The 144,179-nt window shown below is 37.0% G+C and overlaps 1 protein-coding gene across 1 annotated transcript; it reads right to left on the bottom strand.

Moving 5' to 3' along the window:
• Positions 1-115,746: 115,746 nt before the first annotated feature.
• Positions 115,747-116,175, bottom strand: LOC114023180 (centrin-1-like). The gene has a single exon (XM_027835712.1). It carries the CDS (start codon positions 116,173-116,175, stop codon positions 115,753-115,755), a length of 423 nt encoding a protein of 140 aa, XP_027691513.1. The 3' UTR covers positions 115,747-115,752.
• Between the last annotated feature and the right edge of the window lie 28,004 nt (positions 116,176-144,179).

The raw sequence follows: 144,179 nt of genomic DNA, 5'->3' as shown, positions 1-144,179 counted from the left end.
CCTCTCACCCACTCTCATTTTTAAAAAAAGAAAAACTAAATCCTTGTAGAAATACACATTGTTGAAGCTGAACAATTCCTGCATTGGTCATGTCTGAAAATGCATGACCCATTCTGTATCTTAAATCCATCCCCTCTCTCTCAGAAAGTGGGTAGCACAGTTCATCATCAGCCTCTGGAATTAGAGTTGGTCACTGCATCTGAGATCTTAAATCTTTCAAAGTTCTGTCTTTACAGTGTTGTTGTTGTAAAATGTTGTTCTCTTGGTTTTTCTCACTTCACTTAGCATTATGTCATACAAGTTTTGCTAGGCTTTTTTGAATATATCCCTTTTATCATTTCTTATAGTATACTAGGTTTCATTACATTCCAATACATTTAGTATAATTTATTGAGTGACAATAAATTTTCCTAAGAAAGTTTCTGCACTCTTAGCAGTATAGCAAGTAGCAAAATAAAAGTTACCACTCTGGTTACATCTAATTTAAAATTTGGACAATTTTCATGTATCTGTGGGAGGCACTTTTTTAAAAAGAGTTTTTAGGACTATTCAAGACTGTAAAATGTTATGACCCACAAAGTATAAAGATTTATTGGCATAAGAGGTTTACCATGGGCATTCCCAGTTCTCCTAATGTGGAAGCACTGAATCTTGTGTTTTTCTACTTCATGGATGGCTGCAGCCTCCTTTGATTGACTGTGTAGCCAGAACAGGATTCATCTTTAGCCTTTAGAATTGTCCAGATGAGAAAATTTCACTTTTTCCTGCTACTCACAGGGTGAAGATCATAGTTCACTACAACCCAGGCTCCATGAACTGAGCAAGGAGAGGGGCTACTTCTACTCTTTACCTGAGCTTCAAGAAAATTGGCCTGGGGGGGGGGGAAATATTTGAAATTGTTAATAACTTTCTTCTACTACTCTTTCTTCTCCAGGTTTCTGTAATGCTTCTCTATCTTGTTTCTCCCACTACCTGTCTGGCAACTTTGGATTCTCCTTTGTTAGTTCACCATCCATATCACTTCCCGTAATGGTTAGGGTGCCTTAAGGCACTATGCTGTGCTCTCTCTTCTTCTTTCTCTCCAATGAAATAAGCATTTATTAAATCATTGCTGTGTGCCCAGATCATGTTTGAAAATGTTGGTGTGTGAAACTGACATTAGCTTTTTAGTGGGTGAAACTTACATTAGCTTTCAGGAAATTTTGGTTTATTGGGAAACCACTGAATGAAATGATTTGGATCCAAAACTTGTATCCTTTTTAGGCTATGCTAGCCAGAGTTAAAACAGTAAGTTGTTGGAGTGGCTCCACTTGATCTGACATATTTTTCAAATTGTTCTTTCTCAAAGTTAACTAAATGCCTTCCGTCTTAAAATACCCTTTATTATTCAGAAAATGTTAAGTAAAGGTTTCAGTCACTTGATTTTACCTTCCACCTCCACATTCCCAATAATAATACAATTTGCAGTGTCTGTTGTTTCCTCCTTACTATGATTATTTAAAATTTTTCCTTGGGAATTTCTATCCATTTTTGGAGACAAGCAAATATACAATTACTGAAAATATTAAAAATATATTACTTTAAGGAAAGGGGAAAAGGATTTATAAGAGGTAACATGGGATTCTGCTTTATGTTGCAGTTAATTAATCAGAGTGCTCAGGTACCAGTTTCATAAATATAACTGCAAGACAGCTTTGTATTCTGGAGTTAATCTCTGTGAATGCTGCTCTTTTTACTCTCTGATTATTAAAACAATCATGACCATTTCACTTGTGTGGAAAGAGAGACACCTGGCACACTCTTTTGGTATGTGTGACACACTGGAGAGATGATGAGTGAATGTTTAAACTTCAGTCTGAAAAATAAAACAGAACTTCAAGAATGTACCAGTTATATCTCCCATACGACAGCAGTTGAATTATACAGGATAAGGCTTTAAATATTCATATAGAAATGTTTACTTTTTTTTAAAATAACTTATCAGTTGACAAATAGAATAAATTCTATTCTCCAGCATGTTACAAGAAGGGGTGTCATTGTTATCAGATGTTCTGGTGAATAGTTTTCTCCACATATCATAAGTAGACTACTAATTTTGAATACTTTAGCTAAAAAAAATGAAGGATTTGGATTTAAGAGATCTGGATTTGATTCCTGGCTCTGGCATTTATTAACAGTGTGGCAAGTTATTTTAACTCCATGCCTTAATTACCTTATTTGTATAATGGGGATTATAAAGCTAATACTACCTACCTCATAGAGTTATTATAGAACAAGTCTTTTAGAAACCTTAAAGCATTACACAAAGATGAGTTATTATGATCGTTCAAAGGATTACTTCTATCCCATGGATCTGTGATCTCAATGATCTATATACTTCCTCTAAGGGTGGAGCTCAAATCCCTATTCATGCCTATGGAGTGTGAATCTTGTGCGTATCCTCCCAGAAAATCTCCCCTGGGGTTTCTCTAGATATTCTGAGAGCCTTCTTCTAAGACTAGGTCTTTAGCACTATGGAGATACCACTTTCTTCCTCCTCTCAATAAAATTGACCCATATTTTCCTCCAGTCACCATTTCTCCTATGCAATTCCTCATTGCTAATAGGCCACAGCTTGTTCACATCCATGATGAGATTTTCCATTGCCTTTTGAATGACTTTCAACTTCAATACTTCTAAAATTATATGACACAGCCATACAACACCATAGGAATAATATTGCTGTTAAAAGGTAAGCCTTTGTTTCAGGAAGAAATAAAGTGTTTTAATAAATGTTGATAGTGTTTTATGGATGTGAGTTGTTATTGTTGTGATGAAAAGAATTGAGGAATTTTCCACAGGTAATCAAAGTATTGAGATAAAAAGAATGCACAGCATAAAAGATAAAGTATATTAGAAATGATTCAAGCTTTATTTGATGATTTGTAAGAAACTTTAGGACCTGGGGATTATGATTATGATTTTGATTATTATTATTAACATCAATGACCATTATTCTGTGTATGTATCAAGGTCTGGCTAATAGAGACTTCTACTTACCTGGATGTCAGGTAATTAATAATTTGCTATAATTGATTTCTTAAGTTTACATTACTACTAGAGATGATTTGAATCTGGTCCTCTTAGATGTCACTTCTTCCTTGCACCAATCTAAGAGTGAACAGAATACCACATTTACCTTAATTTGCCAATTTCTCTAGACTACTGTATCAACCTCAATAGCACACAGCTGTTATTCATGAAGAAGAGCAAAGTGGCATGAGCAGCACACTACCTTGGCATAGAAATGACAACATAGGTTTTCACTCCTTGCATCTTCTGGAACCCTGTTCCTGTTTTGCATAGCCCTCACACCCTTTAGGGTAATTGTCCCACTGCCTTGCAACACAGCTGTTTCCCATTAGGGAAAAAATAAAAGTAAACAAAACAAAGAAAGGAAAAATGCTAGCAGCAGTAAGGAATGATTCACAGCTGAAGCTCATAAAAATAATCAAGGTGACCACACTGTGTGTGTTGTCATAGCATCATCAATTTAGAGCTGAAAGGATTGTTAAAAAATGCATCTAATCCAATCTCTTCATTTTAAAAAATGAGGAAACTGAAACCCAGAAAGGTGAAATCATACAGTGTCAAATATGTAGTAAGTAGCCAACATACAATTTACACATGGGACTTCTCACTCCAAACCCAGCATTCTTTCCAATGTAATAATGCCAGAGTAAGGGCACTGGATCTAAATCTATGACCCTTCTGTATGCTATCATTAACCAAAACTTCTATAGCTCAAAAAGATGTAGACATAGTGATATTGCTGAATACATCAAATTGGGAAAGGTACCACTTCTATAAGCTCAAATCTGTTTGGCTTCTCAGTTGTTTGTTCCCTAACTTAGGCCATAATCACTTGTTTTCCCATCTGAATTGGGACATTCCTCTGTTCCCTATACTTCAAGATCTTTTATACAATTCCTTCCTCTGGTTTCTACCTGTTGAGTATCTTCAAATAACTGGCCCATTTGTCTCATCTGAGTATCTACTTCTTTCTGGTCTCTTACCGCTATAATTTTTACTGTTAAAAATTACCCCACCCCAAAAAATGTCTGTCCTGCTGTCATCACAGCCTGCCACAAAGAGAGTTCTTGGCTGGAACCTCTGGTGAGAACTGCCCTTGGCTGTATTCACAGTAAAACCTGGTTCCTTCCCCAACCCTGCTTAAATCAGGGGCAACAATACAACCGTGATTTGACTCTGGGCCTTTTGTATCTGCTTTTAATCAGATTTAATTTGTTTCTGTTGATTAGCCTGTGATCACCTTGTCATGTCTATCTAATTGCTGACTCTGGCCTCATTCATCCATAATGGGATTGAAACAGAAACCAACTGTGTTCTCTATAAAATAGCAAATTAGAAATTCATCACTGATACCCCTTCCCCACCAAGATTTCCCTTTATAAGCCATTTCCCTAACTGTTGGTATTTCCTGCTTTCCATTCCCTTCAGATGTCACTGAATATCACTACTCACTTTAGTGAAAGAATCTATTAACTATCTACATTTTAGTGTAAATTGAAGTCATTCATTGGCACTGTGTGTGTGTGTGTGTGTATACTGCCTTATATCTAATTTTGAAAAGAAAGGTTTTGGTCCCTATAAAGGAATTTCAAGGTTTCAATAAAGGAAGAAGAATTATTTTTGTGGGGCATGAATACCTTCTTAGTGAAATCATATGATCATATATATTTAGACCAAGAAGGAACTTTAAAGGGTTTTCCAGTGCTTAAATCCTACATTCCTCCTAACCAACTTCAAATTCCTGAAGCACAATTGTATTTTTGGCAAGGTGAGAGGGGTAGGACACAGAAAGAGCAAAAAAAAACAAAGGCTTAATGAGTGCAACACAAGTCAGTTATGCAACAGATAATTTTATTCTCACACACAAAATGGAATGTTAACCCATGAAAAATCACATGATTACAATCATCCAAAAGGCTTATATGAAAGTCTAGCTGGACATTTGCAAACACTTTCTTTACAAGAGCTACAAATTGATGATTTTACTGTTACACCTACATTGAGTACAGCATAATCAATTTCAAATGGTCTCCTTTCTGGGGGTCTTCTTTCCAGTGGTCTCCCCTCTTTTTTCTTCTCCCTTTCTGCTTGCCTTCCTCTTTCCCTTTCTCTCTCCCTCTCCCCACACACACTTCCCTACTCTCAGCTATTTTCTTTTTCATTTTGTATGGTTGCCTTCTTCTGCTGTTGTAATCATAACTGTTCTGGCAGATGCTACTCTGCTCCTTGGGTGCCCAAGAAGGGGAAGATGCCAGTGATCTTTCAAGAACTCATAAAGTGCTACAACAAAAGATAGAAAATACAAACAGATTCCTCTAAGACAGATGCTTGCCTAGACCATGAGTTCTTGACTTGTGACCAGGTGGAGGATGTGCATCCCCTCACCTAACCCTGTGAAGCTCATAAATTCATCCGTATAATTCAAGGACAGCAGGAAGATTAGGCCTGAAATTTAGGGATCACCTTTTTAGTATGGCTGTAGAGTCCCATTTCAGTAGCCAAAACTTTTTATCACTACAGAGTATGAACCCATCATTCATTATGGCTAAGAGGAAGTAGTCAGAGGATAGCTACACCTACTCTGAACTGTTTTTGTTTCTGGAAGGGGTTGTGAAGAGTCCTTCCATTACATATGTCTGGAAGTAGGCCCTCTTGAAGCTTCCACATCCTTGACAGGAATGATGACTAAGCATGTTCCAAGGGTTGGGGGGGAGGGGTTGCTACATATAGATGATGAACTTAAGGCCCACTCACATATATGACAGCCTAAGATTGAGACCTTTGACCACTAATTCTAGTATTATTTTCCATTGTATCACCTCTCTCTCTCTCTCTCTCTCTCTGTGTCTGCCTGTCTCTCTGTATATATACACACCCACACAAACACAATATAAGGAAACTGAGACACACACATGTATGTGTATGTATGCGTTTGTATATATATGTATTATATATATATATACACCCACACATATACACACAGACACACCCACACCCAAACATATATAACTCAGTTTCCTTATCTGTGAAATGGGGATAATAATAGTACCTACCTCCAAGGGTTGTTGTGAGGATCAAATCTGATAGCAATTACAAAGCACTTAGAGCAGTGCCTAGCACATAGTAAATAATATAAATGTTAGGCATTATTATTCTAAAAGAACCTCTCCCAATTACCCTTTTCTGCATTAATGAGCAATCCTGATATGTAGAAGACTGAACACAGGCATTCTCATGTGATCTATGTGGAATGATGAGAACTTGTCATATCCTGGATACACCAAATTCAGAGGTCAGCCTTTCCCAGGATCATAGACCCTCTTCTTTCTTCTGTGCTCTGGAGTTCAGTACAAAGTGAGGCTCAATAAAACCATCTCAGTGACTGAGACCTGGTTTATTCAGTGACTGAGACCTAAATTTTTCCATAGTCTTGCCTGAATCTCTCTCACCTTGCCCACCCCTTCCTATCTTTGAGTGCCTCAAGTTCATCCTCAAGCCTTCATTTTATGAGGGAAAATCAATCTTTAATAAATTTCTAGAGCCATTAGTCTTGTCAGATGGCCTGCTTCTTCTGTGAAAGCCCAATTAGAGGTATCAGCCTATATCTAAATTAGATAGATATCTAAATTAGAGGTATCAGCCTATATGTCACATGCCACACATTTGTGCAAATAAAGCAAATCAAAATATAACTGGGGAAATTTTAACAAAATAAATAGAACATAAATAGTTAATTGTTAACTCAATACACCACCCTGCAAGGATTCTTAGGTATGGTTTTATGGTCTCTGTTTCTATTTGAGTTTGACACAACTATTTTAAAGTCACTTGCATTTGTTTGAGATATATGGTTTCTCTCCATGGTCTAAATCAGGTATTTCAAGTCCTCTCTCCTAAACTTCAGGGGTTCTTTAGGCTGCTTTCCCCACCCTCTAAGTAAATTATATATAATCATATTGTATTATGTTTATATAAGTTTGCAGATGAATATCTAATTGGATGAAAACATCATTGTGGAGAGAAATATTTAGACAGTAGTGATAGAAATGAATGAGTCCTACAGATGTAAGACATTTAATTTGAGTTTGAAATCACTGACTCAGTCCCACCTCCTCATTATAGAGATGAAGAAACTGAGGTACAGGTAAGCAAAGTGTTGTATGGTTTTAGACACATAACAAAGTAGTGGGAAGAAGGAATATTTAAAATTTGTATACTGTGCTGAAAATTCTTTTCCCCTTGGGTCTAGAAGACATTAATTTGCTTTCATACTTTCCTTTTTTTGGAGAGTTTTTTGTTTGTTCTTTTTTTAAAAAAATCAATAAATAAGATTAGCATTATTTGCTGAATCTGACATTCACTTGGTACATCAAGTACATTTCCTTTCATTATAAACTTTATATATTTTATGATTTTTCATAATATTTAAGTTTTTTTGATGTTCAGATGCTTGTCTTTGGACAAGGAATTAGGACTGAAAATTAATTCTTCTGGCTGCCATTTCAGTGCTCTTTCCTCAACCTTACGATTTGTATATCATTTATAATGATAATACTTTGATATATCTATTCATGATTTCAGGCATGTGGAATGCAGACTGTAAAACTTCAATTTCTTAAGAGATGGTTTGATGAGTTGCTGTGGTCAAGAAGAATTGGGAACTTGTAGCCAACTGTCTGGTGATGAGCCTCTCAGAATTTAGGCTGGGCCTTGAGTGAAAAATGTACAGTCTCTCCCTGAGTCTGGACTCAAAGCCTCTCTATCTCAGTTCAGCTGCCTGAGCTTGTGCTCCACTGGTAAGAACCCAGGGGCACTTTTATATCAGGAGGAGGCATATGAACAGCACTGTAGTGGGAGGAGATAATAAGGATAGGTCTAATTTTTGTAGGATTTTACAATTGACAAAACACTTTCTTCACATCAAGCCTGGAGCCATTCACTGCCATCACTATCACTGCCATTTCACTGATGGAGAAACTGAAACTCAGGGAAGTTAAATAATTTGCCCTCAGTCACTAGTTAGTGAGGGGCAGAGCCAAGACCTCTGGGCTTTTGATTCCAAATTGAGTGCTTTTCCTTCTCCAGAAGTCATTATAACCTTGAATTCTACAAATTTTCACTTAACCTATTTAGCCTATTTAGCTTAGGTAAATACTTTTTTTTTTTTTAACAAATCCGATGCTTTGTGCAAAAGGAATACATGTGACATGGCAGAGATTTTTTTCTCCTTAATTTGTAAGTTATAATAGCTAATTGTAAAGAAATGAGAGATACTGTTCTCTCTGGTTTCTGAATATTAAATAAAAAGTAGGAAGATATACTTTTCCCTAAGAGCTACTCTTAGAAAGACATTATTTTCCCTGCAAAAGATTTGATAACCTAACTCAGATAAGAAATATAAAACAGGTTATTTGCCAAAATGAAAGCTAACAAAACAATAAAATTTAAAAGTGGTCTTGGCAACATAATTTGGAGGAAGTATGTAGAGTTTACTGTGTGATCAAGAATTAATTACTCTTCAGCATGCTTTAAAAAAATGAATTCATCATAGCTTCTAACTAAATCTTCCCTTGTTGCAGAGCAGAAGATATGTCCTGGGTCAAAAATCTGGCAGCTTAACAAACATGGATGATGTCATGTTATCTTATATAGGAAACTGCATCCCATGATGGTAGAGTCTAAACGTAATAATAATAACAATAAACACACACACATATATGTGTGTGTGTGCATATATGTGTGTGTGTATATGTATATAGCTGTGCTTATATGTACACACATGCATATATACATATTTACACATACACATATATACATGCACAGATAGATATATACATGCACAGATAGATATATACATATATACCCATGTAAACATATAAATACATATGTAAATATCCATATACACATAAATACACATATATACACATATACACACATATTTAAATACATAATTACACCTACAACTAGGAGATGCATTAGATAGAATCCTGGGCCTGAAGTCAGGAAGACTTATCTTCCTAAGTTCAAATCTGGCCTCAGACACTTACTAGCTGTGTGACCCTGGGCAGTTTGCCTCAGTTTTCTCCTCTGTAAAATTAACTAGAGGAAGAAATTGCAAACCACTCCAGTGTCTTTGTTAAGAAAATCCTAATTGGGGTCATTAAGAGTGAGACGTGACTGAAAACAACTGAAAAACAACAACAACTCGGGGTACATCAATCTAACTTTTTAAAATTTGCAAATAACTTTACATAAATTATTCTCATATGATGTTTAGGACAAGCCTGTGAGGTTCTAGATACAGACATTGAAAGTCATTAGGGGAAAGTGTAATGACCTCTGGATTTACCTTCAGAAGATATTGGTTTGAATCCTGGCTCTTCTACTTATTACCAGTTTGATCATAGGTAAGTCATTTAATCTCTCTTGGACTTAGTTTTTTCATCTTTAAAATGAGGGACTTGAACTACATGACCTCTGAGGTCCCTTAAACTTCTCAGTGTATAATCTGATTATAATTATCCTCATTTTATTGTTAAGGAAATTAAAGTTCTGAAAAGTGAAATGACTAGTTTGAGGTCCCACTTCTAAGAATCAGAGGCAGAATTTGAATTAAAATTTTTGGATGTCAAAATGGATGTCAAATTAGATGTCAGAATTGAGGTTACTGTTGTGGTTAGATATGATTCATCTTACATTAGAATAGTATCTGTTTTATTAGAAAGTATATATTGATATAGGGTTATAGGGCTAGAGCTGGAAGAGACATCATAAACTATTTAATTCAATTCTATAATTTTCAAAATGATGAAACTAAGACTAAGAAAGATCAGTGACTTACTGAAGCTTGTTAATGTCCTAAGATTCATAGGTGGGATTTGAATCCATATCCTCTGAAGTCAGAGCCAGTGCTCTGTACACTGTACCACACTGCCTCCAGTTATCTAACATGTTAATTTTCCCTTTGTGTTATCTACAAATTTAACAAATATCCTTACTATGTGTTTTCATCCAAATCATTTTCATATTATCTATCTCATTTTATGGTCATAACATACCTGTGAAATGACAAAGATATCAGTATTTTAGAATTCCATTTATTTTTTTTTTGAGTTAGGCAATGGGGTTAAGTGACTTGCCCAGGGTTACACAGCTAATAAGTGTTATGTGTCTGAGGCTGGATTTGAACTCAGGTCCTCTTGAATCCAGGTCCAGTGCTCTATCAACTGCACCACCTAGCTGCCCCAAATCACATTTCTTAAGGAAGGAAACTGACTTCCTGAATGAAGCAATACTATAGACTGAATCAGACCTAGGAAATTCCTTGGACTTAACAGTTGAATTTATCATATTCCCCTTTATAGCTTTTTTATTTGTGTCTAAATTATCTTCCTATATACAATCATATAGGGAGCTATTCTGTTTTTGTCTGTAGCCCTAGTACCTACCAGGGTGTCTTATATATGGCAAATGCTTAATAAATTTGTTTAATTATATTGAATTCAAATAGAAGCAAGGTGTTGTAATTGTCAGATCTTGCTTACTTCTATTAGACTAGATTGCCTCTCTATAGTAATTAATTTTCCTATGAATCATTTGTGGAATGAAAGCAAAAAACCCTGCCCACATTGACTTAGCAGAGAAGTCTCCAAAGCATCAAACAAAGAATGGATAAATGGCCATAGATGTAACTAAAAGGTCTATTTGTGAAATTCACTCCACTGGGTGAGCAGTGATTTCTTCTCCACTGTTACCAACTTATGCAATGGTCATTCATATTCCTGAAATTCTTCAACTTGGGTCCTGTTATCAGCCATGGCTTTTGATAGTTAGGGAACTGCAATTCAATTTCCTTAGGCAAAAGCAGATATGCCTACAAAATTACACTGCCACTTCCATAGAATGTGGGGACTAAAGACTTGTTGGCTCTCACAGTGTCAGGATAGTTATTTCATCCCCAAACTGTAGTGGCTGACAGAGAAAAATGAAAGAAATTTTAAATCCCTGAAATAATCTCATTGATCTCAATACAAGATGATTACCACAATAGGGGAGAAAGCAAAAAGAATTGTGTTAACACATATTTGTAAAGTGGATCTGAAGGACAGTTGTAGGTAACTTTATAGTTGCAAGACATGATGAGGTTGAATGCATTTGTTGTTGCTATTGTTTGTTGTGAAATAAAGACTACAGACAGATCCCTAATCTTTAGATTATTAAAATTGTCTGTCTTTATTTTAGGTGCCATCAAAAAAAACTTTTAAAAAATTGATAATGGAACACTGTTAGAAAACCGTTGGTTTTAATACTCTGTGTATAGAAAATAAGGAAACAATTGAACTAAAAAATGAAACTAGATGCTGGTTTTATGAAAACAACAACAACACAATAGACAAACCATTAGTTAATTTGATTTAAAAAAGGAAAAAAGAAAACTAGTATCAAAAATAAGAGGAGTAAATTTACCACCAATGAAGATGAAATTAAAATGACTATTAAGAGCTATTTTGTCCAATCACATGCCAACAAATCTGACAATCTAAATGAAATGGATGAATATTTACAAAAATATAAATTGTCCAGATTAGCAAAAGAGGAAATAGAATACATAAACAACACTTTTTGAGAAAAAGAAAGCAAAGAATGCATTAATGAACTCCCTAAATAAAAATACCCAGGTCCAAATGGATTCACAAGTGAATTCTACCAAACATTTAAAGAACAGTTAATTCCAACAGCATATAAACTATAAAAATAGGCAGAGTCCTACCAAATTTCTTTTATGATACAAATATGGTGCTGATACCAAAATCAGGAAGAGTGAATACAAAGAAAGAAAACTATAGACCAATTTCCTTAATGAATATAGATGTAAAAATTTTAAATAAAATAAAAGCAAGGAGATTACAGTAACATTTCACAAGAATCATACACTATAACTAGGAGGGATTTACACCAGGAATGCAGAGATGGTTCTTTCTTAGGAAAACTATCAACATAATTGACTATATCAATAACAAAACCAAGAGAAACTATATGCTTATCCCAATAGAATCAGAAAAAAAGCTTTTGACGAAACACAGCACCCACTTCTATTAAAAAAAAAAACAATAGAGAGCATAGGAATAAATGGGGCTTTTGTTAAAATGGTAAATAATATCTAACTAAAACCATCAGCAAGCATTATCTATAATGGGGATAAGTTAGAAGCCTTCTCAATAAGATCAGTGGCAAAGCATGGATGCCCACTATCACCTCTATTATTGATTATTGTACTAGAAATATTGACTATAGCAACAAGATAAGAAAAATAAATTGAAGGAATTAGAATAGGCAACGAGAAAACCAAACTATCACTCTTTGCAGATGGTTTGATAGTTTACTTAGAAAATCCTACAAAATCAACTAAAAAAAAACTAGTAGAAATAATTAACAACTTAAGCAAGTTTTCAGGATATAAAATACATACACATAAATCATCATTTGCATATTATCAACAAAGTCCAGCAGTAAGAGATAGAAAGAGACATTCCATTTAAAATAATAGTAGATAATATAAAATACCTGGGAGTCTACTTGGCAAGACAAACTCCAGAACCATATGAACACAATTGCAAGACAATTTTCACACAAATAAAGTCAGATCTAAACAATTGGAAAAATAAAAATTGCTCATTGGGAGGGTGAGCCAATATAATCAAAATGAAAATTTACCTAAATTAATCTACTTATTCAGTGCTGTACCATGCTACCAAAAATATTTTATAGAGCTAGAAAAATAATAACATTCACCTGAAAGAACTAAAGATCAAGAATATCAAGGGAATCAATGAAAAAAATGTGAAGGAAAATGACCTAACTTTACCAGATCTCAGAGTGCATTAAAAAAGAGTAATCATCAAAATCTGGTACTGGCTAAGAAATAGAATGGTAGATCAATGGAATAGATTAGGTACACAATGCGTAGTAGTAAATGACCATAGTAATTTAGTGTTTGATAAACCTAAAGATTCAAGCTTTTGGGAAAAAAACTCACTATTTGACAAAAAATGCTATGAAAACTGGAAAACAGTATGACAGAAACTACCTACAGACCAAAGTCTTATACCATATGCCAAGATACAGGAAAGTGGGTATATGATTTAGACATAAAGAGTATTATCATCACCAAATTAGGGGAGCATGGAATAGTTTATCTGTCAGATCTATGGATAAGGGAAGAATTTAGGAACAAAGAAGAGATAGAGAGCATTACAAAATATAAAATGGGTAATTTTAATTATATTAAATAAAAAAAGATTTTTACAAAAACAAAACCAATGCAACCAATATCCGAAAGAAAGCAGAAAGCTGGGGTAGGGGAGGGATTTACAGCAAGTGTCTCTGATAAAAGTCCCATATCTCAAATATATAGAGAACTGAGTCAAATTTATAAGAATACACATCTTTCCCCAACTGACAAATGGTCAAAAAAAGTAAGAACAGGCAGTTTTTAAATGAAGAAATCAAAGCTATTTATAGTTAGATGAAAAAATGCTCTAAATTACTATTAATTTGAGAAATGCAAATTAAAACAACTCTTAAGTACCACTTCACAGCTATAAGATTGACTAATATGACAGAAAAGGAAAATGAAATGTTGGAGGAGCTGTGGGAAAATTGGGACACTAATACACTGTTGGTGGAGATGTGAGCTAATTTAACCATTCTGGAGAACAATTCGGAACTATGCCCAAAGGGCTACAAAACTGTGGGTACCAGGACTAGGTCTGTATCCCAAAGAGATTTTTTAAAAAGGAAAATAAACTGTTTGTACCAAATTGTTTACAGAAGCTCTTTTTTTATGTCAAAGAATTGGAAACTGAGGAGATGCCCATCAATTTGGGAAATGGTTGAACAAGTTGGGATATATTATTATAATGCAATGCTACTGTGCTGTAAGAAATGATGAGCAATGATTTCAGAAAAACCTTTAGTTACACAAACTTATGCAGAGTGAAGTGAGTAGAACTAAGAGGACATTGTACACAGTAATAGCAATATGTATAATGAACAAATGTGAATAACTTAATTATTCTCAGCAATGTAATTATCCAAAACAGTTCCAAAGGACTCATGATGAAAAATGCTATCCACCTTCAGAGAAAGAGCTGATGGAATCTGAATGCCAACTGACCATACTATTTTTCATTTTATTTATATTTTAGTTTGAGTTTTATTCCACAAAATTACTAATATTGATTCATGTTTTACATGATTCCCACAGGTATAACCTATATCAGTTTGGTTACCCTCTCACAAAAGGGTGAGGAGAGGGAGGGAAGGAGGAGAGGAGAGAATTTAGAACTCAAAATTGAAAAAAAAATCAAATATTAAAAATTGTTGTTACATGTAATTAGAGAGAAATAAAATGTTATTAAAACATTGTGTGTATATGCTGGAGTGATTTAGAGGAATTAAACATTATTTTGACATGCTCATGTCAGGTTAAACATGAAAAATTCACTAATTCATTCATTGATTCGGGGATTAACTGATGGATTTGCTCCTTTGATAACAGTGAAAATCTACTTCAATGAAAACAGTAGAACCAGTAACCTCACATTTCTCATTTCATCTCTATCCAAACAATCAAACCATTTGCTCTTCTCTCTGGGCTTTCAGCCTCTTCATCACTATAAAAATAATTACTAATTTTCTCATGTTCTGTTAGAAAAAACTCCATAGATAGATATTTTTGTTTTCCTAAAAAGACATAACTGTTAAAACAGCTGAGTCTATTGCTGAGGCTAGGATGAATCAAATGAATCAACAAGCATTTATTAGGCATCTAAGTGCTGGAGATAAAAAGAAAAAAAACAGAATAGTCCTACTCAATGAGCTTGCTCATTATATTGTCAGAGACAACAGGCACACAGATAAACATATGTAAAATAAATACTAGCTACTTTTGGGAGAGTGCTGTCACTAGCAGCTGGAGGGAGGAGTGAATCAAGAAAGGTCCCAAGTAGGAGATGATCCCTCCTTTAACAAAAATTGAATAAATATCTGTAGTGTACAGAGAATGATACAGGATACTAGGAGAGATATAACATTTAGAAAAAGACACAACTCTTGCCTTCATGGAGATTACAGTGTATTACATGAAAAGGGCAGTAGAGAGGTACACAACAAAGAGATCATTGAAATCTCTTGGGAAAAGTTTTTAAAGATGAGGTAAAGGTGAAGCAGAAAAGGCTTAATGGAGGAAAGTTCCATTTGAGTTGAGGATAGATAGGAATTCAATGAATGAACACTGAGGGGGAGGATAGTCCAGCTATCCTCCAGTGAGCAGTGAGCAAAGGCACTAGGATGGAAAAGTATGTGATACATCCAGGGAATCACAATAAGTCAATTTTGCTGAAGTGTGAGTGTAAGAAGAATAGTAATGTGAGAATAGGATAGGAAGAGATGATATTATCTTATTGTGTAGGACTTTGAATGTCTGACAAAAGTCTTTGGATATGAAAGGTCTGAGAGATGGAAGAATCAAAGATAAAACTCTAAGGATACAAACATGGGAGACTGGTTGCCAAATACAGAAATACTGAAATGAGAATTAAGAGTATGTTTTATAGGGAAACAGAGATAACTAGCACATAGGATGAGAAAGTAAGAACTTTAAAAGCTTTGAAAGGCTAGACCAGGGGACAAATCTAATAATAAAATTCAATCAGGATGAATGTGATACATAACACTTCAAAATGGATATATTTCATGAGAACCAGATTTTTTTTTTTAGGGAGTGAGAACATGGCTATATAGTAGTTTAGCAAAGATACGTAGTTTTAGTGGACTGAAACTCAATAAGAATCAACCATTTGATCTAAACAGGCAAGTAAGTTAATTCTTTCACTATATTAAGAAAGGAAATATGTCAATGAGTAAAGAGGTGACAGTCATATAATTCTTTATGCTGGTCAGACCATATTCAGAGTATTGTGCTCAGTTCTGTGAACCATAACTAAGAGAGGAGATTTAGAGGTTGGAGAACCTCCAGAGAATACCAGATGAGGTGGTGAGGGTCCTTAATAACATGTTATATGAAGATGAGTTAAAAAAACTGGAGATGTTTAGGGTGAAGCACAGATGAATTGGGGCATAAAAAGCTATCTTCAATACTTCAAGAGCTGCCATATAGAAGAAGGAGAGTAGTTATCTATTCAGTTGCCAGGGTTGAAGCACTAGGAATGAAGAGTGGAATTGCAAAAAGGCAAGTTTGGGCTTGGCATATAAGGATAAACTTCTTAATGATTAGAACTATCCAAAATGGAACGACTTGCTTTCAGAAGTAGTGGGCTCCCTCTCATTAGAGGCCTTCACATAGAGGCTAGATTTATATTTTAGAGGTAATTTGAATTCATATTTAGTTGGACTGCCTGACTTCTAAGGTCCTTTCCAGCTCTGAGATTCTGTTAGAATTGGCTTAGGTTTGGAAATAAATATTGACTTTGAGTACTAGTATATATCTATGGAAGGACCTGGAAGTAATGGGAAATGATAGCCCTGAGCTCAGAGACTAAAGATATAGATTTTTGGAGTTATCAGTACAAAGGTGGTGACTGAAGTGATAAAAAATGAATGAAATAGCCAGTTTGTAGAAAGAAAAAAACCTAGCACCACAGACAGATGTTTGGGGACAATGCACTAAAAGGTCAGGCAAAAGATGAAGACAGTGGGGACAGAGGGGTGATTAGACAGGGTGAAGAAGAGTCAAGAGAGCATGGTGTCACTGAAACAAAGGGAGGAGAGAATATTTATTAGGAGTATTTAAAAGCGCCTGAGAGGTAAAAAAAAAAAAAAGAATGATGAAAAAGATTTTTTAAAATAAATTTGATTGATATATTTTGCTTTTATATCACTGCCATTTCCCAAGATATTCCTTCCTTTTCCCCCTCTAAGAGTCAATTCCACAATAAAGAAACAATAACAACTAATATATAGTGCTTACTGTGTGCCAGTCACTGTGTTTTACAATTATTGTATCATTTACCCTCACAACAATCCCGGAAGGTAAATATTATTACCTTCGTTTTTCAGATAGGGAAATTGAGGCAAAAAAAGTTAAATTACTTGGCCAGGGTCACATACTAGTAAATGTCTGAGGCTAGATTTGCAGGCATGTCTTCCTACCTCCAGGAACAGTGCTATATCCACAGTGTCACCTAAATACCTCAACACTCAACTAATTTCAACATTGTAGACAGTATTCTATATACATAATCACTCACTTCCACTTCTGAAGAACTTTTTTTTTTCCATTTGTATAATTAAGCAGTAGGAGGTGGCATTTTTTTCTTTTATATGAAATACTTAGCTCCCTGAACCCCAATCAACATAAGGCATCCATGTACTCTATCTTGGAAAGTGTGCAGTTTAATGTAAGGTACCATTTTCATCCCCGAATAAAACAGCCAAACTTAGACCCAGCTAATTGAATCAACTGGTTGGACATACACATTTTGTGTGTGTGTGTGTGTGACAGAGAGAAATAGAGACAAAGGGAGAGAGACAGAGAGACACAGAGAGACAGAGACAGAGAGGAGAGAGAGACAGAGACCGAGAGAGAGAAAGAGGCAGAGAAAGAGAGAGACAGAGGCAGAGACAGAGAGACAGAGAGAGAGACAGAGAGAGACAGAGAGAGAGACACACTCGAAGAGAGAGAGAGAGAGAGAGAGAGAGAGAGAGAGAGAGAGAGAGACTTTTGGCCAGAGAAGGCTGGCAGATAGAAATAATTCTATGGACAAAATGCAGGTGTGTTATCAGCTCAGAAGATAAACCTTGAAATGTCTGCTCACAAAAGCATGCATTTCTATAAGAATACCAGATGGCTGATATTCCTTAAAATATTTTTAAAATAAACATAAATGTGAGAATGATTACAAGCAGCTCTTCACTTATATCAATTGTTCTCTATCAAGCTTATTCCAAAGATGGCCTTTGGGGAGAAGACATTTTTCTTACCATTAGATTCTCAAATTACTAAATTGTCTGTAACCCATAGGCACAGGACTGGATTCAAAAAGACATCAAAAATTCCTAACAAAATGATCATCAAGCAGATTCCTTTATCTGCCAAGAGTGTTTCTGGGCAGACTTCTCATGGCCAAACACCAAAACAAACCCAGAGCCTCTGGAGACAATTTGGAAACCCTTCCCAAAGTAGGGAACTGAATTTCGGAATATTTTGAGGACTTGAAGATGAGGAGTTAGTTTCATCAAAGGTACCAATTGCAGAGGTGGCGTTTTCAGTGGAGGAGAACACGGCATAGGTTGACAGGGTTGATTACTTTAAAAATGTACTGGCCCAAGGTGACTCTTACTTCCCTCTTAAATTCCTGGCCCTCTCTCCTTGGCTTGGAATGTGCTGTTGCAGGTGCTATAGTTTTGCATCATCTTTAGTGCCAGCCTGGGAAAGGGTCTTGTAGGATTCTGCATTTTCTACAGTTAGCACTTGTTACTGTGCAATAAATATTTAATAATCCAGTATGGTACTCCCACTAATGTGTTGTATATCTTAATTTCTTATATTCCTCAGTGACTCCATCTGAATTGCCTATTAAAATTTCTGTGGCCTACACTGGGGCTGTCTATTCAACAGCTGTTGAAAAGTGCAATAATTATCATAAATCATTCCTGGTTATTTAGACCATATTAAACAAATAATTGATTTTTAAAAAACTTTACAACTCCTCTCCCATATGTTGGCCTCCAGTGAATTGACCAGTCATTTGAGTCAACTTTTAAGGTCACTCAAACTATTTTTTAAAAAACAATTATTCTTCATGGAAACACAGTGTCCACATTTTCTAAGGTCTATTTTCTAAGAAATGACAGCCAAGGGAGGACATCCCTGATCTATGTTTTCACTCAGACTACAAAATCACTATTCTTAGAATTTTTGGTGCAGTTTTTCTCTTAGAATTAGGTCCCAGTTAGAATCTGCTAAATAGTCTCTGAACTGATTTAAAACCCTGATGGAATGAGCAGAGACTCACTATTGTTTGTTTTGTTTTGTTTTAAGCAATGGGGAAAGCTCTGCTGTGCCAAATATGTACACTATGACTTGTGCCTGAAATTCCCCAATTACACATATCTTTGGTTTTAAGTACAGAAGCCAACATAATTCAATTTTAGTCACTTCATCAGCTACTCAATTGTGTACTATATGCCAATCACTGTGCACACTGTGACACAATTGAAATAGCCCTGTCCTCCATGAGTTCACATTTCATTAGGGCAAAACAACAAATGCACAGATCAATAGAGACAAAATAGATACAAAACAGGATGGGGAAATCAGAAAATGATTCTTCTAGGAGGTGGAGCTTTGAATGGAGATAGAAGTTCTAAGAGATGGAGGTAAGAACACTCCAGATTTAGGAAACATCCTATGTAAAGGCATGAAGGTAAGGGATGGAATGCTATATGTATAGGAAATATGTACAATGGTTCAACTAAAATGTGCAGTCCATGAAGGAGATTGATGTGAAATTAGCCTGGAAAGCTAGGTTGGAGGCAGACTGTAAAGTGCTTTGAAAACCAAGGAGAAGAGTTTATATTCTATCCTAGAAGCAATAGGAAATCAGTAAAGTATCTTCACCAAAAATTTGACATGGCCAGACCTATGATTTAGGAATACCTCTTTGGCAGCTGTGTGGAGGAGAATGAATTAGAAAGGTGAGAAGCTGGATGCAAGGAGAAAAATCAGAAAATTATTCTAAAAATCCAGATAAAATACAAATATTTCTAGGAATATCTTTTTTCAACTGTCAGCCAATTAAATTAGCTTATCAAATTCTTCCAAGCCAGGGAAAGGATAATAAGGTACAGAATAAATATGTTTCCTGGAGGGGAAGATGGTGAAGAAAAGTCTGACATACTGTGTGAAAGGATGTCTCTGTGTGCTGTCACAGTGAAAATCATGGGGAACTTAAATGACACTAATGGAGGAGAAGGAGGTGAGACAGAGAGAGGCATAGTGGGAAGAATGAAGGAAACAGTGCAGAATAAAAGGGAAGGAAGAACACTGAAAATACTTACCTACTCACAATTTTGCCTATGGCCAGCCCTGGAGACAGTATAAACAATTCACCAACTAAAGGGAAAAAAGGACATATATGTACATATTTGTATGCATAAATGTGCATGAGATTATACACACACATACGCACACTCATGTGCACTCACATATATATTTAATAGTTACTTAGTTTTACATTCTTTCACAATATAAACACAAATCCTGATATGTTGCTGCATGTTTCTAGTCTTATTTTCTCCAGACATGAAACAAAAATATAAAATACTATCTTTAGTGAAGCGGTAATAATATTAAGTTGCATGTACAAAGAGAACAATTATCAGATGCTCTTCTCAATAGTTTTTGATCAACTAAGGCTATGGATGTATTTTCTTTATCTAAAATTATATGGCAGCATGACAGTGGTTAAAATGCTAGACTTGAAGTTTGTAGGTCCTGGGCCCAAGACCTGCTTCTAACACATAGCTGTGTGATCTCAGGTAAGTTATTTGACCTGCATTGCTTCCCTAAGGAGAGGGAATTATAGTGATGAGTGTATAGATATATCAACTACTACTTTTCTTCCATGTTCAGGCTAGTTTTTTAGATACATTTTTTGCAAAAGAGCTACTTAAAATGCACCATTGTCTCTGATTCACAGGAAATATCTCTAATGAGGAAAGAAAGAAGGGCAATGAGACCGGCAATTATTTTCAAATAAAGCCAGGCAGCAATCTAGCCTGTTATTATGGGACTGAAATGACACAGAGGTCTCTTTTGGTCCAAGAAGCGAGGAGCAAAAGAAAAGGTGGAATATTTAATTCAGTGTAGAAAGGTCTCATCATCTGGAACCTCTGTTGGTTTGGGCTGCTATATTGTTGACAGGTTTTCCACTGGCAATTTGGTAGGGCTTTTAATAACCTTTCTGTGGGTATATTCTGGGAAAGAGAAGAAAAATGCTCATACTGGGACTTTGCAGAAGTATTGAGGATGTGATTTTGCTGTTTCCTGTATCAGATGGTTTAATTGTCTAGCAAAACTTAAGGTCCATAAATATACGTGGCATTCCCTCATTCCATATAATTGACACGCTTTACAGTCATTACTGACTTTAGAATTATTAAATCTGTTTTCCCTTTTTCTTATTTGAAATTATTTTAGAAAAAGGAAATACAGACTAGAAATTAGTTCTTAGCTTATTGGCAATTCTATAAAAAGTAGATAGCAAACCTAGGGGGGGAAAATCCAAATTTCAATTCTCTTTTAGCCATCAATGTGTGTTACATTCTCTTAGGCTTATGTAAGAAAGATGTGATAGATAGAGTTTACCTAGTAAATTATAACCTCTGCAAGATCAGGAGCTTTATCTTATTTTTCTTTTTGTTTTTATCTTATTTTTCTTAACAGTCTCAGATGACCTTGTCTTAGGTATTTAATAATATGCCTCCATGACCTACTGCATGAATGTCATGTTAGTAAAGGCTACTAAAATTTACCAAGAGTGACATTCAGATGTTAGCAGAGACACAGAATCCCGAAAGAGTCCAACTCTCTCTTGCAAATGGGCATCAGACTCACTTGGAGACTGGGCAACAAGGCCTAAGCATCTAAAGCAAGCTGGGAATTTAGAATTTATCCCAACTTCTAAATTTTATGGTTGAAGAAACTAAGATTCAGAGAGGTGAAGTGCCCTGCCTAAGGTCAGACATGTACTAAGTGGAAAAACTGACATTTGAAGCCAGGTCCCTGGACTTCAAATCCAGCATAAGTATTGTACCCATTCCTGGTGGTTTAGTTCTAAGATATGATTACATTTTAGTAGCCACAACATCTGTAAAAAAAAACAAAAAAACAAAAAAACTGTGTGATTAAGCTGAGCCTTGCTGAAAGTTTTTGTGACAGTTTGTAGATCCACTGGTTGCTCTATTTTTTGGATATATTTGATAGTGAAGGCAAACCTACTGGAAAATAATAACTTGGCATTAACCACAGCTTTGGTGGGGTTGCTGGACAATTGGAAGGAGCTGCAGGCCTTCTATGAAATTACTTCTGTATAACTCTGTACCTTGCATTGATTCATATAGAGTCCCTTTCATCCTTTTACATGCTCTATGATCTCCATTGGAATTTTTGAATGGGCATTTTCCCCCAAAATTTTCAAATAGCTAGTGCTAAAATAGGTATTATAAACAGAGAATGGCTTAGACTAGTTTGGTATGCTAATCTGGATTTTGGGAATAAGAAATCAAGAAAATCCACCTCCATATATTTTGACCCCAAGATTCCACAGATGAGCATCTAGTCCAAGGGGGTGATTAATTTAAAAAAATTTAAATATATATATATATATGCATATATATGTATATATACACACACACGTATATGTATCTATATGTATGTATATATATATGGATATGTACATATATCAGTATATTTATAGTAATATTGTTTGCATGGTTTCAAATAACTGGCAACAAAGTAGATGTCCACCAAATGTGGAATGGCTGAAGAAATTGTGAAATGCGAATATAGCAGAATATTACTGTTCCTTAGGAAATGATAAACATCCATAAATATGGAGAAACATAGACGTAAATGAACTAATGTAAAATAAAATATGCAGTGCCAAGCAATCGTGCACAATGACTACAACGATGTACATGGAAAGAACAACAGCTACAAAATAATAGGAAAAGAATGTTTCGAAATTTCAAATAGGAAGCTGTTCCCCAAAGGTGAGATATGAGAAGATTCTTCCTCTTTTTTTTTTTTTTTGAAGAGGTGGTCAAATGTACAGATGTAGACCATTTTGTATAATGTATATTTTTTCAATGTTTTGATTAGTTTTGCTGAAATGTTTCTCTTCTTTTAAAAAAAATGTTGTTATAAAGGATGGCTCTCTGGGAGGGGGAGTGATCGAGAGAGGAATTTAAGCAAAGTAAAACTAAAAGATATGAATAAAATGTATCTTTAAGAAGATAATCCACACAAACCTTGATCCAATTTGAAGCACCTCACTCAATAACTTTTTTGATTGATGATGGGGCTTTGCAGAAACCAAATGGCATAAAATTGTCTAACTGGATAGGAAGATTCTCTTTCATTCATTATGTCTCCATATTTGGAATAGGTCATTTGCCAACCCTGGAGGGCAAATTTAGTCAATAATGCTGCAATTTTTAACTTGTCCATGAGGTCATGCATTACTTGTTTCTGGATGATAGTGGTATTTATGACTTAATAGCTATGCCAGAATTATAATTTCCCATTTTTAAAACAAGTAGCACTAAGGTGGGGTAGATGGAAAGCTGAATAAGATTATATCATTATAAACTTAATAAGCTTAAAAAGCATTCTTCTTTTGTAGTTTTCTAAGGATACCTGAGTAGTTGTCATTTCTGGCTTCACCAAGTAGGTCCATCTACTTGATGAGGATCCTTGAAATACATAGATTATCCAGTTGTAGGGTTTATGTGGAGCTAATTTTTCTATCTTGACCATGTTAAACATATCCCAATCAATAGTCCTTTTGGAAATATGAGACCTTTGACATATAGCCTAGTGACTATGGCTAGATATGGCATACATATATTCAAGACAATTAATTTTCACAAAGTTGCATATGAAATATGACCCTCCCTGAACTCAGTGCAATGGTAGGCAGTTACTGCCAATCAATCCTTAGCAATACTGAGGATAGAATGAAATTATATTTAGACTGAATACTTGGAGTGTTTCCATACTCAAACCTCTAGTGTCTTAGCAATGGTCTGGACCAAAGGAGACACCCAACGATCATTCTTGTTACTACCAGGGTGGAGTAGGATTCATGGGATTCTTGTTCTCTGTGCTCCAGGGGCAATACCTTAAATATTACTGAAACCCCCAAGGCCAAAATAGCTGGCAGCTGAGGTTGAATAATAAAGGAGATGAGACTAATCAGTTTGGGGATGGGTAGAAAGGGACTGTATCATACTCCCTTATCTTTAGTGTTTGGCAGGCTGGTCCATGGATGAATCCATTGCAGTGTGAAAATTTATGCCTGGATATTGGGATGTAATAATCTTAGTAACCACTGAGTTTAATTGGCTCCATCCCATTGTGAAGGAGTGTACTATTTTGTGGGCTGGGAGAAAATGAGGAGGTTGTCCTCACCATGAGTCACAACTGAAAGTGGGTTGTGATACACACATATTCTTATATAGGTGGTGACAGGTTGATACGTGTGTCCTTCCAGGCTAATTGATTACACATGGGAAAATCCAAGCCTTCTAAACATAGGTCCACCAAAAAGAAGGGATTTTAATGTAAGTGCTGAACTTGAATCTGGAAGTAGCTAACGTTCCACTATTTTACTATGCTTCTACTATAGCCCGCAAATCTACTTAGCAATCTCAACTATAACGGAGGGAAAGGAGGGTAGAGGCTATGAGAAGTATCCTTGTTCTTCTGAAGGAATCCCTCCATGTTTACCAATGGGGAGATTACCATTTTCAAGGTTAGAACTTGCGCAGTGGATAGCCTATCCCTTTAGCTGGCACATGACTGACCAGCTAAGCCCAGTACATGGGAAATCTCTAGTGGTGGAGACCCTTGCCCAACTTTTACCAAATGAAGAACTTTGTGAGGTTACTCACCTACCTGTTGAAAAAGTTTTGGGGATTATATATTCAGTGTGGATTTGGGAGGGATTTACATTCTGCTGACTCCAGACGTTATCTAAGCGACAAGTTTGTTTCTCTCAACATGGTCCAAATGCTTAATGGCATAGCTAAATCCTGATATCAGCCCCAGTTGTCACTAAAGTTGTGATGTCTTGAGCCTTTTTTTTTTCTGATGGAGGTTTCAATATGACAAGCAGCTCTGAGAGAAGTTTGTTCAGGAGTCCATGGATAATGAATATTCCCTGCAGTGGACCTCCTGAATGCTGGTGACTAGGTTAATCACACTGGGGACAGGATTTCTCTAGAGCACTGAAATCTAAGGGGCACTGATAGAGGTGAGAAGCTGAAGGCTGCAACAGAAATTTTAATTTGAGGTCATTAGGATCAAGAAGCAAGTCTAAAAGGGTATCAGTGAATTGACTATCCAATGCTACCTTCCTTTTGTGAAAACTTTGGACTTTTATGGAAGACATATGCGTCCTCTGATCCTGACCTTTGCTGACATACCAATTTAGCCACCAATCAGATCTGCTAAAATCATTCTTGACATGAATACACTGTTAAGGTTGTCTGCTTGAATATCTGGCCCAATGTTCACCTGATCTGTAGTCGACCTGGTCCCACTCTCTGTCCCAGTAGTTTGGTAGTAAGTGATTAGTCATTGGCTCTCTGGAAAAAAAAAATGATACACAGGACACACATTAAAGTTTAACCTACATTATTAACATATTCTCCAAAACTTTTTAAATTCTAGTAATAAACAAAACAACAAATTAAGCCCTGATTTGTAGTGTTTGCTAACTTTGAAGGTATGTGTGGTTATGCTAAAAGTTTAACAATCATCTTCTTGTGAGGAGATAAAACAGGACCTGCACACCCCTGCTTTGACCCTAGGTTACCATTACCTGTGTGGAACCTTGTTTTTCACCATTGGTTAACCCTACAGCAGATGAGGTTCTTCAAAGGTCTTTACTAATAACCAATGATTTCATCAGTAAGTTACAGAATATAATAGTGGTGATTTGCAAAGCACAAAAACTCTCTTTCTCTTGTCTAACCATTTATTACCACTCTAGCAAAGGCTAAGTAGTCTTTTTTTTTTTTTGGTGAGGGCAACTGGGGATAAATACTTTCCCAGGGTCACACAGCTAGGGAGTGTCATGTGTGTGAGGCCAGATTTGAACTCAGGTCCTTCTGACTCCAGGGCCAGTGCTCCATCCACTGCACCACCTAGCTGCCCCCAATTAGTCTTTTTTTTTTAATCTAACTAGCTAAACCTAGCATATTCTGGTTGCCTGCTGCCAGGGTGCATACTGAACGATTTTTTCTTGAGTTGATTGTGTCCCAAAGGTCATTGCCTGGGTTAGTATGATTCTTTCTATGCAGAAAAATTCTATGTTCATATAGATGATTACTACACTTGTATGATGATGAAGAAAACACTCTATAAACCTTAAAGCACTCTATAATTTTAATAGCTTTAAAGTGCACTGAGACTTTTGGGAGACCCTGTATAAGTGTGTTGTAGCACAGCCTCTGAAGAATTAAAGGGCAATGAAGAAACCCATCTATGGTGGGTGTGAGCAGGTCCACATTACCAATGAATTGTCAATGAAGAATTGAGCAGAAGGAAGTGAAAATGATACCATAAGAGAGAATAGCCAGGGAAGAAGGTAGATGAGTCATGATGTGAGACCAAGGAATAATAAATGGGCAGTTCATGTGCTCTATTTGTCAAGACAACATCCAGAGCTCTAAAGGAAAATCCCCAAATACATTGAGTAAACCCACTGTGGGGCAACTTGGACAAGAGTACAGGGGATGAAAGGGCATAGATGGACTGTGGTATTCCTCCCAGGAGAGAGTACCACATCTATGAGACAAGATACCCATATAAGTAGCTAAGTTGTTATTGTTTTTACTGGACCTGTAATTTCATTGTTATAGGGAACTCCAATGAGGAATATCTCTCTACTGATGCAGATTGGTATCTATGCAATTCATAATCTCTAAAAGTTGCCTTGGACACTGAACAGTGAAATGGCTTGCCTAAGGTCACACCAGTGGTTATATGTCAGAGACACAATTTGGAACCAGATGTACCTAACTCTGGCTGGTCCTCCATCTCATGCTGTCTCTCTTAAAGTAGTAATATAATCATTATTACATAAGAACAAAAACAACAATTGACCTCTTTCTTAGTTTTCCATCAAGAGAAGCTCTCTTTATCTCCACTAGAAATTTCCTTAATGTAACCAATGCACATAATAACTTTATTTTTGTTACATGCAAAATCTAAGTGGACTCTGGAATATAGCGTTTTAGTGAATGCGATAGATAATTTCCCCAGGTTACAGTTCACTGGCTTAAATAGACTTTTATGCAACCAGAAAATTACAATGAACTTCATTCTTCTTATGTCAGAGCATTGTATTTCAATATCAATAGAGTCAGCTTAGTGTTGTACAAATATTTAATTGCTAACAAAATGCAAACGGGGTAGAATTCTGAATTTGGAGTCTGAATATAGGTTGATTATACAGATCCAGCTATCACACAGGAACACTGAGCATTACAACAAAAATCCTCTGAATTGTTCTGAGACCTTTGATATGGATTGTAGGATATTTTCAAAACCCTTCAAGAAGAAAATAATTTTGCTCAAGGGGTGAACAGGTTACCCAGTTGTTATAATTCAATATATTATTCCAGAAAATAATAGAACTACTTGTCAGACAAATTAATGTGGTTTTTCTTCCCTTTCTTATAGAATTGGCTCTTACATAATTTTCACCTTGGCTTCTTCCCACAGATTAAAATGGTATATGACTGTCCAAACAGACATTTCTCTTTATAAATAATTGGACATATAATCATTGCTACTATAATTATCTTCACCCCAAACCCCCAAATTTCCCTTCCCAAGTAACATTATCTTGAATTTTTTCCACTTATTATTTCTCCACTATTTTTCTGATTCTTTAGGCTTGGAACCTTTCACTAATTTCCTGTTCTTTTCTCCACATATCATTTTCTTTTTCTCTTGTTTTTATTTGTTTAACTACTTTGGTGACTGTTTGTGAGTGTGTATGTATGTTTGCACATGTGCATGCCAGTGTGATTTGTGTGCACCTTTGTATGCATGCCTGTTCCCTTCTTGCCTGTGAGAGAGACTGAGACAATGACAAAGGGAGGAGGAGGGGAGACAGAGAGAGAGGAAGGGAGAGAGAAAGAGAAGGAGTCTGCATCTTACATCGAATTCATTTCACAGTATCATAGAATACCACATTTAGAAGGAACCTCAGCTGCCACCTAGTCCAATCAATAATTTAAAAGGATCAGCTGAACAATATTCCCAATAAGTCATGATACATTTCTTGCTTGAAGACTTCCAATAAAAGAGAATTCCCTGATTCCTGAAACATCTATCCTATCAACCCACTTTTGATTAGCTCTAGTTTTCAGGTATTTTCTTTTCCTACCTCAAGCCTAAATCTGTCTCTTTGCAACTTCTATCCCTTTGCTCCTTTATCATTTTAATACTATACTTTAATAATAGAGGGAGATGAAATGGAAACAGTGTCAAATTTTGTATTCTTGGGCTCAAAGATCACTGTAGATGATAACTGCAGTCATAAAATTAAAAGATGCTTGCTCCTTGGAAGGAACACTCTGGCCAATCTGGACAACATACTAAAAAACAGAGACATCACCTTGATGACAAAGGTCCTATAGTCAAAGCTACAGTTTTTGCAGTATTAATTTATGGTTGTGAGAGTTGGACTATAAGTAAAGCTGAATGCTGCAGAATTGCTGCTATCAAATTGTGGTGCTGGAGAAAACTTTTGAGGGTCCCTGGGACAGCAAAGAGATCAAATCACTCAATGCTTAAAGAAATTAATTTGAACTACTCATTGGAAGGAAGAAATGCTAAAGCTGATGCATAAATACTTTGCCTGAATAATGAGAAGATAGGAGTTATTGAGAAAGACCTTGATGTTGGGAAAAATTGAAAGCTAAAGGAGAATGGGACAAGAGGATGGCATGGATACATAGGGTCATGGAAACAATGAACCTGAGCTTGGGCAGACTTCAGGAGATAGTGGAGGATAGAAGGGCCTGGCTTGCTATAGTCCATGGTATCATGGAGAGTTGTACACAATTGAACATATCAACAACAACAACAACAACAACAACAAATCCTTTGCTCCCAGTTCTACCTTCTGGTACCAAACTGGACAAAACCTTTCCACACAATAGCCCTACAAATACTTGAAGACTGCTAACAGATCTCCCCTAGGCCTTCTTTTCTTTAGGATAATATCATCACTTCTTTCAAGATCCTCAAATAGCAGGGCAATTACTTATGATATAACTTCTGATACAACAAGAGACACTCCATAAGTATTCTTGGTTGATGATTAAAATGTTATCCTACTGTAGTTAGAGTTTTTATTCTTTTTAATAGGTGATTCCCTAAATCTACTTCCACCCTTGTAAGCATGAAATCTCAGACTGATCTTCCTTGAAAGAGCAGCTACAAGCCTAGCCTTATCATAGGCTAATAATTTGCCTGTTTCTGCCATAACATAAGTCTAATTTTGAGTACCACTAACCTCCCACATTCCATTGATTAGCATAGCTCAATGAGGAAATGGAAAAGATGCTACTGTCCTGAGCTAACAGCCAAATATACTGAGTGTAGGCAGGCACATGAAATTCATACATAACCCACAGCTTCAGGGTCAGGGTCCTTTGGACTGTACAGTCTTCTTGAATAATTACAACAAAAACACAATACAGCCTTGGATAATCTCAGAACTGACCATGGCTGGAATTGGCAATCCCAGATGTTTGGTGTTCATTGCCATAAGATGTTACCTCTTGGGTAGTCCATAACAGGAATGTGAATAGAAGGACTAAAGGAGTGAGTATGAACTCACTGGGTCTTACTGAATTCAGGAGATGTTGCCTATGCATTTCCACTACCATTTCTGGAGGCACTGGCATTCCTGTTACATTGAGATAAGAAGTGTTTGTGCATATTCAAAATGTACTTTGTTAGTTTTCTTAGGTTGTTCCCTGTTGAGGCCCTAAAGACCTAAAGCAGAAAGAGCACTGCCTCTGAAGTCAAAGAATTTACCTTCAATCCCCACCTTTGACATGTATTACCTGTGTGACATTAGGCAGGTCATTTAACTTCACTGGGTCTCAAATTTTACATGTATAAAATAAGGAGGTTGGAATCCATGTCCTCTGAGCTTCCTTCTGACTCTAGAGCCATGATGCTATGACTCTACAAACATTTACCAATGCAAATAAGAGAAAGTAGCAGAGAAGAGGGGCAGCAGTAAGTAGGTGAAGGGTATAGACAGAAGGCTCAGCTGCAATGCAGAGAAGGATTCTTTTCCAAGAGATTAGACTGGATACATTTCAGTGAATTTTCTTCTTGTATTATAAGCTTTTTTTTTTACAACAAAAGGGGTAAATTATTGCAATTTCCTATAGTGAGATAAGTAACTAGATAATGACATTTTATCCAGCTATAGCTGTTACCTGAAGATAGGACTTCCCTAGACATGACTAGGAGTTGCCTGTGAAGAACTGAAGAAAGCATGCTGTATGTTATTCTGGTAGCTAACTCTCCTGTCAGTTTAAATAGACCTCCCCCCAATCCTGACAGTTGACATCTATGTCTTTAAGTCAACAGCAGCTAGTAACTGATTGCTAGCCAGTTTCTCATCCTAATTAGCAATGTGTGTACTGACGAGCCTGGTGTGGCATGGGAAGGAAGGGAACAATCAATTCAGGAGACACCAATCCAAGGGGAGCACACACATCATGTTATTATTTTAATTAGATCTCATGAGCTAAACTTCCTGTATAACATTTCACCCAAATGCTCTATTCTCACCCAGCAGTTATTAAGAGATGAGCTGAATGGCTTTCAGATTAGACTTGATGGAGCAGAAGAATGTTTTAAACCTATTTTCAAGGTACTGCTTGCCAATACCCAGTGGAAGTTCACTGACTGCAAAAAAAAAAATGCCCCTAAGTTAAGCAGCTAAGGAAAAGGGGGAAGAGATATGAACAAACATGAGGAATATAGATATAAATGCACGAGAGAATTAAAGCAGGGTGTATAAGTATGGCACAAGGAATCTAGGAAAAACAGTTTTATAGAGGAGAATTAATTACTTTGAGTTATTTTAGGAATTTGAGCCAAAGGAAGAAAGAAATAAAATCTTAACATACTAGGAAATGATGAAATTATGGAAATGTGAGACAGTTAATCTATATAGATTAGAGCTATCTAAAAAGATTTCAAGAGCAGTAGGCAAAAAGTATAAATGAGCTAATATTTTTTATTGTAGTCTATGTATGGAGTATTCTTTGTCCACTAGCTGCCAATATTTTTGCACTAACTTTCTGCTACAGATTTAGATTTTAACACCAAAGCCAATTCTTTGAATCATGGCTTTCTTATAACATAGTCACAATTGGTGTAACTTTAAAGTCATTTAGGCAGTTTCTACCTTTGTTTTACTCCAGCAGAAGCAGTGTGGGCTCTTTCAAAGAGCACTAGCCTGAGGGTTAAGTCCTAGGTTCCAGTGCTAGGTCAGTCTCTAACATTGTGTAGTTACTGGGCAACTGAACAATTTGCTTAACTTTTCTGAACTTCATTCCTCCTTTTTTAAGATGAGGGAGCACAAAAAGACCCCATCTCAGGTTCCTTCTGGCTCTACATTTTGGATTCTGCAACATCACTCCCCTAAGCCTAACCTTTCAATGTGATATTTTTAAGGCTAGAATTAAATAGGCCCTTACATACACTCCTTACAGAGAGCTTACATTCAAAGGTAATGCTTAAAAGGGAGCTGAAAGGCAGGGGAGGAAGAAGATATTTGGCATGATGGAGAAGTCTGGACAGTTAGGGTCAGACCCAGAGGAGAAGTAAAGGAGTGAACATGTCTGATCTGGGCAGTGTCTCAAAAGGGAGGTTCCTGAAAGGAACTCACTAGCGGGAGGAGGGAGGGACATAATCAGAGAGAAATTCCATCATGAGAAGGTAGGTGATGTATGGTGAAGAAATCTGAAGAGTCCAGAGAGGAGTGATTTGTAATTTCATTTCATGATCATAATTACCCTAAGAAATAGGTAATGTAGTTAGTTGTTGCTATAAATGTAAACTCCTTGAAAGCAGGGACTATTTGTCTTTTTATTTCTTTCTTTGTACATATACATTTAACACTTGGTACAACTCCTTGCATGCTGTAGGCACTTATTAAATGAATGCATGAGTGATAGAGCATTTATTAAGCCCCAATTAGCTAATGCCAAGCACTGGCCTAAGTGCTGGAAATACAAATACAAGAAAGTCAAACTGTCCCTGAACTTAAAGAGCTTGCATTCTAATGAGGGAAGAAAACACATAATTTAAAGTCCGTTTTGGAAATAGCCCGGAAGTGATTTGGATCTTTATTTCAGGCAAGATGAGTCAAGAATCCACCTGTCAGAGGCTAAGATAGTTCCAGAGTTGAAATCCAAAGTTCCAGTGGGAAAAGGTGAAGGATGATGATCCAAGAGCAGGAGGAAATGTTGAATATAATTGATTTGAACATGCATTTTTATTAAAAAAAATTGAAAACAAACCTAAAGTTTTGAGAGGTTAAGTAACTTGCTAAACGTCACACAAATGAAAGCAAGTATAAAAAGCCCAGGATTCAGTAGAGCTAATTCTGTGTATTCTTCTAAATACCAAGCTTGGTAATGGGAGTAGTGGAAGTGAGTCCTTCAAATAGGAAGGCTGATCATGGGAAAACTGAGAACAAAAATAAATAGGATAAAATTAATTAATAGGAAGAAAATAAATGGAAATGGGAACATGAGGCAAAGGATATTATACACAGAGTCAGACATACTCATATACATATGTATATAATAGACAAACCTATCTAATCCAATAAGCATTTTTTAAAAAGTTTATATATCTATATATCTATATCTATATCTATATCTATATCTATATCTATATCTATATCTATATCTATATCTATATCTATATCTATCTATCTATCTATCCATCTATCTATCTATATTTTTTACCCCACTGAACCATTTATTAAATCAAAGATTAAGAAAGAAGTGGAAAAATAACTTATTCAGCAAAGCTAACCAATATCATTTTAACTATAAAATGTTTATTTTTCACTTTGTTGTTCTCCTGTCCATTTCAGTAAATCAACAAGCATTTATTAAGTCCCTACTATGTGTGAGCTGCTATGCTAAGTACTAGGGATAAAAAGAAAAGCAAAAAATAAAATTAAACCCTGTCCTGAAGAATATTATAATGGAAGAGGCAACGTGTAAATGGGTAGGTATATGCCACACGCATACATGCACGTGCACACATACACATATACATACATACACTCCTGAAAGAGGAAGACAGTAGTAGTTGAGGGGAGGAACTGAGAGAGACTGCAAAAGACTTCCTGTAGAAGATGGGATTTGAGTTGAGTCTGAAAAAAAGCCAGGGAAACTAAAAAGCGGAGGTGAAAGAACACAGCATTCATGGGGGCAGGGGACAGCTAGTACAAAGGCAAAGATATGAAAGGTGAAGTGTCTCTATTAAAAGAACTTCAAGTAGGGCAGTACAGTTTAATCATGGAGGGAAGTAAGGTTTAAGAAAACTAGGAAGGCAAGAATGGGCCAGCTAATGAAGAGCTTTAAATGCCAAAGAGAGGACTTCTATATTTGATCTTGAAGGTAATAAGGAGATATTGGAGTTAATTCAGTGGGATGTACATGGCCAGAGCTATCCTTTAGAAAAGTTACTTTCATGGCCAAATGATGGAAGGATCAGAGAAGGGAGACAAGATAGGAGATCAGTTACAAGGCTTCTTTAATAATCCATGTGAAAATTGATTAGTGCTTTAACTATAGGGTTCTGCCTATAATGCATGAATGGACATAAAAGGATATATACAAGAGATGATGTAAAGCTAGAAACAACAAGGTTTGGCAATACATTGTATATGTGGGGAGACAACTCCAGGATGATAGTAAAACTGAAAGCCTGAGTGGTAAGACAGTGGTGCTCTGGATTGTCATAGAGAAGTTTGGAAGTGGGGAAGGTTTGGGGGGAAGGGAGAAGATGAATTCTGTTTTGGCTGTTTTGAGTTTGAGAGTTATCTAAAGGACATACAATTCACAATGACCAAGAGGCAGAGTGAGACATGTAACTAGCTCAGAAGAGAGACTAGGGTAGATGTATAGATCTGGGAATCATTTACATAGAGAAAATAATTGAATCAATGGAAGCCCATTGGATAAGATAGTATAGAGCAAAGAGAAAAGAAGCCTCAGGACAGAGTCTGGTTAGTGGGATACACACGAATAGTGGGCATGACAAAGGTTAAAAACCAGCAAACTATGAAGGAATGCTCAGGTAGATTGAATTCCAAGAGAGAGCAGTATCATGGAAACAGAAGCACATATGTTGTATATGACTTTCTATTTGTATATATATGTATATTTATATATGTATATATGATGTGTTATAATGTGTATTATATGTATGTATATGTATATGTATATATGTATGTGTGTGTGTATGTGTGTGTGTGTATATACACATACATAGAGGAGAAAGAGCCCCAGTCAGAGACAGAAGAGAGGTAGAGGGAGGGAAGGAAAGAGAGAGAGAGAGACAGGGGGAGAGAGAGAGAGAGTGAGAGAGAAAGAGAGAGAGAGAGAGGGAGAGAGAAGATTCTGATGAATTGATCCTGAAAATATATGTATATATGAATATATACATATATATTCAGGATCCATGGTATTAGTAGTATAGGTTGTCCATCTACCAAGCTCATTTAGAATCCATCTATCCTTCAGTAGATGGCATTTTTGGTTTGTGGTGACTGAAAATATTTGTCACCAAGTCCCCAGTCTTATAGTGACAATCCTCTATGCATTTAACTTGGCTAGATCTTAGATTAAAAACATGTAGATGCATTGTTGGCCTATACCTTAAGCCTTTCCATTCTCTGGCAGAGCCTTCAAGAATTCAACTTTAATTCCTAGCTTTAAATCTATGATCCTATGACATACATGTCAAAGTAAGGTTTAGGAGAGGTTATACATTGTTTGTCCTTCATTTTTGAAGAGAACCAATGACATCACATGGTGATGTCTTGACATGCACATGAATTGGATTTAAGTGAGACAGCATTTCATGAAGTTGTCAGCCTCACTCTCTCTTCCAGAGTCATTAAAGTCTAGAGACAAGACAAAAGTCAAGATGACTAGTGATGGCCCGGGATGATCTTGGCATCTTTGATGTTTGATCAAGCTCTAAGCTGAAGCCCCTGCTTCAGCTGCCTTCATGGTCATTGGAACAAATAGTTCTCATCTGCCCATGCCCCTGGGGAAGGTTTCACATGCTTGGGGTGGACAACCTCCAAATTCACCATTGAGTTTGAAGTTTATCTTTTACGCTCAATCTGGTTTAGCCTCTCGGTATGGTTTTACTGGGGTGTGGCCACTGCACATGCTGTAGCTTCTTGGAGCCACAGGTGAGAGTTGGGTGAATCAGGTGGACACTGAAGGTTGCTGAGCAGTCCTGAAAAGTGCTCAGTAAGCCTACAGCACAGGTGCTAGACCTCCCTGAACACTCCACAGAAAGCAAAAAGAAAGACCAGGGTTTAGCATTCTCTTCATCATCTTTGCAATTGGCCCTTATTAGATTTATTTATTGCAATCTCAGTTTAAAAATGAATAGGCTGTTGACTTTAAATATATTAGGCCTGAGTCTAATGATGTAGTCCTCTGATGCTTCAGCACCTATTTCAAGATTGAGCAGGACAATCCAATCCAGGCTATACTAAATTGCATCATCATCCTGTTGTGTCATCATCTCATTCATCTCCTTTAGAAAGGCATATAAAAGAGGAAATGGGGTTGTTCCACTTTGTTCCCCTTTATCCTATCTCTTAAGGAAAAAGAATAAGAATTAAAATATTTATATATCACTTTAAGTTTTACAAAGTACTGTGAGGTAGGTGTTATTTCTATCTCTATTTTACAGGTGAGAAAACTGAGGAGAATAGATTAAGTGACTTGTCCAAGGTCACACAATCAGTAAATATCTGAGGTGGAATTTACTACAGGTCTTCCTTAGTATGAGTCCAGCACTCTATCCACTGAACCACCTAGCTGCCTCAAAGAAGATACTAAGACCGAGACAAATCTTAAAAAAAGTTTGCTCTTTGAACACTTAAATAAGCACAGCTTAAAGGAAGAAAGACAGGTATCATGAAAACATTCCAAAAGGAAACTGGAAATGAGACCACAGAGAGTCTTTACTAGCATAGCTAGAGTACAAATGAATATTTCATAAATGTATTTACAAGAAGAGCCTGAATCAGTATCCTTGCAGAATGACACAGGTCGGGAAGGCATTATTCTATACCTCTCCATTGAAAGAAGTTGTTTAATAAGACAGACTCAAGGCAAAAGGATAATCAATAAATGCCTTGCACAAAAAGAGCCTTCTCTTAGAATGTGGGGGAAAAGTGAGCATATCATTTGTATTCAAATGGCAACCTTCCTCTGGAACTTTTGGGGGTGTTGAGAAAGGGTGACTTGAGAAATCCTGGAATTGAGCTGGTGTACTGAGCTCCAAATGGAGTAAAGTGATGGGGAAATTACTAAGCTATCAGCTTGACACTTATCAAATGCAAATAAGGAGGGCAAATGAGACAAAGGCTTGCTGATGGTGAGGGAAGCCATTAGAGCCCAAGATCCTGCATGAATTTTAAAAACTGAGTGCAGTTCCTGACTAACCTTCCTCCAGATATTAGTGATTACTATTCTTTGTTTGGGTTTGATAGCCCTCTTTATGCAAATATCCGAAGACCTAGGGGAAAAGATTAGGGAAAGGAGGGGAAGGAAAAGAAAGAGGAGAGGAAGAGGCAGTGAGCTTCCAGCTCTCATTTAGATACAAGACTGTCATTCAGATTACCAGACTAGAGGAGCACAGCAGAGTATTTTAATAATGTTACCATATTAAACTTTTTTTGAGAATTTGCCCTGATGAACCAAAAAATAGAGTCCTACACATAGAAGTAAATGAGCCAGAGTAACAATTAGCTGAGCTACATATGTATGTGTGTATGTATATGTATATCTCTATGTGTGTGTGTGTATATGTGTGTGTGTATTTTGTGTGTATGTATATAACATTTTAAATTTATAAAAAAAAAAATTGAAGCAACTTGGAAGCCATTAAGAGTTGAAGGATATTCCATGTGTCACTCCATTGATCACCTACTCTGTGTTCTGCACTGTCCTGGGCACTATGATGGAGGTGATGGGGATGGGCTCTGAATCTCTCTCCTTTTCCTCTGAACTTTCCTCTGAATTCCAGGAACTCAGCACCAGAACTCAGATACCTGGCATTTGCCTGAAATGTCTGCAAATAATCCTTTCAACTGTCCTTTCATTGTGGCTCTAACCTTCAATTCTCTTACTTCTAACCCAGGGCAGCCCTCATTGTCTGCACCTGGCTCCACCCTAGGCCACCACTCATTGATTCCATCTAGACCCACTCCTTGACCTCTGTATATGTGTCCATCTTACCCCCATTCAATTGCTCAGATTCTTAAAATCTGACCAATAGGGTGGATTCTTAAAATCTCACCCACCTCAAATAGTGTTTTAATAAATATTGTCTTTGACTGAAACAAGGTTGAGTTGAATTCTTTCAAGGCAGACACTCAACCTTTACCCTTGAATTTCAGAGTTCCCAGCACCCCTAGACCTCAACAGAGATATGTTATAATGGCTACTCAATTGTAGAAATCTTAGACCTCCTTGGAATACAGTGGAAAGAGGAATGGGTTTCCCATCAGAGGACCTAGCTTCAATTCTCAATCCTTCCACTTACTCTGTGTGCATTCCTTGGGAAAACTATTTCATCTCTCTGTGATTCAGTTTCCTCCCCTGGGTTGGACTAGAAAACTAGAATCAGGTCAGGGTAGCTGCCCTGTGTGGGACTCCCCAGAGTTAAATCCTCTTCTTTAGTCAAAATTTTCTGTATCAATATGCAAAAACATCCTATCATCACACACCTTTCTGTGGGTGTATACTGAGAAAAAACATGATAGCTCCTACTTCTCTCCCACCAACCACCAACTATCCCCATTCCCCTCCCTCCCTGGGAATGGGAACAAATAATGTATAGTAGAATACATTACAACATCATAAAACCATTGAATGTTCCTCTCAAGATCCACAAGCCACATGCTGTCCATAATATCCTTGAGTGCAACTTGAATCTGATTAAAATATAGTTGGAAAATATTTAATAAAAAAAATGAATTACAATAGACCATTAAATGCTAATATGTGTTTTTCTAAGTTAATATGTCAACCCACAGGGATCCTCATGTATGGTTAATGGCCCCCTTTCTATTTGAGTATGACATTATTGATCTAAAAACTATCCCTTATGGGACTGGTGAAGATACCCTGTAGAATGAATGCTGCTAGTACAGTGGGTTAGGGACAAGATTAGGGGGACTGCCCTTCAGCCTCTAAGACAGGCCTTTGCAACTTCAAGGGCCACAGCCCACCAAAGGATTTTGGGTGAATTGGTGAAAATGCAAATCCTTCAGCAAAACTATGTGAAGTTCCCTAAGGGCAGACCTGCACAACATACTGCCCACGGGCCAAAGGATTTCAGTGACCCCATGAAAAGTGTAGAGAACATAAAACAGGCCTTCACAACATCCAGCCCACAGGTCACTTTGGTGGCCCACAAACAGCCCACAGGTCATATGTTGTGCAGGCCTGCCCTAAGGGAATGCATCGACTTTAATGAGGGAAACATAGCAGCAGCTATTTTGTTTTTCTTTCCTTTACACTGGGAAAATATTTAAAAGAGTGGTTGGGGAGCAGAAGCACCTTAGGGAAAGATTATTTCTATGTACTTGACCTGAAAGAGATTCCTGAAGACTTAAGAGATAATTAGAAAAGATCTGAGGATTTAGTTAATCTCAAGGTACCAAGCAATGCTCAAATTGGTTGGGAAATATTCCAACTGAGTGAGACAGAAAGCTTTCGAGTAACAGTGTCTGGATCTAGAATCACCATGCCTGGATCTAGAATCAGTGATGGAGATCTCTTTGGAAATGAGATTCCCTGTTATATTCCAGATTCCTGGGAAAAGTATTGTAAGGAAAAAGGTGAGTAGGAACCATAATGCAAGAGAGAAATTTAAGAGTAGAAGTGCCTTGTCTGGCACTTGTAGAGTTGTGATGCAACTAGCTGGGTCTCCTGCCAAGACAGGGACACTCAGGATTACTTCCCTCTACAGTGGCTTAATGAGGCCCACAACACATGCACACACATGTACACACATGCATGCACACACTTTCCTTTGGCAAGATATTAGCCTATGTCCCCTGCTGGTGGTTGCACCAAAATAAAGGAGAAGAATCCACTTGCAGACAAATTGCAGGAATCAACATGTAGAAAGGAAGCTGTAATCTTGGCATTGGGAAGAAATGATTTCAATCCTGTCTCTGCCACATATAGGCTGTGTGATCCTAGCAATTCAATTAAACTCTCAGTGCCTCAGGAAACTTGATAAGATTATAAATTATAAAGAAAGTGCCTCTCTGCATTGTTACACAACATTCTTCAGTTTAAAAAATTCCTTAAACCAAAAAAATCCATGTTTTGATGCAAAGTAAAGAACAAATAATGGATTCATTGTCTGCAATGAATTTTGTTCAGTTCATGCTACAAGTGACCAAGTGTTTGTATGGGATACTCAGGAAGAGGGTAGTTCACTTGTTATTGTTTGTTGTTCAGTTGTTCAGTCATGTCCAACTCTTCATGACCCCTTATGTCCTTCACTATCTCCTGAAGTCTGTCTGAGCTCATGTTTGTTGCTTCCATGACACTATCTATCCATCTCATCCACTGGGTGGTTCACGAGAATATTTTTATTTTTCATGAGCTTTCTTGTTAGTTCACTCATATTTTCAAACTGTGAATAGATTCTTTCTTTGACTTTTAGTACTACAGTACTATGTGCTTGCAAAGGACATAGGTAAGAAGACTCTAGTTGGTTTCCTAGATCTTCTGGGTAAAGAGGAGGAGGAGGAGGAGGATTTAGAGCTGGGAGAAATCTTAAAATGTATACCCCAACTTCTTATGTCATGTGAAAGTCCTTAAGCACAAGGCTCGCATAAGTCTCATATGGCTCAAAGTAATACAGTGGTAAAGGTGTCACTCTTCTCTTCATGGGGCAAGACCCTGGAAATTTCTCCAATGAGGTATTTCTACTTCAGCCAGTCTCCTGGAATAAGTCAAGGCCTCAAGGATGAAATATGTCCAAGATCTTCTTGGGTCTGAGTCATAGTTAAGCCTGTCCACTTAGCCAAGCCTTTTCCATCCACTTAAAACCCCAAACCATGTGCAACCAATGAAACATATTAAACATTATCTCTACCCTTAAGAAGCTGGTAATCTGTGTAAACAAGACAAATACTTATGAAGCAGGTAATTCACAATAAAAAGTGGTATGTGACAAGTGTGTGAGTAGTGCAGATAAATACTGCAGTTCAGAAGAAGATTAGGTTGACTCTGGACTAGGGTAGTCAAGGAAGGCTTCATAGAGGAGGTATAATTTGAAGAATATATAGGACGAAGAGAGGCAGAAAGGGGGTAGGCAAGATGTTCTAAGCAAAGGTTATGTTGTAAGCAAAAGCCCAGGGAAAGATACCCCAATGGAAAGCAATGAGCAGAATAAAGTCTCTGAGTCCCTGGATAAGAGACACCCAGTGTGAGAAGGGGTGGAGAGACACTATTGAGGGACAATTTTGCTAAAGGCTAGCCCTGACCATAGAAATGGCTCCCAAATGTCTAACTTGACTCTTCCTACAATAGGGGTTTCCACCAAATTTAGCCCTGCTAGTGCTCATTAAATATTAAACCATGTGTGACAAAAACAGTTTCAATCTCAGTTCAACAGCCTGGCTTGAATATTGAAAATATTCAGTTCAGCAAAAGTGAGGCAGGACCTTTAAGAAAAATTGGAAAGAAGTCTTTCTGGATGCTTCAAACCACTATGTTAAGTGAAGGGCTATTACAGGCTATTAGACAAGTGAAAATGCATTCAAAACAAATTATATCTAGCTCCACCCAAAAACCAACAATAATCATAATAACTTACATTTCATAATGCTTTTATGGTCACATATGATATAATTTGGTCTTCTCTATAACCCCATGAGATATGATCACAATGTTAAGGATGAGGAACACAACAGGCAGAGGGGTTAAGAAACTTTGCTCTGGTGAGACAACTTCAGTATTTGAGTGTCAAACACAAGCCATCTGACAATTGACCATTTCTCTTTCCATGAAAGAAGAATCTAGAATCCAAGTCTCAAGAGTTCTTCCCTCTTCACCATGCAGCCTCCCTTAGAAAAGCAGAAACTAAAAACAATGAACTAGAAAATTACCTCCCACAAATCTCTACCACTATCATTAATTATCCCAGGTTTTCTCCATTGAAATTGCAGATTATTCCCTGTCACTGTAAGTAAATTTATTCTAGTGGAGAGGATATGAACATCTTCTTTGTTTCCACAAAATCTTCTCCCAGGACTATTGTAGTGAGGATGGGGCCTTGCTATGGAGGTAGAACCCACAGACCCTACTACAGGGATAACTGAATAAGGTTCAGAAAACATTTCAGTTTGCAAAACTGAAAAAAAAATGTTAGTTAATAGAGTTAGGGACGAAAGCCAGTTGCTACTGAACAATAATACTAATATTCAGAATTTCTCTATTACTTCAAGTTTGGCAAAGTATTTTTATAAATATTATCACATTTTATCTTTACAACAATTTCAGAGGTAGGTACTATTATTGTTCCATTTTGCTGATAAGAAAATTGAAGCAGAGAGAAGTTAAGTGATTTGCTCAGGATCACACAGCCAGTAAATGTCTGGAGCTAGATTTGAACTCAGGTCTTCCTGGTTGAATGAGATAATATAATAATAATAAATATTTGGTCATATATTGCATATAAATATAATCTATTTCTATGTTATTAAATATAAATATATACTATAAAACAACAATAATAATAATAAAAGCACTTCAGTGCTTTAGCACATTGTAAGTGCCTGGAACATTGTAAGTGGTTCATAAATGCTTATTTTCCCCCTCCCACAATTCCAGGTCTAGTCTTCTACCAATGGGCAACCTAACTGCATCAAAGGACCTCACCTTAATCCAAGCTGTTGACAGCCCCTCAGGAATTTACAAATACTTCCAAATGAATGGTTTCAAAGATGGAGTATTACTATATTTACAGTTATTCTAATAGGTCTCCATCTTGAAAAAGGCTTCTAAATTATTGGACCATAGAATTTAGAACTGGATAGGACATTAGAGACAATTTAGTTCAATCTCCTTATTGTATGAATGAGGAAAGCAATTCAGAAAGATTTAGTCAATTTCCAGAATTTAAGATGGGTTATGACTCCAAATCCAATCCTTTTTTGCCCTATATGGTCAGGGTAGAGAAACAATCTTCTGCACAGTTCACTCTATCAATTAATTGGCCACACTATTTCTGGTGAAAAAGAGCCCCTTGCTGGTTGACTTGACATATTTAGTGGCAGAAATGCAATGCATTTTCAAAGCCTTTCTATGGTAGATTTACAGGCTGGTCACCTAATCTTATTCGAACTAGTATTTCCTAAGCAAGTCCTTCAAGTCCAAGCCTTATTGTGCCCTGCTCAATTCCTCCAAGCTCTGGCCCATGTTTATAATGGCAGACATAATAAATTGGAAGCCCTTAGGGTAAGACCCAGTTATTCATTAGATACTTCTGATACAAATGGGACCATCAAACCATGGTTCTAGCTCACTCCTTTTTCTTTTCATAGGGATTAGAATTTACTAGTTGGGACTGCATGAATCACAAGCAGCCTGGGAAACTAGGAGATTAATAATTGAGTCAATATATTCTAGCCAGCAGTACCAGTGTCTCATCTCAGGGCTTTTAATCCTGCCCTCTATCCAAGTCAGAATTATCTGTCATGTACTAGAGTTTTGCTAATTTGTTTTGCTTGAGACTCATGGAAAATATAGTAATTCCCAGGTCAAGTCTTTATTACATAAGTGTTAGGGAGTAAATGCATTTATATGCCATTGGCAAAAGACTTTCACAAGTGATTGGGATAGAGGATGATAAGCTACTGAAAAAATAACTTCTCAGGATTGTATTATGGTGGCAAAAGTGTTAAATTGATCAATGGACTGAGTCGACCAAGGTGAACATAATAAAGAACCACCTCAAGTCCAATAATTAAAAGGCTGGTAACACAATGGGAAGTTGAAGAGAAGCTATAATAGTTGCTCTTCCATTCCCTTCCCAATATGTTGCTAATGATTGTATATGACCAATGGAAGAAACACACCTTTTCCATGAGGTGCCAAGACTCAGATATTGATCTGACTGAAATTCTTAGGATTTCAATTATGATCAGAATTGACACAGGATGACATCAGGAAAAGAAAGGGGAGCCACATGGAGAAAATGACCATGGTAACATCTGGTGGACAAATTGAAGAGCTAAAACAAAATGAGAGGAAATAAATTCTACTATAAGAGAAATAGTGGAGAAGGTGGGGGAGGTTCTTTGAATAGTGATCTTGATGTTATATGAATGGATCTTCTTGATCTTTGATTCAGCTATACTGGAACTTTAAAAAATTGCCAAATAAATGTTGCTATGATTCTTGATTAGTGTGTTGGCATGATGCAAAATGCATTTATACAAACTTACAAATTTCCAATTGAGCTGGGATAAGGACTCAAATTAAATGGTGTGCATATCATCTAAAATAACCCACCTTAAACACAATAAATCATGTGAGATCTGGAGTTGAGTAGCAATTGAGTTATAATTCCTTGTTAAACAATTGGTCAATTTTCTATGGATTGCTGGTTGTCCTAGTATGGATTGGATTGGTCTAAAGAAGGGAGTGAAAGAAATTCTAGAAAGGAATGAGAACATGAAAGATTAACTTTACTACTGAAATATAGTTAAGTTGGCAAGTTTGGGGTAGGGTAGACTGCAAAATGTTACTGGTTATCACTTCATGGTTTCCTACATTTTTGCAGTAATGAGAGTGTCCACATTGTAGTAGATTGCACAGAGGAATTTCTTTGTCATGGAATGGAGAAATGGTATAAGAATGGGCTAGGTAAGAAAAAGAGGTGAATTAAAGGGTTATTAGATTTGTTTTGTGAAACATATCAAAAGAATATACAGATAATAAATGCTATAAGAGTATGGAGGGTGTATGAGTATGAATGATTGCTATGATGGTACCATGTATGATGGTGTGGCCAGCCTGATGGGTGGATCTTCACCTATACCTTGAAAGATAAGTATTGTTATCAAAGGCATGGAGGAAGAAATAAGCCCATGTTGTTCAGGTGCCTGGTATATCTGTTAATGGATTTCCTGATGTGAGTGTCTTAACCCAAAGCAATGTTTCCAATGGTGGGAATTCCAAAAAATGGTGGCAAGGAAGTATATTGGCTTCCACTATATCAGACCACATGCCTATCTACAGATAAAGCCAGCTCTTGAAGCAATAATGATATTTGTGAGGGAGATAGCAGTACCAACCAGGCCATGTCACCTGCATTAACAACCTTCAGAAATGGAACTCCATGCCAGAAACTACACCAAAGCTACTAATCCCAGTAAACCAATATTAGTCTATTTACTTTTTTCATGAGTGAACTTTCAGGAAAAATACATTTTAGTTTATATCTGCATTGAAGGGCTATTCTGCTGCCCCTGTTCCCTGTGACATGAATGCTTAAAAGCATTGCCTTTTAATCCAACCATATGCTTACTATGATCACTAAGAATAACTGCTATTTGTTTAACCTAGATTTCAAGCCTGGAGCATTAGAATAAGATTCTCCCATTTGGTGGAAATAATGATGACTCCTTAATACATCCCCAATTTCTAGTTTGCCTTCCTACAGATTTGGAGAATTCCCCCTTAGTTAAGCTTGGAGCCTCTCTCTTGGGTGAGCTGAGATATATCACTCTGTCATAGAGCACATTCAACCTGTGTATTTTCTAACCTGTAGAATTCCAATTTCTTTTTACTATCTGCTTGGATAAATTGATTTACTCTCTATTCACTATTTGAGGTGGTATTTTATATAACTAGCATGTGATGGGAAAGGATCAAGCCCACACATGTAAGCTTATGGTAACCTCTTTATTCAGGAAAGAACAAGAAAGTGGCTTGAATCTTAAAAATGCATACATACATATTTCTTTAGACTAGCAATATTAGGAGGATAGCTAGATATAATTCTACTATGGAACCACACACACACACACACACACACACACACACACACACACTCTCAGAGAAGTACAACTTGTCCAGCCTTGTGATCCCATCTCCTACTCTACTCTGGGCAGAAATTGATGTCTCTCTCAGAGAGAGGTGGGAAAGATTCCAGAGGGTTCTATCAATTCCTACTACAAGCTATATATATGGGCAGCACATATCCTACATTTATATGTTACTCTATATACATTCTTTTATGGAAGTCTCACAAGAATTAATGAGGAAGATGATAGAGCTATCCATATCCATTTTATACACAAGTAAATTGAGGCTCAGAGACATATTCATAATCACATAGCTCATATGTATCAGAAGCAGAATTCAGACTTAGGTTTTCCTAATTATGATTCTAACACATTATATTCTTCACAAATCTTTACTATTTCCAAATTTTCATCTTCTGATTTTTCCTACTGGACCTAGGTAGTTAATGTTCAGTGGCCATCAATGGAAAACAAAATAAGTGACAAAAAAATTTAAGAAAATTTGGAATGTATACACTGACTAAATAAAGGCTCTATTTAATAAATAGACTTGCAATCCATTACTATTTTTAAGTGTGTGTAACCACAAGGTGGTGCCGTGAGAGTAAACAACTAGCTACCATGATCTGTCTGAAGTCATTAGCAAGACCTACTTGTAGACTTACAGTCAATCACCTACCTACTATGCCCACTACATTACCTCTCCATGGGTTCTTACTCTCTTTCCTTTCTTTTACATCTGTCACTCAAATACCTCTACTGCTATACCATTATCTTAGTAAGCAGCTTAATTAGATTAGGTAAAAAGTAGTTAAAAAAAAGTGTTACTTCCATTGATTACAGACTATATAGTCTATTTAATCCCAAGATCCAAACCTTTTCAAAAACAGAAATCCTTCTGAGCTTGAAGCCCTATATCTCTCTTCTCTCAGCACAGAACTAAACCAGCAGTAGTGTCTGATTTCACTCTCCCTCATCTACTTTTTCAGTGTGAGAAATATGGAAAGGAATATATCTAATGACAAAGGTTCCAGAATTGATGTGTATCATTGGCCCTAGAGTGACACCCAATAGGCATGGCAGCATGAATTATAGAAGACCACTTTCATTTTCAGTTGGGGGTTGGGAGACTTTTTATTGCTTCTTTCCCTGCCAGCAACTAGAAATCATTGGTTTCAACTGCTCATCTCTGTGGGGCTCTAGTACTTCTATGTCTTTAAAGCCCCACTTTCATTGAGAAGGAGCAGTGCTCCTAAGTCCAGAGAAGCTAGGACTCTTCTGTTTTTTTTTTCTTCTCTTCATCTCTCAATGTTCACTTTATGTCCTATGTTTGACATCAACCCCCTTTGTGTCATGTCCATTATCTCAGGAAGATAACAGGTCAGATGAAGCTATGCCAAACAGCAAGGTACTAGTTACTGTGTCTAGAATTTCCTCTTTAAATGTTTATCGTGGATAGGAGAAGTTGTTTCATTATTGTTACATTTTGGAAGGTAGAGAAGGAACTAAAAAGAGAGGAGAAACAGAAAGGGGGCAGATAGATCACAATAACACTTTGTAGGAAGCAAGTCAGAGAGACCTTCAATATATGTTGGGTTCAATTGAATTAGTCCATGAATGAGTCATTGTCTGGCTAATAATTTATGACATTAAAATATGAACTGATACTTTGTTGGCACAGGAAGCAATTATGCAATGCATGAGGTGGAAGTAAAGCAGAAAAGGTTTCCATGGGCATTTGTACACTGTACTGCAAGAGAAAAGTGAAGATGTCAAAAGAATAGAAGATATTGACAGCATTAGAATTGCTTTCACGGGCAAAAAATGTCAATAGATAATATCAATGAAAGCATCAATTAATATCATTTTGTTCAAAGATAAGAAAAGACCCTACAAGATTCATTCCCATACACATTTTGTATGTTTGAGAGAATATTTTCAGGAAGGCATTGAGTTTTCTGTATTCACCTTCCAGGGGCAATGACATGTCAGAGCCTCCACATTTCCCTGATACGCAAGCCCCTGGGCAGGCACAAAGCCGGATGAAAATGGGATCTAAGGTGACAAGTGGCACTGTGACAGCTTCTATGAGTCCATGACTTATTTCTGAGGTGACATAAATTGGCACAGGCTTTGCAAAGTTATTTTCTAAATGGTTAAGTCTCTGTAGGATCTAATGAGCATCTTCACAAGATAATTAGGTGTGTGGTTGCCTGTGACATTTGCCTCGTCCTTCAGATAACTCTGTCAGCCAATGTGTATGCCTGCCAGCAGGACCACCGGCCCTGTTCATTCCTCCCACAATAGGAGCACCTATAAGCTAACACCACAACTTCATAAGAAGAGATGACATTGTAGTATTTGAGGAGAGGTCTATGGGGTACCCCTCAGCTGTTTAAAAATAAGTGAAAAACCAGATGTGTCAAGTGACCCATTGTAATCAAGATGCTGATTGAATGCTAATTTTATGCACTTGGGTACTTTTTTATGATGCTGGCTAGACTCTTGTACACATGTTTAGAAACGTAGTCACACATTATAATGCATTCCTGCATGTAGCTCAATATAATTTGGGAGGCATCAGCATAGAAATGATGATTATTGCTATCCTAGAGGATTGTTGCAGGGAATGTATCCAGTTCTAGAGCCCTAGTCACCACAAGACCACCTGAGGTGAAAACCTGATAAATTAATCCATCCCTTATTGCAGTATGTCATTCTTCGTTTTTAAATATATTCAGTTTATCTGTCATCATCTAGGGGAATGAATAACTGTGAGGCAAGCTATTCCCTGAAACATTTTCAGATAAGATGATGATTTTTTGTAAAAATTGTATTTTTATGTAAACTGCAGCCAAAATGTAGTCGGGTTGCAGTATGAGAGCATATCCATCTCCAAATTATGAACCCAGCAGCATCTGATGACCTTGAAAGTGTATATATATCTGGAAGGGTTTACTACAACATTTAAACAGGTCTATATTTTAAAAATATATAACATTTCTGTATAAAATATAACAAAATATGTGTGGTCATTAAAAACTTAAAATCAACGCTTCAAGTTTAATACCATAAAAAATGAATTTCCATAAAAATACGCATAACAGACAGCTTTAGAAGATAGAACACCAGATTTTTTTTGGATGAAATATAAAATGCTTTTATCAATTTGGATTACCTGTACATAAAGACATTTTCTCTTCAAACTGCTGAAGTAGCAAAATAAAGTATGTTCCCTATATTGTTTCCTAATACTAAAAGGAATTACAATTGGGACCAACTGTACTGCTTTACAAACAACATTAGGCTTTCTGCTTGGCATAAAAATGAGTATGAGTTAGATCCCTTTTCTTTCCTGTCAGAGGGCAGACAAAAAAAAAGCAAACACACATTTTTCTCTTATTGGGAAGGTGGGAATAATAATATGTCAATGTCCACAGAAGAAGTTTGGAAAAATAAAATGAAGCAGGAGAATTCATTCATATAGCTTGTTTTCAGAATAATCATTATCAGACTGAATTCAAATATTATGTTTGGAAAACTGCTGATTGTTTGAATGAATTAAATTAAGTTAAATTGTGTTTTCATTGTGTGTGTAGTTTCATGACTTACAATGAACCATGAAACACCAATCTATTTACTGATAACTTGAGGCTGACAATCATCCAAGGAATAACAGAAAGATGCATCTCCTGTAGAAGCAAGCTGCAACATATCACAAACCAGGGCTTATTCCACAGAAGTGGTGTCAAGGACATTATCTAGGAAATGCAAGAAGAAAATGGAAGATGGGTTAGTCATATGCCAAGAAGGAAGTTTAACTCATGGACTGTCTGTGTGCATTTTTGTTATCCTCTTGCCATCAAGAGAATAGGAGGAAGGTCTTTAGCATGCAGGTTAAATTCCCTGAGGTGAAGAGAGGTCATGGATGAGAGTCACATGTGATTGGAAGGGATGGTTTGCAAGAGGAAGGACTACCCCAATTGATAAGGAACACAGATCCATTAAGATATGGGAGTACTCTAATACTCCAATTATATATGCAATCAGAATCATAGACCTCAGCAGTTATAAATTAGGCAAGGCTGATGGTGTTCAGATTCAGAAATTCAAAGAGTTTTTTTTTCCCTTCTCAAGCTAATTCATAAGGTTTAGTTAGAGAAGAAAAATTAACTTGGTCGTGCTACTCTTAAATTCTTGGACTTGATGGCATCTATAAATCTTTTGAGAATCTGCTGAGCATGGTCCTATAGTCAACCTTTTAAGGAGCCTTCAGTAAAAGCTTTCTTACCAGAGAAATAAGGGAGACATTAATTACAATGATTCCCACAAAAGCAAACAAGAAATCTTCTGTGGCAGCTGACCGGCAACTAATACCATTTATTACAGTTGATTGCCAAATTATTGCTAAAGCTTTTACCCCTTGATTGGAAAACATTTCTGGATATTTGTCTGTAGCATAAAGGACTTATTGAGAGTGGATTTTATTCAGACAGTTTCAGGAAAGTTTTTCTTTTTATCCACCAAGCATTCCAGAGAAGAGGTGGCTTTGTGCTTTGAACTGTTCCCAAATTGAGCAAAGGTATAGGCTAAACCTTCTTTCTGGCAGCATTTTAATGATTAATTTGCAGTTTGATTTTTTTCTTTTGGTTAATTTGCTAGACTTCTTAGCATGGGTTAGTCTTCCTCCAAAACTAGCAGACGTCATGATCTTTTTGCACAGCCTTCCATTTATCTATATCCATCTGTAACAAGGCACATTGGTCGCAAAGATGGGGAAGAAGAGGAAGTGGAAGCTGCCTCATTCTCCTAGGCAGCTGGACATTAAGGTAAGGAGAGGTCCAAAATATTAGAACTTTGAACTGCTGAGGTCCTTTAGAGCTCTATTTCTATGACCTTATGATTCATTTGGCTCCACATGGAGAGAGACCTAGCCCTCTCCTGGAATCACCAGCACCTGTAAAACCTGGCCTTTTTCCAGAGAGCAATTCAGGTCAACTAGTACTCATTTGTTCACACCAGGAAGGCTACTTAAAGTCAGAGCAGAAGGCAAAGAGGAACTTAACTGGGAGCAAGAGTTTGGCAGTAGTTACACTTTTAGGTGGACCTGCCCACCTGTTCCTTGAATCCTATTCCTACTCCTTTTCAACATATTTCTTTACAACTACATAAAACCCTGACCCCCAGAACATGCCAGCAGACATGAACTCCATTGCAGCCTGTGCATTTCTTCCTGACTTGTACCACCAAACACTGACCTCCCCAGCCTATACTTGGGTCATACCTCTGTTTTGTAAGGCTGCTAGGCCTCAATGTTGCCAGTATCCTCCAACAGTGGCCTGAGACTCCAGACTTTGATCTTAACCTTTCCTTTATTACTGGGGCCAATTACTCTGTCCCAATAAGTTAGTCTGACCCCCAGTCCTGGCCAGTTCTGGCCTATACTGTTCTTAAGCCATCCACAAGGCAGGCCTGTCATAGAAGAGCAGCTGGAAAGCTGTGTTAGAAGAAGAATCAAAGAATAGACAACACCCAGTAGAAGATAAAAATACCCCTGCTCCAAGAGATATAACTTAGGAGTTATTTCAGCTTCTGCTACCAGAGATGGTGTTGGAGTCAACTATCATTCTATTCTTCCATGGACAACTTAAAAAGTAAGTTTATTGTCTGAACCTGTGATTTTTTTTTTTTTTGATGTAGGCAACTCCTGGTGAGGAAACTGCTCTCCCAATGGTTGTCTGAAAGGGCTCTACAACTTTTAATCTTAAGAGAGTTGCTTGGAGTACTGAGAAGTTCTGTGATTTGTTCAAGGTCATGCAGCCAATGGATGACAGAGGCAGGATGTTAACAGGCAGAGCCTCCTGATTCTGAAGCCAGCTTTCCATCTATTATTCAATTTGGTATAAAAGAGACAGTTTATCTGAATCACTGTATCAATGCCCATCTAATAATGTGTTATGTTTTATGGTTTAAAAAAAACTTTCCCTAACATATATTTGGTCCTCACAACAAACTTGTGTAACAGATAGAAAATCCAGTACTATTCCTATTTCACAGATGAAAGAACTGAGACTCAAAGAGTTTAAAAAAAATATGCTTCAATCTGAATTCAGAGTTCATCAGTTATCTCTCTGGAGGTGGATAGAATTTTTTTATCATAAATCCTTTGGAACTGTCTTGGACCATTGTCTTGATCACAGTAACTAAGTCTTTCACAGTTAATCATCCTTACGACATTTCTTTTACCATGTACCATATTCACCTGGTTCTGCTCACTTCACTTTGCATGAGTTCATATAAGTTTTAGCAGATTTTTCTAATAATATTTTGCTCATCATTTCTCAGAGCACAATAGTAGTCCATCACAATCATATAGTCATTCAGTCACAATCACAGTTCAATCACAAGTCATTCAGTCATTCTCCAAATGGTGGGCACTCCCACAATTTCCAATTCTTTGCCACCACAAAAAGAGCTGCTATAAATATTTTTATACAAATAGGTCAATTTCCTTTTTGTTTTATCTCTTTGGTCTACAGTCTCAGTATTGGTATTGAAAGCTCAAAAAGTATGCAGTTTTATAGCTCTTTGGGTGTAGTTCCAAATTTTTCTCCAGCATGATGGAGTAGTTCACAACTCCACCAATAATACATTAATGTCCCAATTTTTCCGTATGTCCTCCAGCATTTATCATGTCCCTTTTCTCTCCTATTAGCCAATCTAATAAGTGGGAAGTGGTACCTCAGAGTTGTTAATTTGCGTTTCTCTATTCTATAGTGATTTAAATCCCTATAGTATGTGACTATTGATTGATACCTTTGATTTCTTTTTCTGAAAACTGCCTGTTCATATTCTTTAACAATTTATCAACTGTGGAATGGCTCCTCTTTTTATAAATTTGACTCAGTTCTCTATATATTTGAGAATGAGGCCTTTATCAGAGAAACTGGCTGCAAAAATTCTTTCATAGTTTCCTAGTTCCCTTCTAATTTTGGCTTCATTAGTTTTGTTTGTGCAAAAGCTTCTTAATTTCAAGTAATCAAAATTAATCTATTTTACTTCCCATAATACCCTCTATCTCTTATTGGTCACAAACTCTTTCTTTATCCATAGATTTAACAAGTAAATTTTTCCATGCTCCCCCAATTTATTTATGTTATCACATTTTATCAACAATTAAGTTAAATCCAGTGCCTAGGCCTATCCAATCTGATTTTGTTTATCAGGAGTTTAAAAAAAGTTTCTTTGGAATCTTTCCCCATGCCAGGGTTTGAATCCCTTTTACCCCAGAGCCTCTCTCTTGACTTTTCCTTCAATTTATATTAGCTGGCAGCCTCTTTGTATATAAAACATCGTATTTGGCAGAAGCCTATTATAATGTGGGTCATTATTATCTTGATTCTGATATACCTCAGGTCAAATCATATTGCCTGAAACATCACTACATAAGAGAAAAGCCTAGAGGGACTTGAAAGAAGATAGAAATGAGTTGGAGAAGGGCTAATGTTAGTCCTGTTGCCAAACACTATAATTTTAAAGGAATTCTATTTTATTGAATTTCTGTCCTTTTTGAATGCTGGCTTAGATTGCAAAATCCTAGTGGATATGGCTTTAGTCTATTTTATTTGATGCTATGGGAGTTTGAATGCATGTATGTATGCATTAATGAATGAATGAATCTCACAAGTTATTGAATAGGTATGGTCTCTTGCCTTAAGGAGGTTTGTTGTACCAATGTAACAGAAAGAAAGAGCTGAATGAGATTAGATATAATGCAATCTCAGATTTAGTAACTCTGTGTGTGTGTGTGTGTGTGTTTGAGTTGGAGGGGGGGAAGGGAAGGAGGGAAGGAAAGAAGATACACAAAATCATTATCATTCATAGGGAAGTTTGGAAGGAAAGCTAAGTTTGTGTTCAGCAGTCCTCCCACTTGTCCTGTTATTTCCATATTGATCCCATCTATTTTTATTGTGTTGTCCTAGCCAAGCAGTTAGTATCTGTAATTATGTTAACCCCTGGCTGCCTAGGGATTTTCTACTGTAGAATCACCAAGACCCAGAATGATCTCATCATAAACAATCAGCTAGAGTCCAACTTTTTTGCATTTTTGGATAGGGTTGCAAGATTGTCAAGCCAGTGTAAATATACCTGGATTTCAACAAAGCATGTGATATAAATTCTCATGGGATAAGTAAAAATGTGTATGTTAGAATTTAATGAGGTGAATTTATAGCCAGTTAAATGAATGCCCCCCCCCCAGAGTAGTTACTATCAGACCTATGTCTACCTGGAAGGTTGTTTCTAATGTAGTACCCCAGGAGACTTTGATCCTGAATTATTAAACATTTTTATCAGAAACTTGTTTGAGGTTGTATATAGAAAGCTTTTTAATTTTTCAGATGATGCAAAGGTTGTATGAGTAGCCAACATGGTAGAAAACAGAGTCAAGATAGAAGATAACTAGTAGCCTATAACTATCACCCAAAGAAAACAAAATCTGGAATTTAACATGAGTAAATAAAAATTCATATGCCCAAGTTTCAAAAAAATACAGCACAAGTACAGGATGAGGGACAGATTCCCAAACAAAATTAAGTGAGGAAAAAGACATCTAGTGGCTTAAGTGGACTACAAATTCAATGTGAACCAATAGTGGTGACGTAGCCAAAAAAAATGCAAATGTGATCTTAGGCTACCTTAATAAAATGAGAAAATTATAGTCACCTTGTACTCTGTCCTGGTCAGACTATATCTAAATTATAATGTTCATTTCTGGGCACTACATTTTAGGCAGGATATGTATAAGTGGGATCAGTTCCAAAAAAAGAGTAACAAGGATGTTGAAGGGAATGGAAACTGGGCCATAGGAAGAGTTAAGGGACTAGGTATATTATGCTTAGAGAAGACTTAAGAGGTTTGGGGATCATACTTGTCTATAAGTGTTTGAAAGATTATCATAGAAAAGGGAGATTAAACTTGTTCTGGTTGGCCTCAAATGCTAGAACTTGAAACAATGAAAGGAAGTGGAAAAGAAATTGAGCTGTCTTGAAACTGGAAGTAATGAAATTCCCTCTGTGGCATTCTATTAATGAAATTCAGATAATGATTTGTCAGATATATCATAAGGTTCACTTTTAGAAAGGAGCTGGAGCTGAGCACAATATCAGCAAGATAAGGGGCATTTAATATGTGTTTGTTGACTGGTGTTTTGACTCACCTCTTCAGTCTCTTTGAACTCTGAAAACTATGTAATTCTAATCTTAGTGTGATCTGACCATTAGGGCATTGCTTCCTGCTTCTAAATTTGCTGAGGACTTCCTCCTAAAGCCCAACAAACATGTGTGATTTATTTCTTTTCCTCAAACACAATGCTTTCTTAGGGAAGGTATAATCTTTGATAAGATACAATAGGTCGCTTAGCCAGGCAAACTATTCTATTTTAAATCATTCTTCTAGAGATCTTAACACAGTACCATGTGTTGACTGAAAAAGACATTGGACTAAGATGACAGAAACCTGGGTTCTAATGTTTGTCCTGACACTAAATAACTATATGTCCTTAGGTAAGTAATTTCATTTTATAGACCTTGGTTCTTTTATTTGGCAAATGAAAGTGTTAGACTATATGATTCTGAAACTTCATCGTAGCTTTAAGAGGCAGCTTGGAGTAATGGATTGAAAGCTGGCTTTAGAGACACAAAGACTGGGGTTCCAGTCCAGCATCTGACACAAAGATTTTGAATGACCTGGAAAGCTACTAAACCTTTTAATATTTTAAGTATCTTTGTAAGACCATAGGTTGTAGAGAAGGCAGAACTATATTATTAGGGGAAGTTTCTGTATATCCAGAGTCCCTATATCAAGGAAACCACCAACATAGTTCCTCTCTGACTTACTAACAAAAGTAAGTGACAGGGTAAAAGACAAGAAAAAGGTATCATTAGGGAAAGAGAGTTGGGAATTACTTATAATTGTTTCTATTTCATTGACAACAGTAACAGCATTTCACATTAGCTACTAGGTATTTTTACATCAATTACCTCAACCCTGAGGAGAGGCAGCCTAACTTGGTGGATAGAGATTCAGCCTCAAGGTCAGTCTCAAAGCCCTGGGTTCAAGTTGCATGCCTAGCACATGTTATATGACTCTGGGCAAAGTCATTTAACCACTCAGCATTCTAGACAGCTCTCTAAGATAATAAGTTGGATTGAAAGTACCAACTTGCATGGGAGCAGGGATGTACTAGAGCCTGCTAATAATAGCTAGCAAGAGCTGAATATTAAAATTTCAATATGAGCATTTGTATTTCAGAACCCATTATAAATCAGGGCTTGCTTTATTGTTTTGTAGTCTAGATGAGAGGTATCAAATGCAGGGCATTGCAATTCACTACACTCCCTAGTGCAACCTGAACCACATGAAAATTTAGTTCCTATCTGATTTTAATGTGTTGGTATGTTAATAAAAAAGAAATAAAGAAATGTATAGTTTTCTAAGTCAATATCTAATTGGCTGGGATTCTTATGAGTGTTTTAGAGTCCACTGTTTCTATTTGAGTTTGACAACACTGGTCTAGACTTCAGAAAGTATTAGAGAAAACATTAATAATGCATGGGGACATTCTTCTTCTTTTTCCTCTTCCTCTCCATCTTTGTTTTCAGAGCTAGATGTTAAATATGCATCCTTGGCTAGAAGTTTCCTATACCAATGAAATAATAGGTCAAGTCCTTTATCCTATTACAATTCTAAATGGAATAATGTTGATAATCCCAGACACTGCAGCAAAATCAGAAGAACAACAGGTTGTTTTTTTTAAATTTGTTTTTTGTTTTTTGGGTTTTTTTTAGGTTAAGGATCAAATTGTAGAGTGGACTTTTCAAATGTCTCTTTTTTAAACAAAAAGTGTATTTATTTTAATTTTGATTTATGGAATAAAACAATTCTTTCTATAGCATAGTACAAATAAAGAAATGATTGCATATGATACTACAAATCAATTATGTGCAACTTGCTATTCCTTTTAAATATATAATATTATGATGTAAATTTCTTTTTTTTCCTCCCTCTCTGCCCCTCCCTAGAGATGGCTACCCTTAGACAGACATGTATGTGTGTATACATATATACACAGATATAAAAATACATACATACCTATGTGCATATATATGTCTGTAAAATCATTCTATACATATTTCTATTTATCATTTCTTTATCTAGATACAGAGGATGTCTCTTAAAATTTCAAACATCTCTTAAAGTATTCATTTTGTTTGGTCTGTGTTAAAATTATAACTACATATACTTATTCAAATACATATATGTATGTATATATGCATACATATCATACATATGTGTACATACATGCACATATAAAACACAAACACGCGTACATATAGGTGTGTGTATACACACATTTAAATACATACATACATATATGTATTCTATATGTAAAATAATTCTATTCATACTTCTATTTATCAACTCTTTCTCTGGATGCAGAGAATGTCTCTTAAAATTTCAAATGTGTTTTAAAGTATTCATCTTGGTTGGTATGTGTTAAAATTGTAATTATAACTGCACATACTTATTCAAATACATATATATATAGTGTGTGTGTGTGTGTGTGTGTGTATACTCGCTTAAGAGTCATTCTATTTAGGCAGCTACCTATTCTGCCAAGAAAGTAGAAAATATTTACCATCAAGTTAATATTATCTGGTCCTTCTTTCTTTTCCAGAAAGGCCTTCAGTCTGATAGGCCAAAGAATTTGGCAGGGAAGCAATGGTGTAAACAGAGCTATAAAGGAGGGGGGTTGGAGATGGGAAATAAACTGTATGACAGAAGAGTGCCCATAACAGGGTTTTACATTCAATAGCTTTGGAGGCAAGTAGCCTACCCTTTTGTACCCCTTTCTTTGGCCTCAATCCAGTCAGGTCAGTGATTTCAATACTCAGTTCTTCCAACTGACACCATTAACATTATCTTGGCAGATATGGCATCAATAAATTATTATTTAACTTTGCAAGGGGAATACATGCTTAGTTCCATTTAAATTGCTGTGTTACTCCTGGCAAACTCAGAGCTTGGCCTTTGTTGATCTCTGAAACTATATTATATTAATTGTCTCACTTATTCCTACTTGGTATCATGTTCACAAAGGACAGTGTGGGCTTTCATGCAAATGAAGTCAAAGTTTACTTTCCATTTTTCCACTTGGCATCCTCGCTTCATTTCTCCCTTTCCTTTCCTTTCCTTTCCTTAAATGTGACTCCTTTTCCAACACCCACAAGACCTCCTTTAACATTTGTTGATGCTAACTGGTTCTGATATTCCTCATTTCCCTTTCCTTGCCTCAGAGGAGGAGTTCCAAATTCAAAATAGCAGACAAAAATGTTAGTGAACCTCACTGGGAAGCTAAATAAATGATCAGATGTTCAGGCAGCAAACTAAATTACCCAAATTCTCTCAGGTCCAAACCTGACTTTGTAAATACTGCTTGCTCCTCCCATTCCATCACCCCCTCCCTATTACTGAATGCCTCCTAAACTGGAAATTGGGCTTATCTTGTTTGTAAAATCTTTTCTGATGCCAGTTAAATTGAGTGCTGATTGTCATTGTTAGCATCACTCCTGGATTAATCTAGGATGTGTCTATTAGTATTTATCACTAATAAATTTTTCAAATTGTTTTAGGGAAATGCTAACTTTTTAGACTTGGCAATTGTTCACATATTAGAAATGATGCTTCTGGACTTGTCACATTTGAAATGACTCTTGATGAATGTTTGGGCTATTGGGGGAAATTATAAAGGAGGCAAAAGTTTTAAAGCAATTGTCTTAGAAAACCATGAAATTTTTTTTTTGCATATGATATAACATTATCCTTCTTTGTAGTAAAATAAAAAACAAAAAAAACCCCCAAAAAACAAAAAAATGGTCTGCAAGAGCAGCTGGGGCTCATTAGATTGTAAAGGCTGATTAGAATGCTGATAAGAAAATAGGCTTGGTAAAAATTCAGATTGCATTTGGAACAGTCAGTGAATTCTGAGGAGGAAATAATCTGAACAAGAATAATGTATATAAATCTCAATGGGTTTTCTTTAAGGAAAAGAAAGTGTATTTAAGGTAATAAGGAACAATTTGTTCCATTTCCCCCTATCCCATCCCTATTTGAACCAAATGATCCCTATTTGCAATAAGATCTTGCTTCAACAGGTGGATGAGCCTTAAATTAACTGGCTATCTAAATGACCAGACTTCCACTAAATGGAAAGGCTGCTCATATTTAACATGGTAGTGGAAGAAACAAATTTCTCTATGAAGGAAACTTCTGGGGACTGATGAATGGAGACCCATCTGTTATCTCTTACATCACTCAAGCTGGGACTTCTCCATCTTTTTCATTTAATTGATCATAATAACTTAGACCATTGGTCAGCTATAGCAAACTATTTGGCATTTAAAAATACAAATATGGACATATGTCTTACATAGAGCAAATAAAATTTCTCTGCAGTAGAATATAATAAAAATGGTTGTGGGATGTACAATTCTAAATTAAATTCTTTTTAATTTGTCTTGGTAGTTGAAGGAGGGAAAAGTACAGCAAATGGAGTTTGTGTGCTTTGCAAGCAGTTTCTGAAAATGACAATGCTGAGCCTATTTAGCTCTCATAATTACCTGTCATCATGTTTCCAGGGCTGGGCTGGTGATGAGGGAAGAACTCATGGCCCTAAAGCACTGACTGGGAGATAGGGATTTGGGAGATGCCTACGGCTCTTTCCTTTTGCACTTCACAGGGTAGGGAAGCTTGCCCAGCTGACACTTTTCAGTGTCTAGATGAAGACAGTATGTGGCCCCAAGCAATATCACCTACCCTAGAGGGTCAAAAGAAAATGTCATGAGAAGCTTGCAAACACTGCCAGGACCAAAAACACAAGAGACACTCCTATTTTTAGGTAGACACGTTTCTTTTGCAATGACTGAAGACACCATATAAAACACCAGGATGTCTTGATGTAGTAAATTCCCATTATTACTGTGCTGCATTCCTGTAAGGTTGAGTTTTATTTCAGATTATGGAATTGCAGGGCATTCTACATTCTATTTCTGCTTTCTCAGTTTTGTTGGTGAGCAGGAGCTACATGGATCCCTTGGAATTCAGAATCTTACACTTGAAAAAGACCCTGCAGTTCCATTTGCTTTCTCTCGCCTCATACCCAGTTTTGCTTCAGCTGAATTTCATTTTCACATCAATTATATTAATGGGAAAGAAGGCAGTATCTGGGAAGTACTTAGAACAGGAGACTTTCAAAATACTGTTGAACTCACCAATGTTCTGTCAAGGACATAGGGATAAATATGCAATTCAAGGAAAACAAAGCCGAAGATGAATGGGGGTGATTGAAGCACCTTTGGTTGCGATTTGAGAGTTCCTGTTATTTGGATTTAAGGATTTGTTGTTCATTTCAGAGAAGTTGAAGGAGAGTGATATTCTGTGAGGTAATTAACTAGGCCTCTGACTACTCCACTGATTAATGAAAAAGTAGGATACTGTATCTTGAAGCTCCGATGTCCTTCAGTAAGCTGGAAGGCACATTGTGGTGCCAATGTATAATAAAGCTCAGAGCTAAATTAAATATCTATGAAGCAACAGACTGATTCAACCTGCAAAACAATTGTGAGACTTGCTTTCTCTTTAGCTCTCTTCTGCTTGATAAGATTTTAAAAAGTCATTAGAATACAAACTCTTTGAGGGCAGAGGTTGTTTCAATTTTGTGTTTGTTAGCACTTTGCTTAGTAACATGAGCTTAATAAATACTTAAGACTTTTGAAGGAGAGTGAAATGATTTTTCTAATCAATATAAACATTTCTTTTTTTCTTTTTAACTTACATCTATCTATCTATCTATCTATCTATCTATCTATCTATCTATCTATCTATCTATCTATCTATCTATCTCTGTCCCTCCCATTGTTCTCCTAACTTCCAATTGAAAGGAAAAAATAAACTCATTATATACATGACTAGTATAATTCCCACATTTTCCCTGTCTTAAAATGTATATTACTATTTGCATTTTAAGTTAATCATCTCTGGCATAAGGCAAGTAGGGTATTTCATCTTTTTTTCATTTGAAAACATGGTTTGTCACTGTACTCTGCATAGATCACGGTTCTAAAATCTTTCAAAGTTGCTTTTTTTTTCCCTGTATAATGATAGAATTATATGATTTCCTATGATTATGTAACTTATTCTCCTAGGTTTGCTCACTTGTATCTACCTGAGTTCATGAAAGGTTTTCCTAGAATCCTCTGAAATTTTGTCATTTCTTACAGTATAATAATATCCCGTTACTTTCACATGCCATATTTTGTTTATCTATTTCCCAATAGGACAATACTCCCATAATTTCAAATTTTTGGCTACCAAAAAAAGAAACATTCATAAATATTTTTGTACATATAGGTCCTTTTATACTTTGATTTATTTCTTTGAGACATAGGCCTACTAGTAATAGTAGTACAACTAGGTCAATAGATAAGCGCAGTTTGGTGATTTTTGGAGACATACTTCCAAAAACTTGTTGATGATTCATTAAATGATTTTAATGAGGTCTCATATGGGATCCACTTAAAATTAAATAGAAGGAGAAGATCACTGACAATGAGGGTCTATATTAAACTTACTGACCAGTTTGGGTACGAGATTCATGAAGACATCCATTGGCTTGATAATTCAAAAACCCCCTCCAATTCTGCCTCCGGCTTACTTTTTTAGCTTTATCTTTCACTATTTCCACATAAGAATTCTGCACAGTCATCAAAGTTTCTTCAACTTTGCTTGTGCCTTCCTTTATAGCTGGAAAGTCCTTCCTGAGTATCTACTTATTCCCAATTTGTTCCTTTGAAATCCTCCCTTCTCTTTAAGAAACAGCTCATCTATCATCTCAGTTAATTCTTCTCTGACATCCCTAGCCAGAAGAAATTGTTCCTCTCCATGAACTCACTCACAGACCCTTATTTGTACCCCTTTAGGATCCATCTTTGACTCTTCATTTGCATTAATTCACTGTATCCATTTAGTTGCCAAGGCTTGTTGATTCCACCTCCTCAGCTTCTTTAACCTCCAGCCCCTTCCCTCCTCTCATTTTAATTATTGCAATAATAATAATAATAATAATAATAATAATAGATGATATTTATAGAGGAACTCATATATGTTAGCCACTGTGCTATGAGCTTTATAAACATTAACTCATTTTACCCTTACAACAACCCTGGGAGGTAGGTGATATTATTATCCCTATTTTACACTTGAGGTAACTGAAGCAAAGAGAGGTTAAGTTACTTGCCCAAGGTCATACAGCTAGTAAGTGTCTGTGACTAGATTTAAATTCAGATCTTCCTGATTCTATTCGCAGCACTCTAACCAGTTCACCACCTATAGATTCCTAATTGCTTCTCCCATCTTCCTTGAGTTTATACTAGATTCTGAGCATAGAAAGACAAAATTAACAATAGTTCCTGTCATTATTTTATAGAAATGCTATAACAAATATATAGACTGGTAAATGCAAGCTAATTTGAAGAGGAAGAGAACTAAAAACTGGAAGGGGGAGAATGAAAAAAACAAGAAAATATATGATATATATATACATGTATATATATATACATAGACATGTTTACATAACTATACATACACATATATATATACACACAAAATACTATATTAAAGGGCAACTAGGTTTCACAGTGGATGGACTACTGGGCCTAGAGTTAGGAAGACTTATCTTTGTGAGTTCAAAGCTTCCTTTAGACACTAGCTGTGTGACCCTGGGCAAGTCACCTCATCCTATTTGCCTTAGGTCCTTCTCTGTAAAAGAGTTGGAGAAGGAAATGACAAACCACTCTAGTATCTCTGCCAAGAAAACCCAAATAGAGTCACAAAGAGCTGCATGCAACTAGAGAAGACTCAACAATAACACAATACAATATAATATAATATAATATAATTAATATATAATATAGCATAATGGAATGTAGTGTAATATAGCACAATATAATATATATGGTAATACATTGAGGCAAATTGTACAAAATATTTTATGTACATCATCTTATCTCTCAAAACAACTCAATGCAATAGGTACTGGGGTAGTATTATCTTTATTTTACATAATTGGGAACTCTGATCCAGAAAGGTAAAGTATCTTACCCACAGTCACAGCAATTCTCTGAAGTTACTATTATATGCTGGTCAGAGCTCTCTCTCTCTCTCTCTCTCTCTCTCTCTCTCTCTCTCTCTCTCTCTCTCTCTCTCTCTCTCAATTTATGAGAGAGAGAGAGCTGTGTGCAATTTTGGATGCCAAATTTAGAAGAGACATTGAAAATCTGGAACATGTGCAGAGAAGAGTAACCATGACAATGAGGGGATAGAATCCATGCATTGTTGTTTGAATGAACTGAGTATGTTATCCAAGAGAACAGAAAACTTAGGGAATAAATTCATGATAACGGTCCCAAATATTTAAATGTTTTCACACTTAAGAGGGATTAAGCAGATCTGAACTCAACATAAGGGGAGTGGGTGGGGCATGTGGAGTCCTAGCATTAGAAATGTTCTAAAACATTTTTCCATTTCAGAGGAAATAGTGAATCAGCTTTCACTGGAGGTCTTTAAGTGAAGACCAATGAATATTTGTAAAGGAAGTTGATGTTATTTTTAGAGAGAAAAAAAAAAAACAACTTTGTTAGCAGAATATACTTTATTTTTAATTTTCAACATTCACTTTTATGAGATTTCAAGTTCCAAATCCTCCCCCCCCTTTTCCTCCCTCTTCCCCAAGGAGGCATGCAATCTGATATAGGCTATACATGTACACGTATTTCCACTTTAGTCATGCTGTGAAAGAAGAATCAGAACAAAAAGGAAAAAACACAAGACAGAAAAAAAGAGAAAATAGTATGCTTTGATCTGCATTCAGAGTCCACAGTTTTTATCTCTGGATATGGTTAGCATTTTCCATCATGAGTCTTTTGGAGTTGTCTTATATCATTGTATTGTTGAGAAGAGCTAATCTATCGAAGTTGGTCATTGCATAATGCTGTTGTTACTGTGTACAACTTTCTCCTGATTCTGTTCACTTCACTCAGGATCAGTTCATGTAAGTCTTTCCAGGTTTTTCTGAAATCTACCTGCTCATCATTGCAGAATGTACTTTTGATTGAAGTATTCCCACTCCCTCCCCAGACTCCTAGTCTGCCAACTAACACAAAATCAAACTGAATTGCCTCACCTTCTACTATAGACTAAATAACAAAACTTGGCTCAGCTACTCAAAACTACGTTTCACAGTACACTCTTTAGCTGCACAGGGACCCACAAATGTTAGTTAATCAACAACTGGGAACTTTCTATACCAGCTTCCTTATGGGGACAGACAGTATTCCATTGCTCCACCAAAATGCCAAAGAATTCTGCAGATTGTGTATTCTCAACAGGACTAAAAAAGTTAATTTAACCATGATTTGTGTTCTAGGAAACTGAAGTTGCTATCAGCAAGCAAGCCTCCTTAGCATGTTAAGAAACCTCTTTTCATTTCAGTCTGGTTACTCATTTTATTTGACCACTATTCATGTAGACCTGCTGGGCTCTTGAGTAACTCAAGCTGCTAAATTCCCCTTCAGATTCACAGTTTTGGTAGTCTTGTACTAAATGATCTCTGAGATATCTTTCAACTCTAAGATTTTTATGATTCCACGGACTTTAATATATGTCAAATTATCTTGGTCAGTGGTTTTAAGAAACTTATTTCATTTAAATCTCATTCAACAAATATGTACTAATGTGCAAGACAAATATGCAAAAAAGCCAGAACAATAGAACCGGTGAAGATTGGTTGTCCTGATGTGTGTGAAAGCCTTCCCCAACTGAAATAAAATTGCAGGAGGAAAAAAAAAGGTAACTATAACAAAAAAAGAAAAGAAAAATAATTGGATTCCTCTTTAAGAGGAAAAAACTCTTAAATTCTCCAAATCCAAAATGCTCCAAATTCCTGCTGTACTGATCTCTGCAATGTATGATTCTTCCACCATGAATGGGGAACTTAACGACAGTTGAAAGTCAGTTTTGCCGTTTTATTCGGTCAGTGAGGCAGTCAACCAGGATTTATTAAGCAACCACTATGTGCTAAGTTGAAAAATCAGACTGACCCAGATGAAAATGTATCCAATGTGTCTACCTGAAACATATAATGTCATTCAAAATATGTTCCAAAACCAACAATTTGCTAGATGAAATGTTATAAAAATAAATCACAGAGATTGAAAAAAGCCTCAAAGATGTATGAGGTTCCCCTAAAAAGTACCTTTTGGGGTTTCTAGGACATTAGGTGAATCTAATCTTATGAAATTACTGTCCATAGGAATCTTCAACAGGTGTCTGGACTTTTGCCACCGTAAGTCAAATAATACTCCCAGAACCTAGCAAAGTGTCTGATATTTAGTAGCTTATTGGCTGAATGACTTCTCAAAAATAAAATGAAACACACACACACACACAAACAGACACACACACACACATATATGTAATTATCATGGATAAGCACCCACTGAATGCTCTGGGTGCATTGTTGGGCAACAATATTTTAAAATTGCAAAATCCATTCTGTTAATATAAGTTGTCATATTCATAATTGACATAATGATGCAACAGATAGAACTCCTTAAGTATTCAGTCATGCATGAATTCTTGTAAAACAACTACTTCTAAAGGAAATAAACTAGAAAGCCAGATATCTAATGTTGATCTAAAATATATAAAAAAAGAAAAATACTAAGTTTTTCCTGTTGAGTCCCTGAATAAAGTACTCAAAATGAATAATGGAAAGCCCTTACAGGGCTTTTGGTGAAAAAGTACCTCATTTCACCTGGCTCAACTTCAAGTTTGAATGATTTTTCATTGAATTTAATTTTTATTTCCTGAATTTATTAAATTGCATAGTTGTTTTCTAGTCAAGGTATAGATTGACTGTATGACTATAAGATAAAAGTAGGATAGATATACCAGGTAGTCTTCCATATTTTCTGGAGGAGTCCCAGAATCTAATTTAGAATTAGAACTTTGGCACTTCCTTTTTGCCCATTGGCTACTCATTTAACCTACTTTGTTAGATCTGCATATGAAGTTTAGATAGAAAACTTTCAAACTTTTCAGAATGGCTATCTTAGGAATGGCAACAATATTACCTGTGTCATTATTTTCCAGTTCTCTAGCATGTGACAGAATGTGATACTTAATAAGTGATGATACTTCATCTAGTCATTTATAATGAGTTTGGCACTTGTGTCTTCTCTTGGGAGCTACATATAGTAGAATGGAAAGATTTGGTACTCATACCTTACATTTTTGTAGCAATTTATGGGTTGCAAAGTATTTTAAATAGCTGGTCTCTTTTACTCTTCTGAATAACCTTGTGGGTTTGATTTTATCATAATCCATCCACATTTTATTTGTACTGCCTGGACTCAATGGACATCAGATTAATGAATGGAAGTTACAATGGTACAGCAGGAACTCTAATGCAATGTTCTGACTCCAAAATCAATGTTCTTTTCACTACGCAATATTACCCATCACCACCACCACCTACCTCTCAATCAATGATCACTTATCAGGCACCTAGTACCATATGTTACCAAGTATTGCGCAATTCCCTAGGGGCTGCAAAGGCCAAAATGAAATATTTCTTTCCCTCACGGAGCTTACATTCCACTTGTTGGGAACCTGCTCTGTACAGAGAAATATAGTAGATGCAAGACAAAGTATATGCCCTTAAAATGCTTGGAGTCTAGTTGAGCAGTCATGGCATAGAAATAAGCAGATAAACAGTAAGACATGCATAGAGAGGACAAAGACATGGTATAGTAGCATAAATATGGGGTGGTGCCTCAAGCTTTCATTTCAAGTCAGCTTTCAAGACTTGGATGTTAGTTACCAGGACATAAAGGAATTCATTCCTCCTTTTCAGCTGGTGGCTGATTGAGAATTGGCATGTCCTTTTAGGGAGCTGCAGGCAGGGGAGGAAAGAAAAAAAATTTGAATTTTTTTTTCAGGTATGATGAGGTCAGTATAAGTAAAGAGCTGAGCATATGCTGAAAAGCCTTCAAGGCACAAAAATGAAGGGCAGTTTTCCAAATCCTTTACCCCTTCCCACCTCCACATCACAGAAAGAAGAATCCTCAGTAACATATAAGAACTCCAGCAGATGGCAGTAGCTGCTGGGCAAAAAACAATCGACAATAGCTTTGGAGTCACAGGGCAACAGGAGGGGGTAAAGCTTCAGTAGATGATGGTTATAGAGCATAGTGGAGTGGCAATGTTGTTAAGAAAAATCAACCTTGTTACTGGAATCTGCTATTTAGCTGAATTATTCTCTTTACTTCTACAGGGAAAATACCCCAAATCTGACTGAATGCCCCTTCCCCTTCCCTCATTCTACTGTGTACTGAATTCACAAAAACTTAGGTACCTCCATCCTGTTTAGGCTGAATACATAAAGCTGGACATGTCAATTTTTAGCTGTGCCTGACCCTGAAAATGTTACATCCAATGCAAAAATAAAGATTTTTCTAGATAAATGTTCTTATAGGTTCAAATGGCATCTTGCTAGTTCATGCAAATGACACCAAATGATGCTGAATTTTTTTGTACTCTAAGCAGGCTTGGAAAAAACTATATAAATTAAAATCCAGAGTCAAAGAAGATAAAGCTGCTCCTGGTAAGCAAGCCTCCTTAGCACATTAATGAATCTCTTTTCCTTCAGTTTGGCTGCTTTCCTTATTTGACCTGTAGTCTTGAGTGTGCACTGGTGGGCAAGATTCTGTCTGGGCCTTTTAGGAACCCAGGCTGAGAAATTCCCTAAAAGTATCAGCAGGAGCTCTATCTAGGACAGTGCCAAAGGATACCTAAGCATAAGAATTGAGAGGCAGTAAGGCCCACCCTGCAGGTTGCTGGGAGACAGATTCATTAGAGGCATCCCAGCCATAATGAAATTACTGGAGGGTATGAATTCTCCAAGGAATGTTCCATTCCCTCTACTAGCACAATATCTATGTGAGTTGTACTTCTTCGTGCATGAGGAGAGGCTGAGGATGAGTTTTATTGCTCAACCTTCTCTGTTATTTAGCTGGGTATTTTGTTCCAATTAAATGTTTTGCTATTTTATTTTCTGCCTAGTCTTTTGGTAGTTTCTTTGCTAGAAGAAGGGTTCAAGGGATATTTGCATAACAATGTTTATTCAAAAGATGCCACAGGTTGAACCTGAGGTAATAAGAAGTTAAAGCATAGATTGGATCATATAAATGTTAGAAATGTCTCGTATAAGAGATAGTTGCATACTGATGTATATTTAGATAGACAGACATAGTTCCTATCTATATGGACATGAAATATGGGAAAGGAGTATATATATATAATATATATGTACATATACACATATATGTATATATACACATGTAAATATATTTACACATATACATATAAATATATGTGAAATACAGGAAAGTATTTTATATATATATATATATTTATATATGTGAAATATAGAAAAGGAATATATATGCATGCATATTCCTTTCTAAAATGAATTCAGTGTATAATTAATGTACAGAACCTCTGGGTACTCTTTGAAAGTCTCTTTTGTCATGCTTTGAAGTCTTTGTTTTTCTGTTTCCTCTGTTCCTTGCTGTGCATGATGTCTTTTTGGCTAAACCTGGGACCCATTGCCTCAGTAGGTATCTATTGCTTTATTTATTAAAGCTGTTTTGTAATAGGCGAGAGACTGGGGGTGGGGTGGGGGTGGCAGACAATGAGAAGAAACAAAGCACCTTCCACATGTATTTTTTCTCTTTTGGTTGGCTTTGCAGCATCTGTGTTTCCCTCATGACCTTTCATTGAAGCATGTTTTTGTAGCTCTGTATTGACTGAACCACTGCTACTGCCTGCTACATTTGGTTTACCTTTATGTGATCAAGGAAGATGGTAAATCCAAAATAATGGAACAGAATTAGACTTGGGTAGCATGCAAATTGTCTAAGGCAAGGCCATGACCAAACAATAGCCATTTACTCTGCTGACTGTTGATAACCTGGTGAAGGAAATCGAACTCTTGATTGGATTAAACCTGCCCACTGAGCACACACAAAAGGCCCAAATTAAACAAAGCCTGCATCTGAAACAAAGGAATAGTTTCTGAAAATAGCATGCAGGAGGAACCCTTTTTCTAAGGCCTTCAGCAAAGTGAAGAATAGCTTGTAACAGAGTTTGAAAAGCTATTTGCATGCAATTTGACAGCAGAATTTTGCTTTGCCACCCCCAAGGTTAAATGAACAGTAAGGAAGTTGAGCACAGAATAAATAGTGGGAATAAACATTGTCCTATGAAAAATGAATGAATAAATCAATGAAATGAATGAACAGAAAAACATTTATTAAATGCTCACTATATGCTGGGAATACAAATACTAATTAATAAAATAGCTAAGTGGCACAGTGGATAGACCACTGGGTCTGGAGTCAGGAAGACTCTTCTTCCAGAGTTCAAATTTGACCTCAGATACTTCAAGTCACTTAACCCAGTTTTCCTCAATTTTCTCACCTGTAAAATGAACTGGAGAAGGAAATGACAATCTGCTCCAGTGTCTTTGCTAAGAAAAAGCCAAATGGAGGCTTGAAGTGTCAATCATGACTGAGTAACAACAGCAACAAAACAGTCCTTGACCTCAAACGGCTAACATTCTAATAAGGAAAGACTATAAGTGAACTAGAATTGGAAGTTGGTTGGGGGGACAGAGGAAAGGGAAACTTGGTTTAGATATGCCTGGAGGCAACCAGAACCAATCAGAACCCAGGGTCCCAAGATAAGGAAACACAGATTTCTGAATCCTTCTGAAAGGATCATAAAGACATAGACCTAGAACTGGAAAGCATCTCAGAGTCTATGTAATCCAAGTGTCTTGGGCACAAGGTAGTCATAAGAGGTAGCAGATGAACACTTTCACCCCGAAATGCTTTAAAAAAGAAAAGAAAAGAAAACCTCCCCAATAGTAGATGATGGTAGAGAATAGGGCTTTACTCATAGGGGTCAATAAGAATAGGCACTGTGAGGCTTGGGGACCCAAATCAAGTTGGATGTCACAGATCTGGGTCTGTGGCAATTCCCTAATTTAGAATGTGAGCTCCTTGAAAACAGATATCTTTTTTGCTGCTCTATTTTTTTTTGGCTAGGCAATGAGGTTAAGTGACTTGCCTAGGGTCACACAGCTAGTAAGTGTCAAGTGTTTGAGGCTGGATTTAAACTCAGGTCCTCCTGACTCCAGGGTCGGTGCTCTATCCACTGTGCCACCTAGCTGCCCCTGCTGCTCTATTTCCAACCAAAGCACTTAGAGTAGTGCATTTTAACTGTAAAGGCTTAATAAATGTTTCATTCATTCATTCATTCATTACCTATGTTTTCAAAGGTTCTGGTAATTCAGTAAGGGAGGTTTCTAAATTTCCTGAGCCCATCAAGATCCATAAGCTATTGCTATGGATCTTGCTATGGATATTGCTATGCTATTGCTTTCACATTAAGGTCCCTACTTGCTGAAGATAAGTTCTTTCACTTGGTAAGGGTTCATTCCTCTGGTATGCATGCAGGAGTATAAAAGGAAATGAAACTGAACTTCAAATTAGAGAAAAAAAAACTTTTGGTAACTACTTATTTTGTCTTCATAAAATATATAAGGGTCAGTATAGAAAGACAAGAAGTCCATGAAAGGATTGTTTTGGACAAGATAAGTAAATGCCTTTTTTATCCAGATAGCTATGACTACCTAAGCATTATTTATAATATTCCATGAAGACAAAGAACTAGTTGTGGTGCAATCTCAAGGTAAGATATTTGTTCTGCTATCTCAAATATTTATTGGTGGGCCAACATTTTTAGCCAAGCCACTAAGTCTTAGATATAATGTTGGGTAGACATCACATTTAGTTACTGGTACCGAGCTTCAAACTATTAGGATTCTCCTAGAAAAGAGGTTCTTAAACTTGAATCTATGAACATCTAAAAGAGTATTTTGAAAACTTATTTCTATATAATTTGCTTCCTTTGCAATCTTATGTATTTTGTTTCAAAACATTTTTTATTGAAAAAAATATTCTTAGTCCATAGACATCATCAGAATGCCACAGGTATCCATGACGCATGAAAAGGTTAAGAACCCCTCTCCTAGAAACATGGTTTCTATTGGTGTCAATAGAAAGTAAGTTTCTTATGAGTAGGGACTTCTTCATTTTTATCTTTGTATTCCAACTGTCTGCCATAGTAGCATTGTAATAAATGTTTGTTGATTTGGATTGGAGTTCTAACTCTGGCATCAAGTTTCTATTTTCATTTTCACAGAAAACCACAGAATCATAGCTAAATAGATTTGAAAGGGACCACAGAAGACTATGTGGTTCAATAACTGAATATTTAAGCTATTCATCTTCACCCAAGATGGATGGCTGTCTAGTCTGTTAGTAAAGGCTTCCAGGAATCCAGCATTTAACCATTTCCTCTCTGCAATGGAAATTGTTAGTGCTGCTCAGTTTCCTAAGACTTCAAGACTAAGCTTCAGCCATTGGTTCTGCATAGACTTTCTCTTGTAGAGAATGTAAGTTCTGTTTTCTTTTAGTTTTGAGCAGACAGATAGAAGATAAAGCAGAGTTTCATTATCCAGACTGCAACTTCTGTTTTTATTTTCCTTTACAATACAACTTAGCAGACGGAGTTGGTACTCAATAAATGTTGGTGACTGATGCCCTGCCCTAGCTGAACAACATGTTATAAAGTCATAGCCCCTCAAGGCCATATTGGATCATTTGACTCAGATTCTAGAATCCAATTCTGATTTTCTGCTACTCAGTCCTTCAGAGTTTGCATCTTAGCCAATCTAGAGCTAGTTATTTTCTGTGAGAATGCAGAACAATCAGAATTGGTTGCCTCATGCCTGGTAATGGCTCTCAGATTAGCTCTGTAGGAAATAAGAGGCAATACCATGCGACTTTGCCAGTGAAATACAACTTGGTGTATTCTGTAGAAGTTTAGAGTATGGTACAAGACCCATTGCTTTAAATTGGTCTACCCCAGTGAGACAATATACTGAAGGTTGCCATCCACTTTCCCCCCAATATGTTGACTGTAGTGTTTTTAATGCTGATAAAAAAATATTTTTTAAATATTGATATTCATTGGATCTTTGCATTTACTGTTCTTGCACCTGGAGGCTACTTAGGAAAGGGTACAATTTAAAAGACACACATGCATAACACACACATAATAACAAACCATCAAAATACAAATATATAATCATAACATAGGAAAGGGGAGTGCTGTGACAGAAATGACTTTTACTAAATTATATTGCTTGGAGACAATCTTTCCCACTGCACATGTTCACATTTGCAAATCAGTTTGCCTCCAGCTTTCAAGCACATAGCATCCTTGTGCTGTCTCAAAGGGGAAAAGCAGTCAAAAAACTCAGAGACTGCATATTGTAAACATGCTGATTTCACAAGGTGGCATTTGAGTAGGAAATTGTAATTCTATTCCAGCCATACAACTTACTAAGAAAGTGTAACACCACTAACACCCCCACTGCCACTGCCCCCACCATCTCCACAACAACAACAACAACAACAACAAAGCACATTCTATGTATTTGGGATCTGATACATTTAATTTGTTTTCTTCCATTGCATTTACTTTTCTCACACAATGTGCCATTGGAGTTTGCATTGTTTGAGTTTATTGATTCAGAAGCACATATGTTAACAAATTTATCAGTTCAGTAACTCTCACCAACCAACAATATCTAGAAAAAATCTGGGTGTAATGACTAACTTTAATCCTGTGTCATAAGAGTACCAAGGTTCTCTTTCAATGACCCTGGTCATCAGAAATGTGGAAATAGGCAAAACATTCATGCTTACAACATGGAAAATAGAGTAAATATTAGAAGAATGGAAAGGGGAGCTAGAGCTCATGTACAAATGAGCTTTTAGAACAAAGTATACTCTAAAATGAACTTCTTCTGAGGGGACAGGCAGGGAAAAAAACAATGTTTCTTGTCTACCACATATCAAGTTCTTAGAGAATTGTGGTACCACTAACCAATTTCTCCTAAAATACAGTCTGTATACATTTTTGCCTCCTTTCTCCCCTTCGTTTCATTTCCCTCCCCTGATGCACTTAGATTTATTCATTCACCAAGTAATAGCCATTATTTCTACAGAATATTTCTCAAATTCATGACTTCTTGAATTCTAAAATAATAGAATTGCAGAGTTAGAACATATCCTAGATGTCATCAAATCCAATAACTACTTAAAGATGAATCCCATTTTCAATATTTCTAACAAGTGGTTATTCAGCTTCCAACTAAAGACATCCAGTGCTAGGGAAGCAATGCCCTTTGTTTTGAAATTGCTCTAATTATAAAGGTTTTTTCCCCTTTAGCTCCTTATATTCAGCATTAGCATGTATATCTGTAACTTCAATTCATCAACTAATCTCAGTTCTTCTTAGTAGAGCCAAGCAGAGTCAGTTTAATTCCTTGTCCACATGACAACCTTTCAAATATATACAAGTAGTTATTAACTTTATCTTGGGCTTTTCCTTCTCTACACTAAAAATCTCAAGTTACTTCAATCAATCTCTTATGACACAGTTTTAGATTACCTTGTTGGAAGGGACACAAGGCAACAGGTAAATAAGGGCCTCAAGATTACAGAATAGTGGCAAAAGGTATGCAGTAGCCTCTAATGAACTTCCCAGACCTGTAATGGGTTTTCATGCCTCATCAGCTCTAATGTTTGGAAAGACAGTCAGCAGCAGTTCCCTTTTGCAGTCATTCTCTGTGGCAGAATGTTTTCGAGTAATGGAGTCTAAATTGAAGACCTTTTTCTGATGTTATTAGTCATAAAATTCTATTTCACTTTTGCCTTCAAAGATATGGAAGCATTAATTGACTGGGGTACATGAGTCTGAATTCCTAGACAGTCTTTTCTGAACATATAACTGGTGGTTCAGACAGCTCAGACTCAGTATGTATCCAAGGTACTCAGTAGTCTGAAAAGCATGAAGCTTTTATTATTATTTTAGAGGTGAGTGAGCTATCATGAGCAACTTCTCAAAATTAGTCTAAGGATGAAATACATTCAGTGATCTTTATGGTCATTTATTATCTTATGGTGGGGTTTGTAATTTCTGAAGCCTTGTCTAAAGTAACATAGATTATAAGTAGAACTTAGATTTGAAACCAGGTCTTTGTCTTCAAATCCAGTGTTCCTTCTACTACCATGTTATGTCATCAAATCCACCAGTTATAGCAACTGTGTTCTCTCCTATATGCCTACCCCTTCCTGTGATGTGTTTACTCTCATTCTGAATCTTTAATTCACTAAGTATGTCCTTCATCTCCATTTAGAATGTTCTTTGTTCTCCTCTTTGTTAACCTATATCCTTTAGCACCCTGAAAATCTGGTTTGAAATTGTACTGTTTTCAATAGCCTCTCTCCCTCTCCCCCCCACCTCTCTCTCCTTACCTCCCCTTCCATTCATTCAGATACCTCAGCATCTCAGCATTTATATGCTTGGTCTGCTGCTACAGAAGACTTTTCTCAGTCAATCCATTTGTTATTTCATCTCCCCAACTGTCTTCCAATCTTTTTATAGCTTCCACAACACTAAGCAGTATTCTGCACCAAGTGGGTACAATATCACTGGATATCATCTGACTGATCAAACTCTGAATCCTTGGTGTAATTCCAACTAAATTGAAAGGGTTTTCGTTAATAACTAGCATTTTTTCACAGGCAAGAACGAGTGAAATTTTTTTTCCCTCCCAAATGACTGAGAAATCAAATGCTACAGTGGTGAGAGTGGAGAAACAGAAAAATAAGTTGATTTTCTCTGATCTCACCCTCTACCATCATTGCTAATATGTGAAGTGTATGTCTGCTTATTGATGCTAGCTCTTTGGGGCACTGTATTTATGTAGCAACAGCTTTGGTCTGTGTGATGAAATGACCATTACCTTACTGTCAGTGGAAATTGTGTGTTATTACCACCCTGAGTATTTGCAAGATCGTAAAAATTCTGAGATGGGATTTGGGAAAGTCATTTGCAAGATTTCAGGAACAATCTTACAAGTTACTGGAATCTTGAGAAGAAGGGGAAAGAGGTGGAGCAGGCAGATGGGCTGGTAGAGATGTGAAAAATTAAATGGACCTAGTGGGGGTCATTTTCTCCCATATCTGTAAATAGGCTAAGAGCTGAAGTCTGTGAAAAGAACCTAAAAGGCAAAACTTTGTAGAAAGTACAACAGATGGTTCCAGCTTTGGAGTTGGAAGTGAAAAGTAATTGGTTTCAGGTTCAATGAGACAATGGTTATATCCAAGGAAAACGTTGAGGTTGTTCAAGAAGAATTTGGGTCTATCCTCTCCCCTAACCTTTTGCCAAAGGAGGGCCTTGTGAGCTATGAAGGGTCCAAAGGACTTTAGACTTCTCCATTTTCTCATCAGTTTCTTAGCCACATCCCTGAAAAAACTGATAATAGCCAGCATTGGGAGCCAAGGACAGAATTGTCATAGAGTCATGTCATAGATTCAAAAGAACCCAGAATACTAAGGAGAATTTCTTCTAATAACCATAAGCCAGGAGTTACCCCTCTACCACATATGATCTCTAAGATTGAGTCCATTTTCTTAGACTTTGTATGTGTTTGTGGAACAGTATATCATAGATGTCAGAGGGGATATTTTGTACCATTTACTAGTTATAGAAATAGGGAAAAACTCAGTTACTGTGGTCTTGGACTCAGAAACTGTCTCTCTTTTTAATTCAGAGTCTGTTTTTTAGAATCCATCCACTGGAAATGAAGAATATGTGAACTGGTCATACAGGAATACCTAAAATAAAATAAGTGATACTCTGGAAACATAGAGTCCTAGAGCACAGCTCTACTTTGTGATTTTGAGTTGGGGAATGAGAAATTCTTCCAGCTGTCTCCAGTTGCTCTACTTCAAAATGCTGTACTGCCTCACTTTTATGCCAAAATGTTTGAGACCTGACCAATTAGCATAAGATATATATTAGGACTCTGCTATCTCCATTCTTCCTAAATTTCTAGGATTCTATAAAAAAAAATTCCTTCTCTTGTCTCTCCTATGCCTCCCCCACAACATTTTCCCCCTATTTCCCAATAACAGCACAGATGAGTCAAACTACTGTTTCTACCTTGACCACCCCTCTGCCCAAGACCATTGGCCCTGATTTCAGCCTGTCCTTTTCAAGCATTATCAATTGAAACAACTGCTATGGAAAAGGGATCTACCATCCTTGCCACTACCAATATCAACTGCTGACTAATCACCATGTCTTAGCAGCATCCACAGCTATTCAAGGTACAGAAAAGCAAGTTCTTACCCCTAAAGTCCTTGGCACTGTGAAATAGTTTAACATCAAAATAAGTAGAGTTTTATCATCGGAAATAATGTCAAAGAAGATGTATTACTACTTTCTTTGTTGCTTTACCCTAAGGATCATAGGGCCTTTTCTGTATGACAAATGTGTGTATATGTTTATGTATGCATATATGTGTGTATATGAGCTCTCTTGTTAGAATAGGAGCTCCTTGAAAGCAGAGAATGTCTTTTATATTTGTATTCTCAGCACTTTGCACAGGATTTGCATGCAGTAAAAACTTAAAATGTTTTTTTTTCATTCATTTATATATTCAAAGAGGGATTATTATGAAATACTACAGGGGATCATAAAATAACATGGTGTTAGTGGTAGAAAGGTAATAATAAAAGATGAAAAAGACAGCAGTTTTACAAGTGAGATTAGGTTTCTTCTAGCTAAAAAACTAAAATATCTTTAAATGTAATCCCAGTTCTCAATATCTACCTCACTACTGATCTCTTTCTAACCTTCCTTTCTTCTGCCCAGTCTTACCCTTGACAATGTCACTCAATTTCTATATCCTTTACCTTGGAAGTATACAATCCTGCTGTTCCTCAGTCTTTTAGATCTATTTTCTTGCCTCAACTATGAGGTGCAGGAATCTGGGACTGAAACAAATCTTTTCCTACATCTTCCTAGTTCAGTTCTCAGGATTTCTCATTCTGATCCATGACCACAGCATTTTTTCTCCATCTGAAACTCCACATGAGAGAGGACTCTTCTATAATGAGTGCCAAAGCCATCTCTTAGGATGACTCAGACAGTCAACTATGTTCCTTCTGTTCCAGTCATTGTGCTAAGTGTTAGATATGAAGAAAGGCAAAAACAAACAACCCAATTCCTGCTCTCATGGAGATTACAGTCTAATGGGGGTGGCAAAATAGAAACAACTACTTACAAACAATATATATAATGGGATAAATTGAGGGTAGTCTCAGAGGGAAGGAACTGAGGGTTAAAGAAGACTGGGAAAGGCTTCTTGCCAAAGATAGGACTTTAATTGAGACTTGAAGGAAACCAGAAAAGTCATGAGAAGACATGAGGTTCAGGGTATGGTGAGGAAGTCTAAAATGTGGACAAGTACTTCTGTCCTGTATTCTTTTCTGTATAGCTCTTCTCCAACATTGTGAACTCAGCATGTTTGGTTCTAGGACACAGAGAAGGCCCTCTTAACCTCCCCCCCCCCCCACATAACTGACTCTTCTCTGGTGGGTAGGGTTGTCTGAAAGTTCTGTATGGCCTCTAGAAAGTTGTATCCTCTCTCACCTTGCATGATGTTTCTCTTTCCACTGGCTGACCTCCTGGTGTAAATTGTGCTAATTTTTTTCCCATCAAACCATTGAATGGCAAGTTCCATACCACTTAGGCTAAGTGTGACATAAGTCACATAACTTGGGCAAATGCTGGGCCTCTCCAGGTTTAGGTCTACATATGTCTTGACTGCATGTTCAACCTAGACTAACTTGCTACTGGATTCTTAACTTGAACTCCTACACTGCTTCACCCCTACCATCCTACAATTAGCAGAAGTAACTTGGCTAAACCTCCTAAAGTACAATAAAGACTAGGCACTTTTTCTTGTCTTCAGCTAAGAACTCAAGAACACAAGTTCAGTGGGCCCTTTCACACATGTCAGATTTAAAAGTCACTGTCTCTACTGTTTCCATTTGGGCATCTGCCTCGGAGGTAGATTCCCAAATCATCTAAAGAAAACCAAATGATCATATAGTAATATCAGTATTTTCTCACTATCTACTAACATTGTACAGGATCATAACACAATACAACATCATTTAATGAATGAGAGAGCTCATCTCTTCTATTCCCCTGCCTTAGCTCAGACCAATGATCATACGGAAGCAATATATTTCTAATAATGGGGAAATATTAAGGAGGAGCAATTCTAATTTTGGGGAAAGAATGACGAAATGCTCATTTACCATGGTTTTGCTATTTGGACCTGATGCATCATGAGATAAAAACCCACACTGACAGTAACAACCCCCTCCCCCAAAATGATTAATGTGGCCCTCCTGTAACTCACCTCCTGCAATTTCACATAACTCTGGTAAGCATCTTTGCTGACTCTCAGGAATTATCCCAGTGAGTAATAAATCACAGAAGTAATTAAAAGTGCCCCCTTAGTGTATAGACAAAAACTTATACTCAGCTCAGATCTAGACCCAATTGTCTGGGAAACCTTTTTGACACCGATTTAGGAATAGAAGTAGGGAAGAAAAAAAACAAACAATTCTGCCCACATAAAGTTCTGTGAGATGCATTCCCTTTCCATTCCCCTATCTCCTCCTTCTCTTTCTTATTCTTCATGGCCAAATGTAGCCTTGACCTCAGTGTTGAATCTGGAATGACTAAGAGGGGATTCTATTTTGGTAGGTGTATACTTAAATAAAGCTTAACTTGAATGGCAGAATCAATATTGGTCCATAGACATCTTACTATGAAAGAAGTTATCAAAGATAAAGCATAGAGAAATTATGGGAAGATCTCCATATTGTAAACTAAGTTCTGTTCTATGAGGTCAAGTGACTAGGCAGTTATTAAAGAGGGAAAACTTCTGGGCTGCTAGCAGATCACCTCAATTCTATTTCTTCCTCTTTTCCCTCCTTCTATTGGAAGGGAAAAAAAGGAGGTAATCTCATACATTACAGGACCAAGAGTGATTTGCCTTGCGGTAAAATCTAAGCTGACTGAAAAGCAAATGACAGAGGTGGTCCCCTTTGCTAATAGACTAAACTGGGAAGGCAGTTAGGTCTTATCTAAACCCTGCTTAGCTTGAATATCCCTTAACACCTAGCTCTGGGACCAAAAGATGCTTAATAGATGCTTGATGAATTGAAATGAATCAGGAAGCCTTTTTAAATTCTTTCTTTGAACCTCAGTTTTCCATGTTTACAAATTCTGAAATCAACTCTTTATACCGTGAACTCACATTTCTTGGAAGACAAGGAATAATAATTCTAGCAATTATTATTGGCATTTATATAATGCTTTGGAGTTTATGTAGCCCTCATGCCGCTCAGCTCTGGATTCACAGAGATTACTGGCTTCCTTGTGGAGTATTTGGATGATAAGTGTGCCTTATTTAGCTCAAGCAGAACTGAGTACTCCAAAGGTGATCTAAATTCAGTTTGTACCAGGCTAAGAGATAAAGCAAGGAACAAACACTTTAAAGTAGATAGGTAAATGGATGGACAGATGGATGGACAGATAGATATATAGATTTATTAAGGGCAGCTAGATGGCACAGTAGATAAAACATCAGCCCTGGAGCCAGGAGGACCTGAGTTCAAATCTGACCCCAGACACTTGATACCTACTAGCTGTGTGACCCTGGGCAAGACACTTAACCCCAGTTGCCTCACCAAAACAAATAAACAACAAAAACAAACACAAACAAAAAACAATATCATAATAATAAAAAAAAAGACTGTATTTGAGGGGCAGCTAGGTGGTGCAGTGGATAGAGAACTGGCCCTGGAGTCAGGAGGACCTGAGTTGAAGTTTGACATCAGACACATGATACTCACTAGCTGTGTGACCCTGGGTGAATCAATTAAACCCGATTGCCTCAAAAAAAAACCACATTTATTAAGCACTATTATGTACTAGGCACTGTGCTAAGCACTGGGAATGTAAAAGAAGGTAAAAGATAGTTCTTTTCCCAAGGAGTCAAACAGAACTATGTACAAGCAAGTTATATGCAAAGATACATTGGAGATAACCAGTAGAAGGAAGGCACTAAAATTAAGAAGGATTAAGAAAAGCTTTCTACAGAAGGTGAGATTTTAGCTGAGGTTGGAAGGAAGCCAGGGAAGCCAGAAAATGAATGTGAGGGACTAGGGAGCATGCCAAGCATGTGTGATTGTGGTTTGTCCTTTGTTCTTAAAGAGGACCATGATATCAAGAAGATGGTGTCATGACTTGCAATTGAATTGGATTTGAGTGAGGGAAGGCTGTACAAAGTCACCAACCTCACTTTCTCCTCTAGAACCATCTAGGTCCAGTGGCCAGATATAGATCAAAATGACTGAAGATGGCCCAGGATGCAGTGGGAGACCTTGGCCTTTTTAAGTTAAGGTCTCTCTGAGTTCCCACTTTGAGTGAGGCATTACCCATTCAGTGAATAGGCCTGTTTAAGAAGTGAGTCAAGGGATGACTCCTACAATCAAAAGAAAAACAAAATCAAACTGACAGGGGAAGACCCTCGAGGTTGCTGGCCAAAAGAGAAACAATAACTATTTACACTCATTCTGAGCTAGGAGGGGCCAAAAAATAACCATTAAGTGGTTATTGGTGGCATTGGGCAGGGACCTATTGTTGTCCAATCAATGGGAGCCAGACTGAATTGAGTTTAAGGCATGGTCTTTAAGAATGAAATCTAGGGCAGCTAGGTGGTGCAGTGGATAAGCTCTGGTCTTGGAGTCAGAAGGACCTGAGTTCCAATCTGGCCTCAGACACATAATACTTACTAGTTGTGTGATCCTAGGCAAGTCATTTAACCCCAATTGCCTCACCAAAACAAACAAACAAAAAAAGAGAAATCTAGTCAGTAAACCTCAAGATAACTGGATAGATTTCAGCCAACCAAATTTACCTTCCTTTGGGCAGAACACCCTCAGGTAAGGGCATGATACCCCTGTGGGGAAAGGAGAAGAAAGAAGAGTAGAGAGGACAGGAGTGGAATTGACCAGCTGGGTCCCCAGTGAGGCAGCATGGACAGCCAGTGAAAATGCCCATAGTTGGGAGGAGTATCTTTTTTGAAGAACAGCAAAGAGGCCCATCTTTGGATCCAAGAGTATGCATGAAGGGGGTGGGAAGAAGCCTGGAAAGGCAGTGATGAGCCAGGTTAAGACAGCCTGCTAAATGTCAAGCACTGTGCTAAGTACTAATGATACAAATAAAAGCAAAATAGTCCCTGTCCTCAAAGGACTTAACTTTAATAAAGGAGACTACACATGCAGGGGAACCAGAAAGGAGAAAGGGCTGTGAAAGTGTGGTGTGGAGACAGCTGGAGAGTGGTATTGAGGCTTGGTTCCAGTCAAAATAAAGAAACACTCTTCTATTACACCCCAGGATGCACCCAGAGGCAGAGTCCAAGTTTCTTAAGAGGAGGAAGTGGAGAAATGGTAATGATGTGATATGCAGATAGCTGAGGAAGAAGAAAAAAAATCCAATTAATACTAAAACAATTAGTAAAGGAAAAAAGGAAAACAATCTTAACACACATATTGTGGGGATTGGAGTCTCATCCCAGAGCAAGGAGTGGTGGAAACAAGGGCAATCATAAGGCTGGAGCTAGGACTGGGAAGATTCACTAATGTGGTATGGTGATCACTACTCTTCCACTCTCCACTTTCTCCACTCCCTGAAGTATTATGTCCTTTCTCTCAGCTCTCCTCACATTGCTCTTGGCCACTGGCAAGCAGTCTGTGATCCTGTTGACCCCTTCCATGACCAGATCTTCATATTTATTTCTTCCTCATATAAGTCTCCCTTACCTTCCCAATGCAATCAGCCAGTACACTGACTCTCATAAAAATTAACATCCTGGAAACTTCAATTGGGACCATTGTTAAGGAGCAGAGTCCCATGGGAAATACAGCCATTTCCCTTTAATATACTCTATTACATTTACAAAGCATTTCACCTACATTATTTCATTTTAGTCTTTGCAGCAATCCAGTGAAGTAGATAGCAGAAAAATTATTATACAAGAACAATAGATCTGGAATCAGAAGACTTGAGTTTAAATTCCACCTGCTATTTACTACCTGGGTGACCTTGGGTAAGTGAATTAACGAATGTGTGTCTCGATTTCCTCATCTATAGTATGAAGCAATTGGACTAGACTATCTCTAATGTCCCTTCAGCTCTAAATCCTAAAACTTATGGTTTATGATCTCCACTTTACTGATGAAAAAAATGAAGCTCAAGGGAGAAGGAAAAAAGGAAAAGAAGAAAGGAAAGAATGAAGAAAGAAAGGAAGGAGAGAGGGGGAGGAAAGGGAAGAGGTGAAGGAAGGAAAGAAAGAAGGAAAGGAGTATTATTAAGCATCTGTTTTATTCCAGGCACTGTGCTAAGTGCTTTACAAATATCTTATTTGATCCTCACATTAACCCTGCCAGGTAGATGCTATTATTATCCCAATTTTATAGTGGCAGAAACTGAGACAGCAGTTAAATGACTGGCCTGAAATCACACAGCTTGAAAGTGGCAGAATTAGGATTTGAATCCAGGTTTTCAGACACCCAAATCAAAGCTCTTTCCATTAAGGGGAAGAACCTCTGGGTGTTTCACTTGCTTCCCTCCAGCTTAGTGGTAGACAAAAGCAGGAAACACTAGACAACACACTCTTGAAGTTGAAATGGACCTCAAAAACCATTTGTTCCAACTTCTACCTTAATTCATTTGCTGTTATGTAAAGGATTCCATGCTTAAAGAATTCTGGGAGACATGAGGTACAGGTACTGGAACTCTCCTGAGCCCCAACTTTCTTCTCAGTTCTCTTTTTTGGGAGCTATTTGTGCCGGCCGTGCCGTGCACTCTCCTCCTATAAGGAGCAGGCTGCCAGAGTCATACTACTTACCAGTCTTCGGAGCCTACCCGGATACACACACAGAGACGAGTCTACCAGGAGGTGCCAACACCCGAGCTTTATTCAGAGGCCATCACAGCAAGGCCAAGTAGGAAGGCCATAGCAAGAGAGCAGGAGCAAAGAGAGAGTGAGCTCCGACCATGACTGTTCCTTAAGTACCTACTTAGCCCCTCCTCCTCAGCCTTCCTGCTAGTCAATGAATGTAGGGTCAGATACCGAAAGGGGATGTCTGAGTTTAGTGCACCAAGGGAGAGGAAGTGACGCAGGAGGCTAGGACCAGATACAGGAAGGAGGCGTCTGGGATTAGTGCATAGACAAAGAGAGAGCATGTGACCTAGGAAGTCAGGCCCAGATACTGGGAGGAGGCGTCTGGGGTCAGTGCTACACAAAGGGAAGGTACGTGACCCAGGAAGTCAGGAAGGACACAGGAAGGAGGCGTCTGGGGTTGATGTTGCATTTAGGGAGGGGACTAAGCAAAGGGAACTCGTCCTCTGCCGTCCCACTCCCACGTGGCACAGCCCCCTGCCTCAGGAGCGTGAGCTCTGGTTACTTCCTAATACCCAGTTCCTACCCCATCTTGCCACAATCTGCACTTGGCAGTAGCCAACATCAGACAGTCCCTCACAGCTATTAACTTATTTCATTTCTGCATATGTCCATGATACTATAGATGCATTTTGAGATGTTTAGATGTTTGATCTAAACATGTTTGATTTTTATGTTTGATTTTATGCTTAAACTTCCTCCCTAGAAGCAGTTGTACCAGCATGCATTTATAGTCAGTCCTCTGTCTATAAGAGACTGAGGTGGCAACTCAATAAAATTAGTCCTTTTAGGTGCTGCCTTTCACCAGCAATGTGCAACCTACATTGAATCTATAAGAATCAGTAACTAAAAATAGAAAAGCTCTTGGAGACATTGGAGAAAAAGTACTATATTTATAGAAAACACTTTGTCATGATTATTCCACAGAACAAATTCTACTGCCATGGAACTTCCCAAGGCTTTCAAATGAAAATGTTTACTATTTCTGAACACCTTTCCAGGATTATGTTTAGAACTTTGAGACCTTTTCATTTTCTTTTATCCCCAACTTACTTATTTTGGTTCCTTCTTTTAGAATAATCCCTAGAAAAAAATGCTGCCCATTTTGCATTTTAATGGAATGGTTATTCTATTATTCCAGAGCAATCTATCAAATGAATATGTGAATTAGTTTTTGATTTGTAAGTTATTTATGAATACCCATACTGATATTTAAATGAAATGGAAGGCTCTAGAAACAATTGCCATTAATTTTACTTAAGGAATTATGATGCACACAACAGCAAATCTCAGAAACGAATCCACTGAAGTTACTGATTCCTGAAAGCAAGGAGTAGGATATTGGCTTTTTTCCCCAAAAGTAATTACGGCTCTTGAAGACCCATCTGCCATCTCTGAGTCTGTCTTCATTCCAGTTTCTAAAGGGAAGTTCAAACCTTGAGCCAGGGTGAATAAAGGGCTCTCAGGGAGTGAGCCGTTCACCTTATTGATGTGAGCAAAAATGTTCAGGGGATGCCATGCTACCATCAAGTGCACTGGAAGAGGTAATTGGCTAAATGATTCCCTGATGCTGTGTTAATTTGTCCTACCCAGATGAGCTATTTATTCTCAGAGAGGAGTTTATTCTCTTAGTTTATCAAGGGGTCAGAATTGTAGAACTGGCTAGGCATAATGAAACAGACCTTTTTGACTAGCAATGGAAAAGGAGGAATTACAATTGGAACTTGAGAAAGTATTCTTTGACCTTTCCCTACTCTTTACCATTCATTCAAGTAAGTCTCACTTAATGGTTCTTTTTTGGGCTCTTTTCCACTCAGATTGAATGTAATTACTGTTTCTCTTTTGGCCAGCCACCCTGAGGGTCTTCCCCTCCAGGTTTGATTTTTTTTTTCATTAAAGGGGGCATCCCTTGACTCACTTTTTAAAGAGGCCTATTCACTGAATGGGTATTGTCTCACTCAAAGTGAGAACCTGAAAAGACTGTAGCTTAAAAGGGCCAGTGCCTTCCATTGCATCCTGGGCCATCTTCCTGAAGAATATTTGGCCACTGAATCCAGATGGCTGTGGAGGAGAAAGTGAGGCTGGTGACCTTGCACAGCACCCCCTCACTGAAATCACAGTCAATTGAAAATCATGTTATCATCTCCCTGATGCCATGGTCCTATAGGAGAAGGCAGAACAAACACAACAACCTCTCAAAGATCTTAAAGTCTTAAATCTCAAAGTATTAAGTCTCAAAGTCTTAAACCCAATTCACTCAGGAGCTTATAGATTGGACAATAGGTCCCTGCCCAAGCACCACTTAATGGTTATTTTGGGCCCTCCTTGCTCAGAGTGAATGTGAATAGAAACTGTTTTTACTTTAGGTGAACAACCCTGAGGGTCTTCCCCTCCAGTTTGATTTTTTTTTTCTTTTTGATTAAAGGGGGCATCCCTTGAATCACTCCTTAAAGAGGCCTATTCACTGAATGGGCATTGCCTCATTCAAAATGAGAACTTGAGAAGACCTTAGCTTAAAAAGGCCAAGGTGTCCTACTGCATCCAGGGCCATCTCCAGTCATCCTGATTTATATCCCGCTACCAGACCCAGATGACTCTAGAGGAGAAAGTGAGGCTGGTGACCTTGCACAGCCCTCTCTCACTCAAATCAAAGTCAATTGCGAGTCATGTCTTCATCTCCCTGATGTCATGGTCCTCTTTGAGAATGAAGGACAAACACAACAACCCTTGTTGGCCAGTTGTCAGAAGCTCTGCTCTAGTCTCAGGGCTCTTTTAGCTCTGAGTTCATATGGACCTACTTTTGAAAGCACTGGTCATTGAACACTTAACACAAGGTGGGACCCAACATTATCACCACCTTTTCTCCCTCTGATTAAAGGGTGAGGCCATGAACTCCAAAACCTCACCTGAGAACACTTCCTCATTTCTTACCTGACTGCACTATTTTGGGACTTTTCTGAGTTTTCTGCTTCCTCCAGTAGATTGCAAGTTCCTAGAGGGCAACGGCAGGATCACAATGGCATTTATTTTCTCTTGATGACCTCTTACTCTCCCTATAGAAAAACATCAGAACTGTAGGTCAAGGTAATGTTATTCCTGTGGGCTAGATTCCTGGTGGCTTTTTATACTATTATGTGAGAAGTCTATTCTCTCTGAGTTCATGTGGTGGTAAGTGCTATCCAATGTTAATTAACCATGCAGAACATGGAGGTAAAAACCTAGGTTTTATTATTATGCTCAAACATAGATTCAAGCTTCAGAGAAAATCAGAACAACAATGAGGATTCTGACAAGGCTTCTTATAGGCAAAATTACCATCAGCCTAACAGAGAAATGATTCATTTACATATTGAAATTTTGTACCTTCCTCTTAAACCATAAAAGTTAAAGGGAAGTTTGATCCATAATCCCATACTTCCTTCAATGTCATAAAAGTTTAACAAACTTAAACAATCATAATATCATACATTCCCCAAGGAAACAAACCTCATCAAACAAACTCTATTGATAAACTAAATCAGGTTACAGATTAAATTACATTTAGAGGATTCACAAAGAGACTGAGGAGGAAGATTTCCATGTCACCAAAGAGTTAGGTACAGTTGAGATTCTTCCTATGGTTTCTTATCTAAGGAAAGCTTAAGGCTCTTAGGTAAATTTTTATGTTCCATGTGACAGGTTTTGGTCAGATGAGGTTAATATTAACCAAGATTTGCAGGATGAATGGTCCTGAGTCCCAAATAATGAAAGAAAATAGAAAAATCCCCATAACAATATCCTTAGAAGGTCAGGAAGCTGCATCAAGGAGACCAATTAAGTTCCAAGGACAGATTTGTCCTAGATCTACCTTATGTTGACTGGGAAATGGAAAATACATCAGGGAAACTGGGACAATTCCAGAAGCCAATCAGTCTTGGATCATAGGAACATAAATTTAGAGTTAGAATGGACCTCATAGGCAAAGTAGTTGAACCCCTTCATTTTGTAAATGAAAAAATGGAGGCCCAAAAAGTTTGAGACCTTTGCCCACTCTGCCTGTACGTCTGACTCCTCTTCCCCACTTCTGTCAGTGCTAAGGTACATTGTATCAGTCCTTAACACTCAGGTATTACCTGTCCTCTCCTGTCTGTGTCTAGCCCCCACATGTCTGCCCCAAATGCTCTTCCCCACGTAGTTACCCCACTGCCCTTTCTCCTCCTGCTCTAATTTCTCTGTCCCTGGCCCACATGTATCCTTGAACTGTGTGCCATCCTCCTAGCTCTGTGGTGGCCCCCTTCCTGCCTCTCTTTCATTACATAAAAATCCCTTTAGTAGGGGTCTGCAGAATGGCCCACATAATTAAAGCAAAAACTATCTATAGTGCCTACAATATAGTGTCCAACACTGTACTAAGTGTTTTCCAAATATCCCCTCATTGGATCCTCACAACAATCCTGGGAGGTAGGTGCTATTGTTATTCCCATTTTACAGACAAGGAAACCAAGGAAAATAGGACTAATGACTTGTTCAAAGTCATATAGCCTTTAAGAAGTGTCTGAGGCCAAATTTGAAATCAGATCTTGCTGACTCCAGGCCTAATATTCATGTACTCCAAGACCCTGAAGCTTCAGAAAGTCAAGAGATAAGAGAGTTTCAGGACAGGTATTGGAGAGGAGAAGCTAAGTTTTGCAGTGTAAATGTAGGGAGGTCAAAAGGGATAAGGATTTGATGAATGGCCTTTGGTCAAGCAATGCTTGGTAGCCCTGGGTCCCAAGGAATCCCAGCTGATGCAGCTTTCTAGCAACAGTTATTTCTGTGGCCTCCAGCAACCTTGAAGGGAAAAGAGAAGAAAGAATGAGAATGGTTAGGGAGCTTTGGGCCTTGGAGAGGTGATTATGGCAGAGGTGTGGGGAGTTCAAATTTAAAGCATAATGGGAACCTTCTGCCTTGTGAAATAGTGAGTTATCAGTATGTATTAAAATACTGATGCAGTTGAGTCATTTCAATCTTATCTGACTCTTCGTGACCCCATTTGAGTTTTTCTTGGCAAAGATACTGAAGTGGTTTGCCATTAACTTCTCCAGCTCATTTTATAGATGAGGAAACTGAGGCAAACAGACTTTTCCAGGTTCCCTTAGCAAGTGTCTAAGGCCAGATTTGAACACATGAATATGAATTTTCCTGACTCTGGGCACAATGCTCTACCCATTGTGCCATCCAGCTGCCCACATGTATTAGAACAGAGGCTAGCTGTATCTTTAGATGTTCTAGATTTTATGGATAGAATTCAAACAGTGGATGATGGATTCAGACTGAAATCCTCTTTAAGTCCTTTGAAGTTCCAAGTTCTTATGATTTGGTAATGAGGACATTGGTGGCCTTTGAGAGAAAGATTCATTAAGTTGAGCAGAAATGAGATTGTAAGGGGTTAAGAAGTGTTGAGGAAATGTAGACTGTATTTTGAGGAGTCTTTTCAGACATTTGTCACTGAAATAAAGGGAAAAAAATATGCAGTAGTCAGATATGGTATTTAGGCTCTGAGGAAGATTTTTAAAAATTCAATAAAAAACCCCAAACAGGTGGGTAGGCCAAGATAAAGTTGCTTTAAGAGAGACAGAGAAATTTTAAAGATGCAAAGGAGAAAGGGTATAAATAATGAAGCAAAGATCTTAAAGTCTGGTAGAAAGGGTTGGGAATGAGGATACAAGAAATGCATCCTTAACACAGCGGTTAGGCATGGATAGAAGGATGACAATTTCTTTTTAAGAGACAAAAGGAAAGATAAAGTAGATATAGACATTAGTAATGCTGAGAAGGGATTCTGGGAGGTGGGGGAGGTGTGAACATCAAATGGTCAATCTCATAGCAGTAGGAATTGAAGTCATTTAATAAGAAAAAGTGTGAAAGTAGGGTTGATATTTGAGAAAAATTTGAAACTTTTGCAGCAGTGGGAATTTGATAGAGTTAACTAATAAGAGGTTTGGCAAGCAGTAACTTTAAGGGATCTACTGGATCTCTACAATTTTCTCTAGCTCCTAATCCCTGTGACACCTAGTTCTAATTGGGTACAGCACACTGAAACTGCAGAAAGCCTGATTGGGTCAGTGTTCCCAGCAGACACCAAAATCAACAACTCCAGGCCCACAAACCCTCTGCTTTGTAGCATCCCTACTGAGCAATTTTCTTCTATCAAATCAGGTGATCAACAGCAGTCTCATAAAAAGGCTCCAAGAGTACAGAAAACAAGTTGTATCTGGGGATTGGGAAGGCAAACATCCTCAACCCTTTGAAAGAAGCCTAAATAGGAAGAAAGGAGATTGAGCCAGTGGTAGCAGTTAGATGACACCGAGCAATATCCCTCTAAGCCTGCTGTCATTATGAATTGTTTTGCTAGAGGTTTTTATTGTTCGGGGTGGCAATGCTCAGAGCTGGGAACAGGGCTTTCCTAATAGACCTAAGCCTCAAAACCAAGAATACCAACAGAAGTTTGCTTTCTTCCCTTCTAGCCTGCTTCTATCAAGATGGCTTATAAAGTGCCTTATGTGAACTGCAAAAACAACAATTCCTCTACTGAAAAAAGAAGAAAGGACCATCTTTCTAGCTTGGGGAGTTTTTATTTCGATATGTTTATTTATCTGCTATACTTTCTCTATCCTCTCTTCTTCCCCTTTCCCCCTCTCCCTCCTTTCTCCCTCTTTCTCCTTCACCTTCTCTTTCTCCTTCTCCTCTTCCTTTCTTTCCCTCTTCCTCTCTCCCTCCCTCCCTCTCTCTCTTTCTCTCTCTCTCTCAATTTCTCTCTCCTCCCTCTTAGTTTTCATTTATATGTGTGGAGGGTCTTCCCCTCCCAGTTTGATTTTTTTTCCTTTTGATTAAAGAGGCCATCTCTTGACTCACTTCTTAAAGAGACATATTCACTGAATGGGCATTGCCTCACTCAAAGTGAGAACCTGAAAAGACCTTAACTTAAAAGGGCCAAGGTCTCCCACTGCATCCTGAGCCATCTCCAGTCATCCTGATCAATATCTGGACTCAGATGGCTCTGGGGGAGAAAGTGAGGCTGGTGACTTTGCACAGCCCTCTCTCTGAAATCAAAGTCAATTGCAAGTCATGTCATCATCTTCCTGATGTCATAGTGCTCTTTGAGAACAAAGGTCAAACCACACAACCACAATATTAAGTGAATGAGATTAAGAGAAAGAGAATGTGTGTATGTGTGTAAGTTTTATGGAAATCAAGGCTTACTATATGCTTATGTCAATGGGAGGGTATTTGACAGAACTACTTCTTTACTCTTTGAGTTTCTCTGTTACTCTATGGACCCCTTTATTCACTGAAGGTGAGATCCTGAATCATGCTTAGATCATGGATAATGCCACAGGAAAAAACAACAACAACAACAACAACAAAACTGTTCTGACTAAAGTGGCCCACATTTGTCTTAGGAAAAACATTGAGTTTAGAGTCAGGAGAAACCCTGTGGGTTTTTTGTTTGTGTGTGTGTGTGTGTGTGTGTGTGTGTGTGTGTGTGTGTGTGTGTGTTTTTGTAAGAGATATTTATTGTTATCTTTTGTTTTTACATTACCTAGATTTTCTGCTTGCCATATTCTGTCCTTTGTATCTTCTCAACATCTATCCTATATATTAACTTTTTCCCCTCTGACATGGCCGCTAGCCTGGCACAACTATTCATCACTTCATGCCTGCATTATTCCAATATTCTGATGGTTGATTTGTCTACCACAAGTCTTTCCTTACTCCACTCCATCCTCTGCTTAGTTGTCAAATTGATTTTTCTAAAGTAGATGTCTGACCCATACTCAATGAAATCCACTGTCTTCCTATCACTTCCAGGATCAAATATAAATATTCCATTTGTCTTTCAAAACCCTTCATAGCCTGCCCCTACCTATCACCTCTCCAGTCTTCTTATACCTTATACTCCTCCACATACTCTTCTTGCTATTCCTAAAACATGATCTTCCATCTACTGACTCCTGGAATTTTTACTGGCTGTCCCCCATGCCTGGAATACTCTCTCACTTCATCTTTACCTTCTGGCTTCCCTGGCTTTCTTCTACTCCTAGATAAAATCCAACTTTCCACAAGAATTTCTTCCCTCTTCCTCTTAATTCTAATGCCTTCCCTCTATTGATTATTTCTAATTTATCCCCACTATATTCTGAACTCCTTGAGAGTAGGCTCTGTCTTTTTCCCCTCTTTGTAATCTCAGGGCTTAGCATTATGCCTCAACTATAATAAATATTTATTGACTGACTGACACTCATGGAGTATCTACAATGGGTCAGAGAAGTGTTGTTTCATTGCTCTTCTTTGGGGACAAAATTATTCTATCTCCTGGTGTTGTGAGAATAACATGAAACAATATTTATGAAACACTCTGAAAACCTTTCACTTTGTATAAATGCTACTATTAGTAATAATAATCATTATTATTATTTCACAGTGTTGTGTTTTTATGGTTGTTGTTTTTGTTCATTTACATTTGTAATCATTGTAAATGTTGTTTTCTTAGCTTTGATTACTTCATTTTGCATCGATTCAAGTAAGTCCTTCCATGTTTGTCTCTATTCATTATGTTGTCCTTTCTTATACCACCATAATATTTTCTTACACTCATGTACCACAATTTGTTTAGCCATTCCCCAATCACTGGGTATATATTTTGTTCTAGGTCTTAGGTACTGCAAAAAGTACTACTATAGGTATTTTGATCTATAGACAGCCTGTTTGTGTGGTTTTTTTTTCCAGTGAGCTTGTTAAGGAGCATGTTTCGTGGAGGAATCTCTGGGCCAAAGAGACATTTTAGCTGTGTTACTTGTATAATTTCTAATTACATTAAAGAAGGACTGTATCAATTCAGAGCTCAATTACTAAGGTATTAATGGCCTATTTTTTCCCATAAACCCTCAAACATTAACTATTCCTATCTTTTGTCATCTTTTCCAGTTTTCTGGATGTGACCTGAAACTTCAGGATTGTATTGATTTGTATTTCTCTAATTATTATTTTTTGAAGCATTCTTTCTTAGGCTTGTTAATAGTTTGCCATTTTTTTTTTTTGAGATTTATTTGTTCAAATCCTTTGACCACTTCCCTATTGGAGAATGGCTTTTATTCTCCTATATTTCTGTTAGATGTCTCTATGTCTTGGATAGCAAACTCATGTCAGAGATATTCTTTCTTATCCTAGATCTATTAATCAGGTTTGTACAAGAAACTTCAATTTTATGTAATTAAAATTATTTTATCTTTTGTAATTGTCTCTATCTTTTGTTTCATTAAGTATATATTTTCTTTGCATGTCTGTACAAGTATGTGATCTACTTCTCTTCAATTTTTAAAATATGATCTTTAATATTCAGGTTTTGTTCCTAGATTTGTTGCTTAATATCTCTAGACCTCAGTTTCCTGAAAATAAAGGAGTTCATCTATATGTTTTCTAAGGTCTGATGATAGGATTAACCTTTTTTTTTTAAATTTGAGGCATCAAGAAATATGTCCTTAAGTAGGGATGCTGGCTCTCCATCAGAAATCCCAGGATGCCATGTGGAAGCTGCTGTGTACTAGAGAAAACATGTGGAGAAAGCATAAGGCATGACCATCTTGCTTTTTGTATTTTTATCCCCAGTTCTTACTATAGTGACTAGCACCTTGTAAGCAAAATGCTTACTCATTAATTCATTCATCTGATAGCTTATTATTTGAAGAAATCCTTCAAATGAAGATGTTAAACTACATTGTTTCTTCTCCTTAAGAACTACAAATGTTTTCAGTTTCCCCTAATTTTGGTAGCCTGAGGCAGTTATATTTACCCCACTCTTGTTAAAGGTCCCTTCTAGCTAAATAGTCATTTGCTTAGGAGAGTGGTGATTTGATATTTTAAGGATTGTGATCAACATTCCAGGATGTCATTTTAATTTCATTTTCTCTCAATAAATTTAGAAGAAAATGATTAGCAGTCATTGCCAAAACGGTGCTGTACAACTCAATCTAAATACAATTAAATACTGAGATGTGGTCCCAGCAAAATTATCTTGTGCCCTGAACATTTGCTTGACATAATTGTATTCTCCGTGATGTATTGGAATAGAGACAGAGTGGGGCATCGGAAATGAATGCTCTGTCTTCTGCATAGAGGTGGCTGACTTACATGGCATAGTAGGGAAAAGAGAATATTTGAACTTAATCTAATCTAAATGGCCTACTTATCATGCATGGGAAGGAAATAAAAGCCTTTGCTTAAAGAAGATATATTGAGAGAGTGAAGACTTAACTGCACAATGCCTCCAACAGAAAAGCTTTATTTTTCCAATATTCTGCTACTTCTACTAGTACTAGTACTACTACTACTTAGTATTTATATGGTGTTTGCTATGTGCCAGACGCTGTGCTAAACACTATAATTATTATCTTGTTTGATCCTCACAACAACTCTGGTAGAGGTGGGTGCCATTATTATCTTCATTTTACAGTTGAGAAAACTGAGGCAAATAGAGGGTAAATGACTTGCCCAGGGTCACACAGCTAGTAAGTGTCTGCAGTTAGATTTGAACTCAAGTCTTCCTGACTCCAGGCACCAAGCTGTATCTACTATGTCACCTAGGCACTCAAGAGATGCACATATGATTAATTTCTCAACAGTGACCACTCCTCTAACACGCTAAGGCTTGGTGATAATAGTGGAAATAGCTCTGATTAAAAGTAATGAGATATTGCATGACTTTATCATTGATTCAAAATATATTGTTGGGCAAGTCATTTCCTCTCCTTTGGTTTAAATTTTTACAATTATAAAATGAGGTGTGTGTGTGTCAGGGAGGGATGGGGGTGGGACTGGATGACCTTCAAGGTCCCTTCCAGCTCTAATGTTCTAATTTGTAAAAACTGAAAAATCATACTAAAAAAATATACTTTTTAATGATATTGGGATTTGAGAGAATAAATTCATGTACTTTACTCTTAATTTTCCCTATGCTGTTTTTTACATCATTGACCATACATGGGAGAGGCCATTGAATCTGGTAATAAACAACATTTGTCCAGCCTCAGCACTACTCCTGAATTGAGAACTTTCTGAATGGCATAAATAAATGATGAAAGTGACCATCTCAGCTAGAAGGCTTCCAGGAGAACTTTAACTTTAACCTTGTAGAATTATTGACAGAAAGTGTGGTGTCTAAAAGCTATGCCTACGGTATCTAGAATTAATAAAAATTCCACAAGTGTATGGGTTTCTGGGAAGCCTATATGAATTTGAAGAAAATGAAATATTGTATCTTTGAGGGAAGCCTAAAGTATCAAAATTTGACTTGTTAATAAGATTATTCACATTTCCAGTGATTCTATTACTCTCTGGGACTGATGCTTCATTTTCTTACTCATACATATGCTGCGAAACTCAGCAAGTTCTCGTATCAAAGCTCCATTTCAAGCAGCCCAGTAGACCTCAAATGTTTGTTAGAGTGGACAGAAAATCACAGAATCACAGTTGGAAGGGATATAGAGGCTATCTAGTTCAATCTGTTTCAGGCCAATAATTCCTTAACAGTATCCCCAGTAATTGGCCAACTAGCCTTTGACTGAAGAATTCCAGGAAATGGGAAATCATTACATTGTCAATCCATTCCATTTCTGTATAATTGTAATTCTTAGGAAATTTTTCTTTACATTGAACTTAAAGTTACCTTTCAGCAATACCCAGCAATTATTTTTACCCTCTTGTTCTGCCTTCTGGGGTCAAACAAAAACCAATGTAATTTTTCTTTCATATACAAACATTTCAAATACTTAAAGACAGTTCTCAAGTTCTTATACTTCCTTTCCTCTACCTTCTCCTTTTCAGATTAGAGTTGTCTGTATCATAGGAGAAATTAAACTTTATTGGGATTCAGATGGGCTAATTTTGGGTCCTAAAGATTCATTTTACTAGCAATGTGAACTTGGTCATGTTTTTTCATCTCTCTGGGCCTCAGTTTCTTCATCTTTATGACCTCTAAAGATCCTTCTAATTCTTCATTTATTATTCTAAATTTTTCAGCACACCCTTGGATACATTCAGTCTTTTCAATGCCCTTAAAATGTAGTACTGATGACAGAACATAGTACTTCAGATGTGGTCTTATGGGGGGTAAGGAGAGTTGAACTATCAAATTCACATTCTAGATATATACACAACCAATTTTCTGATTGGTAGGTTTAAATTTGGATAGAAATATATTACTAACTTTTCCCTGAATGGGAATAGGAAGCAAGAAATAATTTACAAATATTTTCTTTTGAAAAAGTATAAAATGAGATTGCTTACATTTAAAGCAGAAGCTCCTATATATTTTGTTGATTTTCTATTGAAGAGTGAGAAGTACATTTACCTTGTAACAGACATATATGGCTTCTCTTCTCATTTCTCCATTTGTGTGAATTTTGATGTTATTTGACCACTCTGGATCTCATTCTTCCTCATCTTATTCATAAGGCAGCTGGGATTGATCATCTCTTTGTCCCTTTCTAGTTAGCAAATTGTTGTTCTGCCTGTCCCTTATGACACTGGGGGAGGGGGGATCAGTTTACCTCCTTACCTCTGCTTCCTTATCTGTAAAATATGAGTAATGATACTCACCTTGCCTTCTGGGTTATTTATGAGGACAAAATAAGATCATTCATATAAAACACTTTGTTTTCTGTAAAGTCTTATATAAATGTGACTTATTATTGCTATGATTCTTGCTTTGGTAACAAGCATAGAATAGTAGGTTAGATAAGTCTGTGGAGGCTTTGAGCCCTGTACTTCACACTGTATTTTACTCAGCCGTCAGAGTTGGTTCCAAGTTCAGTTCTGATGAATTCTGACCTCTAATTAGGGGAATTTAGTTCCCTATTTTCAAATCATTGGATTACTATCAAATTGCTATCTAAGCATGTAAGGGATAAAGACAATAATTATAAAAAAATATAGCTTACAAGTCCAAGGGAATCTCCCAGGCAGGTGTTGAGTAAATGGGTTAGTTAACTAGAGATATGAATTCGACGTGGGAACAGGTAGTTTATTCCTACACAGGAAGAAATACTAAACATAGAAAGAAATCCTGATTTAAGTAGGGTTCAGCAATTTAATTTAAAATGACTATCACAATATGCTGAGATGCTGGAAATTAAACATCACTAGGACATAAAACAATTTGAAAGGCTGCTAAATTAGGCATTTTGCATTTCACTTTAGTTTGCCATTGTCCATATCAACAGCTAAGCATAGGTCAATCTTCTTTCCAGAAGCTGACTGCTCTGATACACAAACTTCCCCTGCAATCAGACATTGCTGCTCCAGGGACACTGAAACTACTGAACTCCCAGGCCTCCCAGGACTTCACAAAGTCACCGCTAGTCCTAGATATGAATACATTGGGATACTCACTGATCAGAAAAGAACAAAATATATAGAGACAGACATGTACTTGTTTCTACCAGATGGAATGTAGGGTAATTATTCCTTCCCTCATCTGATTCTCGGTACTCAGCTAGAAAAAGTCCATATGTCTCATAGCAAGAAAATAGGAGAGGGAGGGGAAGGTGCTCATATTGCCTTTGAAACCAGGAATGATGATTGGAAATACTCCAATGGAGAGGGAATGGAATAGAATCCTTTAAAGATACAAAACACTCTTTGCAATTAAAATACATTTAACCTGTGAAAGGTTGTAGACTGTTGGATAGAGAGCTCACCTTATAGTCTAGTCTATAGTCTAGAAGTCCTGGGATCATGTTCCAATTCTGACACGTATAAGATATGGGACCCTCAGCAAATCATGTAATGTCCCATAATCTTCCAGTGCTCTAGGCAACTAAAACTATAAATTTCATTAAAAGATGACTTGCTCTGTCACCTGGTCCGTAAAGGGAATTTCCTCAAATTGGAGTACTCTATGCAATTATGCCTTTCATACTGCAACCTTCCCCATTGTGGTTTCAATATATTGTGGGTTGGCATAAGAAATTAAATGGGATTTTTGGTGAGTTTTGCATAAACCTCAGATGACATGTGAAGGTCAACAGATGACACAGAGCCTATGACCAAATAGTTAACCCAAATTTTACAATAAGGTATTGTAAACACCCTATAAAAGAAAAAGAAAAAAAAAAACATACTTCTTCTCTGGTATGAAGGGAGGGCCAAAAATTTCATATGGATTTTCTGGATCACAGGGATGTCTTGTCCCTAACCCCCTGCTATGTGGGATAATGCTTTGACGAAATTACCAGTTCAATCTCTAACCTAAATTGTTTATATTAAAAGTTAAATGCCATACTACTTCACAAGATTATTAATATTTTCAACATCATCTAGAAATTGTAGGACTGGATCAGTCTTACATCAAAGCTTTATGGCATTGTGGGAAGAGTAATGGATTTGGTGCCAGAGAACCTGTGTTTAAAATCTGACTCTACCACTTCCCATTATGACTTGTGTGACCCTGGGTAAATCACGGAGCTTCTTCAAGCCTCAGTTTTTTCATATATATAATGAAGGAGTTGGATTAGATGACTGTACTTGTCCTTTTAAAATGCCAAACCTATGATCATATGACCAGTTCTCTCTCCTACCAATAGATTTAATTTCCTTCAGTGTCTTGTTCAAAGAAGAGTAAATCCCCAATTCTTATCCTCTAGTGCTCACCCCCCAGAGATTTAAGAATTATTGGAAACTTTTGAATAAATTTATAAAATCATAGATTTCCATAAGATTTGGAGCTTGCAGTGATTTCTGCGACAGGAGTATTATATGTATACAGGCAAGTAAGACACAAGGCAGAGTGTTACAAGGACAAATGAGGGATATGGACAACAGGAAATGTGAAAATTTAGGAGGAAAGAACAATTTTGGGCACTAGATGGCATGGTGGATAGAACACTGGCCCTGGATTCAGGAAGACCTGAGTTCAAAACTGGCCTCAGACACTAAACACTTATTACCTATGTGACCCTGGGCAAGTCACTTCACCCCATTGCCTAACTGAAAAAAAAAAAAACAACAACAACAACAAAAAAAGAAAGAACAATTTAAACTATGAGGAACAACTAGGGAGGTAATATTTAGGCTGAGACTAGAAAGGGAAAAAGGGTTCTGAAAGGTAGAGATGAGGAGAGAGTTTGTTCAATTAGTCAATCAACACACATTTATTGATATTTATTTCATGGCAGGTACTGTGCTGAGGAGACAGAAGAAAAGGCAGAAAATGGAGCCAAGCTTCAGGGAGCTTACATTGCAACAGAAGATACAACAGGTACATGAACAGGTAAATACAAAATACAGAATAGATAGAAAGTAATCTGGAGTCAGCAGCTGGAGGGACTGAGAAAGGCCTCCTGCAGAAAGTAGCATTTGACCTGAGTTCTGAAAGAAGCCAGAAATTCTAAGAGGTAGAGGTGAGGAGGAAAAGTCTTCCAGAAATGAGCAAGGGTTTCATCATCATGCAAAGGAAGAATATACAATGTGGAGTTTAGGGAGTGGAAAATAGTTAGGAATGTTCACAATAGAACACTCTGTGTATTCCACAGAAAGCAGACCAATTCTGTTTGAAAGCAGATTATGTGAAGGGGATATATGTGAAATAAAACTGGGAAATTCAGTTGAACCTAGATTATGGAAGACCCTAGATACCACACTAAGGAATTTGCATTTTATCTCAAAACTAAAGGCAAAGCATTGAAGGATTTTGAGCAGAGGAGTGACATAGAGAGCTGTGCATTAGGCAGATTACTTGAGCATCTATGTGAAGGATGTATTGGAAAGGACAGGATTTGGAGTCAGAAAGACCAGTTAGGAAGCCACTTCAATAGAGAAAGAACCTGAACTATCATAGTGGCAGTGTGAGCAGAGAGAAGGAGACACACATGAAACATTCAGAAGTAAGACAGAGGATTTAACAGCTGTTTGTATATGATGGTAAAGGAGAGAGGAAAAGGTCAGAGTTGACTGAGTTTTCAAGAGACTCAGACCATTCAAAATCAATTTTAAAACTGTTGAATTCAGTCAAACAACTGGTCATTTGAAGAAAAAAAATGAGGACTTAGTGACAGGTTACTAATCAGTTGTTGAAGAATAAATGCTTTTTTCTTTTTAAATAACCAGTTATAAATTTTGCTGGCTATGAGGAGAAATGATTCATTTTAACATACTTAGCACCTGACTGACATAGAGAGAGGTATTTTATAAATTATTAAAATATACGATTTGAGTTCCATAAATGCCTGAGATGTGGGAAAGATTGAGAATGGAGTGCAAGTAAAATAAAACAGACATACAGACCCTAGAGGATAGAAAGACAGCTGGAATCTTTGAAGCAGTAAGACGGGTATTGCTGTGAATGTCTTTAATGAATTTTATTCATTTTTTTTTCTTTGAGCTCATTTCACCAAGTGAATTGTCAGGCTTAAAGTTAAATACTGATTATTTGCAAATAATCTTGTAATAAGCACCTTAAGATAGCAAGTCTCCAGTGAGTCATAAAAGTCTCAGAAATAGAACACACATATTTAAATACAAATTATGCTTATACAAACCTTTTTTTTAATAAAATGAAAAAAACATGTTATTCGAAAGAATTTGTCTCAAATATAACCACCAGTTAAAACCTCTCTCTGCCCCAAACATCCTATTTCAAAAAGAACTTGTGAAGGTAAATGTAATAATGTGCTTTGAATTCTTAGGGAAAAGAATTATCTTTAAGTTCAACTAACCCGGTATTTATTGAGTGCCATTATACGTCCAAAGTTGTGCTAAACACTATGGGACATTCCACAACTCAAGCAATAGCTCTATTTGAAGAAGGCCACCCAAGGTTCTATGTGTCTGCATCCAAAAAATTAATAGCACATGAGCCCCTACACATGTTTGTCTTTAATTGTTAGCCAGAGGATACAATTACTTCAAAGCAAAGGCTTATAATGAAATGGCAGAGTGAGAAAATGGTAACAAAATATTGTCCTTCTAAACCTGGGGCTCACTCTCACAGAAATAAACACATATTAGTGGGAAGCATCAATATGCATGGGGAACTTACACGGAGGAACATGCACATAGAAAATACATGTGTCCAGGACACATGTGGTAGGGCAGTTCATACAACTGCTAAAATGTTGCTGATATCTTCCAGTGATGTTGTCGCAGTGTTCCTGCTGGCCCTGCTCCTCTCTGGTTTCCACTGAATGTGTAGTCTTCCCTGGTTGCTTCTCTGCTGCATATATAATCTCAGTTCACTGCTGTTACTCTTTGTTTCCAGCTTCTAGTAATACCTGAAGTCCTTGGCTGTAGGGTTACCTTTTCCTCATAAGAAGAGTGGTCTTTTACCAACATTGAAGTCAAAGTATTTTAAAAAAATGGAAAAAGCAATCACCTTTGTCCCAGTTGTAAGACTAGAGAAAATCCTAGCTGGAGGTGAAGGGGATGGGGAAGATAGGGTAGTGTGGACCCTTCTAAGTTTATTTGCCTTATAGCATGGTCTATCTGTTTATTTCCAGAATTGTGACTTTTACCCCCATCAAGACAATATTAACCCTTAGTGCTAAACTAGTTAGGAGAGATAGCTCATATTGCTTCCTTCCTTCCTTCCTTCCATCCTTCCTTTCTTCCTCCTCTCTCCTTCTTTCCATCCTGCTTTTCTTCCTTCCTTCCTCCCTTCTCTCTTCCTCTTTTCCTCCTTCCCTCCCTTGCTTCCTTCCTTCCTTTCTTTCTCCTCCATTTCTTCTTTTGTTCCCTCTTTTCTTATTGTGCATACCTTCTAAATTTGATCTCTGAAAGCTAAACCTATATTTGATCACCATACATGTAAGAGATGTTATTCTATAGTCCACAAGCTTTGGAATGGAGTCCAACTATTTTTTTTTTCATTTCCAAATTATTTTTGCTATTCCATGTAGATAAGTAGACAAGGGAAAAAAACTGAGACAAAGCTAGTCCCTATGGGCTGAAGTCATTGTCTCTTTCCTAGCATATGCGTATATAGCTAGCTAAAGTCTAGAGTCTCGTTGAATTTACTTTTACAAAAGAAATAAATGATACACTCTGAATCAAGACACAACTTCCATTTGGTTCCCTGGTATTCAGAGCTCTTTCTTCCTCTTGAAATTATTTTGTATAAGGAGCATAGATCTTGAATTGAAAGGGACTATTTTGCATTTGCTTATTTACATATTTCATATCCTTCCTCTCTACCTTTCAGAATTTAAATACCTAGGGGGAAGGGACTATTTTATATTTGTCATTTTTGCCCTACCAAAGTCTCTCCCCTTTATTTGCACCCAGGATACTTTGTAGCATATGGTGATTCTTTAATCATTTTTTTTTTCAATTGAATTGAGAGGCAGGCAGTGAGTGACAAATAAGACTTGCATCACATGATGACATATGGAGCAAATAGACTACAACCTCAGAGATTAAGTAGTCTCCTCTAAGCTCATTCAAATATTAGCAAGTGACCAATAGCATTGTACATCGTAATCATTATATGTTCAGCAAAGGAGTATTATCTAGGTATTATTGTTATTCATGTAGTACATTGCTATAGTCATCAGTTACTACTGCAATGTGAGTCCCAAAGCTCATTGCTATGGGACTATCTCCTCATTACTGGAGATCAATGTCCTTTACCTGTGTGAGGGATGGAGTGGAGTTGGCAAGTGTGGGAGAAAGGAGACCTCTTCAATTTTCTTCAAGCTCTTCAGTCTCTTCATGCTCTTCTGGTTTCCAGCTCCACAGAGAAAATATATGATGCCAATCATACTTCATGTTGCTGAAAGAAAAGACTGTGAGAAGAAACTGACAAGAGAGCAGCTGGCAATCTCCATCATGTCCCTATTCCAGCTTGCTACACTAGAGACTTCAAGCAATTGCTCTTTGGGTAAGAGCTGACATTTCTCTTTGGTGACCTTTCTTCCAACAGGAGAACTCTTTACTCTCTATTATCTGGCATATATTCTCCTATGTATCCTTTCTTTGATTTCTGTTTTGCTATCAACTTAGATATATGAGTATCTCATCTGCCTGCTATGTGTATTCATTGTGGAACTAGCATTTAGTGAGAAAGGGGTCAAGCCTTGGATTTGAAGCTTAGATTCCTGATTCCCTCAATAATGAAAAACCACGTCTCCTAGACTAATAGATACAATCCTAGCCTGGTACCCTCCCCCCCCCCCCAAGGAGAACAGAATGACTAAACTTTTCCTCCTGGCAAGAATCAAGTGTCCCTTGGAGAAGGGTGAGGGTAGGAGAGAATAAAGATGTACAATCTGCCTCCCTTCAAGTCATGCAAAGAAACCACCATTCTACCATGCTACATGTACAAAAAGCCCTCACTGTACTACCCAAATATGATTTCATCACTGCAGAGATTTCCTCATATGGGAACATTCCTATCAATCCAGCTTGCAAACAAGTTATGACTTGTATGTTGTACGTCTACTAGGGCAGCAGTTCTCAAAGATTTTGTCCTCAAAACTCCTTTATACTCTGGAATATTATTGAAAACCCCAAAGAACTTTTCAGTCTATGGGTTTTGCCTATTAATATTTGCCACAATAAATGTTAAAATATAGCACTTAAAATTAAATTAAATTAAAATTAAAATAATTAATCCATTAATTATTTATTAATTCATTAAATTGAAATTAATTCATTAATTTGTTAAATTAAAATTATTTATTAATTCATTAAATTTAAGTTAAAATAATTAATTCATTAAAATAATACTAGACACATTATATCTAATATAACTTTTTAATGAAAAATAATTATATTTTCCAAGCCAAAAAAATAGGGAGAAGAGTGGCATTGTTGTTCATATTTTTGCAAATCTCTGATGTTTGAGCTTAATGGAAGACAGATGGATTTTTATATCTGTTTTTGCATTCAATCTGTTGCAATGTGTTGTTTTGGTTGAAATATATGAAGAAAATCTGGTTCCACACAGATATGTAGTTGGAAAAGGGAAGAGTATTTTAATAAGCAAATAATGTCAGTATTATTATGAAAATAGTTTTATACTCGTGGATGCCTTAAAAGGGTCACAGGGACCCCCAGAGCTCTATGGACCACATTTGGAGAACTATAGTGCTAGGGATTTTCAGGAGGAACATAAAAGCATAATAAAAACATCAACACAGGGATTGTTCATTTTGCCTTTCTTTAAATCCCCAACATTTAGCTCAATGCCTGCCACAAAAAGGACTTAGTATATAAATACTTATTGACTTGCCTAGATAAAAAGTTTGAATGACTTTCTCAAGGTTAAACACCTATTAAGTGTCAGAGGCTCGATTTGAATCTAAGACTTCTTGACTTTAGTCTTGCACTATACCAACTACTTCATGTGGACTTGCCTTCTTTGAGTCTTACTCAGATCACAGAAAGTGTTAATGTACTCTTTTTTAAAAGTTCACCAGTCTGTCAAATTCTTGACATCATTTCCCAGCACAAATTTTATCTTTAAAATATTCAAACCATTCAGTGGCAGAGCTAAAATGATATTTTTTCCCCTGTCAAGGGCAACCTGATATTTAAATTGGAAGGCAGGATTGCTGTAATGAAACTGTAATGTATGTTTCAGTATTCAACTAATATAGAGTTTGAAGGCTATATTTTTTTCTGATGTTACATATATTGAGACTGCTTTATATTGTACTCAAACTTGAATCTTAATAGCCTGGTGATATGTTATTTTTGTATTCCCCAAATTAACATTATTGCATTTACCAGTACAACTTCAAATCTTACCAGCATGACTGTGAATAAGGCCTTTCCACCACAAGTGTTTTTACATTTCAAATGTTGATATTGATGTGCATATTTTTACATAATGTAAATCTGCTTTTGGAAGAAAATTATCTTGAAAAATAGTTTAGTCAGTTTATTATCTTAAATGTGCTACGATTCAAATTCCCAGCTCTCGTTAATCACAATTTTGAGTGAATCATGAAAGAAAGAAGCATTTTCCTTCACCATTACCATTTACTGAAAATGGAAATAGTAGATGATGGAAAGGGGATAAACAGATTTAAACATACAGCAGATTTCAACTGTATGCAAACATGTAGACCACCTACAATTCCACAGGACAGATATCTTTGATGGATGGGCTTTTTTGTACATGTGGCTGGGTAGGTCAGTTGATTCCAAGAGTTAGGTTAGAAGTTTATTCAAAGACCAAGGTTACTGGTCTTCTTCCCATATGGATCAGTTAAATTTCCTGTTTTCCTTTGGCATATCACTATTTGGCAAATGTAGGGCTTTCGCTGAAAAGACAACACACTGTTATTGTACCAATGACTTAAAAAGAACTCATTAAGAAGTTCATATAAGAACTCGTCATACAAGCACTGTGAGATGTATCAATATTAGAAAGAAAAAGTGAAAATGGTTCTTGTACTCATAGAACTTACATTCTAATAGGAGAGTATAAATATATATATATATATTTATATTTATTTTTATATATGTATATGACACAGAGTAGTTACTTGGTAACCTTAAAAGGGAAGGCACCAGCAGCCAACATGACTAGGAAAGGCCTTTTACTGAAGAAGTAAATTGAGATGAATCTTGAAGGAAGCCAGGGATTCTAAGACACAGAGTGACATCATTCCAGGGAGCAATAAAGCTAGTAAAAAAGGCAGATAGATTGCCACTCATAAGGAATAGAAAGTACACAACATGTCTGGACTATAGTGTGTGTATGAGAATAATATATAAGAAAACTGGTAAGATAAAATGGACCAGATAGTAAAGGGCTTTAAAGGTCAGAGTAATTTCTTTTTGGTTCTGGGGGTAATTGGTATCTGCTAGAGTGTATTGAGTAGGAAGGTGACATGGTTGGCACTGTGCTTTAGAAAAATCTTGCTGGCAGCTAAGTGGAGGATGGTTTAGAGTGTGTAGAAACTTGAGGCACATAGGCCAATTAGGAAGCTATTGCAATAGTCCGGGTGAGAGGTGATGGAAAAGAATGATGGCTATGTGAAAAGAGAGAAGGAGATATGTCCTAAAAATGTTGTGGAGATAAAAATGGCAAGATTTGACAATTCATTATGTATTTTGAGTGAATGAGAGTAAGGAGTTAATTATGACAAAAAGGTGAGGAACCTGGGTGACTAGAAGGAAGGCAGTACCCTTGACAGCAGAAAAGGATTCAGAAGAAGGGTGGGTTTGGGGGGAAAGATAATAAGTTCTAATTTGGACATGTTGAGTTTGAGGTGCTTTGGGGACATCTAGTTTTAATTGTGCACTAGGTAGTTGGGAATGCAGGTCTGGAGGTCAGGAGTGAGAGTAAGGCTAGGCAAATGGATCTGGGAGACTTCTGCATAGATAACATATTTGAACCAATAGGAATTGATGTGATGTCCAAATAAGACAGTATAGAAAAAAATAGTGAGAGTCCAGGTTAGTGCCTTGGGGTCCAAACACAGTCAGGAAGAATGACAGGGATAAAGATTCAGTAAAGCAGACTGAGAAGGAATGGAAGACAGGCAGGAGGACAACCAAGAGAGAGCAGTCTTGAAAACCTAGAGATTGTAGAGAAGCCCAGTCAGTCTCAGGATAAATGTTATGTGAGAATACCTACACAAATTGCTCTTTGTTCTTCTCTGTAAGATCAAGTAGAAAATATCTAATCTCTCTTCCACATGATAACCCTTCAACTACTTGTACCTAACTCATGTTCCCATTACCTCCAGGTCGTCATTTGGCTAAACATCAATTAACTTACCTTGATATAGCACTTTTAGGTCTATGAAGTACTTTCTTCAGAACAAACCCATGAGGGAGGCCTCCAGTGTCTTGCAGCTTGTTAACGTCTTTCTGGAAATGTAAAATCCAGAACTGAATACAACAGTGGTAATCCTACTGGGACTGAGTACAATGAAACAATTAACCTCCTCTTTATGTACTCTGTACCTAGCTCAATATGGCCAAAAGTCATTTAGCTTTTTTTAGCTGTCATGTTACATTGTTGATTCACCTTGAAGTTGTAATCCTAATGCCTTTTAAAAAAAATGTTATCTAGCTTTGCAGAATTAAATGACTTTTTTGTAATGAAAAAACCAATAAACAGAGATGGATCTAGTGTTCTCTACAACTTAGTCAATTATGTGATAGTAAAGATGTGGTTTGCTGTAGAAAATCATCCATGGGACCATGGAAACCTTCTTCCCTTCCTATATCTTCATTAAGCATACCCTTGAGATAAGTTTAAATCATTCTCACAAGAGATTTTACATAAAGAAAAAAAAAAAGTTGGCACATGGATAATGTTCCTTTCATTACTTTTTGAAAAATAGTGGTGATATATGCCATTTCAATCTCCTCTAACCTTTACTCTTTCTAGCACATAGTTGCCATGTTAATAAATGTTTGTTCATTGTTTGTTACTTTCTTACAAAGTTGCATTACCTTCAGCACAGGCTTCTTGTTGATCTGATCCAGCTATCTATAATGAAATAACAATAGCTATCATTTATGTACTTCAACATTTGCAAAACACTTTATGTGTATGTGTGTGTGTGTGTGTGTGTGTGTGTGTGTATAATCTCATTTGATCCTCACAAAAGTTTTGTGAGATAAGTGCTATTATTATCTCTGTTTTACAGATAAGGAAACTGAGATATAGAGAAGTTAAGTGACTTGCCTAAGGTCATACCTTTAATAAATATCTGAGGCAAGACTTGAACTGCTTTTCTATCTTTAGGTCCTTCACTATACCGTGTGGCTCATTGTATACTTATATGAAAGTATAGTTACACTGTTGAGCAGCTAGGTGGCACAGTGGATGGAGCTCCAGCTTGAATCAAGATTTACTCATCTTCCTGAGTTCGAATCTGGCCTGTGACACTTATAAGCTGTGTGACCCAGAGAAAGCCATTGAACACTGTTTGCCTCAGTTTCCTCATCTATAAAATTGGCTGGAGAAGGAAATGGCAAACCACTCCAGTATCTGTGTCGTTAAAACTCCGAATGAGATTGAGTCCAATATGACTGAAACAATGGAACAAGTTCCACTGTTGTCAACAATGAGATTAGCTTGCAACAGAAATGTTGCCAAATGCTCATCTAAATTACATATTTTATTTCCCTTTTAGTTTCACACACAAATGTTGGGGTTTTTTTGGGGGGGGAAGGGATAATCTGGTCTAGTTGGTTTGCAGCTAAGCTTTTTATAGCCTCCTACTCCATTGCTTTTCACATTTTTGTGAATCAGTGGTGCTCCTAATCTTCTGTATCCTACTTCTTTTTGACACCATGTAAATGGCCTGGTGCTATAAACAGTCTCAAAGGTAGGCTGCTGATAGACATACTAAACTCAGATATTTGGATGAAGTAAGTGATTGATTCAGCACAAGCAAGGGTTTTTTTTTTAATTTTTCTATTTGTCTAGTCTTCAAACACAGGGTAAGGACTCACATTGGTAATTCTGGTTCTGGTTCTTGTTAAATCCTGTTTCAGTTCATCCCCAAGATTTTTCCCTTGTCTCTCTCTTTTTTTTTCTGCACAGAGATGGTGTGTGAGTGATACCAAATATGTCAGAATAGAGCAAAAAATGTTCCAATTCTGGGAAAGTAGGAAACCTTACCCAGTGGGAGCTTTCATTAGAGTCTAGGGGTATTCTAGGGATGTCATTGCCATAGGCAAAGCCATCTGTTATACGTGAAATAAAGAAAATTTATATTTTGGTTCTCTATATGCCATTACTGCCAATCGACATTACTTAATTTCCATACAATTTGTCATAATATCTGTAACCAATCCTAAAGACTCCCTGATCTTTTGGGCCTGCTTCCTCCCTTATGAGGTGTATGAGCCTAGCCCTACCACAATCAGGGTTGTCCTGGGTTTCCTTGCTGTCCCTGCTTAGCTCAGAAAACAAGTGTTTGTAGTTGAAGTTGTTACAGAGTTATTTTGGAATCCCTGTAATTGTCATAAATGCTATATTTTAGCTATATTTCTATTAGAAATAGTGATAATCAGAGTCATTATCTTAATTTTTACCCATTTCCCATTATTTTTCTAGTCAAAAGCTATTTTAAAAAGGTCAAGTTGAAACTGCTATAGTCTCAAGAAATGTCTTTTCATCTTTACCCTAACTTGGTATTGATTTTTAACTCTAACTAGTCAATGGGGTATAAGGTATTCAGGAAATACTAGTACCTCTGGTGTGAGAGGTGCTGAGCTCTTTTTAGGGCTCCTTTCCACCTTTGGTGTTCACCTAGTTCACATAATTCTCACCTGTGGCTCCAAGAAGCAACAACCATACACTGGTAAATTGGTTTGCCAAATGTGCTAAACCAGGCTGAGAATAACTAAGCAGTCTTAAACACATCTTGAGTTAGATAGGGGTGTCTACTCCAAGAATGTGAAAACTTCCCTTGGCAGAATAGGTGTATGAGAAAAATGCATTCCTATGGACATGAAGGTGGCTGAAGCAGGTGCTGTGGAGTATTAGATCTTGGTTAGACATCAAAGATGTCAAGGTCATCCACTGCATTCCAAGCCATTGCTTGTCATCTTGACTTTTGTGTTACCACTAGACTGCAATGACTCTGAAAGAGAGAGTGAGGCTGAGGACTTTCTGCAACTCAGCCTCACTTAAATCCAATTTATTCACTAGTCATATGATGTCACCCACACCATTTTGCCATTTTTACCTACCTCAAAGTCCTGTGGTGACAGACAAGTGACAAAGCAGCAGATGCAGATAGGCTGGGACGTGTAGTGACAACCTTGCACGGAGGCAGCCCAGGCCATAGGGTAGTCTTCTGACTGGACTGTGTACATCCTCTCCAAGTTAAATATTTGCATTCAATAAAAACAGCAGGCCCAAGGCTAGATGACTACCAAAAAACTTAATGTTGACAGATTGGAGCACTTCTCCGTACCTTAGTTGCTAACTTGGAGGGAAAATCGAGTCAACACACAAAGGACGACAGTGGAGTACAAAAGGAGTGGGAAGCTTTCAGAGATTTGGTGTACAGCATTGCATTTGCTCATCTGGATCAGAACACCAGCAAACATCAAGATTAGTTGGTTGAAAATTATGGAGATATTCAAAGGCTGCTAAATGAAAAATGAGAACTCCACAGGGTTCATCTGTGTATAGTTCCTCTGTCTCTAAGAAGGCAGCATTAATCAAAAGTAAAGTACAGGTGAAGTTTGGAAAGATGCAGGATTCTTGACTCAGTAAGAAGGCAGATGAAAATCAGTTTTATACTGATGGTAATGATCCAAAGTGCTATGATGATACCCTGAAGGCTATTTGTGGGTCAAAATCTTATAGTGCATTTCAACTACTCAGTGCTGATTTAGCCACGTTGATTAGTGATAAAGACATGATCCTGGAGAGATGGGCTGAACACTTCCACAATGTTTGCAAAAAAAATCATCAATCACTCCTGAAGCCAGTGACCTTATGCCTCAGTTTTAAGTCAATCTCTCTCTAGCTGAACTCCAGCTGAAGACGTTTTGAAGAACATGTGGCTCCTCTCGTGTGGCAAAGCTCCTGGAACTGATTCAATTCTAGCTGAGATTTATAAGGCAGGAGGTCCACTGTTCATCCAAAAGTTGATGGAAATTTTCAAGGTTACATGGCAAGAGGAGATTATCCCCTTGGAGTTAAATGATATTGTCCATCTCTGTAAAGGAAAGGGAAATAGGTTGTCCTGTGACAACACCAAGGCAGAGGTGAGGGGTCCTCTCTCATAGTCATTGCCAACAAGATTCCTGTCATTCCTCTTTATTATTATTTACTGATCATTTTTATGGAAGATGGTAATCTACCTGAGAGCCAGTACGGCTTTGGGAAGGGCTGAGGAATACTCAATATGGTGTTTGCTGCTCAACAACTCCAGGGAAAATGCCAAGATCAGAATAGAGGTCTGTAATCTTTGTTTTTTGATCTAACAAAGGTCTTTGGTATTGTCAATGATGAGGGCTTGTGGAAAATTATGGTAAAATTCAGTTGCCTAGAGAAGTTTATTAGTATTGTATGTTAGTTTCATGACAGCATGTTTGCATGGGTTCTGAATAATGAATTATGTTCTCAAGCTTTCTCAGTCACCACTAGTGTGAAGCAAGGCTGTGTGCTTGCTCCCAAATTTTTTGGCATGGTATTTTCTGCTATGTTGTCAGATGCTTTCAATAAGGATAAAAATAACATCATGGTCAACTCTCACACTGATGGTAAATTATTTAACTTGCAAAGGTTATATGCCAAGACTAAAGTGGAGTGAGTGTTAGTGCAAGACTTTTTGTCAGGTGGTTGTACACTCAATGCAGCCTCTGAAGCTGAAGTGCAATAAAGTATGAATGAATTCTCTGTTACTTGTGCCAATTTTGGCCTAACAATTAACATCCAGAAACATACAGCTTCTCTACCAGCCAGCTGTGGATAAGTTCACTTACTTTGGCAGTGTACTTTCAAGGGATGTGCATACACACAGATGATGAGGTTGACACATGCATTGCCAGAGCTAGTTCATTTTTGGAAGACTCTAAGGGAAGTGTGGAAGAAAGGAATATGAGATTGCCTACCACATTAAATATAGAGCTATTGTGCTGACCTCATTGTTGGATGCCTGTGAAACCTGTACGGTATACTAGCAACATGCCTGGAGACTTAATTGCTTCCATTTCAATTGTCTTAGGAAGATTCTGAAGATCTGAAGATTCTGAAGTAGCAAAATAAGCTACTGACACTGAGGTCCTTTCCTGAGCTGAACTGCAAGCATTCAAACTCTACCACAGAGAGCATAGCTCTGATTGGTTGGCCACATTGTTCTTATGCCAAACATGCATTTGCCTACAAGACTATTTTACAGCAAACTCACACAAGGCAATCACTCCCATGGAGGTCAGAAAAAGAGATGTGAGGACACTCTCAAGGTCTCTCTGAAGAACTTTGGAATTGATTGTAAGACATGGGAGACATTAGCATAGGACCATCCAGCATGGTGTACCCACATTAAAATACAGCACTGTACTCTGTGAGCAAAGCAGAATTGCAGTAGCTCAAAAGAGACATGAGATGTGCAAATTTAAGATATCTCCACTCCAAATGTTCATGTAGAGTGTTTGTACCCAACCTGTGGTAGAGACTTTCAAGTTCATATTGCTCTGACCACCAATAGTCGGACACACTGTACCTTGACCCCAACATAGTGATGTCCTTTTGGTGTTCTTCTAGAACAAGAACAAGAACCAACCAACCAACTAGTCAACATTCTGACTTCACCCAGATGGTTAATTCTAAAATGACATTGATAACAGTTATTCACTAAGACTATTTAATTTAATTTAATTTTTTCAATATCCAGTATTTTGGGGCTCTCCTTTTGAAGAAAGTATTTGTGATATGTTGACATAGGCTTCAGAGAGTTTTTGTTCACTTTTATTTGCTGAACATGGTCTATAATTTCAAACCTACTATAACAGGGTAAGATTAGGGGATGGGGGAAAGGGATGATGCAAACCCTAATGTAGGGAAGGCTGTGAAACTGTTTCTGAAAGGGCATCATGTCATGTAATGGAACTGCCTTGGAAAAATTTTGAGCATGAGTAGCCATTCTCTACCTGGCTATAGTCTACTAATCATGAGATGAAGAGGAAACTTTTTGATTAGTTCCTTATACAGAACTTTGGGCCAGTTCTCTTTTATCTGACTTTTTCCTTCCTAGTTATGTCCTAGTTAGAGAAGAGAGACAATGCTCTTAGGGAGAAGTGTTTTGGCCCTCCTCATCTATCATATTTTGTATTTCCTTCTCCATTTGGCCCATTTTACTTTTTAAGGAGTTCTTCTCCTCAGTGAGATTTTGTGCCTCCTTTTCCATTTGACCAATTCTGATTTTTAAGAAGTTGTTTTCTTCAGTGTACTTTTTTTTCCAGTTGGCCAGTTGTATTTTTTAAAGACTTGTTTTCTACAGTTAATTTTTGTCCTTCCTTTTCCAATCTATTAACTCTCTCTTGTATACCTTTCATTTCTTTTCCCAATTTTTCTTCTACCTATCTTATTTGAATTTTAAAATGCTTCTTGAGCTCTTCCAAGAAGGCTTTTTGATTTTCAGACCAGTTCATATTCCCTTTTGAAGTTCCAGATATGGGTTTGTTGACAATATTATCCTCTTCAGAATTTCTGCCTTGATCTTCACCATCCCCATAATAAGAATCTATAGGACATTTCCTTTTGCTCATGGTGTTTGCTTATTTCCCGGCCTTTAAAAAAAATTGAGCTCTCCTGCTGGGGAGCAGGGGGCACTGACCCAAACTTCTTGTCCTGGGAGCCTGGAGCCTGCCACTGGTTTTGTGTGTAGGGGTCTCAGATGCTGGCAGTTGGAGGCTATAGGTTTCTGGGAGCTTAACTGGTATTGGGCTGGAATCAGCAATATTGGAGCTCTAGGGGTGGGGGGGTAGTCTGGCCCATTGAGGCTGCTTGCTTACCTGGGCCTTTCCTTTCATTTTCTTCAGCTCCTTGCAGATGGGTGTTTCACTGCTGCAGGATGTCTCTCCTCTTGGGGCTTTCCCCCTTGGAGCTATACTTCACAGAGTTTTGCTGATGCACTGGGAGACGGCTGCTAAAGAATGCTGTGGCACATGGTGGTTTTCCAAGCTGGTTTCCACTGGTTCCCCTGCCCTCACTGAGGCACTCCGAGGTCTTGGTGTTGGTGCTTGCCTGTTCCACCATCTGGTGTTCAGGATCTCCCCCTGGTATGCTGAGTTGGGGCTTTTCTCTAGCTTGCTGGGCCATATCCCATTCTGTACTGTTCCCCTTTCCCCAGGGCAAGAGGAGCCTTTCCTGTTAATCCCTCAAGCTTGCTGGGTTACAGGACTGCTGTACCCTGTCTTTCTGCTGGTTCAGCTGCTGCAGGGTTTTTCTGAGGCAATATTTTCTGGGCTTTCAGAGGTGAGAGCGACTTTCTTCTTACTCCACCATCTTGGTTCCCAAAAGCAGAAAACTGGCCCTACTCATCTAAGGCTGCCTGGGAACATAGTCCTCTGCTCTTTGCCTCTTTCTGTTTATTCTTTATTATTTTAGGTGAAGCAAATTGGAAATGTTTGTGAACTTGTGATCTCTAACAAATCAATAGTGAACTTCCTGAAGGTCCAGGGGTAGTGTCAATGCTACATTCAATGTCCAGAAATGAACATCCAAAGAAAATGGCTTTTAGAATCTAACCCAGAAGTAGCCGAGATGTGTATTCATATAGTTACTATGCTATGTTTAGAAGTGAATTTGGTGGGGTAAATGGTATCCAGAAACTATGTTAAATCTGAGCCCACTTTCCCTAGGGACTAGTAAGGTGGTATAAGAGAGAATATGCCATTTAGGTATGGGGGAAAGTGTTTGTATTTTTATTTTTGCTATGTCTGCCAAATAAATTACCATTTTGAAAAGCTAATTGACATTAATTAATTAAGTGGAAGTTAGGTGTAAAGCATTAGCAGTTAATAATAATGAGCGTAAAACAACAGAGTTAGGAAGAAAACCAAGACTATTGGAGAAAGACACTCACAATCTTTCAGGAATGCCTCCTAGAACCATAGAGTGGGTGGTGGTGGGAAAGAGATAATCAGTTTACTCCAAAAAAAAAGTTTTCTACAATAGTTTAAGCTGTTCTTTATCCTCAACCTGCTTTTCCTGACCCAATGCCCACCATCATAATAAAGTCAACAAATAATCATGATATGTGGATTTCATTTGGAGAAACTTGTCATGGTTCTTCATGTGGTAGCTCTACTTCATCTTTTGAAGTGGATCTTGGTATTTAAGCTTCAGTTATTAACTTCGGACTATTTGCTTTTTGAATGAATAAATGTTGAGCACTGAAAATGGGTTATCTAAGGACCCTGTGAAAATAATTTTTTTGCTACTATTGCACACATAATAAGGTAAACCTTGCTAACTCCTTTATTCATTTTTCAATTGAGGATATGTGAGCTATCTTTCAAATTATATGCAAATTCTTTATGTCTTTTTTTTTCTTTTCACTGCTAGCAAGAATGTAAATATGGATATAGTTTAGTTGTGCTCTTTGGTCATTGAACCAAGACCACATGTTAATAAAAATAACAACTAAATTTAAAAAAATTGATTGTGAAATATGATCCTTAGTACACTCTGAGCCATTTCCCAACAGTTCACCATCATTATTGTGTACACATATTTCAAGCAGCCAATCAACAAACAATAGAATGTTTGATTTACAGTCAGGAAGATCTGAGATTGAATCTTGTATCAGACATTTGCTAGCTGTGAAATTTACTTAACTGAGGCTCTTTGAGCCTCACTTTTCTCATCTGTAAAGCAGGAAGATTGGACTTGGTGGTTTCTAAGGTCCCTTCCAGATTTAAATCTATGTCTCTATTATCCTATGGACATTAATTGATGGATCATCTACTATTTGGTAAGTACAATTCAAAATGTTTTCTGGGGTGCATATAAAGTATAGTCAGAGTGTTTGCCCTGAAATACCTTGTAATATCATTGATGAGAAAAGACATACAGGAACAAAACAGGGAGAAAAAAATACAGTACATGATCAAGTATCAAAATGAATGGTCAAACAGTTGTTAACAAATACAGTAATCTACTTTTTGATAAACCCAAAGACTCCAGCTTGTGGGATAAGAACTCACTGTTTGATAAAAACTGCTGGGAAAACTGGAAAATAGTATGGCAAGAACTAGGCATAGACCAATATTTTATACCGTATGCCAAGATAAAATCAAAATGGGTACATGAGTTAGACATAAAAGGTGATACTATGAACAAATTAGGAGAGCAAGGAATAGTTTACCGGTCAGATCTATGGAGAAGGGAAGAATTTATGACCAAACAAGAGAGAGAACATTATGAAATGCAAAATGGATAATTTTGATTATATTAAATTAAAAAGTTTTTGCACAAACAAAACCAGCACAACCAAGATTACAAGGGAAGCAGAAAGCTGGCAAATGATTTTTATTTATTTATTTTTTAAAACAAGAAAGACTTTATTCACAACAGAGAAAATAAATACCATCAACACAGAACAGACGACTGGGAGTCACAAAGCAGTGTTTCAAACTACCCATGTGGAACATTCAGTGGGCAATGTCCATATATCAGAGGAGGAGAAAGTCATGGACTAATAAGAACCAGAGGTTCTTAGAGCTAACCAGTAAAGACGAACTTGTGACAAAATCGGTACAAAATGGCCACAGTTACATTAGATTTTTAATGAAGACTCCAACAGCCAGTTCCCTTCCTTCCAAGGAGGGAAAAGGGAAAAAGACTTTGCTAAATACTTGAAACACAACCCACCCCACTCACCCCAATTTTCAAAGCAACTAGGCCCTAAAAGCCTATGAACTAAGGAAATGCTTATTTGTGTGTGTGTGTGTGTGTGTGTGTGTGTATGTGTTTAACATTAATATTAAGCCAACCTATGCTATTTATGATTTTCTTAGGCTAACATTACATTTAGTTATTTCATTTGGTAGCCTGGCCTGAGAAAAGGAAAGAGCATTAGCCAGGATGACACACAAAGTGGATGAGCTGGATGCAGCTACTCCAGTACTGACTGGAGAGGATGATTCCATGGAACATTCCAAGCCCTCCACAAAACAATAGGTATGGCAGTGTGTTTCAGACACAACAAAGAAGTTGGTAAGCTAGTTTCTTCTTAAAAGAGCTAAGTCAATGAAAATCAAAGGGGTGAATGGAAGAGGGAGGGGGGAAATGGCCTCGAATAGTGGCCTACAAGCCAATCATTTGGTCCTGCACCACGTGCATACACCTGAGCATGGCAGGGGGAAGAGATGATGGAAGCAAGGTGATTAAGGGAACCAGTACCTTAAAGGAGATTTTCTTTTTTCCCACTTCCATAACACTTGAATTTTGCCCTGGGGTTTGGTGTAATATTAATGAATGAAAGAAGAGATGCCAGGCAAAAGAATGGGGAGAAGGGGAGTTCTAGGCCCCTATCCTTAAGCCTAGCAGGCTTGGAATTGGAGAATCAATTGACAAGGTGTATTATCTAGAATTATGTTTTTAGAATTCTTTAGAAAACATACAGTTGAGTCAGGTATTTGCCAATATAATTATTTAGATAAATTTTTGAAAGGGGAAAATCAGCCTCTACACACTATAGTGATGCCTCAAAAAATGAAAACAAGGAACCTTCATAACCAGTAAATCTATTTGTATGTGCCTGCAAAAGGGGAAGAGATATTGACCTCAATAGAGACTGGTCTTTTTCATGATCCCAGTAACTCCTGTTAGTTGACTTCTCCATCACCATCTCTATCAGCTTCATCAATCATTTCCTGCAGTTCCTCATCAGTGAGGTTTTCCCCTAGCTCTCTGGCCACACGTTTTAAGTTCTTGAAGGAGATTTTCCTGGTTTCATCATCATTGAAGAGTCTGAAAGTTTTCAGAATTTCTTCTTTGGTATACTTTTCAGCCATTTTTTGAGTGATCACAGCCAAGAAGTCATTGAAACTGATTTTCACTGTTCCCTCCTTGTCAATGTCAGATATCACTTTTTTGATCTCTTCTTTCTTGGGGTAGAAGCCCAGAGCTCTCAAGGCCACTTTGAGCTCCTTAACATCTATTGTCCCGGTTCCATCTGTATCAAAGAGCTCAAATCCCTCTCTAATTTCTTGTTTCTGATCCTCTGTGAGTTCAGGTTTGAGTCCCATCTTCTTTCTTGGTGGGGAGGGGCAGAGCCCAGGTTTGACTTCTTGATGGTATTGGCCATGCCTCTACTCCTGACAGCTAATGCTCAGACACTGAGTCTACAAATGCCTCAGGTGGCAACTAAACTCCTGTTGCTCTGGCTGCAAGCTCTGCCCCGCTGCTGTTGGACACACACACTCACACACACACGCACACACCCTCCTGCAGCTGCTCCTCCCGCCCCTGGAGCTCAAGACCAGGTTCTCACTGGAGTGGAGGAAATCCATATCATCCTACCAGAAATGATTTTTTATAGCCAGTGTCTCTGATAAAGGCCTCATTTCCAAAATATATAGAGAACTAAGTTGAATTTATAAGAATGCAAGTCATTCCCCGACTGATAAATGGTCAAAAGATATGAACAGGCAGTTTTCAGATGAAGAAATTAAAGCTATCTCTAGTCATATGAAAAATGCTCTAAATAACTATTGATTAGAGAAATGAAAATTAAAACTGCTCTAAGGTACCACTTCACACCCATAAGATTGGCTAACGTGACAAAACAGGAAAACAGGAAAAGTGTTGGAGATGTGGGAAACACTATTGGTGTTGTGAACTGATCCAACCATTCTGGAAAGCAATTTGGAACTATGCTCAAAGGACTGTAAAACTGTGCATACATTTGGATCCAGCTACACCACTTCTAGGTCTGTATCCCAAAGAGATCATACAAATAAGAAAAGGACCCACACATACAAAAATATTTATGGTAACTCTTTGTGGTGACCAAAAATTGGAAATTGAAGGGATCCACACCAATTGGGGAACGACTGCACAAGTTATGGTATATGAATGTAATGGAATACTATTGTTCCAAAATTATGTTTGGCAAGTAATTTAGTTACATGAACTAGAGAATTTTTAGAAAGCATAACAAAAAAAAAGACTGGAAAGTCTTTGTGAGACCTTAAATGTCCATTTACAGAGTTGTTATTTTATTCCAGAAGCAAGAGGGAGCCCCTGAAGGTTACTTAGTCAAAGAGTCAGATCTGTGCCTTATGACTATCATTTTGGCAATTGTATAAAGGGGCTATTGGTTATTTGGGGAGGGATACTGGAGGAAAGCAGAGCAATTAGGAGTCTAAAGACTAAAAAAGGTTGCATATAGACACAGAGATGGATGCAAAAGATGTAGAAAAAGGCAGCCAGGTGCAACAGATAGAGTTCTTGACTTGGACTTGGAAAGGTCTGGGTGTAATCTCAATTCTGTTACTCACTTAACATTAGTTAATCCTTATAAAATGGCACAGTTGGACTAAATGACCCCTAAGGTCCTATGAAGCTCTAAATCTATGATACAATGCTTCCTGTGAGGTAGAATTAATAGTAGTCAGTGTGTAGAAGCGAAGGAGAAGGGATAGTTAAAGAAGTCTTTGATGTAATGTGCCTAGGTGACTGATAAGATAGTAGGGCTCTCAAAAGAAATAAAGTGCTCTCTGAGAAAAGGTAGATTTTTCTTGGGAAGGGGGAGATGATGAATTCAGTTCTTGACATGTTTAATTTCAGATAGTAGTGGGTTAATGACTGTCAGGGCTTTTGGCAACGTGTGACAAGAATTTAATCAAGAGACTAGGGACAGAAATATAGATTTAGGATTAACCCATAGACAGATGATAACTGAACCCATTGGAACAGGTACAAATTACCAAAAGAGAGATGGCGAAGGGAGAAGGGAGAGAGGAATTCCAGAACCAATGTTTGGAGTATGCTAGTGTTTAGAAAAAACCAACTTGATGATGAACGACCAAAGAAGACTGAGAAGGAACAGTCAGTTAGGAGAAGAACCAAAAGAACACAGTTTAAAAGAAACAGAAGATTGAGGAGAAGAAGGTGGAGAACGAAGATAAAATTATAGATGGGTTAAAGAGGATGAGGACTAAGACTAGGTCGTTGGATTTGGCAACTTTTTCAAATACAGCTTCAGTAGATTGGTGGGTTTAGAAGTCAAATCGCACATGGCTGATGAGTAAGTAGGTAGTCAGAAATAGGTTCAAGAGTGAGTGTATTTTCATTCTCTGAATTTAATAGTACTGAATTTAAGTATCTATATGACGTAAGCCATTAGATGTCAGGATAGCAAAATAGGGTAGATAATACACTGACTTTTAGAATGTCTCATCTCTTAAAATTAAATTATACATTAAGATAAATATATATCCATACTCCTAATTAAGGTAAATGCTACCTTCCTAAAGCATGTGCAGTTATTATGTAGTTTAATTATGGTTAATGCTGAGTATGAAACTGAACACATCTAATAATTATTGTTTGATTATTAGAGATGCCAGAAGAGTCTTTAGGACAAAACTAATAAGGTAGGCAACTTGGATCCCATGTCCTTACACATACTGCATGATAAAAGCATTGGGTAGTTGCCAAAAGATCAAGGGTGGGGTGGGGGGCATTATTTACTAACAGGATAAAGGAAAGTTCATTGAAGAATTTGAAATTTAAAATAATGAATAGTAATTCAACAGGTGAAGAGGGAAAAAAAGGGAATTCTGAATACAAAATCAAAGAGATGGAAGAATGCAGGATGTGGTCAAGAGGCAGAGAGTAGACTAGAATGGATGATTTCCCTACTTTCCTTCAAGACCCAGTTAAAATTCAGAATACCTTTCCTGATCCCTTTTAAATCTAGTGCCTTCCCTCCATTGATTATCTCCAATTTTACTTTTATATAGCTTGTTCATACATAATTATTTGGGTGTAATTTGCCCCATTGTATTACCAGCTTGATAGCAATTATTACATTTGTCTTTCTTTGTATCCCTGACGCTTAGCACAGTGCCTGGGACATAGTGGGAGCTGAATGAATGTTTGTTGATTTGTTGACTTGATTACTCTGGTAGAGGATAATGATATAAGATAGGGCTAAGAAAATAGGACAGTGTCAAACTGTGGTGAACTTTGGATGCCAGACAATGGATTTTGAACTTTACTTTGTAAAGAAGTCACTAAATATGATATACATCAATAACACTGTCCTTGTTCTCCTTTTGTTACAACAACCACCTTCTCAGTATTGATTTTAGCTTTACAGGATCATAGGACTTAGAAGTTAAAAGGACCTTAGAGATTACCAAGTCTAACTCCTTCATTTTATAAGTGAGGGAAACAATTTATCTTTTATCTACCAGAACTGGGTCTGAAAGTAGGCAACTCCCTTGGGTGCTACATGTAAGGACAAAGGGGGTTATATATTAGTTTTAATCAAAGTTTGTATTTTTTTTTAATTCTAGAACATTCATCAAGCAATGTATGTGCATATTTATTTTGGCATGTACAATTATGTGTACATATTTATTTTGTGACATCCAATGTTTCATATATCATAGTGAAGGCTCAAAGATTCTCATAAATACTAACATAAAAGTAGTACAATCATTAAACTTTGTCTGGGAAACCCAAATGCCTTGTCCCAAGCCCTTTACCATGACCATGTAACCAGATGTAGGCAATTTGACCATTTCACTTATATCTACCAATTGATAGACATTTTTTCTGACTAAATTAACCAGTTAATGTGGCTTGTTATTATAGAATTAGATCTACAAGGGACCTTAGTTGTTATCTAATCCAACTCTCTCATTTTACAGATGAGGAACAGAAGTTCAGAAAGATTAAATGATTTGTCCAAGTAAGTGGTATAACAAGGATTTAATTGCAGTTCCTGTGAGGTAAAAACCCAGCATTCTTTTCAATGTTACAGATGCTTCCTAAATCTTTTAGTTTCTGATTAAACCCAGGCTACTAAGAGAATTGGTGGATGTGATTCCTAAGTCATTGACTGAGTTTTGAAATATTTTAGGTAATTAACTGTTGTTTGTTGTTTAGGTAATTAACTGTTGTTGTTTGGTCATTTTTCATTCATGTCTGACTCTTTGTGACCCATTTTAGGGTTTTCTTGATAAAGATACTTTAGTGGTTTGGAGTTTATTTTCTTCTCCAGCTTATTTTACAGATGAGGAAATTGAGATAAACAGGGTTAAATGAATTTATCAAGGTTACACAGAAAACAAGAGTCTGAAGCCAGATTTGAACTCAGGAAGATGAGTTTCCTGACTTCAGGCCTGGCACTCTATCCATCGCACCATCTAACTTCCACCAAACAAGATATTACCATAGGATTGTAGAAAATCAAATTTTCCAACCTTCAAAAAAAAAGAACATAAAAGAATAGAAAAATCAGATTGTTGAACTACAGGATACTGAGTTTGACTTCATTTCCTTCAAACTTCTAATGTACTTTAAAAGGAATGATTAGTGACCATATGGAAAACAAAGCATCAATCAAAAAGGAAACAACATGGCTCATTCAAGAAGAAATAATATAAGGCTAGCCTCATTTCTTTTTGTGACAGTTGTCATACAGGTAGACCAGAACAGAACTGTAATTATGTCTAGTAAACTAGGATTTTATTCCAGTGAAGAAATTTGTAACAAAATAGGAAATTTATAGGGTTTCTGACAATATTTAAACTTCTTTAAGAAAGCAAGGGCGGAATCTTATAGTAGGAATGAAGCTTTATTTAGGCAGACAAATAGAGCATGGTGAGAGTGGAAGAATAAGCTGAATACGCAGCTCAACTGTCTCAAAACTGGTTAAGTAAGGTTGGGGTTGGGCAGGTGAGGAAAGAATATCCAAAACTTAAGCCTTGAGCTTCCTTCAGGGTCTGGGAGAATTAGAGTCAGGCACTTCTTTCTAGAGAAGTCTTTGCTAAAACACTCTGTGTGCCTTCCTTTCCTACCCACCCCATCCTAGGTTCAAAGAGATGGGAATGAAGGTGGTAGGCAGCTCTCTATCTTTAAACCTTCCCATTGGAATCAAGCTGTGTCACAAGGATGTTCAGAGGATAAGGGAATAAGAAGGAAAGGAAGGAAGGAAATAAGAATTTATTAAGGACCTAACATGTGCTGGGCACTATGCTAAGCACTTCCCCATATCTCATTTAAGAAGTATAGGACTATGCAACCTCCCTGCAAGGGAGCCTCAAGGGACCTCAGCCTTTCATCACACTAACCATTTAGGCCCCCAGCCCAGTTGGGACCTCCCTTCAGGATGTTACACAGAAAGCCTGGTCTGGGCAAGAGACTATGACTGGAGGATCCCCAAACCAGCAGTACAACAGCACAAACCTTGAAACAAATCAGGGTTTGGAAATGTCAGAGATGAATTTCCAAGCTGTTACAGACCCTTAGGGGACCGGATATAGTCTGCAATTTTCTGCTACTCTTTTCTCCACTCCTCACACAGCAGGTAGGCCCCATCTCTGACCACCTGGGTTTTGGTCTCTCTTACCATCTCTAATTGGGAAAAATGTATGCTCAGGTAAAGGTAGACAAAAATGGTGGTGACAGAAGAGAAAAATCAGGTAAATGAAAGGAGAAGCATGGAGAGTCTTAACCCTACTTCTCACACTAACAGAGACAAGCTACACATAATCTAACAACACCTGAATTAGCAAGAATAATTATTTAAAATATGAAGCTATGGGTCTATAAATTCCATCCCTTTTGTAGTCAAACTCAAAAGTGTGTGTGTGTGTGTGTGTGTTTTGTATGTGGGAGAAGCCTTTTCTCACTCTTTGTTTTTAACCTCCTCTCCTCCTACTCAATTTTCAACTTCTTAAAATTTGATTTTCAACTGACACTCAGCTGAAATTTCTCTTCCCAAAATTATTAAGGATCTCTTAATTACTAAATAATTACTAAATTCAATGCCTTTTTTTTTTTGCTTTTAGTGCTCATCCTTTTTGACTCTGCCATTTTAGACACTGCTGACTATTCTTTTAACCTGGATAGTCTCTCTTTCCTCACCTTTGTGACACTACTCTGTCTTGATTCCTTTCCTAATTATTTGACACCAGCTTCTTAGCCAGTTTTTGCTAAATCTCTCTCTCTCTCTCTCTCTCTCTCTCTCTCTCTCTCTCTCTCTCTTTCCTATCCCTTAAAAATGTCTCTCCTCTTTTGAGGATTCCATAAAAAGTTCTCTTCTGACTATACTCTTTCTGTTGGTGATTTATCAGTTCTCATGAGTTCAATAAGATTGTTGCAGATGGATCCAGGATCTTTATGTATAGTCTTAATCTGTCTCTTGAACTCCATCTGGTCTCACATTACTAACTCCCTGTGGAATATTTCCAATTCAGTATCTCATAGACATCTTAAACTCTACAGGTCCAAAAAAAGAACTGACACCCTATTCCTACTTAAACCCCTCCATTCCACCAAAGTTCTCTACATCTATTGAATGCATCTCTCAGATATCTCTTTACCTTTAGCTCTTGTCTATTTCTTCTTTTCCTCTTTTCATGTAATTTAATATCTTCCCAATTGCTCATTCTTCCCTGACTTTTCCCCTCATTCTTCTGTCTCTGTGTCTCCCAAACAACTTCCTCTAGGTTTTCTCAGTACCTTCTAAAACTTAACAAGAGTAAGCTACTTGCCCAAGATCAAACAGGAATTAATTGTAGAGCTGAGGATTAGAATTCTCCCTTTATCCATTCTGTTGCTTCTTCCATTTGAGCTACATTGTCTTTCCAAGGATGAATTGTGAACAATGTGAAATCTTTTTTTATTATTTTATTTTCACACCAATTACATGTAAAATAATTTTTAACATTTTTTTTTAAGTTTTGAATTCCAAATTCTATCCTTCCCTCCTTCACTTCCCCTCTCCCTGAGATGGGAAGCAATTTGATATAGGTTACACATGTGCAATCATGTAAAACATTTCCATATCAGCCTATTTTGCAAGAAGACTCTTAACAGAAAGGGAAAAAAAAGAAAAAGAAAGAAAGAAAAATGGAAAAATAGTATGCTTCAGTCTGTATCTAGACAATATCCATTCTTTCTCTGGAAGCAGATAGCTTTTTTCATCATCAGTCCTTTGGGATTGTCTTAGATCATTATATTGCTGAGAATACCCAAGTCATTAACATCTCTTCATTATACAATATTACTTTTACTGTGTACAATGTTCTCTTCATTTTGTATCAGTTTATGTTAAATCTTTCCAGGTTAAATCTATGTAGATGAATGAAGTTCAGAGGTGTTACACTTTCCTTAAAATGCATGGATGAAAACACTATAGGAATACTTAAAAGTTGTTTTATTAATCCCTTTATTTTTTAAAATTTTGTATAAATATGTGTGCATTACTGCTGATAAACTTTCCCAAAAATTATTAGAGGAGTGTAATTTAAAGAGTGAACAATGAATATATCATCTCACCCACACCCTCCTTACCTGGAAACTCTCAGTCATTTAAAGAAATCCTTACTTGTTGAAGTTGAATATTAATTAGCAATAATTTAAAGATCATCTCTTGGGAAAAGATAAACATCAGTTTTTGTTTTGTTTTGTGTGTTTTTCTTTTTACTTTCACAGAGAGAAAAGAATAATATAATGTTTCCAACTACACTTTTTTGAGGCTTCTTTTTAGACAAGCAACTTAGACACATTAATTTATTCAAATGGTATACAAGTTTGAGTTGCATCTGAATTTGGCAAATAATAGGAGTACAGTAAAACCTTACTAATTGTAAATACCAGATGTCAGAAGAAATAGATTTTAGATGAACTGACTTCACCCTTTTAAAAAACAAATTCAAAGGACAGTAAGGCATTTACCTAGCTAGGTAATAGAAATTACCCCTTTTATGTTCTGTCCTGAGTTGACTTACTGTCTTAAGGAAATTCTCCCAACCCTTGTTGAGAATACAATCATCACAAGGTGCTAGAGGCTTTAAATTTCACCCAATAGAATATTACTTGTTACCTATCTTTCATTGTTGTTTGTCCTTCATTCTCAAAGAGAGTCATGACATCAGCAAGGTGATTCCATAACATGCAAGTGAATTGGAATTAAGTGAGGGAGGGCTGTGCAAAATCACCAGCCTTTCTCCTCCAGAGCCATCTGAGTCCAGTGGCAAGATACAGATCAGGACAACTGGTGATGGCCCTGTATATAGGGGGAGACTGAGTTTTTGAGCTAAGGTCTTTAATAGGTTGCAGTTTGACTGAGGCAACACCCATTCAGTGATTAAGGGCTAGGTAAGAAATGAGGCAGAGAATGGCCTCTTTACCTAGTCCAAAAAAAATCAATCTGGGAGGGGAAGACCCTTGTAGTCAACTCCCAAATAAGCTTCTCCTTCAGAAACAGATATTCTTTGTTTAGTTTCTCTTCAATTTATTGAATGTGTATTTTATTCAGTGCCTACTAAGTGAAAGCACTGTTTCAGGCACTGAGAATACAATAATAAAAAATAACCTCGGTCGTGCTGTGGAGTTGTTTAGAATTTAATACAATCATGAAATATACAAACAAATAACTAGGACACTAATTGGGACATGATTAAGTGCCAAGGGAAAGTCAAAAAGAGCAGCCTGAGAAATTTAAGAAGGTAGAAATCACTCCTAGCTGAGGTCAGTATAGACTTCACAGAGAAAGTCATACTAGAGGGAAGCTCTGAAAGAGAAGGGTGTCAATAAGCACTGATGAAAGGGAGAAAAATGTGTCCCATGTATTAAAAAATGTGTGATAAAAAGAAAACAGAGGCAGTCAATAGAAGGATGAGAGCTGGGAACACTTTATGAAGAATATAGGATATATTAAGAGTAATAATGTAATATAAGTATAAGAGAAGTGTTGTTTTTTTATCCTCATCCTAATTAATGTGAACAGGAAAGACGCAGTCAGTTCAACTAAATTAATCAATCAAAAATATAAACTAGATGTGAATAACTCTATAATTAATTTAGAAGGATTATAGGGTTTGGATCATTAAATGAAAAGGAGATGAAGGTACACAGGGAACATCTTTTGATTGGCTAAGACTTTATGTCACACCTCTTGGGCTATGTGTAAAAGCAATAAGCTAGTTCAGCATCTTTCAGGCAAGCAGTAAAACAGGCTAATGTCGGAAGAGTTTCAGTTCTGAGTAATTTGAGAATGAGAGCCAAGTTCCTGAAAGGGAATTGATTTTGGGAAGGGAGTAGGAAGGAGAGTTTCCCTTTCTCTTTCTCTTCTTGCCCCTTCTTTCTATTGAGTATGTCATTAAAGAGATAGGAGCAGTAACAAATAATACATACAAAAGAGATAGAGATACTGAACCAGTAAAAATTAACACATTCAACCAGGAGCCATAATTATCTAAGGAAAGACAGCTTCAGGTAGCACGACTTCTTGTGGCTAAGAGAAATGTACTCTATGGATTTTATACAAATGTACCTACAAAGTGTGGAAGCTCAATAGAGAGCTGCAGCTCATTAGAAGATTCTACAAGGGGACACAGGTACTTCCAGTTATCAGGATGCTTTATAAAGAGTAGTCAATTTAAAACAGGTCTTTAAAATCCACGTGGCCTTAATATTTAAAATAAGTACATTGAAAAAAAAATCTAAACCTAACGATCAAAGATGATGATGATTAGCACCCATATATGTTGTTTAAACTAATTTACATTCTAGTCTCTAGTGTACTATTTTTGGCTGTCTTCACCTAAATGTGGACATTCTTAATAAAGTACTATATTGGCTTTTATTTTTTTAAATTTTTTTTCTTATTCCAGGAATTGAGTCATTCTTAGTTAGATATACAACTTAAAAGACAGTGAAAGGTTGCTTTGATTTTAGAGAGAAAAGTCAGAAAAGGAAAGGAAAGAAGAAAAGAAAAAAGAAAAGAAACTCCTCCATCTGCCTTCTAAGATGTCTGAAATACCCAGAACCAAAGTTACTTCATTATATTGACACATTTTAACCTTAGTAGGTCTCCACTGAAATGTAAATATGTTATATCAGATGAGTATCAGAGTTCCTCCACCCCCAACACTCCTAACATTAGTGCTGATTAGTAATATTAGCAAGGAAAGGGACATAAATGTGATATTTGATTCAATTCAATTCAACATAACTTTGTGATAGAATGTGGGATAATATACCGGGGCCAATGTAGAGGTGGGTCAGGGATACAAATTTTATATTTAGCTGGGTGATGGTATGGATGGAAGCAGTTTTCTGATACTAAACTGCTCAAGGATTACCCACAACATCCTCTGCCTCACAGCTTCATATGAGTGTTAACTTGCCAAAGTATCAGATATACTCTGGAATGTAGCAGAAATTACCCAAAATGCAAAATTCTAAAACTCTCTCTTTCCTTAATTTAAACCCCCAAACTCATAGAATTTCACAAGTCACTGTTAATGACCATGAAATTTATTAGAAGAATAAAATAGCACATAAAGGACATCTAAGTTTTAATACATTTCATAGCAGACTGCAATAAGATTCCAGTCAGGGTTGAAATTTTCTTTGCTTCCCACTCCTTCCAGCTCATCTGAATGGAGTAGAAAGAAAAGGGATAGAAATCTATATTGTAGAAGGAATTTCTCCAGCACAGTGTACTGAGGAAGTTTGGGGTATGGAGAAGTTGTGCAATGGACTTTGCTTGTTACTGGCAACTCTTTACTGCTGACTTGGATTGGTCCATTCCTAGTGTTGGGCCATATTCAACTTCCTCTGATAATCTCCAATTTTCTTCTGGTCTCATAAGACCTCTCTTCTCTGCTCAATTCACTTACTGCTTCTTCTGACTACCCCCAGTTCACTCCCAGTGTGATCAATTACTCATGTGCACTCCCTTTGTCCTCTTCTATTTAGAGCCACTGGGCAGAATAACACTTTATCCTCTGTGGCATAATCAGAGCAATGTGGTATTAAGGTAGTTCATCTTCTTTCTTTTCCATCTCACCACCCTATTCCTTACCCCTCCAACTCCCTTCTTCCCCAAAAAATATACCAGGGCAGAAATCCCCTTCAAGTCCACTGAGACTAGAAACTCGAGGAACCTCCTATGTATAGCAGCCCACCAAGTCTTACACACTGTGATCCTATGTTTTATGATAATATTGTAGAGTAGTGGTTTTAGCCAATGTTAAATACATACGGTTCTGTTCCTTCTCTCATGGAACTTACTATCTAGAGTTAAAGGAAGAAATACTGAGAGCATAAACTACTAATGGTAAGATTAGAAATCGTGATGGAGGCTTGATAAACCATCTCTAAGATAACTTGAGAGCATGGATAAGCAATGCTGAATGATGAGGTAGGGAGAATCCCAGGTCAATTTTGCCATCATCACAATTTTGATCTACCTATGTTGATTATCACCCACTGTCCACAGGGGCAATAGGCTTTAATCCATTGTGACAGGCAGTTCCTCAATTGTGTTGAGTTATGTCAGAGCTTTGATCCCAACTTTTCCCATACCAAATAAATACTCATTCATGTTTTACTTTTAATTATCCAAAATACTACCTTACAAATCAAGAAACTCCAAAACAAATCAGAACAGACCTCATTAGGAAGTGTTTTGTGTAATTATTGTAAAATATTTTTCTTTTGACATCTCTGAATGGAGGAATAAGCCTCCTAGGAATACAAATAGGATTTCAGTATGCACTGAGTCAAAAAAAGGAGCACTGGGAATCTGGCCAGGATCCAAGCCCTAGCATTTTCATTGAAAACAACTATTGATCACAGCCTTATTGGCATCTAGGACCTATAGATAAAAAGAAACAAAGCTAAAGTCTACAAAGGATCATAACAAGAAAGTCACATATAACCATTACGAATTACTCCAAATGTTAACGATGATTTATATAGCATTTTTTAATCATACTCAAGATATATGCCCAGGAAATAAATGTTTATACAGGTTCAACTATCATTCTTACCATGCAGAATGTAACAGTTCAACCTTAATAAGTCTCTTATGATTTTTCTTTCCTGTTTACCTCTTCATGTTTCTCTTGAGTCTTGTATCTGAAAGTCAAATTTTCTATTCAACTCTGGTCTTTTCATCAAGAATGTTTGAAAGTCCTCTATTTCACTGAATATCCATTTTTCCCCTGAAGGATTATGCTCAGTTTTGCTGGGTAGGTGATTCTTGGTTGTAATCCTGTCTTCTTGGCCCTCCCAAATATTATGTTCCAAGCCCTGTGGTCCCTTAATGTAGAAGCACAATACTTGAATAGTTTCTTTCTGGCTGCTTGCAATAGTTTCTCCCTGACCTGGGAACTCTGGAATTTGGCTACAATATTCCTAGGAGTTTTTCTTTGGGGATCTCTTTCAGGAGATGAGTGGTGGATTCTTTCCATTTCTATTTTGCCCTCTGATTCTAAAACATCAAGGCAGTTTTCCTTGATAATTTCTTGAAAGATGTCTAGGTTCTTTTTTTTGATCATGGCTTTTAGATAGTCCAATAATTTTAAAATTCTCTCTCCTGGATCTATTTCCCAGGTCAGTTGTTTTTTCCAATGAGATATTTCACATTGTTTTCTATTTATTTCATTGTTTTGAATTTGTTTTACAGTGTCCTGATTTCTCATGAAGTCACTAGCTTTCAGTTCCTCCATTTTAATTTTTAAGGAAGTATTTTCTTCAGTAAGCTTTTGGACTTCCTTTTCCATTTGGCCAATTTTGCTTTTGAAGACATTCTTCTCCTCATTGGCTTTTCAAATCTCTTTTGCCATTTGGGTTAGGCTATTTTTAAGTGCTATTTTCTTCAGTATTTTTTTGGGTCTCCTTTAGCAAGCTGTTGACTTGTTTTTCATGATTTTTTTGTATCACTCTCAGTTTTTCCTCTACTTCCCTTACTTGCTTCTCAAAATCTTTTTTGGGCTCTTCCATAGCCTGGGACCAATTCATATTTTTCTTGGAGGCTTTGGATGTAGGAGCTTTGACTGTGTTGTCTTCTTCTGGTTGTATGTTTTGATCTTCTTTGTTACCAAAGAAAGATAATATAGTCTGACTCTTTTTGTGCTGCTTGCTCTTGATCCTAGCCAATTACTTGAATTATGAACTCTTTGTTAAGGTAGGAGTCTGCTTCCAGTGTGGAGAATGTACTGTCCCAAGCTTTGGGAGTTTTGTGCAGCTGTTTGCAGAGATACTTCTAGGGACCTGAAAATTTTCAAGTATGATCAAGGGCAAGGTGTTTACTCCTTTTGTGGCCTGAGCTTTGGTCTATGAGGGACCACAAGCACTTTTTTCCATCTTGGAACTGTGAGGAGGATTTTCTCTCCACAGCCCCTACAAGCTCCACCACTCCAGTGCTCTTCATAGCCCCAGGACCACCAACCAGAAGTGTGACCCAGATCCAAGCACTGACAAAGCAAGTTAATCCTGCACCAGCAGAGAGATCCCTGCAACCCCACTCTGATCAGCCTCTTGATTTTCCCTCAGTCTGTGGGACAGAAACTCAGGAGGCAGTTGCCACCTCAGGGCCAAGCTTGGGGAATGGGACTGGGACCCAGTGCTTTTTTCTCATCACAGACACAGATTTTTTTCCACTGACTTTCTAAGTTGTCTTTAGTGTTCATGGGTTGAGAAGTCAGGAAACTGCCACAGATGCCCCTCAATTCACTCCTCTGAGGCCTGCTCCAGGTTTGCTGTGGCCTGCATGCCCACACCAAACTGCACTCCTCTTTCCCCCTTATGCCCCCCCACCCCCAGCATGATAGACCTTTCTGATCAATCATCCAGGTTGTCTTGGGCTGGAAATTTGTTTCACTCTGTCTTTTTGTGGGTTCTGCTGCTTTAGAATTTGTTTAGAGCCATTTTTTTTTTACCAACATTTGTAGGGGTTTGGGGGAGAGTTTAAGCAAGTCACTGCTTTTACTTTGCTATCTTCCTATCTCTTCAAAAAAATCATGAAGGATATTTGTGAAAGATGTTTTGGAGATAGAAACAACAAAGTTTGGCAAACAATCAGATATGAGGGAGTAACAAAATGTGAAAAAAATTAAGGATGACATTCAAGGTTGTGAGCCTGGAAAGATGGTGTTTTCCTTGATAATAATATCAAAGTTTGAAAGAGGCTGAGATTTGAAGAAAGAAAGGTAATGTGTCCTGTTTTGTCTACTTACAATTCACTGAGACAAATATATAAGCTATATCTGCATCTATGTTTAAAGTGTATATTATATATATATATATTACATATATTTCCACATTGTATGTGTGTGTGTGTTTGTGTGTGTAATACTTGACTGAAAGATTTGCTTCAGTGAATGACTAAATTGATAAATGTATCAAAATCTGTTTTTTTCACCTGGTCCTCATTTTGTGGGCTGAATTGTTAGTACATTTACATAATAGAAGGCTTCTCTGTTAAAATCATCAAGCCAGCCCAAGACCCTTTCTTCAAGAAGTGCATGTCTGGGATTGTTCTAGGAAACACTCTGACTATTCCAATTAGAAGATTGGTGAGTAGGTGATTAGTAGGAGAGAAAATGAAACAATTGCTTGAGTTGTTTTCTTTCTCTTGGGGAAAGATCATAGCCAGATCAATGAAGAGTCATTAGTGCCACCTCTCTGGGTCTCAGCAACACATTTTCATAGTTTAAAGGTTCTGAACAGAATGAATGCCTTGCTGATTCTCTACTTCCAGGAAATGGCCTTAGTGTTTGGAAAAATGTCTGATCAATTGCACAGTTTCAGTTGGATGCTAATTCTCCCATGGATAACTCCTTATCTTTTTAAGTCTTCAGTAGAAATTTTTGTTTAAATTCCTTAATACCTTTACTTTAGAAATGCCTCCTAAGGAGATCATCTAGGAGTTCTTAACTTGTTTCTAAATGAAAAAAAAAATCAAGAGGAAAATTTCCTTGCTAACTAGACTTTCCAGTGTCTTTATTCTAGGAAAGTCTCCTTAGGCATTTGCAAATGGAAATTAATTCTGGCTCTGTGACTGCTCTTTGGAAATATAAATTACGACTCAAAAACACAAAAGGAAACAACTTGAGGGATTTCAATTCCATAGAATCACATCACACATATGTACATTATACATACATACAACTCAAGCAATTGCTTCATTTTCTCTCCTACTAATCATCTTCTCATTGGAGTAGTCAGAGAGTGTTTCCTGGAATAGGCCCATACATGCACATTTTAATGAAAGGGCTATGGACTACCTTGATGCTTTTGACAATGTATAGATGCATGTATATATTCATATATACATGCATAACCTAACCTAACCTAACCCAACCTAACATAACATAACATATAAGGGTGTTCTGAAAGTCAGTGAAAATATAAGCGTTCATAACTGAAACTTGAAAGAAGTCTTTTGGAATATCACGTGCATACATGTAAATCAACATTCAGATGTATATATCTAAGTGCATGTATGTATGTATATGCATTTATATATACACACAATACTTGTCAGAAAAATATTTCAATATGCCAATATGCTATCAGAATCAGAATTGAGAGTTTGGAGGGACCTCATTGTCCATCTAGTCCAAACTGTATATGAAAAAAACCCTACTATAAAATAACCAACCCACTATAAAATAAGTGGCCATACACTCCCAAGGATGGCCAAACCCTTAACTCTTGATAAATCACATTCCACATTTGAAAAATTCTAATGGTAAAGATTTTTTTCTCCATATAAACCCTTGCAAACCTTCTTACACAGGAGAAGAAAAATATTGCATAAGAAGCTATGAATTTTTGCTATGTAGAGTTTTTTTTTTAAAGAAATGTCACTTTCACTAATGAATTTTCTCTTGGTTTCTTATGTCGACTCTTGTACTATATATTTTTTGAAGATGAAACAAAAATTGGGCAGGGAAGTAGTCATCAAAAGGAAATTGGGTGTTGCAAGGGAAAGTACAATTGGATATCCAAAAATTTAGTTCAATTGAACAAGAATTATTTTGCTTACAATAAACACTCAATACTCTTCCAAGCCTGTGTGTGATGGATGCCACATTATGAAAAGTGTCAATGAGTCTTTAATCTCCAAGAATGTGAGATTCTTGAATGCAGGCATTGTTTCATTCTTTGTTTTTGCACCCCTAAGCACCTGGAATGGTGTCTGGCCTAGAATGGCTACTTCATAAATTCTGGCTGATTGATTAATTGATTAATATAAGAGATAATGCATGAACTAGAAATACTTTTAATACATATTTGCATAATTTTATAGTTCATAATTTCCCTTCACATACATTATACGTAATTCTTACAACATTATGAGGTGGGCATGTATTATAGTCAACATGTGCTTGCCACTTGTACTTCCTTGGTCATGTCCTTTATTGTCCCTGAGTCTCAGGTTCCCGGAAAAATTAGATGGTTCTGTGTCTGAGGTCTCTTTCAAGTCTGTTCTGATGATCCTCAGATTTTATATGTGTGTGTGTTTTTAAACAGATAATGAAATTCAATCTGGGAGGTAAAGTAATTTGTCCAAGATCACATAGCTGGTAAGCATCAGGAATGAGACTTGAATAAAAGTCTTCTTAATGATATCAGTCAGAAACAAATACAGAGTCTCAAAATAGGAAGGAACTTCAGAAATCATATTGTTCAACCTGAACCTGAAGAGGAATCTCCTTTAGAATATCCTTAATAAGTGATTTAATGGCCTTCATTTGAGGAGTACCTGCCCTCCTGAGACAGTTCATTCTGTTTTTGGAAGACTCTACCATTAGGAAGTATTTTCACTATCAAGCTTAACTGGGGTTCTCTAACTTCCATCCATTTTACTTAGTGTTTTCTTCTGAATACAAGCAGAAAAAGGAATAATTCCTATTAATATTTCTGTCTTCTAATACATGAAAAAAGCAATGACCCTGCCAAATATTTTCTTCCTTAGGTTTGTTTTTCCCAGTTCCTTTAACTCAGTCTCATAAAGAGAAATGTCTAGTCCTTTCTCCATCCAGGTTCCTCTTTGCTGTATATCTCACAGTTTGTTAATGGTTTATCTAAAATATGGCACCTTGAACTGAACAAAATGTACCTGACAAGAGATTGACTAGATCAGAGTACAGTTTGACTTTGATTTCTCTGATTCTGGACAAGATATATATATATATATATATGTATATATATGTGTGTATATATGTATATATGTGTGTGTATATATGTATATATATACACATACATATATATATACACATACATATATATATATACACACACACACACACATATATATATATATATATATATATATATATATATATATATATATAAATCTTGTCCAGACTTCAGTTTGTTACAGCTTCCTTTTGGTTTTTGGTTTTATTCATAATAATAATGTCAGGTTTGATATTATTCAACCTTCAATAGTGTTTCTATTCACTGATCAGTGGACAAATATGAAAGTGCTTACTGTTTACTCCAGTTCTTTTTTTTTTGTTTGTTTTTTATTTTATTGTTTATGTATTTTTTTATTTTTTATAATTCTTTTTTTTTATTTTTAGTTTTCAACATTTACTTCCACAAGATTTTGAGTTCCAAATTTTACCCCATCTCAACCCTCCTCCCACCCCAAGATGGCATGCATTCTGAATACCCCTTCCCCTAGTCTGCTTTCCCTGCTATCTCTCCGCCCCTTCCCCTTCTATTTTCCTGTAGGGCAGGATAGATTTCTGTACCCCATTTCCTGTATTTCTTATTTCCCAGTTGCATGTGAAAACATTTTTTTAAACATGTGTTTTTAAAACTTTGGGTTCCAAATTTTCTCCCTTCCTCCCTCCCCACCCACCCTCATTGAAAAGGTAAGCAACTCAATATAGGCTATACATGTACAGTTATGCAAAATACTTCCATAGTAGACATGCAGTGAAAAACTAACTCTATTTCCCTTAATCCTATCCCCTCCCCTATTTATTCTATTCTTTCTTTTGACCCCGTCCCTCCTCAGAAGTATTTGCTTCTGATTACCCCCTTTCCCAATCTGCCCTCCTCTCTATCATCCCTCTACTCTCTTGTCCCCTTCCCCTCCTATTTTCCTGTAGGGTAGGACAGATTTCCATACCCAATTGAGTGTGTATGTTATTCCCTCCTTAAGTCAAATCCTATGAGAATAAGATTCATTCATTCCCTCTCACCTTCCCTTGTTTCCCCTCCAATGTAAGAGCCTTTTCTTTTCTGTTTTTTGTGAGATAATTTACCCCATTCTACCTTTCCCTTTCTCCTTCTCCTAGTATAATCCTCTCTCACCCCTTAATTTTATTCTCCAGATATGACACCTTCATCTTCAACTCACCCTGTGCCCTCTATCTACCTATCTATCTATCTATCTATCTATCTATCTATCTATCTATCTATCCATACACATAATTTTTTCCCTCCAACCTAATACTGACAAAGGTCTCATGAGTTACAAATATCAACTTTCCATGCAGGAATGTAAACAGTTCAACCTTAATAGGTCTCTTATGATTTCTCTTTCTTATTTACCTCTTCATGTTCCACTTGAGTCTTGTATTGAAAAGTCAAATTTTCTATTCAGCTCTGGTCTCTTCATCAAGAATGCTTGAAAGTCCTCTATTTCACTGAATGACCATTTTTTCCCCTGAAGGATTATACTCAGTTTTGCTGGGTAGGTGATTCTTGGTTGTAATCCTATCTCCTTTGCCCTCCGGAATATTATATTCCATGCCCTGCAGTCCCTTAATGTAGAAGCTGCTAAATCTCATGTTATCCTGATTGTGTTTCCACAATATTTGAATTGTTTCTTTCTGGCTGCTTGTAATGTTTTCTCCTTGACCTAGGAGCTCTGGAATTTGGCTACAATATTCCTAGGAATTTTCCTTTGGGGATCTCTTTCAGGAAGAGATCGGTGGATTCTTTCAATTTCTATTTTGCCCTCTGGTTCTAAAATATCAGGGCAGTTTTCCTGGATAATTTCTTGAAAGATGATGTCTAGGCTCATTTTTTGCTCATTGCTTTCAGATAGTCCAATAATTTTTAAATTCTCTCTCCTGCATCTATTTTCCAGGTCAGTTGTTTTTCCAATGAGATATTTCACATTGTTTTCTAATTTTTCATTCTTTTGGATTTGTTTTACAGTGTCTTGATTTCTCATAAAGTCACTAGCTTCCAATTGCTCTATTCTAATTTTTAAGGAAGTGTTTTCTTCAGTAAGCTTTTGGACTTCCTTTTCCATTTGTCCAATTTTGCTCTTTAGGGCATTCTTCTCTTCATTGGCTTTTTGGACCTCTTTAGTCATTTGGGTTAGGCTATTTTTTAAGGTGTTATTTTCTTCAGTATTTTTTTGGATCTCCTTTAGCAAGCTGTTAACTTGCTTTTCATGATTTTCTTGCATCACTCTCATTTCTCTTCCCAGTTTTTCCTCTACTTCTCTTACTTGCTTCTCAAAATCCCTTTTGAGCTCTTCCAAGGCCTGGGACTGATTCATATTTTTCTTGGAAGTTTTGGATGTAGGAGCTTTGACTTTGTTTTCTTCTTCTGGTTGTATGTTTTGATTTTTGTCACCAAAGTAAGATAATATAGTCTGACTCTTTTTGCACTGCTTGCTCATGATCCCAACCAATTACTTGAGTTTTAAACTCTTTGTTAAGGTAAGAGTCTGTTTCCAATGTGGAGAATATACTATCCCAAGCTTCAGGGGTTTGTACAGCTATTTTCAGAGATACTTCTAGGGACCTGAAAAGTGTCAGTTCTTTCAATGTGCTATGATAAGGGGCGAGGTGTTGCCTCTCCACCACCACAACAAGCTCCACCATGCTAGCACTCCTCCTCACCCCAGTTCTGCCCCTCAGAACTGTGTCCCAGATCCAAGCATGGGCAAAGCAAGAGATTCCTGCCTCAGCCTTGAAATCCCCCTCTGATCAGCCACTCTATTCCACCTCAGTCTGAGGGCCAAAAGCTCAGGAAAAAGCCATGACCCACACTTGGAACTTGTGGCTGAGACCTAGCTTCTTCTCTCACCGCAGTCACAGACTTTTCCCACTGATATTCTAAGATGTCTTTGGCGTTCGTGGTTTAAGAAGTCTGGAAACCACCACAGCTGCCTGTGATTCAGTCCTCTGAGGCCTGCTCCAGGATCGCTGTGGCATGCGTGCCCACGCCAAACTGTGCTCCTCTCCCAGCCTGGCACGATATACCTTTCTGATCAGCCATCTAGATTATCTTGGGCTGGAAATTTGTTTTACTCTTTTTTTTTTTTTTGGTGGGTTCTGCTGCTTTAGAATTTGTTTAGATCCATTTTTTATAGGTATTTGGAGGGGTTTGGGGGAGAGCTCTAGCAAGTCACTGCTTTCCCTCCACCATTTTGGCTCCGCCCCCCTGTTTATTCCAGTTCTAATGGAAGATCTTTGTGGAATTTCACCAGATAACTCCTTTGAGGATGATTTTGATCCATTCACAACTGATATGAATGCCCTACCTCCAGGTAGTGGGTTTCTACTCACTGAAAATATTCAAACAAAGGCTGAAATGCCATTAATTGAAAGATGATTCTTGTTTAAAAATAGATTGCAAAAGACAGTCTATGAGGGCCTTTCCAACTATGGGATTCTATAATTCAAGTTCATCTGTGAAAGATAAAGACAGGAAGAGAGGAGAAGGAAAGGTATTTCTGGAGAGGAATATATGTACTTCATAAAGATATTTGAGTTAGGAAACATATATATATATATATATATATATATATATATGAGAAATAATTTCTTCTGCTCACTCAGTTTATGGGTCCTCTTTTTAACTTGGATTTAGTAGGAGCACACAGAAGTCAGATCTAGAAAGGGGAGAAAGAGTTCCACCAACAGTACTGTTTTCTTCCGTGATTCTTAATCACAATATAACTACTTATTACAATTTCATTTTCTTGTAAGACTATAGAAATTTTATTAAAATATTCCAAGACAGTTTTTAGTGACTATGGACAGCATATTTCAAGATCTTATCTATGGCATAATGATGTCAAGGGAATATAGTCGAAGTCTGAAAACACACATTTTCTCCAGTGGCAAGCTAATGAACAATTTTCATTATATTTTAAAGGGAAATTCAAAAAAGAGCAATAATTTAAATCCTGTTTAATTCACACTCACTTCTGATAATAGGCTCTTCTCCACTGACTGCCTCTACTCTGCCTTATTGGAAGAATTTTTAACAATTGGTCATTTTTTATTGGAGACAGCATAGGATGCTGAGATGAAAAAATAAAAACATGAATGAAGGTTGAGTGGTGGAATGGGAGAGGGTCACCTAAGTATAAATTCAGTGTTCTTCTCATTATATAATACTGTCCATATTCATTTTAACAGTTTTTGCAAAGGCCATATAATAGATCTGATGGTAATTGGAACTAATCTCTGCTATCTAGCCTCCCTTCCTGAAGTTTGAAACATTGATTTTGGAGAGAAATATATTCAGGCAGATGTCTGAAAAAGCATTGTCTCCATTCTATAGTGCTGGAGAGCCCACTGGTGTCACCCTAGCCTAGGGAATGAGAATCTGAATCTGGGAAGCAGGATTGGGAGGAGTCTGTTTCAATTCATGTTTCTGGAAGATATTTTAATCCCTGATCATTTTCAATCTAGAAAAAATACTGGAAAGCTAAGGTTTTTCTGAAGTTATCCAAGGGATTGCATTACAATGGGTTTGATACAGCATCAGACTGAGACAAAACAATCCATCACATTTCAAGTTTTTGTTGTTACTGTCTATTTTCCACTTATAGTTCCTAATCATGATCCTGAACTTTGAGACATAGAATGGAGCTGCAATCTTACAATACGAAAAAAATCACATGGATACAATGTTAGTGGGATCTTCTGATAACTTAGAGTAACATTGGCAGCTCTCATCCTTTGGAAGAAAGTAGCTCTGAAAAAAAGAAAACTTGTTACTTTATAGTTTCTAACTTTTTCCCTAAGTTTGCAGGTTTGTTTCTGCCTTCCTTTCTACTGAAAGATTCAGAGGATCTGCATCTCCTTTCTGACGGGGATTTTTAAATGCTTGCCTTGCCCTGGAATGTGCTATTGACTGTTGTTTTTTGAAGTAAAGGGATAGGGTATCATTTTTTTCATCTTGTTTCTCAATAACAAATGATGATGCATTATCCAGCTGCATTTTAATAGTTCAATGAGCTCATTATCTCAACCATGTGGGTACTTCCACAATCGATTCAGATCTCAACAGATCTTTACCTTTATTCATACGATTCTGGTCAATGTTTCTCCATAGAACCTACACAGATGATATACCTAATATCTTAGGGGCCTTTCTCTAGGCCTTTTCATATCTTATTGGTATCAATGGAATCCCTGGGATACTGTTTATGTTTATAAATTAGCATTATAGAATGAGAACTTTATAAATAGAAGGGAACTTAGATATCATCTAATGCCCAAATTTTACAGATGAAGAAACTGAGGCCTAGGGAGGCGAAATGTGTTGCCCAAATTCCCACAGGTTACAAGTAGAATAGCCATAACTCCTATGAAATGCTTTCTAGTGATCTAGACCCACAGAGAATGTTGGAATTTTGAGGTTTTGCCCATCTCCTGGGAAAATGAAATTTCGCATTTTTGAGAGAATGAGAGAAGGCATTAGAAGAGCTCACAATAAAGTGAGAGAGAAGAAAAAAAATCCAGCAATAGGGCAGCAATGGTGACTGAGAAAACAGTGGACTGGATAATAGCAGCCCAGAGCAGTTTTGCAGTAGCAATTCCTCATTGCAAGCCAGCAGGGAGAAGTGAAATCTATATAGTGAAAAGCTACAAAGTAGAAAACTGATTTTTATTAGTCCAATTTCAACTGGACTTGACTAGTACCAGGATCTGAAATTTTAAGTATGTAATACTTAATATTTATATAGTAATTTAAGGGTCTGCAAAGCACCTAATGTTTTGTATCTTATTTGATTCTCACAACAACCCTTGTAGTGGGGTGGGTCCTATCATTAGCAGTCTCATTTTACAGATGAAGAAACTGAAATTGAGAAAGGTTAACCTCAGGGTCACCTAGCTTTAACTATCTCTGGCATGATTTAAACTCAGGTCTTCTTGACTCTTAGTGTAGTACTCTATATATGTTGCCCACATAGATGACCTAATCATTTACTTAGTCAAAAGTGTTTTTCTAACTTAATTTTACTTCACATAAACTTCTGTGATCTACCCAAACATTCATTTCCTTGTCCTGATTGATTGTAAGGGGCAGGAAACAGCTCATGGAGCAACAGGAAATGGTGACTTTTCCAAACGTAGGGCTGAAATCCCAAACCCAAGGAAGTTATTAAATAATCACTTTCTCTCTATTTGGAAGCCTAATCATGAGTCATTTATATTTCATAACCACCCAATGGCAAAATTATCACGAATTTTAATTCTTTTTCTAAAGTCAATCCCCAGAAGACTATTGGCCAAACATTTTGTTTTTCATGTAACTTGGCTCACCATAAACAAAAGAAGCCCTGGTCCTATACAGTTAACAATGGATAAATACTTGTCATTTAGAAGTTTTAGAGCTGGAAGAGACCTAAGAGATCAATTCCAACTCTCTTGTTTTATGGATGAAGAAACATATATTCAGAGAACTGAGGTGACTTCCCCAAGGTCATACAGCTAGAAAGGAGCATAGGTAGAATTTGAATGAATGTCCTCTCATTCCAAATGCCTCATTTGCTTCACTATACCATGCTGTGTATTTAGCTCCTATGGCTACTAACCAGCATCCCTTTATCTTATGCTACAAGAATATGGAACACATTTTATCTAGTTCATAATATAGGTAACCATAATTAAAACCACTGAAAGTACATTTTAAAAAAAAGTAGAGACATGAATCTCAGCACTGGAAGGAACCTTAGAAATCATCTGTCTCCAAACCTACTTGAAATAAATTTGCACAGTAGAGGAGGATATAGGCTATTAATTTATACTATGTGCTGTGTAAATGCATTTAAATCTTTAGTGTTTTGGGGGTTTTCACATACTAAGCCCTCCATAAATTCTTGTCAACTGCTGAACTAATTGAGTCGATGTAAGGGACAAAATTTTCTCTCATGAAAATGATATAATTAAAAAAAAAGAAATGTGAATGAGAAACTGGGTCAATATCATCTGCTTATTTTAATCATATCTTTATAGCATGCTTTTAAATTGTTAATTCTGTCAACTGGGATGTGGACTAGCTATATGTAGAGTCAAAGAATGTGGCTGCCTATATGGTATGATTTAAAGTACATCAGGAAGGACCCACTGCTCACTTTTCCTCCACTTGACCCCCCCCCCCACTTACTAAGTGATAATTGACATGTAGAACTGTTAATTTCACAATTAGGGTTGAGATTTAAATTGTGAATATATCTCCACTGACATTATATTGACTTAAATTTTCACTAATGTATAAATGATTGGTGTCAGATACTTTCTGAGAGTAAGGATTGATAGAGGAAGGGAGGTGAGAGTATGAGGTCATTGAGAACTTGAAACAGAGTAAAGCATGATGTGAAGTGGCCCAAAAAAGCAGTAGGCACTGCAAGAACAACCTTCACTTCCTTCATAATTTTGCCAAGAAATGAAAAGTAGACCTAGAATTATTTTCATAAGGAGGGCTCTGAACATTTCCAACTGTCCTGATATTGGCCTATGTTTTAAGAGGAGTAATTCTCTGCCTTTGAATCTTGTCTGGTTTCCAAATCAGAAATGTATAGAAGTATAGACTTCTAGGCAAATTGAAGGGATGGAAAGAGAATGAAATTTGATACCAGAGACATGGATCTACATCCTGTTTCCCCCTTGCTAGGTGAATGACTTTGGGCAAGTCACTTTACAAATCCTTTTTGACAAATTGTCTCTCCTTCTCTGGACCTTGGTTTTTTCACCTATAAAAATTAATGATCTGGGCTTGATGATTTTAAGATCCTTCCAGTTCAAAATCTATGATTTTATAAATTTTATTTATATATTTAAATGTCTACACAATCACAAATAAGTAACTTTTAAAAAATTGATTTATTATTTAATGAAATTAATTGGATTAATTGGTTGTATTGATCTGATGTAATCATATAATTGCTAGAGTTTAAATTTCTCCTCAGCAGAAAAATATAAACTGATTTCTATGTCATTTCTTGGGACAAAGGTTTTTCCTAACTTCTAGACTATCATATCCAACTGCCTATTAGACACCTCAAACAGGACACCTTAAATTCAACATATCCAAATCCAAACCAATTATATTTTCCCTCAAACCCTCCCCTGTTCCTAACTTCTTTATTATTGTCAAGGGCATTATCATTTTCCCAATCACTCAAATTTACAACCTCAATTCCTTATTAATTTTCACAACACCCCTCCCATATCCAAATTCCTACAAAGTCTTCTCCTTCTCCTTAACATCTCTCCTGTATACCCCTCTTCTCTCTTCTAACACTGCCACCTTCCTAGCCTAGGCCCTCATTATCTCCTTTCTGGACTATTCTTATAACCTTCTGGTTGGTCTCCCCATCACAAGACTCTTACCACTCAAGTCCATCCTCCACTAAACTGTCAACTTAATCTTCCCAAAGTACGTGTTTGACCATATCACTGCATCTCTTCACTCCCTTCATTCAATAGACTCCAGTGGCTCCATATTACCTCTCTCTGGCATTAAAGCCCTTCATTATCTAACCCTGTCTTACCTTCTGGTCCTTTTATACCTTACTTCCCTCCACAAATTAGTGACAACACCCTCTTTGGTGTTCTTCAGACAAGACGCTCCATATACTCCATATGGGTATTTTTACTGACTCTCCTCCATGCCTGAAATTGTTTTCCTCTTTGTCTCTGCATCCTAGTATCCTTCAAATCCCAGATAACATCTCATGTCCTACAAGAACTTTTTCCCAATTTTCCTTAATACTAGTTTCTTTCCTTCATTTATTCTTCTGTTTCCAATTCATACTCTAAGTATATATACATGTATATATGTATATATATAATATATATGTATGTATATATTATATATATATTTATAATAGTTTTCACGTGGTTTGCTCAATTATAGTGTGAGCTCCTTGTGAGCAGGAATTAACTTTTGTCTTTCTTTGTATCCCAGTGCATAGCCTGGCACATAGGAGCTTAATGAATGCTTGATGACTTGACTTGACCTAAGTCCTACACAACCATGAATACTGCTAGGTTCTGGATAAGGGAACATTTTCTTCAGTGTATTATTACCCCTGAAATAGGGGTAATAATTAAAATTAAAAGAAAATTGAAACCCTAATTTTCTCTCAGTTTCCTATCCCTTCAACACACAGGGAGAGAATATATGACTTTGTTCTCCATTGAAAGAACATTTGATACTGAATTTTGTTCTGTTATTGAGTGAATTGAAGGCTGATTATAACAAAGATGCATTAAGATTGTAGAATAAGTAAGAATTCATTAATGAATAACAATATCTTTGAACTTGACTTAAGACATAGTAAATTCTACTCAATATAGTATGATTTAGAGTTGTTTGTTTTTGGTTATTAGAATCAAAGAATGTTAAAGGAAAGGACTTTAGAGGTCATGGAGTCCAAACCTCTCTTTTCAATAAATAAAAAACAAAAAGAAAAACAAAAACTGAGGCCTCAGGAGTAATAAGAGAATTTTAAAAAAATTGTTTTCTCTTTCAAGGAATTTTGTATGATTTCGACATGTGCATTGTAGGCATTTTGTAAAAAAAAAGATTTGAAAGCAACATTTGGCTCTGTTGAGCTTTTATAGTCAATGAACAAATATTCTAGGGTAATCTTGTCATTTATATCACTAAAGAAGTAGTTAACAATATTTCTCCAAATATGTCTAATCCCATCTCATACTTTAATTGATGATTCCTCAATGTATATGGAATTTTTATTAAAAATTTATAAAGATGGAAAAACAAAAACAAGCATATGATTGATATTTTAGGAGTTGTCTATTTTTCCTAAGACATAGAAATTCTCCCTTCTTTTAGATAACTTACAGTTCCTTCAATTATGTGACGTGACTTTTCATTTTTATTCTTTCTTTTTGTTTGGTATTATTTTGATTTTAAGAAGTTTGTAGTTTGAATATACACATTTGAAATTCAGAAATCACTGCTACTCCACTAACCAGGAAGCCTTTGAAAATGTCCAGAGTCTGGACAGGGAGTATCTTGCATCTAGATGACAGTGAGAAGATTAAAAAGGTAGGTGTGACTAGATTATGAGGGCTTTGAATTCACTTCAGAAGATTTATAATTGACCCTGGAAGTGATAGGGAGTCATTTCCTGTCAGTTAAAAGATAATCTATTTCACTTTTTGCTACTTTAATACTTATGATATGAAACACCTTCAGCTTGCTTCTCAAAGAAAATATTATTGATATAAGTGTGAGGTTTCAGTACAGTCTATATGACTCTTCTTGAACAGAACTGTGACTAGGTGGAGTGACTGGGGATTTGCTCTAGTGACAGAAATTTAGAAGGTTCTGAGAGACCTTACACTCCTTCAGTAGGGTATAAACAACTGAGCTTACCTCCTAGTTATCAAGAATAACTAGGCAAAAAAAAACATGTTTATAACCTCTTACTAGGGGAGATTGAGGCTGGTGGATTGCTTGAGTTCAGGAATTTTGAGAGACACTATGGCAAAAGTCAATTGGACATATGCAATGAGTGGTGTTAATATGGTAAACTTCAAAAGCAGGAGTCCTAAGGAAGAGTGAACCAGCCCTAGTTGGAAACAGAGCAGGTCACAGCTTCCATGCCTCTCAACAGCCCTTAAGCAGCCACAACAATTCCAGCCTGGGTAAGATAAGGAGATCTAGTCTAAACAACAAAATAAAACAGAAAGAATAATTGGGTAAACTATGAAACAACAGTATGTCATATTTGCTCCCTATCAGAAGCGACGCTGCTGTGATCTCTTCCTCAGGTCAATCTATATGTACATATTGAAAAATTCAAGGAAATCAGATCTTTTCTTGAAAACAGGTCAAAGTTTTTGAAGTTAAGATTAAGGAAGAAACCCATGTCCTTTAATTAAATATTACTTGGTACCCCTGTTAGAGACAGAATACAGGACCAGATGCTCCATGGTCATGTTCCAATATGGCATTTCTGAGTCCCATAAACCATAGCTTTGGGGATCAGCACCAGGACAGTAATCAACAGATTTAC

The sequence above is a fragment of the Vombatus ursinus genome, unplaced genomic scaffold (genome assembly GCF_900497805.2).
Source record: "Vombatus ursinus unplaced genomic scaffold, bare-nosed wombat genome assembly UNPS02014816.1, whole genome shotgun sequence".
Lineage (NCBI taxonomy): Eukaryota > Metazoa > Chordata > Mammalia > Diprotodontia > Vombatidae > Vombatus > Vombatus ursinus.
This window is presented reverse-complemented; position numbering and strand designations above follow the sequence as displayed.

What these genes read in the sequence shown, in the direction of transcription:
- LOC114023180 (XM_027835712.1), bottom strand. Translation starts at nt 116,175, where the DNA reads ATGGGACTCAAACCTGAACTCACAGAGGATCAGAAACAAGAAATTAGA.